Source organism: Platalea leucorodia, assembly GCF_965183815.1.
Source record: "Platalea leucorodia genome assembly, chromosome: 1".
NCBI classification, from domain to species: domain Eukaryota; kingdom Metazoa; phylum Chordata; class Aves; order Pelecaniformes; family Threskiornithidae; genus Platalea; species Platalea leucorodia.
The window spans coordinates 28,023,123-28,167,301 of record NC_138823.1 but is presented as its reverse complement, the minus strand read 5'-3'; the positions used below and the strand labels follow the sequence as shown (position 1 = coordinate 28,167,301).

General features: G+C 40.9%; 3 protein-coding genes across 3 annotated transcripts; 1 reads left to right on the top strand and 2 right to left on the bottom strand.

Moving 5' to 3' along the window:
- Nucleotides 1–11,648: 11,648 nt before the first annotated feature.
- TMEM64 (transmembrane protein 64) lies at nt 11,649–40,434 on the bottom strand (the record flags this gene model as incomplete). The annotated part of the gene is given in 13 exon segments (XM_082315870.1): nt 11,649–12,322; nt 15,697–15,852; nt 21,532–22,461; nt 22,463–22,531; nt 22,533–22,714; nt 22,717–22,741; nt 22,743–22,792; nt 22,795–22,849; nt 22,851–22,904; nt 22,906–22,948; nt 23,752–23,792; nt 39,823–39,941; nt 40,395–40,434. Coding segments are annotated over 13 exon segments (1,959 nt in total). The 3' UTR covers nt 11,649–12,127.
- A 15,343-nt stretch (nt 40,435–55,777) lies between these two features.
- Nucleotides 55,778–123,957, top strand: NECAB1 (N-terminal EF-hand calcium binding protein 1; the record flags this gene model as incomplete). Its single annotated transcript, XM_082315993.1, has 13 exons — nt 55,778–55,819; nt 60,447–60,471; nt 72,415–72,523; nt 88,495–88,520; nt 90,936–91,033; nt 105,275–105,411; nt 106,777–106,889; nt 109,941–110,017; nt 115,010–115,063; nt 117,536–117,648; nt 119,763–119,840; nt 120,879–120,970; nt 123,929–123,957. 13 exons carry the CDS (start codon nt 55,778–55,780, stop codon nt 123,955–123,957), a joined length of 993 nt encoding a protein of 330 aa, XP_082172119.1.
- A 3,073-nt stretch (nt 123,958–127,030) lies between these two features.
- On the bottom strand, nt 127,031–140,835 carry LOC309590373 (uncharacterized protein C8orf88; the record flags this gene model as incomplete). The annotated part of the gene is made up of 5 exons (XM_082311503.1): nt 127,031–127,069; nt 131,585–131,691; nt 135,597–135,681; nt 139,859–139,938; nt 140,757–140,835. 5 exons carry the CDS (start codon nt 140,833–140,835, stop codon nt 127,031–127,033), a joined length of 390 nt encoding a protein of 129 aa, XP_082167629.1.
- Nucleotides 140,836–144,179: the final 3,344 nt, after the last annotated feature.

Below are 144,179 nucleotides of genomic sequence, written 5' to 3'. Positions count from 1 at the left end.
CAAACTGCGGACTAGAACTCCCCCTCCTGACCACACTAATCGATCTCTCCCGTTAATTAGCCAAACTTGGTTATCAACACAAGGAAGCTCCTAATAAGACCCAGAGGTTTTCTTTAATTCTAAAGAGAGATGATTACTGATGTGCACACAAATAAGTCAAGCTAGCAGATAGAATATAAAGCAGTTTTCTATTCCAAAGCATCCCTCTTGAAGAAAAATCATGGTCAGTCTTGCATGAATTTGTTTTCTTATTACAGGCAAATTTGGGGTGCATGTGGCAGCTGACCAGATCTTTGCCTTTTCTTCTGCTGCAAGTGAAAAGCTAGGCAAACAGCATTACAAAGGCAAAACAAACTGCAAAAGGAGAAGCAGCTCCACTGAAAACACAGGAACAAGTCCTGCTGCCATGGGACTTTAAGAGATTCCTAATCCTCAGAAATCCCTGCCCCTTTCAAAAAAACAAAAATAAAAAAGTCTTTAACAGATATTCACCTTGTCAATACAAAGAATCCATTTTGAGAGTAGGGAATGGGGGAAGGAAGAAAGATGCTCAAAATGAGCACTGTACAAAAAGCTGCCTGTCTGCCTCTGCGTAGCCTACTTTTACCTAAAAATGTTCTTATATTTTTAGTGAACAGTGTTTTTTTTAATTCATTCTGACCTAGGCTGTAACATACTGTTCTACAAGAGGTGGATAGAGGGATTCACCTTCTACAGCTTACAATGAATCAACATACCCTTTTATTATTTCTTATGCAATTTTTCTCCACTGAATATTATTCTGATTATTAAATGAATGGTATTTAGCTAGTGAAATGATTAAAAATATCTCATTAAGTGTTGCATTTAACACAAGACTTTTCTTTGGGGGATATTGCACTACTTTATTAAGCCATTGTTCTGCAAAGATGCATGAACTTACCTTGCTGTACAGACCTCTCTGCTGGGTTCAGACCTTAGTTATGTTAAGTCCAAACTTTGACATTTTCCAGAAATGCTGCTTGGAACTTCATCCATATATCCAAAGGGGAGGAGGGATGAAGAGAGAGACAGCTGGTTCTTTTCTATTATTTTTTTTTATTAATTATTAATATTGACCAAATATTTGTTGAATTTACTTGTCGTCTCTGAAGATGAATGTAAAGAGAATGTTTTAAGCAATGTTTCCGCATGCTATTAGATTTGCAAGACCTAAAACCCTTGAACACATGAAGACACTTGGAAAATTAGGGGTTTTTTTGGTTACCCAGAACAAGGGGAGGATGTCAGATACAGTGTTCTCGCTCATCCCTCCAGTTTTGAATATTTAGCATAGTGCTTTTTCATCCAAGCATTTTCTTAAGCCCTTAGGTAGGAGCTAGAGATTTAATGTATCTATATATGAACATACTGATAAAATAACCTCAAATTTATATAAGATTAAATTATACTTAAATTATAAAGTACAACTGGTTTTGCTTTTATCTCCTCCAGTTCCAGTCTCTTACAATGAGATAATCCAGCTAGTTCCAGAGTGGGTGCCATCTGTATTTTAATTTATTATTAAATCCCCAAACTGTTAAGTATACATCAGAGGACACAAATCTAAATATAACACAGAGTTCTTGGAATCCATGTGAAGTTAATATTGTAAGAATATTGACACAAGATAATAAAGCTTTCTTATTGCTTATTGCTACTACTTTCTTATTGTAAAATTCCAGCCTTTCCAAATAGCACCTGAATACTGATCGTGCATGCTGCAGACTACTGAAAGGAATTATATCCAAATGGAATAAAACTTTATCCCAAGCCAACGTAGAAGCCAGTTTTGTGGTAACTAATGGCATTGCCTTCAACAATGAGTCCTTCTCTACACCTGCTGTGAATCAGAAACATCCTCAGAAAGACAAATGTGTTGGGGGTTAAAACTAGGATGCTACTGAATGCAATTGCAAGCCTGATTTGGCACTATTTCTTCCTGATGTTCCTCCCTGCAAAGACACAAGTGCAGCATCTCAGAGCTAGTTTCACAGAAGCACTCCCAGGGGCCAGACTTTCAGGCTGATTTTGCAAGGACAGGAATCCAAGAAGAGATTTTTTCACTCGTAAGCTGTGCACACAGACACGGCGTCCCAGAAACCCCCTTGTACAAAATTGTTTTACGGATTAAAATTGCACTGCTGCTACGTTTCTTTGGTCAGATGAAGGAGGAATGTATTTTGAAGTCCAAAATGCCTGTGTGCCTGAGATCACAAGTCTGTGAGCCTACTTAATCTGCAGCCTCATATATATATATGAACAACTGATTTCCTAACCTCTTTCTTTGTTCCATGCCTCCTCTCTCTTCCCGTACATAGTACAAAGAGTACAAGCAAAATGTGTCAGCACTACCTTCTTCAGGATCATCTCAGACATATGCCGAGAGATCTCCAGAGCAAAGCGAGACCATATATTGCAAGCAGCACTTTTGCTTTGCATTACATTGCAGCTCCAGCTCACAAGCCCCATAGGATTTAGGTTGGGCAATTTAAGATGTTACTGGGGAGCAGGTCTGGTTCACTGTCCCGTGTTTCAATACAATCACAGCCTTCACGTGTGATTTATGTTAAATTTAGTGTACTTCTGAGCCTGTTCTGCAGTCTGCATTTAAATGATGACATCTAGGTAGATTAGGGTTTGGCAAGATTTCAAGAAAAGTATATAAAGTTTTAATTCTTTTGTTCCAAACTAGAGGTAAGCATGCCTGAGGCAACTCAGCAAGAAACAGTCCCTCTCCAAGAGCCATGACCCCTTTATCACAGTATGTTGATTCAGCATGAGCGAAGGTTCCCGAGAGCTGCCAAGCTCAGAAATCAGTGGGAATCAGGATCAGGGAACTGCTGCTTTGCAGAAGATACCAGAGCACCCCCATTCTGATCCTCTTGTGCCTCACTGAATGCTGGGCAAGAGAGAGTGATGCAGATGCTAGTAGGTCAGAAGGCAAAGACATGGATCACCCCTCAGAAGTGCTGGTAAACATCACCCAGAAATGTTCAGTGCTACTGGGCACTGAAGTACTTTGGAGACCCTTGCTACATGGCTTCACACATCCTTTAGGCACCAAAGTACTTTTAGAAAACCGGCCTCTGGGTATCTAATACTTATTACACACAACAGGACTTTCAGTGTCCTTTAAGAAGTTCAAACTAATTATTTTCTTCTCTTGTGTTGGTAGCTTTACCGTTGTCCTGCTACTGCTAAATACCCACTACCCTTAAACAATAGAAGAGAGAAAGCAGTTACTGGGACTGGACAGGCCTGCAAATGCCTCACAGCAATTTCACAGTACTTACTTAAAACACATATTTGCAAGTGTTTAGACATTTGCATTATGTGTCATTATTGTAGACACCTCTAAAATGAAAAACATTCTGCTCTGAATAGCTGATATTCTGGTATTATTTTTACCTGATATCACTTTAAGCTGATACTTTAAAAAGAATAGTTTAATAATTTCAATGGCATTTACAAGAAAATTTTGAAATTAAATAATATATGCTGTAGCTACTTCATTTAAGTGATTAAATACAACAACTAAAAATTCAAGTTTTGGGGACATGTCTAAGAAGTTACTCCATAAAATGGCAAAAATGCATATTCAACAGCAGGATAAGAACAAAATTAGTCTGAGATGTCACTTGGGATTTCATATTTTTCTTTGTTCTCTAGCTGTAACTTAGCCAGGTCAGTGTTTGGAGATGCCTTTCTCCTCATCCATGATCTTCTTGCACAAATAACTGTTTTGCAATGTAAATAAAATGAAGCGCGTGCATTTCATTACAACAGCAGTGGGACAACAAATTTGAGGAACTGTGCGTTTCTTTGACCACAGGGCTGCATGTATGAACATGACCTTTTGCACTTTTGCTGTCTGCCCAGCCCAGTTTCCCCATCGTGGTACCAACCTCCCCAGCACCAGCCCCCACTCCAGCATCTCCTGCTCATTCCAGCTGGACTCTTGAAGGCCAGGGCAAGGCAGCAGCATACCAACAGAAGTGCCTTTGAGGGAGCCATGGCTCCCAGCTCCTGTTCAACTGCTGTCTTTGACTACCTAATGGGCAGGCAAGAGAAGACAAAGCCAGACTCTTCTTGGGGGTGCTCACTGGCAGGAGGGGAGGCAATGGACACAAACTGCAACACGAGAAATTCTGACCAAGTATGAGGAAAAATTCTTTCACCATGAAACTGGTCAAAGACTGGACCAGGTCTCCCAGGCTTGTGGATCCTCCACCCTTAAAGACATTCAAGCCTCAACTAGACATTGCCCATAGGCAATCTGATCTAACTGGACATGATCTGAGCAGGGGCTGGACTGGATGACCTCCAGGGGTCCTTTCCAATCTTCATTACTCTCTAATGCTACAGCCTGGAGACAAACTGCTTTTCAGAGGAGCTTCATCTGATCCATATGACCTCACCTGTTTGAGACAAAAGTTCCCAACTTGGATAAGACTATGCTTAAATATTAGGTGAAATAGGTTTGCCTTTTTTTTGTGTGGTTTTTTTTTTTTTGGTGTGTTTTGTTTGTTTGTTTGTTTAGGAGAAAACTCAGCTCTTATTTAAGCAAATGCAACAATCACACATTCCACCTGTACAGGGTTTCCATCACAGGTACCTGAAACACTGTAAATATCATTAAGGATAATGATATCCATTATCAGAAAATACAGGTGCATGTCCCAACTTTCTTCAAGTTTCAGGCTGGTAAGAGGTGCTGATAAGAGGGAGAGATTATTTGCTCAGGCTCATGCCGTGTTATTGCAGCTATACATTTGGCCAATTCTGAGACACAGAAGCGGCTCATATGCAGTCAGCGTGGAGCGCCAGAAAAGGACACTAGGTACTTCTGCACCACATGCCACCCTAAAAGACTGAATCCCCAGGAGAATATAATCCCCATGAGACAAATTCTATCCATGCTTCACTACATGACTATCTTTCCTTTACTGTTTATCAGAGTGGATATAATGAAGAAAAGTAGATTTGTACCAACATACCTGCCACTTATAAAAGCAAATTTCTGCCTTGCCTGAAGGTTAAATATTCAGTAATCTTTACTAGTCTGCATTTTCTGCATTGTAAATACATTCTTCTGTGACTCCCTCTCCTTTTTCTACTCGGGTTTTAACAACTGAAAAGGATTTTAAAAAAAATATACATTTAATCCATTCTCTAATGAATGACTCATTGAAAAGGGGAGAATAACCTCGCCTAATTATAGCTGCCAGGATTTTTACCTCCTGGTAAGTATACTAATACTCTTGCACTAATTGCAACTTTTCCCCTCCTCCTTTAAGTTTTCAATGCCAGTCTCAAACTGCTTCTTTATGGAAACATTTTTAAAACTCATTACCACAAGTCTCTCTTCCCCAGTGCAGATGCCAGGGGCTCTGGGGAGTCCAGGGTTCTTCCTCCAGACCCTGCCATTTTCCCACCTCAAAGCTTTATTGAAAGAACAGTAGCACTGTCATAACCACCTTAATCTAAGGCAGCATCATTTGCAAGGAGAGAGAATGTCTTTCATTACACTGACTGATGTAACTGGAAAAAACACAGATTCCTCAGCTGAAAGGAACCAGCCACAGAAAAAGACCTGCTCAATGCTGGACCAGCATGTATGCGTATCGGAGTCATCTGTTTGACTGCAAATTAAGTGATAACCATACAACATCTGGTAAACCACTGTGGCTGACGTGGGGGTAAAGGGGAAGAGGTGTGCTATATCCAGTGAAATACAGTTCAACTCACTGCACCAAAAAAAAGAACTGTACTCTTGCCAAAAGCTGGATGAGACACACATCCCATTACAAACAGTGCAGTCTTCCCACAAAATGCAACAGAGACAACACAAAATGCTTGTAAAGTACCAATTTGTGCAACATTGGAGCTGCACATGTGTGTGCAGTTATTGTTCCTACAGTTCTGAAACCCTAAAATTCAGTGCAACGTTAAGATGACTGGAAATCAGTGATTTGATACAGTGTCAGCTGCAAGGACAAATCCCTTCATGGCTACCAAATACTGCACCCTAGCAAGCTCAGCAGCAGGAGAACTTCATTTGGCGCAGGAGTTGCTGAGCATGGAAGAGATTACCACAGCTGGCTGAACACAGAACATCATCTTTTACCTCAATTTTCATCTGCAGGAGAATATACAGGATATTCATTTACTGGTATGAATTTTACCAATCCTGAAGGTTTTTTGGGTAATGTTGTGTTTGGTTTTTTTTTTGGTTGTTTTTTTTCTTGAGTGTTTTTTGTTTTGTCTTTTTTTTAGAGCATAGGGAAAGGAAGCTACCCAGAAAGTGGTTTGAGAACAAAAGTCAGAGCAATCTCTGGCTTCAACTCAGCAACCCCTGCCTCCTTGGCTGGTGGAAAAGTAAACGGCGAGTGCACAGCTCTTCCTCACCCAGCTACCACCTGAGCGAGGTGAAAAGGAAGCATTTCAGGCAGGCAAACCATCTGCCATACATTTCTGCTGCATAAGATATCAAAAGGACAGCAAAAAATGTTCCTCTTCTGAGAGCTAACCACTGCTGCTGGTTTGGACTTTGCTAGCCCAGGTTATAAGGAAGGTTGAGGAAACAGCCTCAAGCTGCACCAGGGGAAGTTTAGGTTGGATATTAGGAAAAACTTTGTCACCGAAAGGGCAGTCAGGCACTGGAACAGGCTGCCCAGGGAAGTGGTTCAGTCTCCATCCCTGGAGGTATTTAAAAGACGGGTAGACGTGCTCGAGGACCTGGTTTAGTGGTGTACTTGGCAGTGATAGGATAACGGTTGGACTTGATGATCTTAAGGGTCTTTTCCAACCTTAACAATTCCATGATTCTATAAAAGCAGGCCCTAGAGGCAGAGGTACATATTCAACAGCCCTCCAGAAGCCGAGACACTCTTAGAGCTCTTACTGTAGCTGCTTCTGAGACACTATTCCCCATAGCTATAAAAGACATCTGAAACAGTCATAATAAGTCAAGGTTCAAAAGAATCAGCATTAACTTTACATCATTGCCATTTCAGCATTATTTGCTTCCAGTAGTACATACCCCCACCCCTAAAAATCCAACAAAAAAACCCACCCCTCTACCATCTGGGTGCTTCATCGTGTACTGAAGCAAATTGATACTCCCTCACAAAAATCACAGTCAGAAAATTCATTAGTCTATTCCCTCACCACCTACCATTTCTCACATTAAATAGAGAATATTTGTGATCTTAAGCAATCAAGTTTCTAAGGCAGAGAGTGAAAATTTGCCATTAGAATGGTCCATTCACCACAGGCCTTTCCTTCCTTCCTCCCACTCACCCACCCACTACCTTTAAGGGAAACAGTTACAGCTCACTGGGAACAGAGGGAAACACCTCACGTTCAGCAAATCCAGCTCATGCACATTGCCCTACAGAAGTTCTTGCCTGGGCCAGGTGCACATGCATGAACACCACTTGGTACATACATCTTTGCACCCCAGCTGATCTTGCCCTGTTACTGGGACAAACTAAACCATTCCGATTAGAGAAATATCAGCGAAATTCATCAAAAGACTGTTTCAGAATTTAAGAGGTCCAAAAGTCAAAGCATGCTAAAATTCTCCAGAAGAGAAAACGCTGACCTACCTCTAGGTGAGGTCACCCAGCTGCCCTCCCGTGGAAAGAGGCAGCAGCTGTCAAAGGATTCAGCAGTTAAGAAAACAAGGCATTTACTTACTTACCTACATGTATTCACAGTTCTGGCAACATTAAGGTTAATTTAACTTCCTCAAACTGTGTCCACTGTGCTCAGACTATTAGTTCTTCCCCTTCAGCTTGAAAGACTTGTAGCTCTCTAGATTCCCCCTCCTGCAGATGAGGAGCGGTGGGAAGCAACTCACTACAGCCACCAAGGCCAAACTGTGCTGGTCTGTAGATTATATGGTAACAAAAAGACTTGCCATACTAACCTCTAAGATACAGGTTTTACATCCTCTTCACCAAAGTGGGCACCTAATTACCTTGACTCACCTAAGCTTACGTGTGCTACACCTTGGCAATATTCTCGTCTCTGAAAAAAGATGACACCCAGTATCCAACCCCAGGATCAGGACAGAACAAATCCTTCTTCTGCTATCTTGCTATCTGCTATCTTGCTATCCCATTTTTCTAAAACAAAACAAACAAAAAATTCTGTATAATGAAGGTATTCTGCTAATTTCTTTCACAATGTATCTAAAGTCCTAAATAATTAGAAGGGAAGTTAAAGGACTTTGCATGCTCACAACAGCAAATCTTGCCCAGCTAATTTTCCAAACTAACAGAGAATGCAGATCCAACCAACTACACATTAGTCACTTGGGTAGCAAGGAGGACTTAACTTACATTAATGAACATAAGACTTCATTAAAACGTAGTTTTAAGTTTAGCAATATGACAGAATAATCTATTGAAGGAGAAAAGGTCCAGGATTGAAACTGCAGACTCAGTTATTTCTTGCTACTTATCACTAACAAATTAATATAAATTAAAAATCAATACAGCAGGATAGTGTGAGACAAATGCCAATGTCCACGAAGAGAGGATGCGCTATAGCCATCATCCCTGTGGTGCCAGGCACATCACTGTAATTCTGTGGGACTGAAGGACAGGGACAAGCTGCTTTCCCCAGCAGAGGCAGGATTTGCATCAGCTTCCCCTCTGCACTCGATTTCCTATTCCCTCATGCCCAAACCATCATCTCCTGATGTAGATGGGACTGGTACCAACTTTGAATTTGTTATAGTGATGAAGCCTGTCACCGAGCTACTTGAGTTATTTGCTTCTGTGTGAATGGGAACACATCTATATTATTTCATCTTAAGCATTGTATCCTAAATTATTTGCAAGGCCACTGATGACTCTGGTAATCTTGTTCAATCAAAATCCAAATCATATCGGCCTCGGTAGGAAGCTGAAAATGAACACAAAGTATCTGATATGTGACACTAGCCACGCACCATGTAAGAGCAGTTTTTCCGTTCTTCTAACTTGACCTCGGCAACGCTTGTTGAAGTTATTGTACAAAAATCAGTATGAATATAATATTTAAAGCTCTTGGACAAAAAAGGGATTTCCTCACAGATGGTTAGTATAAAGTTAAATTTTAACAAATTTATTACACAATTGCACTTACCACAAGGTGGAGGAAGGAAAACTGGCACCATACGGCTGAGAGAGATTCCTTCTTCTATATGACCTGCAATTTAGGTACATTTTGTATACAAAATGCAGAAATTTCACCATCATGGCAACTCACAAAATATTCACGAAGGTGATTTGCCACGTATTATTTAAACTGGATTCATACCCTTTTATTTTTTAATTGCACTAGGTAGGGAGACTATCTTAAAAAAAAAATATCACATCACTTTTACTACTTTTACAGTAAAAAATATCGATCCTCTCTTGGTTCAGTAGCACATTTCTCGTAAGCACACATATGCTTATTCTTCTATCAAAAAGGCAGCTACAAATACCTAATCTTCAAAGTATTTAACAGAATTAAGCATGTATTTAATTCTAATTTAAAAAAAAATAATAAAGTGTCCTTCCCTCATCAGTAACTCCCCACCCATGGAATTCATCCTTAAATCCTAACTTGTTACTCATTTAACACAGACAACTACCTTTGCATGCCTATGTAAAGATGACACTCCACTACACCTTCTTTCCAACTACTTCATAGCAACCTAAACATTTAATACATATTCCTTTAAAGAAATTTGAGTGAATTTATTGTATAAAATTATGATTGGCATGGTACAGAAAAGTTCCTTTTAATGCACATTTCCCATTAACTTGTACACAAATATTACAAGTATCAAGCAAAATGCAAAAGTCTTAAGAACTAATTCCATACTACAAAAGTGTTCACATAGTGAAGTTACTCTGGTTACAAAATGTCATGGAAATAAAAGCACTTCAAAATACATATTTGGGAAATGTTCTTGAATAATCAACACAACCTTTAGTTAGTTAAAAAAATGCAAAGAAAGAGATACCCTCTTCAAAACACTATTGTCGATTTGGCAAGATGGAGCAAAGTTCAGATCAGTTCATTTATTGAAGGATTGTTCTTTCCAAGAAACAAAAAAAAAAAAAAAAAAAATCTTTAGTTAAGAAAGGGCTCAATTATACTATGATGACAAATAACGCCATCAAAAAGTTATCTGGCTCTCTTGTTTTCACACAGGAGCTGTCAGAGGCAGAGATGTGTAAATGAACACTTTCAGGTATATACAGATTGTCTTTTCAAAACCAACCAACCAACCAAAAAAAATACCAAACCCCAAAACAACAAGAAGGAGACAATCTGAACTTTGTTGTTTCATTTAACTAGCTCAGGTCATAAGACCCAAGAAAAGCGGTCTGCAAAGGATACATATTTAAAGAACAAAACTGAACTTCCACTACCAAGGAATACGTAGATGTCACGTTATGCAAGTACCGTACATCCTCACGGTAAGACTGTTAGAGGCTATCAAATCTCTGCTTCCCAACGACCTTGAAGACCGGCTATTCTCAACAAGACAAAAATGGCTGAACCCAACAAACAGCCTTACAAAAAGGAGGCGCAGTCATACTGTTAGAAAATAACACAAAATCTTGAAGACTGAAAGCATCCTTAAAAACTTACACAAAGTAACTACAAAATAAGCAATACATTACATTATTTTTTTATCAGATGACTTGTGTGTGTTTGAGCAATTGAACACTGGTACATATCTCTACATGAAACTCACACATACAAGACATCATGTTCAGGCATTATTGTTGTTTTCCTTTTACACACACACACAAGTTACTATTGGGTTATCCAGTCTACTCAAATGCAGTGAAAAACAGTCCACAGCACGTGTAAAAGGAGCATTATCCAATACAGTGTTGTCTTGCAAAAATGGAGTCAGAATTCCTGAGTCTCAGAGACATTACTGTCCTCCTCCATTACTGGATTATTTATTTTTCCAAGGAGAACCTCTAGTTTTCATTTCTTCACTCTGATGAAATTTATAATAGATTGCATCTTTTAAAAAAATGTAAAACTTCTTTTAGAAAAAAACATGCCAACCAAAGTGAATTTTTAAAGCTTTTTAAAGGGAGGGGGGATTCACTTACAAAATAAAGGCCACCTTCATGTAAAATTAGTACTGCCAGTATCCCATGATTTTGTTTAAAGGAGAGATATAGCTCCCTGTCCTGGAAGCCTTATTACATGCAGTTATGTGAGCTGAAAAACTCCATCCTTTTAACGATTAAAAATATTATAAATAGGACTACCATGGAACAGCCCTTTGTTACAATCACCAAGGTGGTAAAACCAATGCAACAGTTAAGTCATGAAGTCTCCTTCAAATAGTCACTGCAATCTATTATAAGTTCTGTATTTTCCCTTTTACTTTGCATATTACACAGTGTAACTTAAAATGTTATTTAAGAGCACTTCAGTCCCACAATGTAGGATTTAAGCTTGTGTGAATACATATGCATGGCTAGGCAACACTTTTAATGACTTACAAAAATACATTCAACCAAAACTTTATATAGGGTTCTCTTTTTTTTTTTTTTTAAATCAAAAATGAAGGAAAAGCCAAATGGTCCCATCATTAGCTAAATAATACACTCCAAGTTCTGAAAGCAATTCCAAAGCAAAAGCACATTCAAGAATAACATACATTGAATTGCATACTCTCTCATTCATCTTTATCAGTAATAAAATTCTACTGCATATAATTATTCAGCCTTATAAATAATGCTAAGCAGAAAAATATTTACCTCTGTGCTACTTTTATCAGTTTATAGAAGCATTTCTCAGTTTATAGGAGCAAAGGAACAAAACCTAAAGTGCAGACTACAGGCCATGACAGGCATAATAAATGACCAAAGGTGCAGCCAAACTTGCATTTACATCTTAAGTTACTTCACCATCGTTCTTTTCTTGCTAGAAGTCACTCCGTGTGCAACTGAAGAGCTGGTCGGTTGGTTTGTGCCACAGTACAACCTGTAACCACTTGTAATTTTTTTTTAAAACTAGTTGAATTGTCCATAGATATTTCTAGGCAATAGCTGAGGTTCACAAAACCTTACTTTATTAATACTTGCAATCACACAATATTGACACCTCCTCCAGAGAATGCTACTGTCCTTTTGTTGCAATATGTGGTTGAACCACTGATGCTCAGTTGACTGTCTTTAACAAGCGATGTCTTCATTTCCATTTCACATGCTACAATAGCTGCATTCAGTTCCACTTGAGCTCGGTGAACGACATAAAACATGAGTCCTATGCTTATGACAATCTGCAAATAAAACAAAAGAGTGTTGTAGGCTGTATAAACTGTAAGCATGAATACAAAGCAACTGGTCTGAACAAAACAAAAAGTCGTCGATGCAAAGATTCATGGAGGCACCTGTTGACACAATGCTTCACAGGCAAGACGTTAGAAGGGAGATGAACTTAACCAATGACTGGCTCTAAACCTACGTATGCTAGCAACGTAACTAGCATATCAGAATGTAGACATTACATAGAACTTAAATATTGATACGAATTGAAAAGGTATTTTCTTTCTTTCCATTGCCATCCACATACTTGTTAGAAAGCAATCCCTTCGCTTTCTCTCTTGGCAAAAATGTTCCCACAAAGAAACTACATGGTGTATTTCTGTAAGTCAAAAGGGGCTGTTTTCCATGTACCAAGTGAGTAATAGGTTGAAATTGTACTGGGCATCTGCAACTTGCAAAACAGCAGAGACAGAGGATGATGCAGAGTAAAGGAAATAAAACTTCCTTGTCCTTGCCCCTCTCGTGTGGAAGATAGCAGAGAGCAGCAGTGTCACTGTGCTTCTCAGATATCAGGACTAAATAGGACAGAATCAGAGTTTCTGACTTATGGTAGTCTGTATGGGAAGAACTTGGTTTCTGGAGGATGGCTTGGGGAGGGGACAGGATGTTGGTGGTGTGGGAGTTGTTTGTTTGTTTTAAGGAGGAAATATTGTCCAAACCTAGGGTTTTAGTTCAGGTTTTTGCTCTGAATGTTATTGCTAAGAATTTTTAAAAACTTCCACCACAAAAATTATCAGGAATAAACCTAGACAATTTTTGCTTAGAAACTACTCATTCAATGATATTGGCATGCACTGCACTCCCCAGAGGCGGCCTTTGGTTTCAATAAAACACCAGTTAAGTTTTCAGCTGAGATCCTCCTTAAAAAAACCCAAAATCTTCAAATAAAAATCAAGCTGTCTCACAGTGAGAGTCCCTCTGAAGGAAGTAAATTTCTCTGCCTTTTTTAAGAATGTTTTATGAAACTAGCTGGAATCCGCAACTTCCTTTCAAAAAACGAGAAAGGTTTTATTGTTTACAACAGAACCTAAAGTTTTGAGTCCCAAATCTGAACTTCATTATTAACTGGTAGGGCTGTTTTCTTTAACATTAAGGACTATCACTTAAAACATCTGTCAGCATGGCATAAAAGATGCTAGACTATCACTGAGTAAGATGATTGACAAGTATGGTCACAGGGTAATTGCAGGTGGAAGGCATCCTGGCGGTCTCTAGCCCAACCTGCTGCTCAGAGCAGGGCTGGCTGCAAGATCGGACCAGCTCGCTCAGGAATTTTGTCCAGTCAGGTCTTGAAAACTTCCAAGGACAGAGGTTTCACCACATCTCCGGGCAACCTGCTCCACTGCTTGACTATCCTTGTGGTGAAAAAGATGTTCCTCACTAATACAAGTTACACGTTTCAAAATCTGGCCAGTGAAAGAGTCAAAAAGAGACTATGGACACCAAGTTCTGAATATATAGGAAAAATCCCATTCTAAAAGCTTACCCAGATATTTAAATTTAACTGGTTTTAGAAATATTAGTACCAGTAGCCTAGTTCTCTAGACGAATAATTTTAAAAATATACGCACACAACCATGAAATGTGCAGGATTTTTAGAGTTCTTTACTAAATCAAAGTCCCACCAAAGCCCAGCCAGGCAAAGCACCAGGCAGATGCCTGAGACAAACTGAGAGAACATAAGTAATTCCTCCACTAACGGTCTCCCTTTCACTTATTCAGTCAGCTCGCAAGGATTGCTCTCAAGGAGGCCAGCACTCCTATTCAAACATTCAGCCTCTCCAGCTAGCGCTTAGAGTCAATGTCATTTAAAAAAAAAAAAAATTGAAAAAATAAAGGAAAATACCACTAAAAACTACTACCCTGGAAATAACATTTCATGGCTCAAATGAAAGCTGATCAAGTAACCATTCATTTTCTCTTTGATCTATCGAGGCTATTTACCCCACATTTACAAAGGCACTTTTAATACTCATAAACCTGTTCTATGAAGCCTATAAATCATATGTTCCATTTAAGAACACACAAGTTTCAGTGGGGGAGGTTTAAAATGGTCCTAGACTTACTTGTATATCTTAGCATTGTTAAACATGAGCTTTGTAATTGTAAAAACTGAGGAAGATAAATGACTGCAGTACCAGCTGAAAGTCTGCAAACCATGGTAACTGCTGTTCAAACACAGCCTGAAGTACCGATGCTGTCAGAGGAGGTTTTAATATACAATCTGGTTCTGAAATACTCATGACCTCTATGCTCACAATGGTCTCAGACTTAAGGCTTATCCCTGAGATTTACTGACAAATTATTTCATCGGCTCAGCTCACGTAAAGGTACTATATACTTCTCATGAATTTATTCACTTGAAAAATTAGGATATTCTGATTTAGGCATTAGCAAAATGGTATTTCTACAGCATTTTTCGTCCTTAATACCTAGGGAAAATCGGAGTGTTTAGTGCTAACAGTGAACACTGTACAGGTGCTGGGTCTACGCACCCTGAGCACACTGCTTCACAGCTGGTGGCATATGGGCTTTTCTGTAGGTGTGGTTTGACAAGTCTAAAATTCAGCAGGAGATTACCACAGAGGGCAAGAGAAGAAAACTTGACAAAGCTGTGGCAGAAAGAGAAAAAGAGAGCACTGAGTAAGTTCTGCTTTCTGTTACGTGAGGTATGAGAGAATTAAACTTTTCTAACAGAAAGAACCAAAATCAAAAGAAAACAGTACACTGGAAACCCATTTCGCTGGGTATCTAGCAGTCAATAAGCCTGTGAAAAAGAAATGTCAGCTCAGTTTTACACAATTTACTGAAAATACCAGAGTTATAAATGAAATACTTTTTAAAGCCTGCTACTTTTCAATACCACATGCTGTACTTGCTTGGCTTTCAGTCTGCAGGAGGTCGGCTGCCTCAGACTAGGGAGCTGTTATGCCAACAGAGAGCAGCTCTTAACCCCTGAGACATGCATTCCCCCAAACCTCCTGCAGCCCATCCCTTTTGCACTCGATGCTGTACAACCTGAAAGGCAACTCAGCAATACTGAATCTATGTCTCACACACATTCCTATGGGCATGCAGTTTCCAAAGCAAACATTCAATGACTTGAAGAGACAAAGGTACAGGAAGGAAACTCGTCTACTGTCTCGAGAAGAAAAATTCTGTCTTAAATCCCACTGGTACAGTAGATGAACAAGAAATTAGGTGGATATAGAAATAAAGTCAAACACAAGAAGGTGACTGTTTCCAAGAGCAATTGCTTACCCAAGCAGTCATAAAGAGATTGACATTACTATTGCCAAGGTCCATGAAAGCAATCATTTTAACTTACCTGTAAACTGAATATAAAATAGCCACTAACACTTTGTTCTGCAATCACATCCTCCATGGTGCGCAAGGTAGTGCCCAAGTATGAGTTCAGGAGCTGAGTAGGAAGCAGCCCAACTGAAGAAGCCATCAGGTAGTTGGGTAGTGACAAATCTGTAATCTGAGTAAAAGACAGCGTAAGAAATCGAGCACAGCTCCAACACAACCTATGTGCACAAAAAAACAGACTGCAGCTCCCACAAGCATCCGTGCAATATAATGACATAATTTCTTACATTCCTTCCCTGAAACTTTCCACTGTGTGTGAATCTAAGATAATACAATAAAATAGTATGTGGCTAATTTTCATCCGGCCTTTTTAAAGTTACTAGGTTTTATTTCATTTCATCTTACATTACGCAACACTTCTGTGCAAAAGTCATTAACTAAGGATGCAATTACGCCGTTCATTGAAGATGTTTATTTCTTCATGGTGAACAGAGCCCTATAATTTATGAGAATTTGCTCGTGGGAAGAAATTACTTTATCAAATGTGAAGGGCTAAAGCAAAAATCTATTTGCTTTGCTTTTTACATGTATGGCAACTAATAAAAGATGTAATTGTTCAAAATGCCACCGTATTAAATATGACCTAGGTAAATAGAATGGCAGATACAATTTGCCTCTGCAACAGAAGTTACATACTCATTAAGACACATATATCTATCAGTGACCTCTAGCAGCAATATTTGTCTATACCTATCAGTGAAATATATGGGTATCATTAAGATTCTCTACCAAAGATATTTTATATCACACTTTAATTAGTGAATGAAACAGTGCACACGGCTATAGCTTTTGTTAGTGTATCTGGAAAAAACACTAATAATAGTTGAAGATATTTTCCTCTCTTTGCTGTGAAACTTCTGTTCTGAGTCAATATGTGGACAGTTTACATGGGAACAAAGTACACAGTACTAGCTAGATTAGTATCAGCAGCCATTGGGAAATATTAAATGCAACAGCCAAGAGGCCAAGAGATATTTAAGCAAGAAAAATGAAAACAGAAGGAAACTATGGGTTAAAAATGAGTATGAAAAGGGCGATTTTGAAACAACCCATTTAAGGAATTTTCCAGACAATTCAGTTGATCACATAGTAATAAAACAAGTTCTAATTAAGAACAGCCCCTAACACTGGGAGCCTACATGGAAATTATTGACCTTGACAGTTTTGTACAATGTTGAAGACAAGAGAATAGCAGCAAAGTTACTCATTTCATCATGACATTCTTAAAATAAACTTTGGTTACTATGAAAGTCACAGTGCTGAATTCTCGGAGCTCTAAGCACCATCAGTGGAAAGTTTTTGGGAGGAAAGAAGGGCAATGGAGGAGGAGAATGCAATGAAGCATAAAGATTAAGAATAATTCACTGGAACAAGATCCAATAAGCCAATTCCAAACTTCACACTGCAAATTCCACTTCCCACGAACTGAAATACAAATGAGCAAAACAAATAATATATTTCCCTCTCTATATAAGATTAATTTAGATTTCTAATGAAAAAGCACTACACAGTTATGTCAGAACTTCGTATCTGACCGATGCTTTGAAAAGACTTACTTTTTTTTTATTATTATTTTAAACATTATAGTAATCTGGGCCATGTAATAAGAATGCACAAGCAAAACTTCCCATATCGCCAAGGAAATGAAGGAACTGCTATTAAAAGTCTCTGAAATACTAATGCTGAGGCAAGATTTGCTAAGTAGGACACTGTCATTAAATCTAATGGACCTGGGAAACTTCCCAAAGATTGTTTTAACACTGCCGGGCACCTCTTTCATATCTATATACGTATTAAGGACACTTTGTTTGCAGAGCAACACATCTGCACATCCGGATCTGTCCTGAAGCAACTGGACCTCTTAGGCCATGAGAGAGACCGTTTCCAAACGAAGGGGAGGCTACCAGCGGACGTGCTGGACTGACTTGTGCTTCCCACTAAAATGAAAGTCAAGGAGAGGGGAGGAAAAAAAATTTGCAGGTGCCCTTTTAACTCCTGGTTTGCAGGGTTTAGACCTACAGCGATATCCCTTCCCCAAGAAGGAACAGGACGTGGACAGCATCCCTACCTAAGAAATTTTCAATAAAACTGACAGCTTTCCATGTCTTTCCTTCTGTGAAACTACCTGTTCTAGAAACCTGCCAGATTGGGGTCTGTGTGGCCAAGTCGCCGAAGAGAGCCTACCAGAACTCTGTTTCTATGGAAAGCTCAAGCCAGCAAAAATTAACAGTGAAATCCCAATGCAGGTACAGATGCAATTGTTACAGGCCATACCAATGTATTAAAATTAAGAACTACCTAACCACTCTGGTAACAAGAATGTTACCCAGAAATTCCCCCACTAAGCCTTGGACAGGCTTTGTCCCATGAAACTTTTGTGTATTCTTTGCAGCTGACACCTTTGGTTCAGTCCTATCAAAGAATAAACGCTTGTGTCAGGACTTTGTTGGGGGCTCACATGCCTTTGGGGATTGCAGCAGATTCCTCTCCCCTCAACTTATGAAATCTCGTGTTTTAGATCAGGTAGACTTAGCCACCAGGAGCAAAGGACAATTCTGATGATCTTTATTTTCTCAAAAAAAAACCCAAACCAACAAAACCCAAACAAAAAACAGGTAGAGAATAAAAAACAAAACAAAAAATACCTAACAACTTTCCAACAAGCAGAGTAAGCAGCCTGCATGTTCCTGCAAAGCAGGTACTATTTCTTGAACTCTGATTTCACTGTGTGCATTTCTCAAACCAGAAATGCACAGTTGGACACATTATTTCTTCCATACAATACTCCTCTCAGAGGAGAAAGAAGAAATATGAATTCTGATCTAAGCTACACCTGGCACTACAAATAATCAGTTTGCACAAATCTAGCTCCAGGGACCCAGTAGTGGGAAGGAGGTGATAACCTGCATACCAGGCCTCCTTACAGACCTGCCTTCAAAACACTCAAGAGTTGCCAAGGGGAGAGGGCTGTTCAGGGGCAAACACTTCAGTAAGAGCTATCAGGCCACCCCAGCGGCCCAAGCCACCATAGCATCACAGGAGCGACAATTATGGAAAACCCACTCAAAGAAATGTGCAAACATGCTTTCAGTTAAGAAGTTCCTAGGTCTTCCAGAAAGGCAAGTAAATGCATTACCCCAGTGCTCCTACTATCAGTGCTTTCCCAAAGAGCAGCTGAATGACCTTAAGAAGCAAGATGTTCGTGTCTGGCTGTTGAGAAACTACGAAATTTGTGTTAATTTTCTTCTTGGCCTGTTCCAAATAATATGATCCCATCACTAATCAAATGCTAGGAAGCTCTTCCTTCCTTCTGTACATTCCCCTGCAACTCAACCTCCCCAAAACCCTCAGCAGATGGTACACGCCACCGAACAAGTGCTTGCAGAAACCCATTAATCCCAGCCCTGCAGATGACCCCTCTCACATCAAGGTTATGCCTTGTCCTGGACCTCATGTGTCACTTCCTTCCTTCCCTCTCATTTCAGTGTTCTCAGTATCTCTGGTTTACTTATGAGTATGCAGATAGAAAACGTGCATAGACCAGACTGCTGGAAAATTAAAGATGCGTAGGTTTTCTTAAGTTCACTGTTCTTTCCTCTACTATTAAGAGCAATCCTTTTCAAATTCATTGCTGAAGTTGCTAGCACAGGGAATGGATGGATGGTTAGGGCACCCCAAATCCCCAAAGCATTTAAGTTTTCAAATAAGTCAGATTTCAAAGAAATGACAGCTTGGTCTGTGTAGGTAGAATTTTGTATTCTATATGTAGCTTAAACTTGACTCACAGTGAGAAACTGCCTTGAATTCCCAGATTTGCATGCGACATTTTTATTTTGCAGTAATCTAGTAGTTCATATTAAATGTTCGCGGTTAAAAATTGAACACACCGTGCTTTATTTGACTATGCTGCAAAGTAATAAATCCAGAGTAATAAATGCAACCCAAACTAATTTTAGCAGGCAACATCCAAATTATTTGGCATACTCAAGAATCTGGTTTCATCTCATTTCGTATCTGTTATTTTAACGCTGAAACCTTCTACTTGGAAAGAAAATTATTTAGCTTGCCGTACTTAGAGAATACAAAACACTGATTTACAGCATCATTTTAATGTTGCACTGGCATGAATACTCTGCTGAATTGTGTTTCCAGCAGAACGGTTATGCCAGGAAGGAAATAATTTTAACTCAGTAATTCTCTAGTCAGTTCTTCAGATCCAATACTGCTCTACAACATCTGCTGACTACTTCAAGTGACACGCAGAAGCTGTGAACAATTGGAGCACAACAGCTCTCCCCACTTTAGGAGGGTCACAGTACAGCAGAAGCTTCATCTGCTACACTGGGACCTTGGGCTCCGGGGGGACTCTGCTCCTGGCGGCACAGGTCTAAGCTTCCTCAGTCCTGCAGTAATATAGCTAAATAAATAAAACAGCTGAGGTTCTTCTCATTCATAACAAGCAAATGGTTAAAGGATCTGCTTAAAAAGAAAAGATAAGTTGCTACAGCTTTTACGGGCAGGGATTGCAGCTCCTGAGACAAATGCCCCAGCACACACAGTTTTACACATAGCAATTTTAAATACTTGATGTGGATGTTAACCCCTAAAAATTGTGCAGATTAATTTTTTCTTAAATAACAAATTTGGTATTCAGTGACCTACTCATTCCAACCAGACGATTCTGTCACAATTCAGCAAGTGCTTCAGAAGGATACAGGATCATGACTGCCACTGGGGGACAGAAAGCATGCTATAAGGAAGTGGTAGACCAAAACACTTGTTTATAGGGTCTCTTACATTCAAAGAACGTACCAGTTACTGCTAAAAATGTTAAGTATTTCACAATCTGGTTTGCTTTGTTTTGATTTCACCGAGTTAGCATACGCAGCTGAGGCGTAACACACAGCCAAAACCAGATCCTTCAGACAAAGCACTCAGGAAGAGCTTGAGGGTCTGAAATTGTCATCATCAGCACGATGGTACTCAAAAGCGGCACCCTCTATGTTCTTCTTTACTTTCTCCTTTAAGATGATCAAAGAGAACAGTAAGATCCTAAGTTTTAAATAATTATTCTTAAAGAATGTACCAAAGTTCACCTAAAAGTAGAAAGAAAAGCAAGTCCAACCCTTTTCCAAACTTGAGTTTAAATTAACTTTCAGTACCACTCCGGTGTACCAAGTCCCTTTTCAGCTCTGAGCCTACATCTCAACGCTCTGCCCAAAACCTATGACCTGACTTGTATGCATGAACTTAACACTCTTTACGGCTTTGCTGGATGTATGCTACAAACATCAACCAAACTGAGTAAGAATTTTAATCTGTCCACTTCTCTCTCTCCAATATGGTTATTTATATTAAGTAGTTGAGGGAGATCTGGCAAGACTGCTCAAAAATACAACTTTTCCTCCCACTCTGACCACTTTAAAAACACAAGCACTTTAAAAATGTTGAGTTCTCCACAGCTTTTGCTACACAGCCCCTTGGTGCTTCTTTCTAACGGCAGAACATAGTCTCAAAAGCCAGAGAGCAACTCTAATGCAATGCCACTGAACAAGGTACCCCGAGAACATGCCTGCTGTCCCTCAGCAAGCACAGAAGAGCCACTAGCAAGAGCAGGCAAGGGGGTTGCTTTTACTGTTGTTAAGAGAAAGAAACCAAGGTTTCTTCCTGGGAAAGGGGGCAACCTCCACCAGTGACACCAGCCGCTATTCCGCAAGCCATCCTTCCAGCCAGAGCTTCTTCCACGGCCACAGCCGCTGGGCTGCGGTGCACGGCCGGGGCCAGGACTCACCGCGAAGACGGCGTTCTGCAGCCCGAAGGGGATCGGCGTCAGCCGCGCCAGAGCCACCACCTTGAGGCCGCTGCCGCCCTCCACGACACGGACGACGGCGCTGAGCGTCTCGCTGCCCTGGATCCTGGCCCGCACCCAGTGGGCCAAGAGCCGCCTGCAGGCCACGTGGGCGACGAAGGTGCCGACGAGGACGCCGAGCACCATCAGCCCCATGCCCAGCACGAAGCCGTAGAGGTAGCCGGCGGCCACGTTGAGCAGGATGTAGCCCCAGCCGCAGGGGAAGGACACGACGATGAAGCCCAGGGTGAAGAGCAGCACGCCGGCCAGGCTGTCCAGGCTCTCGGCCCAGAGCAGCAGGTCCCGCAGGTACTGGCGCACCAGGGCCAGCGAGGCGAAGCAGAGGGCCGCCAGGACGCACACGCTGAGGCAGCTCTTGCACCAGCAGGTGCCCAGGAGGCAGCAGGAGCAGCGCCAGCCCCGGGCCTCGGCCAGCCCGGGCCCGCCGCCGCCCGCCTCGGGCAGCTGGCAGAGCAGCAGCTCCGCCGGCGGCAGCCCGCCCTGCTCCGCGTAGGGCCCCAGCAGCAGCCCGCCGGCTCCCGCCGCCTCCGCCGGGACGAAGCCGACGGTGTCCCCGCCGCCTCCCGCCGCCGTCCCGGCGGCTCGGGACAGCCAGCGGCCCAGGTCCTGCCGGGCCCCCTGCGCCGCCGCCTGCTTCACGGCCCGGGAGAGGAGCTGTAGCGCCGCGGCCCCCGCGCCCCACATCCCCCCGCCCCGCCGCCCGGCTCTACCGCCGCCGAGCCGCCCAGCCCCGTCGCTCCCCGCCTCCCCACGCAGCCTGCGGGCAGGGGCGGCCGCTCCCTCATCGCCCCGCCATGGCCCGGCTCCCGGCGGCGGAGCCCAGCCGAGGGCCGGGCGGGGGCGGGGAAGCGGCAGCGGGGAGGGCGGGCAGGAGGGGCCGCGCTTCGCCGCCGCCGCGCGGGCCCGGCGGGCGGAGGGGCCGCGGCGGCCTCCGCGCTGTCTCCCCCCTGGGCCGCGCCGCCGGGGCTTGCGGCGTTAGGCGGCGGCGCCGCGCTCTCCGTCCCGGCAGTGGCAGCGGCGGCCCTGGCGGAGGGCGAGTCCCGGGGGGCGGCAGCGGCGGTGGCAGCAGCAGCCGCGGCAGCGGGGCTCCATCTCCCGGCGCGCTGGGCTCCCGCTCCGCTCCGGGAAGCGCCTTCTCGGAGCGGCGGTGCCGATGTGGCAGCCCGGGCGCCGCTCGCAGCGGAGGGGGAGGAGGCTCGGCGCCGGTAGCAGCAGCGCCCTGCCCCGCTGCGGGGCTCGGCGGCGGCGCCGCGGCCCGCCCCCCGCTCTGCCCCGCCCCGGGAGCGCCGCGCCGGCCGGGGTGCGCCGCAGCGGGGCGCCGCGGGCCTCCCGCCTCGCCCTGGCCGGGGGCTGGCGGCCCCCTCAGGTGGCCCGGCGGCGGCCGCGGCCGGCAGCCCCAGGCCGGCTGCCCCCGCCGTTTTCCTGCCCCTTTCTCAGGCGCCCTCCTGCACGGCGGGGCCTTAGCCGGCGGGATTTGGAGCGACCGTGCTGCGAGGCTGGCTATTTTCTGTCAGAGGAGCGCGTGGTTGAGGCGTCTCTGACCAGACGGTTACTGTCGGGCTCCCGGGACATCTTGGCCGCTCTCCCTCCCGTACGTGAAGGCTTTGTTTCACAAACACCCCGCTTTTCTCCTCTTCACAAGCGAGACAAACCTCTCCCAGCCAGCAGCCGGGGGGTTGAGCCGAGGGGCGACAACCAAGGCCCCTCGGCCCCGCAGCTGCTGCGCGGTTCTCGCGGCATCTCCACATCAGGACGGCTTGGCTCACCCGACGGCTTGGCTCACATGCCTGAAGGCTCAGGGACGCTTTTGTTTGGTCAGAGCTTGAATTTTGAGCTATTGCTAGAAAGCAAGAAACAGCCTGAGTGCGCAGCGAGGGCTCGGTTTAGAGGGGTGTTTTCTCAGGAGCCTCGCCAAGGCTCAACATCTTCAGAGGTTGCTGTTGCTCTGACAGGAGCCGTATAGTGTGGAAAGGATTTTGTTTTCTTCACAATGCTTAAATGTACAACGTGCTCCAGTGGAGTTATATTCCTGTGCTGGGAAATTTGCAAGCGTATATGGAAAACGACAATGTGTGTGGGAGTTGTAAAGGTTAAAGGGTGATCGGAAGAAAAACCCCCCAAATCTCAAAATGAAGAACGTACCTGGAAGAATGTACCACGAATATGTTCACTTGCAAAATACACTGTTAGAAATGATATACACCGTTAGAAATGATATAACCTGGGCAAATCAGCCTCATGTCTTTGAGCACCACAGCAGAATAAAACAATCCTGGAAGACTCTGTACAACAGGGAAGTTGCAGATAAATATCTCCAGCATAATCTGCTTCCTTGCTGTTATCTGTATCTGAATGCGAGCATTTGATTTTGTGTGTGCTCTTTACTTGCAATGCAAACACAGGCAGGGCGTACATCCAGAATAATAATAATAATAATAATGACAAGAAAGCCCTGCATTGCTGCTTGTAAAGGATGATAGGCATAATTGTACATTCAGTAAGGCATTTCAGCAAACTGGGGAGAGCTGGAAGTTCCGTAGAAAAACAAGAAGACAAAATATTAATTTCTGGTTTTATACTGAGAGCACGTATGTCTTTGATGTGGATTCAGCTTGTTTATATTTTTGTTCAGTACAGTTGCTTTCATAGAATATGAAAAAGCCTGAGTGGAAATGTCTATCAGAGTTACATGCTTTACGCTGCCCCTACATTTCTGCATTTAAAGTGCGTAACCTTGTGCTCTGAGCTGGAATGAATCTCCTGCTGCTGGTCCTAAAAGCTACGGCGTTCTGTGTTTATAATCACAGAAAATGTACTTGAAAAGGGACCTTGAAAGGGTGTGAGGAACATAACGGTCTATCTAAGTGACAGTCCTGACATTACAGTCCAACCTATAAAAATATTTTAAGTCGTTAGTTGGTGGAGATGCTTCCCCAGTCCCTAGGAATATACAGGCTGCAATTCCTTGAGCTCATCCATCACCTGGCCCCCCTGAAATAGCTAATGCTGGCATTGTACAGATCCTTGGAGCAATAGCTCAGGAAGGAAAGACAACACGTGGTCTGAGTGCCACAGGGCATGGTCATGGAGCAGGAGCCGAAGCATCTTTGGATAAACATCCAAGTGAGGCCACAGGAATTCAACAGGACTCCAGCGGAGCTGGGAGCCTCTCCCGCACATGGAGCAGATACAGCTGCAGAGCTGAGAGGCAGCGTCAGCTGGCTCCTGCGAGTCTTCCCGGCGTGCTCTTACCATCTGAAGGGGAAAAAAACCAACCTCGCACATCCTTGAAAATTTGCCAACTGCTGGACAAAATGGTCTGCCTTTCAGACTTACTAGTCAGTGAATCAAGATATTCCCATACTATGAATGATGCAGTTGCAATGGTCTGATGATATGAGCAAGGCAAGATCTGTAAGGAAAAGCGGTTATCTTTTAATAGACCAATCACTACATGTAGAGTTAGACAAGCTCTTGAGCACACAGCTCCTGGACAAACACTTTGTGCTCCAAATGATAGCGCTTTTTTTTTTTTCCCCCAAGTAAGTTAGTTGATTTAGTGAATAATTTCCAACAAATGTTGTCTAACCTGTTCTTTAAAAAAGCACTGCTGGCCTGGTTAGCTTCAGAAATTACTTGAAGTAATAGGAATAAAAATTACAAGTTTAGTACATATGAGTTTAAATTATTACATTACATCAACTAAAACTGCTTCTATACTTCCTCAGACTGAGTTACTTAGATTCTCATTAAACTCATCTATCATTTGAGCTGATTCCTTACCTGTCTTCATATCTTTTTTTATTTGTCAGCAAATGAATTTAAATTGGAGAGGCACAGGGTAACAGCCAGTGGACTGTTCTGCTTCAAGAAAAGGTGTTTCTATACAAAGAAGCTCTCATGATGATGTAGATTGTAGTGGATATTGAATTTTTGCCATACAGGTGTTTTTTCCAAGCCTGTGTTTTAGGTCCAGGGTATCTCCTTGTTTTGACACGAGCAACTGAGAAATGGTATTTTGTGTTTTGAAACTCTGCTTCTCCTGTCTCATGTTTTATTTCAAGGAATATTAGCATGCAAAAACACCCAACTAAGCATGTGAGTCATTGAAATGAAAGACATGACTCATTTAGGCCCATGCGACTGGTCCACACTGAATAGGGGTCCTGAAGCTGGGAAGTAGGATACATTAAGCCATGAGTCAGGAATCAAAATAATTCTGAGTTGTGAGCTCCTGAAAACTTGCCATAGTTATTTCTGAATTGCTGTTTGGGAGGGAGAAGCAGGACTTTTTTGAGAAGATGATGTTAAGGACCATAAGTCCAGCATACTTCTAAATGCGTGTGCTGTTTGATTCTGTCAGTGTTAATATGACGGTCCTTTGGTGGGAACTGCAACATTGACTAATTTATGTCAGGAGTAACCATTCTTTGGTCACAGCAGGCTGCCACTAGAAGTGCCTCCCTCTTATCTGCAGTCTTCCTTGTCATACGTTCCTTTACATCCACATGAAGGAAGGTGCGTACACTTTGCTCATGCAGGGAATACACTTTTTGCTGTTTAACAGAGGATGAGTCACAAACACTTGGGGGAAGATATTAGCAAGGAGCAAGCCATGACCAGATAAATTATTCTGGTAGACCAAATTAGGTCTGCAGGCCATAGCCTGGGCACCACTGATTTGGGTCATTATAGTTTAAATACATGTGCATTCACAATTTTGTCGAAGCGAATGAGAAGTACGCCGAAGGAAAACAAGCCATCATGTAGCTTTATATGAGATTGGTTAAATTCCCAGCGAATGGTGATAGTTCTGAAATTGCTGCATCAAGAACGGGAGGTGTAAGAGGAGAAATGGCACTATTAGCAACTTAGGATCATCCAGTGTTTTCATTTTTTGAACAAATATCAATCAAGATGGGACGTAACAAAGCTTGCATTGCTTTCACCTGGAGCTATCTAGATCAGAAAAGATCTTTAAATAAAAGATACAAACATAAAAAATGAAATGCCCATAAAACTCAATAAATGTATCCATTAAAGAGTATGACTTTTTAAGTCTTAGGGTGGGAATCCAGACTGTGTTATTTTGCAGCTTGATTGATTAGGTGTCTACATACAGGCCTAGGAATTTTATTACTTTATTTATAGTCCCAGCTTCCCAGATAAGTGCCGTGCAATCATGTTAAAAGCATTGAATGATTTGATATACTATCATATAATTCAGAAAATGAATGTGTTTATTTTCATACATGTTTGTACATAAAAGAGATGGTTAATATGATGATTTTACAAGAAACATTTCAAGAAGACTGTATTACAACTATATGTAAGGCATGAACAAAAATTAAATACAGTAAGCAAAGTGCTGAAATATTTACATTGAAGGGAAGATTCTGAGACATCACTCTGGTATTAGTTATTATACAAAGAGTGACACACGCCTAAACCAAGTCCATTTCAGTAGAACTGAGGATTTATGATGACTTGCATGATATTCCTTAGAGTGTCCTAGCCCAGAAACAGCAAATGAGAAACCTTAAACATCCTTATACATAAGGCAAAAATACAGCTATATACGTGGTACATCTATAGCTGCTTTCAGCTGTTGCAGTAATGGAAAACTTAAACCAATTAATCTGAAAGACTCACATGGGATTCTTCCTTGCAAAAGGATATCCTTAGGTTGACAGAAGAAACTTCCACCAATTTTTCATTCCATGAAATGACTGCTTTGTTGCCAAAAGACTGCATTAGTCAGGGGCTGTTGGTGTAATGCAGAGTAGTTAGCCTAAAGTCTGGAAGTCACGAAACTGCTCGTGAGGACGAGCCTGTCATTGGCAGCCCTAGGAAATGGTAAGCTGTAGAAGAAAGACCGAGTTTATTACATTTATAGCGTCCTCCTGAATTGCACAGCGCAAACATTAGATGCACCTCAAAATGTTAACTGTATAATTACTTACTTCTACCAGGGCCACAAACTGGGAATCTACATTTTCATGCAACAGAATACTTGAGGCAATTCTTGAGAGCTCTAACGTTTAGAGGGTGTGCTTTCAAAATGAATTTTGGGTATTATGAAATAAGGTACAGTCAGCAAAGCTTATTTGAGGAATAGGAAACTCTCTCAGTAAAGTAATGTAGTGAGGTTGTGTACATACAGATTCTTCTCCACTTAAAGGTGACTAAAAGAAAAAGTGTATCTAGATATATACCATGCTCAGGGCACTTTTAACGGAAAAAGCACATTAGGAAAATGGAAATGTTAGCATATCCTTAGTGTCATGTTTTCATCAGTTCCCACATGTATGGCTTTCTAGCAATATACTTTGATATTCTTCAACAAGCTATCGCATTCCTTTTGATACATCTGCAACGCTTTTTATCCAATCCCATATGTAAGAAAGAGCTGTATCTATCTCCTTTATATATATATATTTAAAGTATACTAGACTAACTTGCAAAGCAAAGAAAAGTAGACTGCATTTTTCACTGCATTTTACCCACGGCAAGGGTATAGTCCTAGCAGGTTATGGATTGGAGGTCAGTTTCTCCTAATATTTTTGGATTGGTGATTTTTGTAAGAGTATTTAACATTAAAGGTTAACCCAAGATCCAAAGAAAGAAACTCATGCATTTATTTTTTTTATGTTGTCTTGATTTATAATTAGCTTTTCCTTAGCAAAGTTTGAGCAGCCCTTTCCCATCCTTGTTGTTATTCCTTTATCTGAGAAACCACAATGTGGTAAACGCTTGCAGGCATTGAACATAGCAGGATTTTCTGCCTCGGAGGAAGGATGAGGACTGAAAAAATCCCAGCTTCTCAAATCAATGGCAGAACCCTTGTCTGAGCATTACACTATATCAGATGCTGTTGCTGCAACAAAGCACAATTACATCAGTCTACATCTTTACAAACCTTGTTGTAGCATATCAGATTATTTCTTTTTCTTAGTTTCCAGGCAGCCTAACTGATGAGTTACAAACCTCCTCCAAGGGAACATTCACATTTTACATTAAACACCAGTGAAAACATGAATTGAAGCTTTATTTGCCTCCCATTTTAATTGTTATGGCCCTAGTCCCATGCAAAAGAGCGTCTTAACTAGAAGCCCCAAAAGCCAGAGTTCAGTTGGCAGCATGGCTCTCCTCTGCTGTGTAATTTAAAGGAGAGGCAGATTATGACTGAGTTTGGAAAATGTTTCCCAGTCTCTTCTAAATGGTCTCACCTCTTATGTGCTAAGACTGCAAAATGGAAACTCCACTTTTTACCTGCTTTTTCTAGGCTCTAGTGCCTGCACCGCTACTCCAGCAGCTGAGATCGGGGACACAACATAGTTGCAAGAGCAGCAATCCATTAGGTTCACAATAAAGATTTTGCTACAGGCTTGGAGTGTCCTCTCTTTCTTTTGAAGGATTCAGTAGTCCTCAGCAGGCTTAGCGGGCACTCAGGAACTCTTTAGGAGGTGCCCCACATCAAACAGTTTACAAGATAGACACGGGGCGGGGGGGCAAACAAGTGATTGATCAGGTGAGACAGTGAGGGCTGACGGGGCTTGAAGAAAATGTGTTGATAGGAAACCACATGAAAAAGGGTTGTGTGTTCTTTTCAGGTGGTGTCCTCCCTCGAGTCACAAGAGGTCCTGCAAACATAAAAATGCCCTTTAGTATTACTTAAATGGAGTCATACAGGAGAGGCTACAAGAAACAGGGTCTGTGCATAAAATAGCCTTCTCTCTCCAGCCCTAAAACCACTCTATCCAAGGCAACCTCCATGCGCCCTTTTCTGCACTTGAGGGCAGCTTTACCATAACAAGAAGGAGGAACTTCTAACGCTGTAAGAGACAACCTTGCACACAGTAATTAAGATTAGTGTGTTTGCTAAATATGAAGCCTGTGTACAGAGCAGATCATCTATAGGGCACACAGCTTAGGCAAGTAGGAGTCCAGGTGCATGGCAATTTGGACTTTTGAAACCAAACATTCCCAAACTCCACCTCTTACCAGGTTCAACAGAGCCAGAATAGCTGTGTTAAAAAATATTTAGACATGTTGAAACTATTTATTGACTTTGAGACTGACTTAAACTGCTCATACATTGATACCCAAAAGCATGTGTTTAAACTGAAGTTATTTAGTAAACCTGGTTTAAATGATATTGTTAGATAAAATCAGCAAAAGGTTTCCAAACCTGATCTTGCAAAGACATAGCAGCACATGGGTTTTAGTCATTTAAGCAGATACTTTGGTCTGCCCTCTTTCGACTGTGTCCTGGGCAAAATTGTGCTTTCTACAGCCTATGAAACCCAAAGGAATATTGTAAACAATTGCATACAGCATTATTAAACACACAGAAAAGTTACACGTGTCACTGGTAGACGTGTTCAGGCAAAGACATCTACAAAACCTGAAAGCATCCAGAGGTTTCCATTGCTATGCTCTACAGCTCCTCTCTTCTTTAGCTCAGATCTTTACCTGGATTTAGAGTTTGTTTGTGAAGGTGGTCGGTTGGGTTTTTGAGCCATCTATACCATTGCTGCTCAGTCCTTTTATAACTGTTTCAATTCCAACAGTTTTCACTGGGCTACAACAATTTTTTCAACTGTTAGGCTCTCCTGTACAAAAACACTGTATAAGCATTTTGTGTTGGATTTATTGCCTCCATCTGTCCACTGAAGCATTTAAAATTACCTTTATAAAATATGCATACATTAAATCAAACACATTGTACATTTGAATGAATCTGCTCTAAAATGCTTTCCAAGTCATCAGGCAAAACAGGCAGCCTGCAAACCCAGCTATCTCCTTAGAAAATAAACACATTGGCAGCATATCAAAGATAGCCCAGGAAGATGTGCTCGGCCACAAAATACAGTCTTTCCCCATTATTCCTCCCAAAGTAACACAAATGGTGATGTGAACCATTGTGGCAAGTCCTAACTTAGGTAGAGAATTTCTTCTTCGTTGGAAGAACACCTTAAAAGCTTTCTCCAACACTGAACCAGCTACCTTTATAAAACCCATATGTAGGAGGTTGTGTGTTTGCTTGCTTGTTTACTTCTTGTGATCAGAAATAAGGCAGAAGCGTTAAGTTATACACAAAGGGAATTAGTACCAAATCTGGGATTTGAAATCAGAAGTACTTTGCTTCTATTGTACAAATTAAGATTTTTGTGAGTTCTTTTTCTCTTAAAAAATTTGAAGAGGATCATATTTTTTCTTTAAAAGTAAGTTTATGCAGCAGCAAAAGTTCCCAAAAATTTCTTCATGTTTTTCATAGTTTCTTTAGTCTGAAATCACTGTTTCGACGTAGTTTGTATTCCTTCATGAAATAGCATGCTTTATTAATGTACAGGCCCCTCATACTGCTCCATTTTTAGGAAAACGTTAGCTTCCATCATTATGTACAGTCCCAGTGGTAACACTTAACATCATCCTTTATTTCCTCTTTCCAGTCGGTAACGGTGGGAGGTTCACCTCTGTTTTCCTTCCTCCTCTGTCTCCTTTCTGGCATTCTGCCTATGGACATGGGGTAGCAGGCATATATTATTTCTTCGAGCAGCTACACCAGTTACTTCAGGCATGCATGGCTCTTCAAATTAACTTCTTCATGCCCCTTAGCAGCTGTTGCTGCTTTGTCACTTTACTGCCAGATGGGCAGCAGGCACCAGTCCTGAGCCAGGTCCGGCCGAGATGCCATTCCATCCTTATAGCAGCAGCGCCGTTAAATTCCTCACTGGAAACTGGATAACATAATCAGCTATATTTTTTTCATTGGAATCTAGTTTCATTTTTCTTTATGTGTGTTATTAATAATTGTCAATAAGGCAGGACTGATTTTGTACTAAAGGAAATACTGAAGAGCTATTATGTGGATATGTACATATGATTCTTTCATGGGTTCTGAATGCAGCTCCACACCACTCCAGCACAAAATTTACCTGAATCTGAAGTATTTCTAATTTTCTTCTTTATACATCAAGGCCTTCCAGATTAGTCTCACATCTAGCAAGATATACAAGAATATTAAAAATGTTTTCCTATGAAATAGTTACATTTTAAAGCATAAAGTCTACCTCATGTCCTCTGAAGTGCACAAAAATTTTCATAAAATAATTATTTGACAATAAAAAAAAGACAAAAATCATTAAAATGCTTTTGGAGTTGACTTTGATATTTAATAACTTGAGCAAATAGTTACAGTGTATGATAGCCACATTATCCTTCAGTATAAAAAGCAGACCCAGTTACACTGCTAAACCCAATATATGTACTTTCATGATATTCTCAAACACGCTATATGGTTTATAGGAACTAATATGCTATTTGCTCCTTATGGCTGGAGTAAAACCATGGCATGCTCTTTTATGAGCCTCTCCATTCCACAATAGCTTATTGCAATCATAAGAGAGAGGCTGTGGTGCCTTTTTTTGTGACTTGTGACTTTTTCTGTAACACATACCTTGATCCAAGGTGCGAAAAGAGAACTGCTAGATTCCTGCAAAAGCCTTTACTTCTTCACAAAGCAGATGTTGCAAGCTGTTTCCTTCTAGATCACCTTCGTCGCTTGTATCGTAGACAGACACTCCAGTAATGACAGAGACATAAATTACCTCTAGTCTGAATTCATGGACAAACTGTACTTGCTGTCCCTCAGGACCTGTACTGCCCTCAGGAGCATTGACATCAAATGTGCAGATAACCCAAACTGTCAAGTTCAATACAGGTAATATCATTTATTTTGCACTTAATTTTCCTTACTTCCAAGGAAATTTGTGTTACGAATGCAAACTACTTGTCTGGTTTATGCATGGTTAATTTGCTAATAGAGGTTGACAGGTACAGAGGAGGATCATGTCTTATTTGCATACATGGCATTAAAAAGGTTTGGGTGTTTTGTTTGCTTATCTGTTTGTTTGTTTTGTTCTGTGGTAGCTATTATTATTTTTCCTGTTTTGTTTTTTTTCTTTATTACATGGAGGTAGAAATGAAGTAACATGAAGCAGATCCTTAAAGAAATCAGAAAACTGGCAAGAAAACTAGATGTGAGGTATTGAGCTTCTGCTGAGAGCAGAGATCAAGTATCTTGGGTCTGTGTAAGACCTTCAGTCTTTATGGGTTCTCCCTCTTGCTTGCCTAGTTGCCCCTTCCTTTAAAATTTGTCATGCACTTTAGACTTTCAACCCTTCAGAAGCTTCATGTTACTTCAATACCCACTACTCCTCTGCTTGCCCATTTGGCCAAAAGTTGCTGGGCAGAAAGCAGACTACATTTCTTAGGCAATACCTTTGGAGATGGCTTCAGAATTAAGACAACTGATCATAAACTTGGTGTGTAGTGATAAGGTCAATCCCAGTAGCTTCCCAAGAGACACAGGAAGCTTTTTGCAAAGGTATCCTTTACAAGCATACTAAATACAGGAAGAACTCATTGCACTGACATTTGGAATCCATGAAGCGTTTATTTATTTTTTATTGTCTTGATTTTTAATTAACATTCTACTTAGCTAAGTTTGAGCAGCCCTTTCCCATCTTTGTGGCTATTCCTTTATCTCAGAAACCACAAATGGAGTCCATTGAAGGTAATCAGGTTGCTCAGGCATGACTTTCCCTTGGTAAATCCATGCTGACTGCTCCCAATCACCTTCTTCTTCATGTTCTCCGAAGACTTTATTTGCACTGTGTGTCTTTCAGATAACGTGCAGAAAATATTTAATCAGTGTATTTTTATTGCTGCTACACATTTCTCACCACATATTTTATGGTACAGTGCGTATACTATGAACACTGTCACCAATGCATAGCAAACACGAGCAGGGCTGAATCCAACCGTGATCCAGATCTGGGGACTGTGCTGTGTGTGAGCCTTCACACCGTGTGTCTGAATCTATTTGCTACACAGAAAGAGGCTAAAGGATGGACAGGGAGAAGGAAAAGGTTAAGGGCCAGGTTACCTGTCTCCCCTCTCACCCTGCCACCCTGCTTCTTCCAGTAAACCCTACCTGCGGGGTGTTGTCCTCTCATTAGGAACTATTTCTGTAAATAGATAACAAACAGATAACAAACTGGGAGGGAGATTAGTAGTTACAAGTAGTTACATAGCTGAAGACTTGATCTAATTCAACAGAGCGTTACCATAGCTCTAGGACAAGTTATCCTCCTTGACGTCAGTGGTTTTGCATGAGCAGAAAAGCAGGAAAACACACAAGCAGCCAGACTTACCTAGTTTTCAGTGTAACAGAAGGCTGCTTCAACAACAGAGGCAATAAAGGAGTTGTAACTCTGCTAAAACCAATTACGAAGTTTCTAATTATGAAGAATTATTTAGGATTTCCCACAAGGAGATCTTTTTAAAGAGTACTGGAGATTATCTCTAAAGACCTCTTCTAACCTGTCACACTTAAAAGCATTCCAGCTTCTCAGATGTGCTGCTCAAGGGAGCTCTTTCTATTTTATTGGTATCCACTAGAGAAAAATAAGCAACAGCCCAGTTGTAAAAAGGTTGGCTTTTATTACTTAACATTACAGCAATTTGCTGTTGCTAACCTTGTTGGAAAATTGCAGGGAGCTGAAGATGAGTGGATGATCTGATTCACTGGGGAGTATGATTGATTGATGGTGGGAAAATAATGAGAAGTCCCAGGGAAGCACATAGCAAAGAGAAACTTCAGCAAAAGAAGAGTTTTAAAGAGAAGCGTTCTATTTTTCCTCTTTTTTTTTTTTTTTTTTTTCAAAAGCATCCAGCATCTTCATGACACACGTTGATCTGCCAACTTTTTCTAGGTTATTTTCAGAGACCAGAAGGCCCTTCATCCTGCGTGAAAGTGAAAAGGCTGTGCTTGCCACCCCTGGAAACAGCTGTGGGATTCACAGTTCACCCAGAGCTCCTAAGAAAGTAGATTCACATATGTAACCTGTATTTCCTTCTGACAAGGTAAAACCAGCTGGTTTTAAGCTGTTAAGAAAAGTCTAGAGTAGGCTACCTGTGGTTAGAGAAAGTGGGTACATACCATTTATGACTGGACCATAAACTGCTCCTCCACATGCCAGCATTTAGTTCAGAGCAAAGCACGTGTAAAAAGCCCCACAATATTTCCCCACCTGTTTCCTGCCCTTGCACAGACTGTAACAGTCTGTGGTTTGGAAGCAGAACCGAAGAGGGAAGCTGTGATTTCAGAGCAGCACCACATGAGGGAAACGTTCAGTGTGGCAAGAGGGTCTGCTGTGCCTGCTGTCCTGCAGAAGAGCGAAAAGGTTGCCCTGCCGTTATGAGCCACTTGCAGATTCAGCGCATCTGTGGCAAAGATCACCACTTTGTGGTCTGGAACAGCATCTCTGCTTTACCACGAGGGGAAAAGAAGGAAAATATGGTCAACTGAGGGGGCAAGCTACAGAGCCAAGGGATGACTTCTTTCTCAGAGCTGAAGTAAGACAAAAATGTGGCAAGAGATGATGAAGACACTTCATATCAAGATCTCAGAGAGGAGAGGACAAGCATGCATGAGCGTTAGAAGAAAGCCATGCTGGAGGGAAGCCAGCCAGCCTGTCTCTAGCAGACCTTTGCCTTCAGAGGAACTCAGGAAATGGGTGAACTTTCTGGTTCTTCCTCAGTGCTGACCTATACAGGTGGTACCGCATTAAATCCTACCCTTTAAGGTATAGATTACCACACAAACATGATTCTCCATTTTCAGGGTTTTTTTAATTAAATTTAAACATACACTGTACTAGCACAACTAGTGGTACTACTGCAGCAGTTATGCTTTATTTCCTGTATTTCTGCAACAGGACAATTAAAAATCGAAATAATGAACCTGATTTTAAGATAGAAGAACCTCCTGTAAAGGAAATAATCTCATCAGCCCTCTGAACTGAACAAAATAGTCCTGTTTCAGTGCAGAGCAGACCAAAATTGCTAATATACCAAGGTGACTTAAACTTACAGTCGAGCCTTATGTCTTCTCAGGGGACTGCCACACAGGAGCTCTCTTGGAGGGTTTTTCAGAAGCCCCATGCTTTGGATGCTGCAAGTCCCTTGGCAGTACCGCTGTCAACAAATACACACAAAATCACCTGATGATGTACACAAAACTCAGAATCTAACAGTACAGATACAGCAGAATCTAACACTGAAATATACGCCCCAAGATACAGAGATAACTTCTCTTGTAAAACTTGGCTGGAGGCTGCAAGGCTGCTTTAGCAGTTATGCAAGACAGCCTGTACTGCTTGTGCAGCTCTAGAAAAGGGGAGCAATTGTAAAGGGATTATTCCCAGTGCTTACTTCGGACATCACTTTTCAGTCCAACTTTGTAACCAAAAATAAAGAAAACGAGGATTATGTTATGATGTATCATCGTTAAGATATTAATTAAGTAATGAGACAGGTTAAAAATAAAACAGGTAATTATTCTTCTATTTTTACTTCCTGAGCTTTTATTAGCCAGCCAACACAGATCAGCTCCTGAAAAAGCACTTGTTTAACAACTGGACAAGAATCAAAAGATAAGGCTGTCTCCTTTGCAGGTCTCATGACAGACTCTTCAGCATGCAGTAAGACTCACTTAAAAATATTAAGTCAGTCTATCTAAAGATGCCACTTACCTTTTAAGAGAGGCTGAGAGTGAATCTAATCTGCTAGAGCCCTTGTATCCCACAATAATTTATTCTGTCTGACCTCATCTAATGTTCAGAATATCAGCATGCCAATCAGATTTTCCCAGAGAGCATATTAATAACCTTTGCACTTTATAAAGTGTTGGGTTTAGCTGTATTGTATACAGTATGAGCCCAGGATCCTGTAAAGGACTTGTCCTCTATGGATCTCCCACAGCCCAGCAACGCGGGGTCTTCTGAGACTGAAAAAATGTCCTTTGTGATTTCCTTTACCATATGGGAGGGAGGAGAGGGAAAATGCTATTAACTATACAGAAAGAAGAGTAAATTACACCAGAGTGTCTTCCTTATGGCCAACTCTGAGCCATTTTTAGGCATGCAATCGGATGCATACACTGCAGCGGATGGAGACACGCTCGTACTTCTTTCTCTGGAGCTCAATCACTCCCTGAATTAGGCCAGGTTCCCTCTTCGGAAAAGCCCCCAGGAATTAGCAGCTCTAATTGCATTATCCAGAGAGATTTTGGCCATGGTGAGCAGAGACAACCATGAATGAGAGCTTGATACAAACCCTTAGTCTCTTGCCCATCTCTAGACACTTTTTAGAAAGTTTACCCATTCTAAGTAGCTATAATTTAGCAGAATTATAGCTTTGTATAGGCTATATAGCTTTATACAGCCAGCTTTAGTGCTGAGGACTGAAGAAAAAGAAAATAGAAATACTCAGAGATGGAGAGCTTGAGAGAAAGAGCAGTGCAAATATAGCCCATCCAATAAAAGAAGTGCTTGTGTTTTATTTCGATTCTGTTGCCATTTATGTTTAAAATAATTTAATTTGTTTGGGTTGTCCAGCACCTGAAATGTTCTCTTTAATGCTTGCCAAAAATAAATTAAGCCTTATTCTTTATGCTGAAGGACACTGGAAAGGGAAGCCATGGAGAAAAAGACAGGAGAGTAGGCTTTGAGAAATACTCAGAATACTCAGCAAAGGGTTTGTAAGCATTTCAAAGTCCATCTGAAGCCTATGAGAGACTAGGATTTCTGGCCCATGAACAGATTTCAGGAACTGCTCAGCTAGGAATGATGGGCAGAACAGGCCTCACGGGAGTGCCAAATGTGGGGACACCTGAACCCTTGTCATATCCTTAGCAAGGGAGAAAACAAATATTTCTGTAATTTTGCCACTGATTAAGTAAGAAATTCTAAGTGAAATAGAGTGTCTTGATGCGGTTTCCCTGCTCACAGATGTTTCCATGCATAGTTTTGTTCATATTTATTGCTATGCCAACAAATGTGCATCAAATGCCTTTCTACTGCTGCTTTTTTCTCAGAACCTCTGCCAAATCACACAATCGATTTTTTTTCAGTGTTTACAGACAGTTTGGGAGTCTATAAACTGTAGTTCCTGCAATATACACACAAAAGCAAAGGAAAGAGAGGAATAAAAATGTCTTGCCTGCTTTGATGGCAAAATTGTCTGTATGACAAGGAAATATAAATTTATTCTTTTCTCTTAAGATTCAACAGCTGCCAAACTCATACTCTGCTAAACTCCACTATTTCAAAAATGTGGTGACTTAACTGTAAGGGATTTTGCCAATAAATTGGAGTGCCGTCCCTCTAGTTCTGAAGCTGGCTTTTCCAAACCAGCTTGTGCAGCCCATCTTGGATCTGGCTGTAGAGGTTGTCCCAGCCCCAGCCTCAGACCCCATCTTCTAGATGTAATGATCCTTCTTCGTATTCTCTTCCTTCTGTCATCAAGAACCACTTTCATCCTTCAAACTAAATATGGAGGTGTTAATTAGCACTAATTAGATTAATACAGATGTTATAGTTACACAAAGGACTTTCCAGTGGAACCTAGGAAAGGAGGAGGGAAGGAAGCAGAGGAAGGACAAGAGGAAGGACAAACCAATTCATAAGCACCAAGGACACCTCTGGTTGCTATTTCTGAAGAACAAAACCAAAGCAAAGGCTTGCATTTAGACCCATAAGCCTGGCTGAAACCAGTACAGCTGCCAAATAATTAGGCCACCTTGGGAAACTCTTTCACTAAGCAGTACTCTCCATTATACTGTTGTTTTCTCATGTGAGTTACGCAGTAAAGTGAGCAGAAGGAACGGGTCACTGAGTGAAGGAGAGAGAAAGTCTCCAAGAAGAGGGAGACTCAAAGGCTGTTACATACTGCCCAGGTGCAAAAACTCTTCTGCTAGAAAGAGCACACAAAGCTCAATTGTTTCATTCCAAATAAGTGTATTGTTCTGGGTGGATATTAACAGGAATAATGGTAAAAAAGTTGTGGGGGGAAGGAAGCAGAGCAGAGCCATGGCACCCAGACAAAAGCAATTTGAAACTTATGCAGAGAAGAGAGGACGCTTGTGTTGGCATGGATTTAACAAAGGATGGTGAGGTGATGTGAGCAGAGCAATAGCAAAACATTATCCCAGCAATGCAGTTCCCAGTAACACTAGTAGATGCTATATAATATGTAATAATGAATAATCAGTTACCATCCTGATAATTAAAAGGTAATTGTGTAACCCTGTGGCTGTCATGTAAATGGAGATCTGCTAACCCAACTGAAATTTGTGCAAGTATCATCAGTGACTGATCATACCCTTCTTCTCTATAGGTTTGCTTGAATTTGCTTGTTTTGGAAACAAAGCAAAGCTTTAACTTCATTTGTTAAAACTGTATATACAGCAGAACTAGCCAGTATTTTACTCTGGCTCATGACCTAGTAAAGTTCCCAGAATCAGCAAATTTCTAGGTGCAGAAGTTTTAACTGGTGCCGACACAAGGGACAGAAGTGATTTGTGGGTTGTAAGATTAACAATGAAATAACTAGCTCTGATATATGTCCCAGTGATGTATTCCAGTGGTGGATATTTATCATTTTAGACCCGCACATTTCTGTGAGATGTCGTGAAGGTCCCCAGCATTAAAATTAAGAAAACATAGTCGGCTTCATTCATCACTTACCACAATACAGATCTAGATTAACATCAGTATTAAATTTACGTCAGCAAGAGAATGAGAGACCAAGAGCACTTGGCCTTTTCTGGAAAGACCCAGAACAAAAAACGTTAATATTACCTTTCCCGCAAGATTTTACATTGGCAGAAGTGATGGAAGAATGTGGCTACTAATTCACCAGCTTTAGAATTAATTTCTAAACTTTATTATTGTCTCCGCTGAGACACAAATTGCTTTTGCTATACCATCATTCCAATTATTTTCAGCTGCTCAGCAATCAGAATTTGTAGGAAAATTCTGACTCTGAAAGTTGTGCTCATTCTGAATGGGAACAAAACAAACTTTTTATAGTTTCTTAAAACACAAGTTTCTGGATGAGATGCTGTTTCAGGAAATTCAAAATGCATTACCCCAAGATAATTAACTAGTAAAGAGCTTTAAGTTTCAAACACGACAATTTATTCTGAAAGGGATCAAAATTAATCACACTGACATTGTTAAAATGCTTTTCAATTCTTTTCATCATAGAATTTAATGAAAAGCAATGCGTTTTTCAGATTGTTCAGTTTTTAATGAAGCTTCATTTCCCACAGGAGAAATTGTCCTACAGTAAATGTCTTACCTTTTTAATTTTATCCTTTGTTTTATATACTCTGTTCATCTGAAACTCAGTTCTACAAATGCTGAAGACAGACACTTGTACCACCACCACTTTTTCTGGGTATGAGTCTCTTACTCCATCTGCCAGTACAAAAGTGTATTACAACACAGACATTACAGCTTTACGTATATGGCATTTCAGAGTTTGAAGATTGTCTAAGGGTTAAGTATTGATACCAAACTATACCAGTAAATGCTGTAAATCTAGAGTACACCCCAGCTTTAAATCTAGTTTTGTATGTTTGAAAGGAGTGCTAGCTAAATGAGGCCCTTCAGCTTTTTAAGAGGTGATCAGAGAGAACTGGGTAGATTAGGAAAAGAAGCTTAACTAAAAAAATTAGGAGGGAGTAATAAGGCTTGAAGTTGCAAAATACACAGACGGTATCTCAATTAACAGAAAAAAGCTTTCCAAAGAAAGGATGCACTTGGAGCATGGTGAAAAAATTAATTGGTTCTCTTTAGGGTAATATGGAATTAGAGAGAGGATGGAGTCGCATTGCAGACCTGTTGTGTAATTTCCTTGTCTGCTCTTACAAATGAAGTGAATGGAGATTTGCTTTAGCTGGACGTTCATTTTCTCGAAGACAGGGAAAAGAACTTAAAAAAAATGCTCAGCTATAGGTACAGGCAGGACATAGCAGGGCCAGAGGGAGTCGAAGCAAATGATTTGTGGGTGGGAAACTGTCAGAGGTAGCTACTGACAAATATTTGCCAGGCTGGTTTTGGTAGATTCGGACCCAACATCTCTTCTGAAGGACAGGAAAGAAACAAGTGTAAAAACAAGTACCAACACAAGAATCAAGGCTTATTTGCCAGAGATTGCGGACATTTATAACTGAGCACACATGTGGAAATCTGACCTTTGGCATGAAGATATGGTTAGACAGAGTGCACACACTGCAGACAGCGTGGCTTTCCCACCGAAGGAGGACGCTAGAAGAAGCAGCAGCTGAAGTACACGGGAGTTATAAAGTGGAGACAGACACATTCTGTGCACGTGTTACCTGCGTAGCAAATGAAACACGTTGTCCTTGGGAGGAGGAGAGGGTGCACACCCTCTTTGCAGCGCTGGCACCTCACCAAATCGGTTGGACGCATAAGATCTTACCACAGCCTCTCCAGCAAGCTCAGGGTTTTAATCTTCTGCAGATGAGTCTTTGCCCTTTCCTTAGGTAGTCCAGAGTTAGCAGAAGAGTTACTCCCAGGCTCCCATGGACAGTGGTGATGTTCTTTTACTAAGGGCCGCTTTAGTGGCTTAAAAATGTCTTAAATCTTAGTTGCGTCCTTTTCAAGTGAGATCCACCTGATAAGTACTTATGTTTACTTTTCAACTGCCTGTACGTTCCTCATTGTCAACAGCATAGAGCAAGAAGGGATGATAAGTCTTAGCTGTTAATTAAGGCTAAGGTGAGAGTTAAGGACTCTGCCTCAAATGGCCGTTTTATTGCCACATGCAAGAACGAAGGAGCACAGCACAGACAGTTTTAGTGTGCGCTAAAAAACGTGAAAGGATAGTTTAGATAACTCATCCACCAACTATCCTTAAGTTCAGTGTAGATGTTCCTCTGGTGTGTGCCACCTCCCAGGCAGACTCCTGTTTTCCACATGTGTCTGCTGAGCAAGTAGGCAGGATGGCCAGGACCAGGATGGTCCATATAGTGCTTTGCACAGTGTCAAGCAAGAAGGAACTCAGGAAAAAAAGGAGAGCCTACCACCTTTGGAAGAAGGGGCAGGCAACTTAGGAGGACTACAAGGATGTTGTGAGGTTATGCAGGGAGAAGATTAGAAAGGTGAAGGCCCAGCTAGAACTTAAACTGGCCACCGCCGTTAAAGATAACAAAAAATGTTTTTACAAATATATCATTGACAAAAGGAGGACCAGGGACAATCTCCCTCCTTTGTTGGATGCGGAGGGAAACGTTGCCACAAAGGATGAGGAGAAGGCTGAGGTACTTAATGCCTTCTTTGCCTCAGTCTTTAATAGTCAGACTCGTCATCCTCAGGGTTTTCAGGCCCCTGATCTGGGAGATGGAGATAGGATGCAGAATGAAGCCCCAGTTGTGGAAGAGGTGGCAGTCACCGACCTGCTCCTCCACCTGGATGCTCACAAGTCCATGGGGCCAGACGGGATCCACCCGAGGATACTGAGGGAGCTGGCAGAGGAGCTTGCCAAGCCGCTCTCCATCATTTATCAGCAGTTCTGGTCAACCGGGGAGGTCCCAGATGACTGGAAGTTAGCAGATGTGACGCTCCTCTAGAAGAAGGACTGGAAGGAGGATCCGGGGAACTACAGGCCTGTCAGCCTGACCTTGGTGCCAGGAAAGGTCATGGAGCAGATCATCTTGAGTGCCATTACGCGGCACATGCGGGACAACCGGGGGATCAGGCCCAGCCAGCATGGGTTTATGAAAGGGAGGTCCTGCTTCACTAACCTGGTCTCCTTCTATGACAAGGTGACCCGCTTAGTGGATGAGGGGAAGGCTGTGGATGTTGTCTACCTTGACTTTAGTAAGGCCTTTGACACTGTCTCCCACAGCATTCCCCTGGAGAAGCTGGCTGCTCAGGGCTTGGATAAGTGCACTCTGCACTGGGTTAAAAACTGGCTGGACGGCCGAGCCCAGAGAGTGGTGGTGAAGGGAGTCAAATCCAGTTGGCGGCTGGTCACAAGTGGTGTTCCCCAGGGCTCAGTGTTGGGGCCAGTCCTGTTCAATATCTTCATTGATGATCTGGATGAGGGGATTGAGTGCACCCTCAGTAAGTTTGCAGGTGACACCAAGTTGGGTGGAAGTGTCGATCTGCTGGAGGGTAGGAAGGCCCTACAGAGGGACCTGGACAGGCTGGATCATTGAGCCGGGGCCAGCTGTATGAGATTCAACAAGGCTCAGTGCCGGGTCCTGCACTTGGGTCACAACAACCCCATGCAACGCTACAGGCTGGGGGAGGAGTGGCTGGAGAGCTGCCTGGCGGAAAAGGACCTGGGGGTGTTGGTTGACAGCCGCCTGAACATGAGCCAGCAGTGTACTCAGGTGGCCAAGAAGGCCAATGGCATCCTGGCTTGTATCAGGAATAGTGTGGCCAGCAGGACCAGGGAGGTGATCGTGCCCCTGTACTCAGCACTGGTGAGGCTGCACCTCGAGTACTGTGTTCAGCTTTGGGCCCCTCACTACAAGAAGGACATCGAGGTGCTGGAGCGTGTCCAAAGAAGGGCAATGAAGCTGGTGAAGGGTTTAGAGCACAAGTCTTATGAGGAGCGGCTGAGGGAGCTGGGGTTGTTTAGCCTGGAGAAGAGGAGGCTGAGGGGAGACCTTATTGCTCTCTACAACTACCTGAAAGGAGGCTGTAGCGAGGTGGGGGTCGGTCTCTTCTCCCTAGTAACAAGCGATAGGATGAGAGGAAACGGCCTCAAGCTGCGCCAGGGGAAGTTTAGGTTGGATATTAGGAGAAACTTCTTCACTGAAAGGGCAGTCAGGCACTGGAACAGGCTGCCCAGGGAAGTGGTTGAGTCTCCATCCCTGGAGGTATTTAAAAGAAGGGTAAACGTGGTGCTTGAGGATGTGGTTTAGTGGTGAACTTGGCAGTGATAGGTGAACGGTTGGACTTGATGATCTTAAGGGTCTCTTCCAACCTTAACGATTCTATGATTCTAAGGTTTGTGGGAAGGAAGGTGGCATGGGGATAACAGAACTACAGAGGCAGCTGAAGGGAGAGACTCCTCTGGACCAAGGTCCTGAGGCTATGAGGATCTTGTCTGTTACAGATAAAAGAGACATCAGCTGGGATTCTGTAAATATTAAAAAATACATAAATAAAAGAGCAAAAATACAGCTGCCATACATCTCCACAAACTTTCTCATTGATACAAGGGTTTCAGACATTAAATGCCCTCTCAGCCAAGAAACTGGAATTGTCTGAGAATATTCACATTGACAAATCAAGTGCTGAGTAAAAACAGATGGGGAAAGGATTAAATCTGGCACTTTTGTGATTTTTTGTGCATTGTATCAATCACAGGCTTTCTTCTTATATTCACCAGAATTAAAGCACCCTCCTCGTAATCTTTTCTTGTAATTCAGTCACTTTCTACCTTGAGAAACAGAATCAGGAGCCAACAGGTTTGAGTTATTAAGGATGATCCAGTGAAACACACAGTGCTACTAAGGAGCGAGGAGCATCCAACGGACCGTGCCAGCTTCTGCAAACAGTGCACATGCTTGTCTTCATGTGGCCAACGGGGAGAGTGATCTCAGTGTAAGCACTTTCCCTGCTTTAATTTGTGGTTTGTAGAAATTGTTTGATAGTCCATTAGTAGGTATCTCATGTCATCATCTTGTTAACTGCTTTCATCGTTTAATCAAATACTACTAGCCCTTCTTAGCTCCCAAATTATTATCTGTGAGGAAGGCTTAGTGTGGACAATGCTCCTTGTGCAGATGGAGTTTGTACATGTATGCATTTTATTTCTGCTGCTCTCATCTAACCTGTTTATATCCTTCCAATTGTAGAGATTTAAATGTAAAACGGAGGGAAAGAAAAGAATGTAAGATGAGAACCAGGTGTGACTGGTAAACCTCTTTCCATGCACCACAGCTTTCTAAAGACTAAACAAAATTGCTGAATGTCATGCAGATGGGAGTAGGAGACTAGCTTTGCACAGCTTTAAATCTCCTGTTTTAATGACTTGGTAGGTAAGAGTCAGAATTTCTAAAGCATTCAGTTTCAGAAACTCACTGGGAATGACAACGCCAATAAAACAAAGAAATTATGTTGTTCAAACCAACTTCATGCTGTTTAATCAGATTACAATTCTGATTTTTATTTAAATATAATAAGCTCAAAATGAGTGAAAATGAGTATAAGCACCATGTTTATACTTCAGAATATAAATTAGGGATTTATAAACCCTATTTTCTAAAAAGGTAACATAAATTTCTTGTTCCTTTAGATGTTAAGGGAGAGTGATCTGAGTATTTGTCAATGTCATTTTACTGTTTTACAACTTTTGTCAAATGCCTTAATCACAAACATATTTCATGATTTACTTGTTCAGTTCTGAGCAAACACTTTAATGTGAGAAGTTGGCAAGATTATTCAAATATTATTACTCTGTTCAACGAACTCTTGTTGAGAGCCAGAAGGCAGCACGTTTGCTGAAAATATGCTGTTCTAGCACTTTAATTAGGAGATACCAGAGAAAATTCACTGAAACTTTTGGTTAGGCAGTATTAGGCTGCAGTGTAAAAAATAAAATCTAAATTAAAAGAGGAGTGCTCGTCCCATGGCAGATTAGAGTTCAGACGGGAGACCAGAGCATGCCTGCAGCCTGGGTCATTTTGCTCGAAAGCTGAAAACAGTTTAGGTTTTGTACGCTTTTTACAGCAAAACTGCAACAGGTAAGAAGAGAAAAATAACAGATCTCTGAGATTTAAGACAAGAGTGGACCGTTTAAAATAAAAATCTGAGAGCCACATGCTATTCAGAGCCTCGCTGGCGGGGCCCACTGGAGGCAGAGCATTTGCTTCGGTGGCCGGAGGGCAGCCGGTGGCTGTGCCCAAGCAGCCCAGCTGGGGCACGGAGAGCCCTGGTTTAGACCCATTGCCTGTGATACTTCTGTCCTGACTTCTCTACTGCAGTCTGCGGCAGATGCAAACACAGCATTTCCTAAGGCTGTAGCTTGTGCTGTACCTGATCTGTAGATTAATGGAGTTCAGCAAGCCTACCTGTTAATCTCCCACTTTTCAGGGACATGGTATGTATATATATTTATACTCACATTGATACTCATGAATGTAAAGCAGATGTGAAGGAAACAAAAGGAAACCGTTAAAGCAGAAATAAAAATTAGACTCGTGAGAACTCTGATTTCTAATTAGAAAAACTGCACATCTATTATAATTTTAGCTCACAGAGGTTAATAGAAAATGAGATCAAAGGCAGCATATGTTTACCAATGGTAGATCATGCCAGACTAAGCTTCTTTGATGTGCTAACAGATCTGAATAGGAAATGCACATCTCATCTAACCGAACTTGAGGAAAACATTTAATGTGCCACCACTTGGGATCATATCTGTTAAATGAATGAGAAAGAAAGGAACTCGTAAAAGAACTATAAAAGTGCATGAGGTTTGGAACAGGTTTGGAATATATCTGTTAAATGAATGAGAAAGGAACTCATAAAAGAACTGTAAAAGTGCATGAGGTTTGGAACAGGGCAGACGACAATCTGATTCTGTTGAAAGGAAAATGACTACACTGGAAGGAGGTTAGTAGTAGAGGTCCTCGAGGATTTGGGGTGGGTTCAGTCATGTTCTGTAACAGTACTTACACTGTTCCTCCTCCCCCAACCCCATAGGTTCCTGAGTTTGTTATACCAGATGCTCCAGGGCTTCTCAGCAAATGAATGCAATGCTGCCCTGGCCCCTGAGCTGCATCACCCAGCCGGTGGGAGCCCATATCGCAAGCCCCTTCCCTTCCTCCTGGGGAAATCCTCACCTGGGCTGCAAGCTCTGGGGAGGGCTTCAGTATCCAGCAAGGGCAGAGGTGGCGATGCCTCCCACATTCCTCGAGCGTGGACACTTTCAGAAGTGCTCTGCAGGGCCATACAAACCCCACAAAACCTTCTGGACTCAACTCCAATTGATAGCACTGCCAGGCCATCTTTCAACTGGTGAAGAAAACAGGTTGCTGTGTTGGTTGGAAGCAAATACTGAACACAGAGCAAGCTTTTGTTCTTCACCTTAAAACATTATTTTTAATTGAAATTGCAGATGTGACAAATCAGAAGACTGCTATATAATAGAGGAGGAACTAGAGGACCTTAGGGCATGGAGTCACAGCAGTGCAATGAGCTTCCATCAAATACATTGTAAGGCCATGCCCTTTGGACCTACAATAAGATTTGTGTTACAGACTACAGTTCATCATCTGGGGAGATGATGGACCAAGGATGCATTTTCAAAGAAGCAAAGATACATAGGAAGTATTGTTTGAGCTACTTCTAGCAAAGAAAAATGTAACAACATTTTCCTTGTGAGCTGCTTCTGGAAGATGGCATAAAATCCTTGTCCCTTCCTGTGAAAAAAAGGAGCAAATGTGAACCAGTGCAGAGGAAGCAGACACGACGAGGGAACTGACAGCTTCTCTGAATGAGAGGAACACTGAAGAGTTTAGTTTAGTTAGTTTAGTTTAGTTTAGTTTAGTTTAGTTAGTCTAGCAAAACCAAGGCTGAAAGAGGAAGTAATTATTCTCTGTAAAGCTATCAAAACCAAACCTCAGGGAAAGAAAAGGACTTTTTAGCTGACACTAATACATAGGAATATACTGGCCACGAATATGTTTAGGCTGGAAAACAGGAAAAGATTTTTAACTATCAGGGAGAAGGTCGTCTCCCAGAAGAGGCAAATAAATGCATATGCAATTTTAGGACAGCACCTAATCAGCATATGGAAAGGCCACCTTGAATGCTGCCATCCTACAGCAGGAAAAAGCAGCTGTAAGGCATTTCTAGTGTACAGCTGGACATACAGAAGCCCAAGGGATACCAAATTGCATGGCAGTAAGGAAAACCACCTCTTCTCCTCTCAACAGGAGAAACTGCTATCTAAGCACAGGTTATTAACACTGGGATTGAAAGGCCAGTCCTACATGAAAAAAAGCAATTTCTTTGCTCTGGAGTTCTAAGTGAAACTGGAATCCGCTCTTATCTAGCCCCTGTAGACCCACCTGCTGCTGCTCCTAAAAACAAAGAAAGGCAACAAGAACAGCAACAAGCCCACAATAAGTGACTTCAACCAACATGCAGATCCACAGCCTAAGGTGGACTGCGATAGCAGCGGGTTGGTTATAAATCCTCTGCTTTGGAAAAAACACAGGACCTTATAGAAAAGCTTACGTATGCTTTTGCCATGAATTATTGAGACTCCAAGTAGGACATGTGTGCTTTTTGAAGATGAAAATACCTCTGGATGTTATCACAATGACAGCCCTTGCTCTCCCTGACCACCAAGCCGGGAGCCTGCTGACCTGAAACTTTGGTTTGGGCATGTACCCGTCTGTGAAGCATCCTCTGCTTAACAGGGTGCTTGGGTTCTTGCTTAGCGGGGTGCCATTTCATTCGTGCCGCCTTGGCCGTGGCTGATGACAAGTTGCTACACTTCTGATTACTTTCCAAGCTACGAAACATTACAAGCTTTGTGCAGACCACAAGATGGCACAGCTGTAGTAGCTATATAGAACTGGATAAGGCAGCCCAGCATGAACAGATTAAAAATAAAAATTAACATAGTATTTAATATCAATTAGAGATAGGGGGAGGTGAGCAAAAAATATCCTATTCTGGTGAAAAAGTTCTTATTTCTAATTGAAAGGCAGTGTTCTCTGAGCCTATAAACAACAGACAATGCTGAAATCTTTTATTTTCAATAATCAACTGCTTATATATTTAGAAAAAAATAACATTTCAAAGCAGACAATTCCATTTGCAACCAGTTTCAATTTTTGAATAGCAAAAGAGTTTGAGAACAATCCCTAATTAGGTGTAAGTTACCAATGACCTTTTGAAAATAGTCTTTTTATGATATAATCCGCAAGGCAATGAATGCACTCTATGAGACAATAATGTTAGCAATATGGATTTATGGGATTCAGATTCACTGCCCCAAATGACCCAGAAAATATCACAGAAATTTAACCCAATCGTTACTCTGGCAGCATATCACAAGGAACTGGACAGTATAGATTTATTGTCTCCAGGATATTTGCTTTTATTATCCCCTAACTACTGAGGAGATGATTTGAGGTAAAGAGAAGCAGACATCTATTGAGGACTATTCAGGGAGGTGGAATTTCATTATGTTTATGGGTTTTTTATGTGGTTTTTTTAACAAAAATGATGTGATTTGTATCATTCACCAGTGAGTATTGCTATTTGTCCTGCAGCTGTTCAGCATCTAGCATACCAGGGTAATGATCCATGATTAAGATTTCTAGGAGTGTCTGCAATAAAAATATTAACTTTCCATCCATTTATGTACTGCCATAGTTGTCAATAATTGTCACAAATGCCAGAGATTTGAAGAGGTCCCATTACGGCAGAAAAATCAAAATCTAAATATAAACTCATCTAAATACTGATATTTGTCCATCAGAAATACCTATATCTAGTCATCTAATCTGTATTCAAAGGGGAGGAAAATAATAACTTTTTATTAGTCAGGTCTTCTTACAGAAAATCAGAATTCCTGATTAGCATCCAAATGAAAAACTGGCCTTTACAAATTCGCTACATTTCATCCAGGCAAACTGTTCTCTGACTTGGAGAGTGAGGAGATTCACAAAAGCCTTCATTTTTTTAAATGAGATCTGAAGCTTTAATTAGCAAGTTTTTCACTTGGGTTGACAGTTTTCCTTATTTTAACTGGAAAATGCCTGCGACTGTTATTGCTATGCCTGGTATAATATTTATAAGGCATGTCCTAGTAAGTAAGAATATGTCACTGACATTCACTGATAATCGTGGGTACAATTTTCAAAACAACCTGAGGGATTTGAACACATAATGTTCTTCCCCCTCTAACTCTTCCCATAGTTCTGTCATTATCATCCACTGCAGTATTGTGTCTACTTCAGGGCTCAATCCTCCAAACACAGAATGCTGTTCCAGGAACCCCCTAATGATGGGGAGGGGCTGAGTCTTCAGGTTAAAATCTTTCCCAGGGAAGGAATTCACACTTAGAGCTCTGTAGGAAAAGAAAAAGGAGGAAACGGAAAAGGAAAAAAAGGAAAAGGAAAAAAGGAAAAGGAGAGAAGAAATGGTGATTGATTCCTACAGCTCTCATGCTAACTGAAATGAAAGGAGTCAGCTTCTTATCTGATACTGTTAGATCCTTTACTCACACCAGCAGCATTGCTTCAGGGGGGTCTCTAAAGATCAACGGACTGACACAAAAGAACACAATTATTCTTTTCTTGTATTTATATAAGTCAGCACAGAAACACACCAAAGAATTATAAACTGTCTATTTATTTTTTAACTGAGAGTAATAGTCTTTAAAATCTCACAGAGAGGATAAGTCTTCCATGTAGAAAACTCAGTCTTGCAATTCCCATTAATTTTAATGTGATTTGTACAATCGGTCCCTGAATGCTAAAAATGCCTCTCAAAGTGAAAAGCATACAATGCCCCTGTTGTTTTATTGCATCCTTTCATGATCAAGTTTGTGTATTTTGGCCTTTGTAGAGAATACACATCCTAAAATCTTGTTTACAGTTCCCTGCTAGTATTGCAGGGAGTGAGCACATTTTGAGATCATATGCCTATCTGTAGAATTTTGTTTTCCTGCCCCAATCTGTATATTTATATACACTGATGAGGTGCCATCTAAGCCTTCTCTTCTCCAGGCTGAACAGTCGCAGTTCTCAGCCTCTCCAGCCCAGCTGCAGGCCAGTCCATAGTGCTGCACCACAGGGGCTGATACTGGGACCAGTACTATAGAACATCTTTGTTAATGACAAGGATGATGAGACAAGGTGCACCCTCAGCAAGTTTGCAGATAATTTGTGGATCTGGGGGCTCCTAGGCACACCAGTGCTACTAAATTATTTGTCTAGGACCCTACAGAAAGTGTGAAATATGGCCAGGAATTTAACCTAGCTGTCTTGGGGCTGGGCTAGCATAGCGGCGTTGAACCAGCTTTCGCAGGCCTGGCACCGGGATAACAACAGCATTAGTGGGATGCATTTGTCCACATCACTTACTGCTATTCTCAATTTCAAATCTCATCTGTGAGTAGAACTTCTCTGGGAATACTTTATGTAGAATTTCTCCAAAGAAGCACAATATTCAGAAGTAGGCCAAAACTTTGACTTTCATTACTGGAAACTATCTCAATTTCTAGTCCAGAGTTGCATTTGGATAGAAATTTCTCCAAAGCTGCACAGTTTGGATTAAAGGTTTTGGTTCTGTCATTTAGCAAAACTGATTTTTTTATTTCAAGTAGACACCTATTAACTGTATTAATTATTGACCTATTAATTGTATTAATTATTGTTAAAATCAATAACAGAGAACATCACATCCTAAGTCCCCCTCCTCCTTTTTTTGCATTTTGTTACATTATTCTCCTTAGCCTAGCATTGAACATGATAACAGCTGGGGAGCAGAGTGCTTGTCACCGAATGCCCTGGCAATATAAAGTTGCTAGAGATTTTTTTTTAAATAAGATGGCTCCATATCTGCTTTTTCTGCAAGAATTCTGTCCCCCAAAAAAGATGCTCTGAAAGCAAAACAGAGTGTCAGTTGTAACAGTATGATCACAAACATCAGCCAAAAAGACATCAAAGAGCTCTTGGCTTTCCATCAGGTGAGAAGTACCAGGAGATGTGCCACCAGGCTGTAAGCATTGCCCGCCTGGGGCTGCCTGCAGACTAAGCCCCGTGCGCGTGGCTGTAAGTGATGAAATCACTGAGCTGGAACAAGGCAGGTGGCTGTTCCTAAGAGCAGAATTTCAACAACTGCCAAAGGTTTTCAAACTGAAAAGCAAAGAAGAGGGCTGGCATCGTCACATCAGGTACTACTTCATGGGAGTTGTGTACCTCAGGAGCAGTGGCAGCCTGGGAAGCATAGAGAGAAAATGCGTCATTTCACAAAACCATTGGAATAATACAATGTTTCTAAAAAATATTTTCAATTTTCTGAAATCCAGCTATTGAAATGAATTTGAGATACTCTTCTCGGATCCATGATCTTGTTATTCATATAATTAAATCCCTGTTGCATATGAAGGATGATGGCCTGCACCTAGAAAAATATTTGGGCACCTGAAGCAGAGCTTAAGCACTGAAGTTTTGCCAAAAGCCAAAACCATGACTCCATGTCATAGCTCTCAGACACTCCCCCAGATTGCTGTGCTGTCTATTATATGTACATAGGCGCTTACTTTTGGCCCAGTTGCGAGGCAGAAAGCCTTTGGCATTTTTCTCAGTGGCAGTCCTCAAACACTTCTTAATTCAAAACATGGTACTCATAGGTTGGCATTGGTAGGAGGGTACATAGGCACGGAAGAAGAAATGGTAATTATTTACACACCCCAACAAGCCGCAAGCACTTGAATAAATTAACCAGGCTCCTAAAATTACTCTGTAGTCAATGGCTTCTTCAGAGCCAATATAGACCAGGACCCTTAAGACTGGACTTAACCCTTTGTTGGAGCCTCACTCCCTTCTTCAGCTGTATGGAAAACTGTCCTCCCAGGTTTGACAAATAATTGGTGACTAAAGCTTTGCAATATAAAGATGATCCCCCTTCTGAAGGGGAAAGGAGCTGAGGTGTATGGACTGCTCAGGACCATTGCTTATATCTGAGTCTGACAGGTACTGTGAACTAGACCCCTTTGCGTTTGGATTAAATATGAAATTATTTTTAGCCACAGACTAACAATAGCAGTTTCCTTCTACCTTTTTTTCTGGGAATGTTGCAAATATAAAGAGTGAAAGTGCATCTCTTTTACTGTGCTGTTGCGTTGTCATGCTTCTGACTTTCTGTCATGTTTTGATCTTTTCCTTTGTTCCTTTTCTTAGATCTTATAAGTAAATATCTGACTTAGCCATCCAGCCACACAGCAGGCTTTTGCTCAACATGAGCCATAGTCTCTGCTGGATGCCCCATTACAGTAATTTTTATGACACTGTTTGCTTCTAAAGCACTCCTGCAGGGCTGGTCATAAACAGAATGGGCATAGGAGAGTATACATGGCATATTAATTACCATCACACATCTTATGCATTTCACATGTGCCTAAAAAGTTGTCCAAAAATCTACTAAATTGTCTGGATCTACGTGAAAGAGCCTGTAAAAAAATGTATGTTACATCTTGCAAGGAACAACCAATATTCCGTGTACAGTGATGTGCGCATAGTTTACTCAGGCACTTCTAATGCACCGCTGTGCATTACTGACCCAGAACTGTTCCATCTTTACTATGTTTATCTTTATAATGATACTTTTCATCCCAGTAGTATTATGTGTCCCCTACAGACAGAAAGGGGGCTGGTAAAGAGAGACTGAGGTTCATAGCTGCTGGTCTAAAGCCTGCCTTAGGTGCCAGGACATCCCAGGTTTGGCGTTTCCCACTGGCTGGGAAGAGTCTGTCAAAGGCACTGAACTATTAAGAAAAATTAGGCTTGGGAACCTGCATGAAAACTGGATTGAATGAGTAGGTCTTCAGTGATTTTTTCCAAATATTTATAGGCAGAGCAGGCAAATAAACAAAAAGAACAAAATCATGTTCTAGTGCAAGCTGTGTGGTTTCCTCCTGCAGGAGCTCTTACCAGCATGGAAGCCAGCATCTCCCTGAATTCTTCATATGTAATTATGGCTTTACCTTACATTTCTTTTCGTGGTGATTTAGAAAATAGCTCCAATACACACAGACTGCATCCAGGTTCACCTGCTGATGTACAACCCACATCCCTGTTGTCTACGCTGGATTGCTGTTGGAGTGTGCTGTGGCTCCAGTCCAGCCTGTGTCTGGGTTTCCTTTCCACCAAAGAGTGAATGTGGGACCAGAAGGAAAGGAGGAGGGGAGGAGACACGGGGGCAGGCTGAAGACTTGCCCCAGGAGGGATCAGGATGACAGTAAAGTGAGCTGCTGGAGCTGGGAACTTTGAGGTGGGTTTCATCCAATGAACTAGACCTAGCCACATACTCCCTGTATAGGTGGTTGACCTAATGTTTTTCCAGGCACACCATCACTCCTTTTGGGGTTTAGTACATCTATCCTTGTTGTCACTGGCATAGATACCATAGGGAAGGGGACTCGCTTTTCCATCCTCACGGTCCCATTCATGGAAACACAGAGCTGTAAAGGTACTGGCCCGGGTCAGATTAGTCCATCTGCAAAACATAAGGTAAGGGAAAAGAAAGGTGGCCTCTAGCATCCTGGTACTGCTCATATAACAAGCCATGGCCACACACATACTGACTCTGAAATTTCTCTGTTGTTACAGCTTATGATCAAGAAAAGTAATGAGGGAGCTATTACAGGGGGCAGCACTTGGGTACTCAAACCAGAGGCTGTTTTGGGGTTGGCCTACAGAGCACCAGACCAGAGGTTCAAACCGAGACAAAACTACATGTTCTGAGAGCTGAAGAGAGACATCGTATTATGCCAACTCAACTCTTTTGATAGGTACCAGTCCACTCCTGTGGCCAAAAAAGGACCGTAAAGCAGATCCATTTCTTTAGCCAAGGGCAAATAGTACTTTTTACTAGAGACCCGTGGGGTACCCAAGCATGCAAGCTGTTCTGCCGGAAAGGTTATATTTTGACATAAGCATTATATAGTGTTTTTCCTGTCATTTAGAGGCAACACACATAGCTAACCATCATGGAGTGATGTAGAAACCTGATTAGACAGTTAGGCAGCTCAGCAGAAAGCAAGCTTTGCCATCTATCTCAGCGCTGATGGCTCTTGTTGCACAGCCCACTGCACAGTAAGTGTAAGGTAGCCGTTGCTGACAGTTTTCATTTGTTTGTTTTTCCCAGATAAAAGGGCAAAATCATTAAATACTGGCTGACCACTTCATTTCACATGAGCGAAGATGTCGGTACAGTAGGCTGGTTTCTAAATAAAAGTTTAATGATGTGACACACGGCAAGAAAAAGAGCAGGCAGTTTTAGGTTTTATCTTCCTCTGCACACAAAACAACTTTATTTCTTGTAATAGGTTATGAGCAGCACGGGTCTGTGGCTGCAGAAGTGAGCGTATCACCGCGTGCTGACCTCTGCTAACCTCCCCTGGGTATTTCACACAGCCATCATCCTCCCATTAAGGCAGCAGGTACCATACCTGTACTCCCAGATCACGGGGAACCACACGGCTGCCTTCTCCCCCTCGCAGCCTCTTGCTCAGAGACAGAGGGAAATCACTGGATGAATAGGGAAACTGCTAAAATTCAGAGCTTTCGTCCTGCTCGTGTTGTTAAAATTGAGATATTACTTCAGAAAATTTTAAAATGGTGTAAAAAAATACCACCAGGAAGTTACACACCTGGTCTACTCACGGATTTGCTTGCTCACCTAAACCTGAAAGCTAAAGTCTCTAAAAATAATTACTTAAACAGAACTTTCACGTTTCCATGTCATGCAAAAGTGATTTGCAAATAAGTTTTTTAATAATGGAAATAATGCTTGCTTATATAATAAAAGGTCTATGAGTTATTTTTGCTTCTTATGTTTTAATTTTTGCCCTAAAAATATCAGGATTACTGTTGTAAGGAAGATTTCTCTAGACAAGCTTACAATATTCACAGTGAATGTTAAGACTAATCAAAGGGGAAAGATATTGGTTCTTCAACGAAAGTCTTTTCATTCCAAGGTAGTAATTAGTCAATGAAGTTAAATATGTAAATTAGTGTTGTTGTTATAACAGTTAACAAAAACAAGCCCCTATACAGTCTAAAGAAGCTTTTCTTTATCCCCACTCGCCCTCCCGGCCTTTGAGACAACCTTTGGACTTCTTTCTTCATTTCTCTCTCTGGAAAGAAATACATTCCCATACTTCCATCATAAAAATCAGATTAAATAAAAGCCTTTCGGTATTATTAAAAAGCAAAAATAGCCTGAGATGGTTTTCCATCTCTTTTTCAAGCCGTCTTTAGGACGTTTCTTTCACGGAGAGAAAGCAAGCCTAGCCATGAACACGCTTTAAAGACGGAACCAGGCGGCTGCAGGGCAGAACGGGACAAACTCTTCTCAAGGGGGAGAAGAAGCAACAGCAGCCTCTTCTCCAGCCTCTTCGGGGGTGGGTTTCCAGCGGCTCGGCCCCCAGGCAAAGCAGCCAGCCCCGGGGCCGGGGGGCGGCGGCGGGGCCGGGGGGGCGGTCCGCTGCTGCGGGCGGTGGCGGCGGCTGCGGCGGGCGGATGGCGGCGGAGCCGGGAGCGGGGCTGCGCATCTTCCGCGATGTGAGTACGCGGCAGCCTTGGCAGGGACCCCCTCCCTCCAGCAAAGGCAGCAATTGCAAGCGCTTGCGGGGTGTGTGTCTGTCTGTCTGTCTTTTTTTTCCCGTTTTGCTGTTTTTCTTGTCTTTTGTTCTTTTTTTTCCCTCCCTTTCCATTTTTTTTCTTCTTTTATTTCTTCTTTTATTTCTTTTTTTTTTTTTTTTTTCTGGAGCCGTGATTTCCTCCCTGGGGTGGAAGGGGGTGAAGCCTAGTGAGGCTGTGGGTCTTTCCCTTTCCTTTTCCCTTCCCCTTCCCCTTCCCCTTTCTTTTCCCCTTTCCCTTCTCCTTCCCTTCTCCCTTCCCTTTCCCCTTTCCTTTTTTTTTTTTTAAATGTTTTTAACATTTAAATTGTTAATGAGGGGAATGAGTTTGCTGCCGATGGTGTGCATGCGTGAGGAGAGCAGCTTAGCAATTGGGGGTGGTTAGGAGAGACGCTGGGTGAAAACACCGTCACTTTTCAAAATACAGTGCTTGGATTTTTATGCTTTTATTTTTTTCTGGGCTTTTCACTGAAGAGTGTCTCACGCTGTAAAAGTTCTTTCGCAAACTGTGCAGGCATTAGACCTTTTCCCATCCCATCAGACCTTGATGGATTTGAGGTGCCCAGGGTTGATGTGCAGAGCGAGCCTGAGCCCCTCCGCCCTTTGAGGGGGAGCCCAGCTGCCTCCTGCTCACCTGGCCATCCTGCCCCTCAGGGGTGCTGTGCGAGACCGTCACGGGGGGCTCAGCATCTCACAAGATGCAGCTGTAACGTTTTTTATCTAAACTTGCCCAGCACAGAGCATTTCTTGGTCCAAGGCAAGTCCTGGATAAAAGGCAAACTCCCACCCAAAGATCTCCAAAGTATCCTCTGTCCTTGATCTTCAGACCAACTCTACTGCCAACTCTGATCTACTTCAGACCAACACTTACACCAGGCTTAGTCCACAGTATCAGCGGGAAATGGCATGTTCTGTATTAAAGATTGTCTTAAGGACTTTCTATCTAGATATTTTCTCTAATATACCCACATAAACTTCCCCAACATTTTCCTCAAATTATTTCAAGCAGTCCCTAATGAAAGCCACATCTTCTCATCTCCTGATTGTTCTAGGCTCCGTAAGAAATCATTTAAATTAGACTCCTTGTTGACTTTTAGTATTTCCATTCAGGTGTATAATGAAAAATGCAGCTTTTTGGTCTTGTACATACCTCTTGTAAAAGAAACAGCAGAATTACAGGCATACATCATAAAGACAGAAGAGAAACCCAAGCTGCCAGGAAAGAGTTAAAAAACATTAAATGGAGCCAACTCCCCAGTGTAACTCAGCACACTGGGTTAGGAAACTGCAGATGGTCAGAATACCTGATAAAGCCAAAACTTTTCATTTCACCCGAAGTAAAAAATTTTGTGCAAATCAAAAATATTTGTTTATTTCTCAGCAATTTCTTAAACCAGTGTCAGGTTCCTCTTTACAGAAAAGCAGGTGCCAGTCACAAAACTGGTGAAGAGGACGGAGGGGTGCTGCTGCTGTGGTTCTGCTCTTACATTGGGAGGAAAACCTTAAATTCAAACCTAGCCTGTGCCTGCTTCAAAGCAGGGACTGCACCCTGGGGGCCCTTCCTCCTGTGAGAGTACACTCATATCGCAGATATTTGGGGGTGTGCAGCTCTTTGATAACCCCTCAGTGATGTACCCCCGGCTACATAAACACTTAACTGCATACTAAACCAGGCAGCAAGGGAGTGGCTGTAAGGCTGCACAGCAAGGGCAGGCACTGAGGTCCTGGTCCTGCTGGGAGCTGGGCAGAGAGCTAGTGCAAGTGAGACCTGATTTCGAATGCAACCTCCTCCCTGCTTTTCTGTCAAAGTCCTTATCAAGTGTCCAAAGGATTTGAACATTTCCATAAGGGTTTTTTAAAAAGATTAATTAAAATAAATTAGTCCAAAATTTAAATAATAAATAAATAAATAAATAAATAGTAAAATTAATTCCAAAATAAAAAAGAGAAATTACTTATGCAGAAACCTTTGCCACTTTTGACCCATATTTACGGGGCACTTCTAGCTGATTGAAACTCCGCTGCTACAGCTCTCCCAGTCCTATACATCCATAAGCCAAGCCCGAGCAGCCAGCACTGGTGCTCGCAAGTCTTGCACAAGGTGTGGGCTGCATCACCTGGTGTGGCTCTAACACCCCTGTGGCCCTGCATGGGCCCCTGCTGCTCGTGGCACAAGTCATGGGTCATCATCTGTAAATATTGCTCGGGTCCATGCTGGTCTTATTTATCACCTCGCTGAAGCACACCTTGCTCTTTCCCATCAGACATGCTTGCGCATGTGCCCACAGCGGGCAGCTCAGCCCAGGCACCTGCGAGGCGAGGGGCGGGATTTCAGCACTAGCCCTGCTGGTATGCATCTGCTTGGGGGCACCCACTGTTCCCTTTTATCGGCTGTAACTGGGCAGAAGAAAGCCTTTAGTTCTTAGAGCATCGTGTTTCTCCACCCTCCCCAAATTTCACAAATCTCTCCACTTCCAGCTGAAAATCTGCAAAACCTTTCAGCACGCTGGCTTTGCCATCTCTGTTAACATACAGTTCCTGACTCCAGAGCAGCACCAAGTCCTACAGGCAGCACGGTGGCACGTACCGTGGCAAGCAGGCTGGCTTCTTCAGGTGGCACAGAGAGGAAACAAGGCTGCTTGCCAATGAGATAGGAGAAAGGCCAACAACAGTTCCCCCAAAAATCCAGCTAAACCTGCCAGGAATCTAGGACTGTATTTTACATGTTAAGGATTGTAGAAAGAGTCTTTATTTTATTTTAATAATGCTTTAATGATCTTCCCTTTGCTCTGCATTTAGTCTTTTAGTTCTCATTAGGAGAAAATCTCCAATTTAAGAGCAAAAATTTAAAACCCCTAAAGAGTCCAATCCTCATACTGAAAACTGAGTTGCAATATATGATTTATTTGGATATATAGGGAGGGAAGATGTCATCTTACTAAGTTTATTTCATATTTTATGTGCTGTAAACTTGGTCCAATGCAAAGTTCAGCTTAGAGACCATAAGTGAAGTCCTGGGTGTGGGTCACAATTTTGGTAGCTCCCCGCCAACCCCACCTGACGGAATACAGTCATGAAGATGCTCTGACAGAGTTTGGCACCTGGATCCTTGGGTTTCTCATTTGGTTTCGCCTCTAGGAGCAGAGCAGTTATGCCATGTGCTGGAGAACCTGTTTAGATACTACTAGCAGTTTGTCAAACTGGAGAACATTTCCATTGCTGTCAGCTCTCAAAAATATATGTGCGCATTTTGAAACTCTTTTCATTACTGATATTCGTAGTAGCAATAGAAACTATATTCTGAAGATTTGCTTTCTTCCCTTGTCTAAACTTGTTACAGCATTGCCCGGATGACTCCCCATTGTGGCTCAGGCTGAAGTAGCGATGGGGACCATGTCTGGAAATGTAGCAGGGTCACAGCGCATGGCAATTGTGCCTGTCTGAAGTGTCACATGGTGACCCATGCCCCAGCAAATCCACCTCATCCGGAGAGCAGCGAGCAAAGAAACTGGAGGAGACCCCCTCTGTTTCTTCCACTCCTTATCCCTGATCCCTTCTTCAAAGTGTGAACTGATGTGGTGGTACCTGTGATGGGACTCCAGCAGGGACAGGCGGGCACGCCAGCGTGTCACCGGCAGTGACAGGGCCAGTGCACCTGCGTACAGCCCCGAATGGGTTGGCACTGTGTCCCCCCGCCAATGGCAGGGCTGGACCTGGAAGGGTCTGCCACCTCTCCTCGCGGGATGCACCCCCCAGGACCATCTGCTCAGACTTTGCATGAGGTGTTACAGGCTCTCGCCTACGTATTTAAACAGCTTTTCCAGCATCTGCCATTTACAGTGGGGAGAAAAGGCCGACCTGCAGACTGTGTGGGTAAGCTAGGGTCACATACAGTTTTTGTGGCAGAAGTATTGCAGCAAAGGATCTACAGCAGGCACCCCCCTGCTGCCCTTGCCTCCCCGGCTTATAAACCTCTATGCTTCCCCTCTGCCCTTTCTTCTGTACCTGATTTCTACTCACTATCAGAGCAATCCTCAAATTTGCCCCCACACATCTGATCTCTCTGCCTCCCACACCCCGTCTGATTCCTGCATGCCACTCGGCTCCTCTCCTGACTTATCCCTTTGCTTCCTCCACCCATGCAAACCCTGAGGCTTTCTCACCATCTCAGATGCTCAGCACATCCTTCCAGCTATCATCCGTGCTCTGCTTCTTTAAACCACTTCTCTCAACCCCGAACCCAGTGTCATGGTAGCCATACGGTATCAGGTTTTGTGCCTGAACATCATCCTTATAAGCCACGTGCAAACTAGAAAATAAAGCTGGTTCTTATTATGGTCTTGGTTTTCTATGCACACAGCACAGGAGGAGTTAAAGAAAGCAATACTCTGAGGGAAGGATGGAGACACACTAAGGGCTTTTCAATTTTATGCAGCCTTGTGAAAATATGATGTAGAGCTCAAACTATAAATTCCCACTAAATACAGCATTGTGTGCTATTAACCCATACAAAAAAAAAGTGATTCTGTTCTCTCTCTCTTTTTGTGTAGATATTAAGAAGAGCAGACAAGAATGGTAAGACCGGTCATGTGTCTTCCCCCTCCCTTTAGAAAAAAAAAATCCATCATTGATTCAGCATTTTAAGTCATGCTTTAAATGTCCTAATGGGAAAACCAGCCATCCCTCATGTCATTTTTTGTTTTCTACAGGCTCAATGCAATGTATTTTGTTGCGCACTGATCCTCCCTACAGGTTCTGTAAGGGCAGACCTTGTGCTTTTGCAATTTGGCATGTGTTTTTGATTTGCTCTTTGGGTGCATGTGGGTGTTTGCTTAATGACATTGTGTTCACAAGAAGGTTTGAAATACTTGTTAGTAGCTCCATCTTCTTACTTTTTAAAAACACCATAGGCTATATCTAGCAATCAGACTTGTTTCCTACGTTTTGCAGTTATATATTTGTTTGGCATGTCAGCAGGCAGAATAAAGCCTTGAATTCAGCTCACATATTTATAACACAAAAGTTACGAGTTTTTTGTTATGTTCTTAATCAAAAGTTTTGCCCTTGTACTACTGACTGATTTTCCTTCCACATATATTTTTTCCCTTGTTTAAATTCAGTAAGTTGGAGCATAGTACTGTAAGGCTTCACAAATGCTCCTGTTTTGGCCGCAGCAGGGAAGGGTCCTTGCTGTAAGGGCCACAAGTGTAACCACGGGAATTTTTTTCTGGAGTACACAGTCATGGTCTTGAACCTGACTTTAACTCCTTTTCCCATCTCAGAATTGCTGCACAATTTTGGACAAGTTACGTTGTCATTTTTGTGCCACATACCCCAGCAGAGAAATAAAGCCTCTACTACTTCCCTGCGTCACACAGAGTTTGAGATTTGGTATGTTTGAGGCTATGAAGAGCTTCTGTAGCTCTGCAGTTACCATAATAGTATTTATACTTAACTCAGATAACCAGAGTTAGGTTATCTGACCTAGAGTTAGAGTTAGGTTAGGTCCTGTCTTGCAGGACAAGAAGGAAATACAAGCTCACAATTATTTAGCACTGTAATACAAAAGCACGGGAAGAAGGGAGATGCGAGTTCTTGCAGAAGCACGGGCCAGACTTCAGTCTTTTCCTGAAAGCATTGAAGAGTGTCAAACCCACAGCTCAGACAGGTTTAGCCCTGGCAAGGAATTCCACTCAATCCTCAGAAAACAGGTATTGTGCAGGTTCAATAAAGTGTACTCTCAGGTATTTAAAGGCATAATGGATACTATGGGGAAAATCAGAGAGAATCACTTTCAAGGAAGAACTGTTGGACAGTAAGGGGCTACCATACAGTTTGGTGGTATAGCTGAGCCTGTCAAATAACCATTTATTGTTGCTGAGAGGGCAATCCCACCCCCACAGCCCACCTCTGGCTGCATATTCCTGCCCCAGCTCGTGTGCAGCAATTGGCACTTCCCAAGGCAGGCTCCTTCAGAGAGCTCAGGGACCACAAAACCCATCACTGTGAGGGTTTTTTGTTAGTGTTTTTTTTTAACTCCCTCTGTCAGCTTGCCTGTGGCTCGGAAGGGCGGTGGTGGTGCAGGCTGAATCCCAAGGTGAGGGCTGCAATGGGGAGGAGAAGGACCTTCCCCTTCAGCCGTGCTTTTCCAGCTTAGCTATGTGCCAGCCACAGCCAAGCTCTCCTGGCATCCCCCGCAGATCTCCTTGCGGTGTTTGGAATAGATGTTTATGCGTCTGAAGACTGATGAGAGTGAGAGCGCATGGTGCAGAGCAGCAGTCGTCATCCCCCTGGAGTCAAAAAGAGCCCCTGCAGCTTCGTGTCCCTGCCCTGGACTTTGAGCTCATGCTCTGTCCCAGCCCTGGTGGATCCACAGCACTTTGGTGGTCAGGAAGACTTCCAGTCCTCAGTGAAGTTACCCCACAGTTTATTATTGATACTTTGCTATTAAAATAGGGGAAATAGCTCACATGATCAGTGACAAACTTGCTTGTTCCAGAACAATATGAACCCACGTTGGCCCTAGAGACTTTGGTCACAGAAGTTCATACCTATGTATGGATCCTTTACATTATGTTATTGGGAGAAAAGTGGCTAAGTTCAGCCACTTCTATTAATTTAAGTCCATGAGCTTGAAATGGTTTCAGCTCTCATGTGCTTAATTGTGTTTGCTCAACCATCAGTTGCCCATGGGACTTCCACTTTACTAATCTAGCACTCTGCAGGCTCATGCCACATTAATAAGGAGGAGATTTGTTTTAAGGCTGGGATGTTAAGCACCTTCTCAGAAGGTGAATACTCATCTAACATGCTTACACTGTTGTCAACACAGATTATTAGCTTTTGTTAATGACTAAGATACTTGCACTTTCAGTGTCACCTTTCTGTGATGCAGGAAACCCTTACAGTGATGGGTACAGTCATTCCCCTATTTGAAAGAAGCCATACAAATGTTGTTTCTTTTGGGGTGGTGGCTTCTTTCTTTGCCAGCCCAGGTACATATATCATTCTGTTACCCTTCTGTTTCTGGAAATATCAGCTATGCACAGTTTTCACAAGAGGATCAGCTTCATAAATTCTATATATAGTTCTTATTTCATGGCTGAGCAGCTCTGCTCTGTATGGAGCAGATCCACACTCCTCCTGTAACTGAAAAGGTCGTGGGATTTTCTTAGAGGGAGAACAAAGCATAGGGAAGGAATATCGCATTTCTAAGAAATATATGGTTCATAATATTGACAAAAGCAACAGAAAACCCTGAGGGGAAAAAAGCAATTTCATAAAGGTGAGATGTTGCATATTGACCTTTTTGGAAAGGAGAAGTTTCAGGTTTGCATGCCGAAATGAAGTTTTGGTCAGGTTTACTTTCAAAGGAAAGCTAATTTGGAAAAATTCCAGTTAAAAGGAAAGTTCTTCATTAGTTTCATTCATTTTGCTATTTAAAACAAAACCAAACTCATAAAATTTCTCTCAAAAAGTAAAATCTTGTCCCTAGCCAGCAGTGACAAGAAATATGGAAAACTGGAACTGCCAAATGCAGTCTTTCCTAATCAAGATAATTTTTTACCTCCCCCATCTCACAGGCAACAGTGGTTGCTCCACACACACAACTGCAGCACCTGTATGTACTTACCCCCCCGCCTGTCTGCATGAGGAGTTTCTCTTATCTTCTGATATGCTAAGAGGGACGTGGGGCACCCCATGAGCCTGGCAGTGATTTGCAATCAAATGAAACAATATCAGTTGTTGGTAAAGGTCACCCTGGGGCTTCTCCTGACCATGCAGCTTTGGCACCTGCCCTATTAGTATAGCCTCATGCTATAATTCCCTCCTGTTAGCACAGGAATGGAAATTCAAATATGTTGCAGAAATCCAGTCACAAACAGTCTGACTGTCAAAATGGAGAAGGAAAAAAGTAATAATATACCGAGAATGCAACTCTCTATCTTGCAAGAGTAGCAGTCTTCTTTCAGCTCAGGGAGGGTCCTTCAACACTGACCAGAGCCAAGGAGTACCACAAAATAACTGGAGAGCAGTGCCCTGCCTTTGCCTGCATCACGGTGAGGGTCGTTTCTCTTCCCATCCTCCTGGGAGAGGAGAGCTGCTCTTCTCTTTCTACTTCATCATCTCCAGCTTTTTCTTGAGGGGAGCCTGGCTGCTTCAGGTCTATTCTCTTATGAAGGTGGAAACGAATGACTGAGCCCAGCGGCATGCTTGCCTCGCTATGGATTGCTGAGCATATGTGCCAGCACAATAACCACTCTTTAAGGCATGAGCTTCCTCTTCTGCTCTGGGAACATGGCATGCCCTGGCATTTAAAACTCCCCTTTTGCACTTTTCAGTGTGGAAATAGCCATCCAGTTAAACCTGGAGAGAGGAGAGAGTGACCCCCAGCCATGTCCTCCAGAAGGAGGACCTCTCAGCTGTCTCTCTCGCCTCTGCAGGTTTAGAACTGGTATTTGATTATGGCCTCATTCCAAACTTACAGCTTCTGCCCCCAAACCCTCAGATCAGCTTCAAGCAGAAGTTAACTAAAAAGGGCAGCTCTAATATGACAGGTTTAGAAAAGATAGTCTATATATAGGTGCTGTCATTGATTTGCAAATGCAAGTCAGTTGTTATGAAAAAGCACCGAGTATAAGCTATATCTCAAACATCCTTAAAGCTCCTAAGAGGAAGATATTTGAAAACACTGTAGGTAATATCTGCTATAGAAGCAGAGACATTCCAAAAAGAAAAAAAGAAGCCGTAACTGTAAGGAGCATAGTAAACAGTATGCTGCAGGCAGTCGGGAATGACTGCGACCGAATGAGGGAAAATCAAAAAATTGACTAAACAAAGCAAGACTAAAGCTCCAGAGATGGCCAAACCTGAATATCAAACACCCAGAACAGACCAGCAACAAAATATTACTAATGCTAGAACCAGCGCATTTATGTTTGGTTTCATTTTTTCTTTGACATTTCAAACAAGCACTCACTGAAAGCTTTTTTTTTCCCCCCTAAAAATGTGGCGTTTATAATTTCATTGAACTAGAATCTGTATAATGAAGAATACAGTCAGATGAGACTAATCTTCTCCTTCTCTCATATGTCTTCATTCAGCCCCTCCTGATGTCCATGATGCAGAGCAGGGACATCACACTTTTAAATGTAGAATTCTAAAACTGTATAGCATGATAATACTAACAGTATCTTCTCCCCTGCCTTTAGCATAAGAAATTATATTGGAAAAATCCCCCAGTGCCCTCTGTAAAACGCATAGCACTCCAGCAGTAGCAAAATTGTTGTTGCTGGGGATTTCAGACCAGCTCTAAAACCATGCGAACAATAACCCAACACAAAACTGCAGGTCATAAATAAAGGACTCTTTAAAATAAGGCAACAGAGTGCAGCAGTAGCATCCTATAGCTTCCACTGCTGTCAGTGACCAAAGGGACTGATTCACAGGGCATACACATTTGAGTCACACAACAAGATTTCCACAGAATAACGAAAAAGCCACCAAGTTGCACCTATGCGATGATCAAGAGGAAGTCTCACAACACTCACTCTAGAGTCAGTCTTGCAGAGATCAAAATAGGTGTTTCCATATTCATTATTTATTGACAGTGCCATTGCAGGACAAACACTTCTACCAGCTGCGTCTGCTTGTGTGTCTCCAGGTGAGCTCTGGCAGGGTGAATGCTGCCTCACTACAGCAGTCCTCAGATGGTGACTTCTCAGTGGCTCTAGCTTGTAGCCCAGAGTGCCCATTTAAGCCATCCCAGAGGACTGAGTGAATATGCCTGGGAGAGGCAGAGGAAGCACCTCAGGAAAGGGGATCTCTTGACTCACCCTAATGTGAACCATCAGAGTTGGCCTGGAGGCTCTCTGAAGATCGCCGCCTATGGAATTAAACTTTTTTTCAAGAACATTTTTAGAGTTACACCAAAGCAAGGCATGGCAAGTCCCTGATTTCAGCATTTTTTCCTCGGCCAGTATCTCCTAATCTGAGCCCACAATGGCTTGGCATCTCATGAGGTCTTCAGCTAGCCCATAGACTGCCCCCAGCAGTGCTGCACGGTGGCAGCTGCAGCAGTGCATGGGCTCTCCCCTCCATACACAAGGACTGGCCAGATATGTCACAGCGTGGCAGGGTGACCCAGCTCTTGTGTGCCCTTCCTTAAGAAAAACAGCTATGTGCAGGGATCCCTTGGGGAAGCTCTGTGTGCCATGATATCCAGAAGGGCCAGGTCTTAACATCATAGTGGCCGCGTTTGAGCTATACATTTACTGGATGACTTTACAAAACATATATTCTAAATGGGAGCCAGAGCACAGAAATTCTCTGAACTGCAGCATTGCTGATTTGAGCTCCCAAATTATTCAATCAGTACTGGTAAAATGGATTTGTAAGGCAAAACCCCTGTAGCACAGCCTCCAGGGACTCTCACCGTGCTGCTGTTTGCTTCCTGACCATCTGGATCCACTGCAGACACTGCCCTGGATCCTGTTTCAGAGCCCAGGCTCTGCCTGGGGTGGGATTCCCCATCCCACCTCCCTCAGTCCTTCAGGTGCTGCAGGGCTGGACTCTGTGCTCCAGATTCCAAATGTTATTATTTCTGTAAAGACAAAATGCCTTCTTTTAAATCTAAACCCTCTCCCTGTTAGCCTAGTCCCCTTGGGACCACTTGGTTACATGTGCTAAGCTTTTCCAGCATAACAGCTGGAATAGTGGCTCAAAATCATTATTTCTGGTTATATCAACACTCAATACAGATCAGAGTCAATGAAAGCTTAGTGCATTTGCCCAGAATCTTTACATCTTCAGTCTATGTCTGTGCTTTTTCTTATGCAAGCCCTTATGCCTGGGACCTAATGGATATTATCAGCATACTCTTTGGCACACTGAAATTTATTATTTTGGCAGCTGTTCCTTAGTCTGATTCCAGCCTATGTGCCGTGTGCCAATAAATCAGGCTTTTTTCAGCTTTTTGCATTTGATTCAGTCCATCCATGTCTGTTGTCATGTGTGTCCTTCCACTACCTTGTTTTCTCTGTGTATAGGGCAATATTTTAGCACTTAAGTGCTCTGAACCAAACCTTTTACAGCAGATATGGACTATCAGTTCCTTCCAAAAAGGCAAACCACACAGCAAGTCCCCAGGAGCAGGTGAGCTGGGAGGAGGACCTACATTTACGCTGCCTTCCCACTGTGTTTGCTTCAACCACGCAGGGGACTGTGGCCTGAGTGAGGCACTTTAAGGCTTTAAGTTCTTCAAAGGCAGCCAGATTTCAAAAAGACATAAAGGGCTGTCTCAACTCCCATGAGGGATTTAGGCAGTCAGCTCCCATTGAGAACTGTGAGGGCCTGGATGGGGCTGTGTTTTTGGCCCTTGCCTTTCCCATGGCAGAAGTGACTGCTTCATTTTGAGCACTGCCATTTCCTAGTCCCTGTTGTACCTTCCTGGGGAATAAATACTTTCTGCCACAGGGGATTTTTCTGTTTATTGGTTTCACTTGTTGTTATCTCTTCTCTCTTTGCTAATTTTTGCCCTACAAGGGCAGAGGACTGTTCTCATAGAGCCCCAGACCCTAAATAAACCAACTGCCCTGGCAGTGTGCACATTGCCGGCCTGGAGGCAGGCTGGGCACCGTCTGGTTGGGCTGGGACAGTGCCATGGGCTCTGCCTTCCAAATTCCATCCTGCCAAGCTGAAGCCCAGGATGAGCTTTAGCCCAGTGCGGGTTTTTCCCTCCAATTGCCATGAGCTCTTCCATGTGGCTCTTCCAATTGCCATAAGCCCTAGAGCTGCCATTCAGCCATACGAGCTCCATCTGATGTGCCTCCTGCTATGGAAAGACAGCTTTGGTGGTCCTCCATGGGTCCCACAGGAACATTTAACTGCTAGGAGAGGCTCACAGTCCTAAAAAGAAGCCTGAAATAGGTGGGAGCGGAAGTTGTTTTGTTACCCTCCACCATTTGCTGGCATCTCTGAGAGACATCTCTGCTCCTCTGCATCACCATAACTTCCTTCACTGGCTGCACACTCACCATTTGCCATTGTCTTTGGGCACCTAGACTCCAAGTACATACATACCCTTGTTTATTATTTGCTTGATAATCTTTTCACTCACTGAAGGCATCTTTCAACTCAAAAAGAGAGTATGTGTGTGGCTTTCCATCAGATATACTGTTGTCTAGTGAAGTTATAAGCTATCCAGAATATGTCCTGGAGATTACTAGTGTTTCTGGAGCAGACTGGCTAGGCGATATCACTTGGGCCTATTTTACACATAAAAACATCTATTCAATAGAGAGGTGAATTTTACTGAAATAAATATAAAAACGCAATTGTAACTCAAAGGAAGGCTCCCCTAAAACACCGTGTAAATATATTTCTAAACTTGCATGTGCTACATGGGGACATTCATTTTATTGTTTATATTTTTGTCTGCCAGTCAAGAGTGTTTTGGCTCCAAGGAGGACAGGCAACTGTGCCTGTTTTTGAAGAAATCCTTCTTGTGAAAGACCTCAGAGAAGATACACAAAAGCAAGCAAGGCTTGCAAAACAGCTTCTTTGAGATAAGGTTGCCAAGGCAAATGCTGCTGAAGGTTCATTTGTCTGAGGGATGCATGGCTTCAGAGAAGTTTGTCTTTCATGAATCAGCCATCCCCTGTCGCTTTGCCAGTGGCAAGGATTGAAGCATCTGTAACAGAGGTTTCTGCTCAACTGCTCTGAAGCACTTAAACCAGACAGTATTTATCTGGGCGCTCCGAAGGCAGCGAGGTGTGCCCCAGGGAGGCGGTGCTGAGGATGCGTAACGCAGCCTTTAAAATAAAAGCCATTCTTGACACTTGAAAAAAAACCTGGCTAGGCAAGCATGTCTTCAATTAAACAGCACAAGGAGCACTTATTAAGGGTTGGATCTGAGCTTCATCTGAGCACTGAGGAAGTGCAGGGGTGGCCTGGGCCACCAGGAGCTGAATCCCCAGCTGCACTAGCAAAATAGATATCCTCATACAAAATCAGAGGAATGCTGTGGAGAATCAGAGCTTTTTTCAGTGAACATAACTCTATGAAGTCTGTAGGTAACCAAATAGGTTGAAACCTCCTTGGGTTTTGCCAGCAACAAGCTCAGTGATGTGTCAGTCAACGTCAATAACATTCAAAATGTTATTGAGAATAAATAGCAATGAAGCAAAAGGCAATGTCTGCTCTTGGATGATAAAATTTAAAGAAAATAGCTAAAGTGCCCAATCTGGCTGTCGGCAGATCATTGATTTTCTGGATTGATGTAAAGCCAATGACCCTGAAGAACAGAGATAAACAGACAGATGTTTCAGGTTTTGTGTCATACCCAGACTGTTCTATGAATAAACTCATAATATGTTTATCTCAGGGAAGTTGCCAAAAATCAGTAGTTTCTTGAGTATGTTCTGTATAACTTGCATGCAAACCACCCTTCCTAGCAAAGGCTAAAGCTGCAGAGGCAGTTTGATTAAACAATTGATTGTATCTGTATGAGCCAAAGGAAGCATAGCTGTGAAAAGCAGCTCATTTCAACACGCTCAGTATTTGATATTCCTTCTCCATAACCAGTGCCAAATGGCAGATGTATTTAGATTCTCAATTAGGTAATCATGGCAGCTCTGTCAAAGAAAATTGCCTACCTTCAACACAGCATTGTGCCATCTTGGTTTTTAGCTCTTGTAGATCTTGACATTTTATTTTGATCGTAACGATGATTATCTCCAGCTACAATCTGTCTTTTCATATTAAATATTTCAAAATGTTTTTGTTGAAGCAGACATTTAATTTGTACAATTTTGAAACCTCTTGAAGATTACATATTTGAAACCACATATTCAAGTCAAAGAAATTATGAAATAATAGCAAGTGAAAGAGTGAGGAAACTCCTCAGCTCTACTCTTCAAATCTGCATACTGCAGTACAGCATGTAGTTACAGGATTCAGATACTGCCTTTATAATAGATTCACCACTATAAAATTAGGCCACAATATGCTGTAAAATAGTCTAGTGCTTAGGATATCTTAGTCTTATCCTCTACAGTTGTTTAGTGCCCCACGAGTGATTCAGTATGTTACTGAAGGAAGAGAGAGAGACATGTAAACTTAAATTTAGTGCTACCCAAAACACAGTTATGAAGTGTTAGGCTTTGAAAATATTCTTTATGCTTCATGCAAAGAGTCAATCAGTTTAGATAATTTATTACGTAACTACTGTTTAACCATTCACACTTCTTCTAAATAAAGGCAGCGGATCTTCTTCCTTTGGCTTTTCTTTGCTGATTATCAGTCTTGCATTTAAAACTCACTAGTCAATGAGGAACAAATTGCCCTAACTGTTTTAATGAAGTTACAGATTTGCCTCATCCTGACCCATGCACTTCTGAAGTTATACCTGTACAGCAAAGAAAAGAGGACAGTTGTCCTTCAGGACAGAAGCAAATGTCAGCTGTTGCTGAGGGATCCCTGATGAAATCTCATGGACTTCTGTGGGGTCAGATTTCCATTTGCAAACTTCTGTCTTTCATTTTTTCAACATCCTGCTGACAAGCATTGGTTGGTTTCTCACATCACCTTCTATACAATGTCATTCAAAGCCCCATCCAGGCTCTAGATCATTTCAGCATGCAGAATTCTCTTATATATCTTCCTTTAATTGATTCCTTCTCCTCAGCCTTGAATCATATACTCAGGAAAAAAATAGTTGTTCTGACTGTCATATGTTGTTTAAATAGTCATTGTGATATGATTAGCAGCCAGAGTGGACAAAGTGTAATGCTCCTTGCACCCCAGAGCCCTACTTTCCAAAACAGACAATAGCCTAAGTCTGCCACTTCTGTCACTGCAGCCATGGCCACCCTGTGGGTGGGAGAAGCTGTCCAAATTGCAGCACATTTTCTCCATTTCTGATGTCACTAATTAAAAAAAAAAAAAAAAAAAAAAAGCGTGGAAAATCTGCTGTATAGCAGCTTCTCTGGGATTATCAGACATGCATAAGTGAGGTGAGATACAAGTACGGTCCCTTCTTCAATGAAATGCTGTAGTAGTTATTGGAATACCCTTTAGAAAGTATTGATGGTTGTGCAGAGTTTGATCTGATAAAAGGAGGGTAGAGCCTCAATCTGAAGTGGTAACATCCTGAAAATACCAGAAGAATTAATCTGCTTAACACGTCATCTCAAGGATTTTGCCTGATGTAGTCAAGGGCTTGCTATAATTAAAGCTAACTTAAGAAACAAATGAAACAGACTCCACTAAATAATGTAGCAGAGATTGTAATAAGGACTTTCTCCTCTTGAATTAATGTACATCCGATTACGGTTCTTCTAAATGTTATCATATGGTATTTCCCCACCCTCTGTGTCCCATTAGTCCTGTAGGCACTTCCCAACTACAGGAACATGTTATTGATGATGATCAGGACCCACGTGGCGATGATTGGTTTTGTCCCAAACGAATGAGAAGAGCAGATAGATACTTAGAAAACTAAGTTCTTCGTAATTAAACTTCTTCATAGTTGGGCTTCACTGTATATTAAATGGCCAATTCAAACTCCATTTGAAAATCCATCTGAAGATTTTGACTGACCTCTGATATATGTCCAAACCAGTTTTCCTTTCCTATATTTTGGTGTAATCTCCAGGTGAATTACATGCTGGCAAATAGAAATTTATTATTTTCTATGCTGACCAAGAAAATGAGCTGAAATTCTTTCCAGCAGAAGAGGACATAAAGCTGGCTTCCTGTGAAAGTCAAACTGTTTTTTAATTTATTTTTTTAATTGCACAGCAAGCATAGAGCTTTTTGAGAAAGGTATATTTTATGAAGAAAGAGAGAATCAAAATGCTGCAAACCAGTGCAGTGTATTGATTAGTGCCCTTAGCTAGAGAGGAGAGCCAGGGTCAGATCCCTGCTGCTACTGAATTGTGCACTTGAGTCTCAGTCTCCCATGTGGGAGGCAGGGAGCAGAGGAAAGAAAGAGGAGGAAAAGGAAAGGGAAATAGATAGCTCTAGATAGCTGAAGAAATTTTCATTGAACTAACACGCTCCTTCAACAAATGTTTGCTTTTGCATTTCCCTGGATTTTCTCTGTCCCACTCAGTCTCAGGGGGTCACTGGTCTTCCATGCAGAGGTGAGGAGATGGGCAGGGAGCACGTAGGGGTAGCATGGGGCAGGACAGGGAGAAGCCACGGTGAATGGGATCAGGGCAAAGACAGGACTGTATTGATGTGTTTGTCAGTAGAGACTTACCAAAACCGAACTATCTTTGCTTGAAAGATAAGGAGGAGGGAGAATAACAGAGTTACCAGGCAAACTGAGAACTCTGATACAACAACCGATGCATTTAGCATCATGTTCTTTCTGTGTATTGATCAAATATGTAAAGTTTCTACATTTAATCTGAAGAGCTAGAGGGTTTTAGTAGTTTCCTGTTCTACTGCATGAAGTAAACAAGCAAAACCATAAATGAAACTAAGGCACTTTCCATTTCTTCATTGTTTCAGATGATGGAAAACTGTCCTTTGATGAATTCAAAGCTTACTTTGCTGATGGAGTTCTGAGTGGAGAAGAACTGCATGAACTTTTTCACACCATTGATACGCACAATACTGAGTAAGTGCCCCTTTCTTACAATTACAGTGCTACTCTCTGTACCTGAGAATGGAAAAAAGGCATCAGGCTGATTTTAAAAAACAAGTCTAAGAAGAAAGCTGCTTCAGGGAAGCTAGGCTGTGTCATACGGCTCTGAACTGTACAAGTGAAGTGTTTCTAAACCTGGGAGAAATACCTGCATGTTCCAATAAATGTGATTTGGGTACTGAGAACACAGGGTAGAAACTGGATGTCTTCTGTGTTCCCCATCTATGATAGAAAGGACAAGGGGCTGTGGCCTTCTTCAGGCCTAAATATGATTTCCTCAATTCTTGATCCCACTTTGCTAATTCATTACCTGAGATGAATACTTGGACCAGATGTTGAGCAGGAAAAAAAAATAAATTAAGCAATCATATATAGTAAAGAGCAGAAAAAGCCATCTTGTCTGGTGCTGGCATGGTAATTGTGTTGGTGCTGTCACTTAGGCTGCTTGGATATCCCCATCTTGGTTGGGCTTAACAAGGCCACAGGGAAATGAGCTGACAGGAACTTCATGAAGTTCAACAAGGAGAAGTGCAAAGTCCTGCACCTGGGGAGCTACAAGCCCATGCACCAATATATGCTGGGGGCCACCCAGCTGGAAAGCAGCTTGGCAGAAAAGGACACGGGGTGGACGCCAAGTTGAATGTGAGCTAACAACGTGCCCTTGCAGCAAAGACGGCAAATGGTATTCTGGGCTGCATTAGACAAAGTATTGCCAGCAGGTGAATGGAGGTGATCCTTCCCCTCTAGTCAGCATTGGTGAGGCCACACCTGGAGTCCTGTGTCCAATTCTGGGCTCCTCAGTACAAGAGAGGCATGACATGCTGGAGAGAGTCCAAAGAAGGGCCACAAAGATGATTAAGGGACTGGTGCATCTCACATATGAGGAAAGGCTGAGAGAGCTGGGACTGTTTAGCCTGGAGAAGAGAAGGCTCAGGGGGACCTCATCAATGTATATAAATGCCTGAAGGGAGGGTGCAAAGAGGAAGGAGCCAGGCTCTTCTCAGTGCTGCCCAGTGACAGGACCAGAAGTAATGAGCACAAACCCAAACACAGGTGGTTCCCCCTGAACATCAGGAAACGCTTTTTTTACTGTGAGGGTGACCAAGCACTGCCATAGGTTGCCCAGAGAGGTTGTGGAGTCTCCATCTTTGGAGATATTAAAAAGCCATCTGGATACAGTCCTGAGCAACTGGCTCCAGGTGGCCCTGCTTGAGCAGGGAGGTTGGCCCAGATGACCTCTAGAGGTCCCTTCCAACCTCAACCATCCTGTGATTTTATGACTGAAGAAGAGAATTAATTTCCGTTTTATTTGCTTTCTGGCCATCAATAGTTATTCACAGCAGGGCTCCTGTTTACTGTTAATTAGGAGGGTGTTACTAAGCTAGTGGTTTTTAAATCAGACTATTCCTGTGGTAGAGAAGGTCCTGAGGAGAAGCCATTTATTGATTTCACTAAGAGGTTATGAAGACATCGTGTGGTAATCATGGAGTGAGTTGTGGTTCTGGTTACAAGGAGCGAGTACACAGTAAGTCAGTATTGCTTCACATGGTGGAGCAACAAGTATTAAGATGCTATCACAGCCCTGCTTCCTGTGTTTACTGCAAGAAAAGGCAGGAGCAGTGTAACAGGACCTTATCTTATCCAATGCTAAACTGCACTGTGTCTCTGGGTTTTTTACCTTCCACAGGGAAATTGTAATGTAATTCATCTGCTTCGTAAACATCCAGGCACTAACTCACAGTGAGCTATTAGAAGCCTTGTTCCTCAGATGCATGAGTTTGGCAATCACCTTAATACTTTAGGACTTGCACATTGCGCCAGGTAGCTCCAGACAGGCCTTTCCCCTTGGCCAGTTCTTCCTGACAGTGACTTTCATATGGCTTTCTCTCTTTTGGTTGTGTCGTGGTTTAACCCCAGCCAGCAACTAAGCACCACACAGCCGCTCGCTCACTCCCCCCACCCCAGTGGGATGGGGGAGAGAATTGGAAACGTGAAAGTGAGAAAACTCATGGGTTGAGATAAGAACAGTTTAATAATTGAAGTAAAATGAAATAGAATAGTAGTAATAATATTAATTATTAATATAATTATAATAATTAATAATAATATACAAAGCAAGTGATACACTATACAATTGCTCACCACCCGGCGATCAATGCCCAGCACGTCCCTGAGCAGCGATCACTGCCCCCCAGCCAACTCTCCCCAGTTTATATACTGAGCATGACGTCATCTGGTATGGAATAGCCCCCTGGCCAGTCTGGATCAGCTGTCCTGGCTGTGCCCCCTCCCAGCTTCTTGTACACCAGGCCGAGCATGGGAAGCTGAAAAGTCCTTGACTAGTGCAAGCACTACTTAGCAACAACTAAAACATCAGCATGTTATCAACATTATTCTCATACTAAATGCAAAACACAGCACTATACCAGCTCCTAGGAAGAAAAATCAATGCTATCCCAGCTGAAACCAGGACAGGATGTCTGTGTCACAGCATCGCGCCCCTCCTTGTTCCCCTCTTTCTCAGCTTCTACCAGTCCTCCTCTGCAAACACCCAATTGCCAGGACAGTTGTGTGTCACTAGCCCCAAATGCCAAACCGAGCCCAAGTTCATCATCCTGGTGGCCTGTCCATGACATTAAATTATTAAACCACTTCACCTTTTCCAGAAATTATGAAGAAAGAAATCAATGGAAGTCTGAAATCTGATCAGTATTGAACAGGGGTATGCTAGGGAACACGTATCTCAATTTATGATCTTTTATGAACAACTTCCAGGAAGATAAACATCAAAATTTTAAAAAAGTTTCTAGGTTTTCATTAGCCAATATACAAATCTTTTTTGGTAAAAAAACAATAGTTAAATGAATTCAGGTATTAACTATTCAAAGTGTTGCTTATTTCAAGCCATCTAAATATACAGTCTATATGCAGAACCACATTTCTTTGCTGTCTTAAGAGCTTGGTTGCTTTTTTATAAACATGTATGAAGTACTGTTCACAAACAGTATTGTCTGTGTGATTATATGGAGCCATGAAATGCCTGCAGTTAGGAATCCTTTTAGATCTATTCTCTGCAGTCCTAAAAGTATTCACATAGGCACCTGATTCATGTAAACAGAGGAATATATCCCCTAGGAGTAAATGCCTAAATAACTCTGGATTTGTTTTTCAGCTCTGATCTCACTTACGTTTCTGTAAATCAGGCATAATGTCCGCAGAATCATTACATTTAAGCCAGCACAAAATGGAAGTATGGAATTGAACTCCTAATCCCAAGGCCATCCTAAAGCATCCAGTAAACCATTTTGTGTTAAAGACTCTTGGTACTAGGATTCAACAAAACAGAGAATCAGGTTTCCCAGATGTATCATTTCCTTAAAAGACAACACAGGAGAAGAGGTAATATAACCAGGTTATCTCTTATCATAAGGAAAGAAGAGAAGGCTGTCATTATTTCCCTAAATTCTCATCTTTCCCTAATTTGTCAAAAGTACTTATGTGCTATAAATCCAAAGCAGAAGGTTGCAGAAATACTGCTAAATAAATAGGTACCGTGTACAGAAAAAAATAAGTGTAACATTTTAATTTCCTCAGGTTTCTTAAAATCAGTGGCAAAGACTGAGAAACAAATATGATCTTCAACAAATACAATGCATGCAGTCTACTTAATCCTAGCAAAATTAATCACATGCTTCTTAGAACACCATGGGAATTTGCTTAGCAGATTAAGGGCCTTCACACAAATTTTTAACCCAGAGTCACAGACTCATTTCAGAGCCAAAGACTCATTCATACAGCTTTGGACTTCCTCATGTGTACCACGTATCTGCATGAGAGTGGTTTTATTTTACCATGATTCCATTTGCTGCACTTGTCAAGGAGCATCCGCATAAGGGCAAATATCCTTGATGACTATGTAAGATTTCTAAGAAAAAAAGACAGATGTTCTACATCTATTTTTCATTTCTTTGTAAAGCTTTTCTTAATTTGTAAAATATTCTTATTTGTAAACTTTTTATTATTTGTAAACCTTTTTCTCTTTAGCAGAGAATATCTGGACCTGAAAAATATGTAGAAAAGTGAGAATAACATAATGTTTTTCCTCCTGGGAGATAGGCATACCTGAAGAATAGGTGCGACTTTGTCAAATGCTACAGTTATTAGCTGAGAACAGGTAATGGAACTGGCACAGCAGCCATCTGAGAGAGAGATCATTCTCGCTGTCCAGGAAAAGCCTGGGAAAAAGCAGGGCACAAAAGTCACAGAGAATACATACTGTGAAGGATCATATTTTCATGTATTTCAGGGAATTGAGCAGGTGGAAGACTAAGAAAACCTACTAAATTACCTTTTCCAACCAGAAGAAAGGGTGCTTCCTATTGACTGGTTAACATTTGTTATAGAGTAGAACCTAGATATAGATAATAAGAAAACATGCTTAAAGCTTAGATTTAAAACAGCAACAAGAAGATTTTTGAATATGTTTTTTCATGAAGTCTTTAACTGATAAAAGGCTTAGTGCCTGACTTTGCAGCTGAAAAGTATTCTACACCACTTGATCTTTCTCTTTAACAGAAGCAAATATGTTTTAAAGCCTTTCACAAAGCACCTTTGAAAGCTTTTGAGAACCCTGTCATCAGGCAGGCAGCAAGATGGAGCATGCCAAATATCAGATGGATATAGCAATGAGAGACAGCTTGGACAGTATCATATAAATTCCTTGTTAGTATAGCTTTCCAGCAAAAATCACATGAAGCAGATATAATAAGGAGGCAAAAACTTTACTCACTGCCATTTGCTGAAAAGGACAGATTATGTAAAATGTCTCAAATTAACCAGCTGACTAAGAAAAGTAGCAAAATGTTCATTGAACCTTGGGAAATTTTGTAATGTAAGCATTAGGAGAATCATGAACATATCACACAATCCCCAAACTACCTATTTTGTGATGTTTTCACTTGAAAATTACCAAAGGGAATGAAATGAAAATCATAGTTTGTTCTTATAATTCCCAAGTAGTTTATGGCTGGTTTTTAGTAGAGGAGGGTGAGAAATTCTACTCGGTTGTGTATCTAGTAGGAGATTTGCACAGATTATTTTGTCTCTCTCATCCAGTTAAAATACAGATGCTGTCAAACTCTGGGCAAATCATTTATCTTCTCTCTGCTTCACTTCAGTATTTACAAAATGCAGACTGTAGTTCCTTATCCCGTAAATATTTCATAAGCATTGAGATTATGCAGTGATTCACACTACACATAAATGCCTAGGACAAATGGTTAGGGAAGCATGTCATGATCCACTAGATCATTTCTTGTAGTAGCTCAAGATTTCATACCCAGTTTGTCACAAGAACAGACTTTGGGTTGTTTCCACCTGCATTAAATCTTTTAGCTCTGCCAGCATTCAAAACTTCACTGTCTGTGTGCATGAGTCTTTGTACTTCAAAGCCTGAAGATAAAAAAGGAGAGGTGGCCTTCGGGTGATATCCATGGGCCACAAGCTCAGGAAAACTGAATTCCCTTCTCAGCTCTGCTGTAGCAATCTTTCAAAAAAAAATATTCAAAGCATAAAAGACTTACAGTGGCTTAACACTTTCAAGGGAACTAAATTAACCAGGTATTAAAAACCCCTGTTACATGGGTCCTAATGTCAGTCTTCTTGAAGAGAGATTTAGAAGATTATTAACTTTTGAAAAGGCCAAGCCAAGCTCATGTAACATATCTGTTACAAAGCAGATAGGCTATGGAAGACTGCTAAAATGAGAATTACCATTTTCGGTGTGATAGCAGGGCAAATAATAGGGGGTTTAACTTCCCAGTAATTAGAGTTGTGTCTGCCTAACACTATGATCTCTGCACCTTGCTCTTTGGTGCAGAAAGGTGTTATCTTTTTCCAAAGTAAAAGAAGAGTCAATTGGTACTGCAGTGACCATAATCACCAGGAAAAAAAGATGAGTAGGAATTAGTTACCACCGCATAAAGTTTCCCAGAGATAGGTTGAATAGGAGTTCATTATGCCAGGATGAATTTATACTTACAATTTGTCTAGATCCTAAAGTACAGGTTATTTGTTCAGGGCAGATCATTGCTTTTACTGAAAATTTGCATTAGCTAAGGATCTTTCCTCAGTACATCATTTGGACATATATTTGGCAATTTATGAATGTACTTATCTGTAGACTGGCTATTTTTTCCTCTCTATTTCATAAAATCTACATTACCATTTTATAACATTTTAAATAGTAAATAAATATGAGTAAAGACACGCCGTACAAATTGATTGCCTGATTTTTTTAACTTCCTTTCCTTTTTCCTTTTGATACAACCAGAAACAAATGTATAAGTTAATATATACCAGGTACAACATTGATTAATAATGATGCTATCACTATCTAAACAACCAAATTAGGTAGTGTGTCCATGCAAAAAGGAAGTTATTTTTTCCTATATATTAGTACTGCTACAATGTTTTACCTTTCTTGAAGGTGTTTTAATACAAGAATGATATTTGCAAGAACTGGCAATCAAAAAGATAAGTTGTAAACAATTAAATTTGTGGCAGGGTCTTCTGTCCACTGAACCATAAGCCAATACAATAATTAGTTTATAGGCCAACTGCTAGATATACAGAGTTACACAGAAATTCCCCCCATGGGCAGACTAGCTCATACCTGTTCACAAGGCCTTAACATAAGTTGTTTTTTTTTTTTTTAAATCCTCCTATGACCACAAAGAAACAAGAGGACACTGGGCCAATGCGCCACTGTGGTGATCCAGTGAATGTCAGTCTCCTGTTTGGTAATGAAGGCAGGGAGATAATACCACCAATTAATTCATACATTAAATTAATTTTAACATTCTTCAGTAAAACAAGCAACTTCTGAGTATTCAGCTTCAAAAGCTACATAAAGAGACAGTAGAATGCTTTGATTAGGCCATACAACTAGCATTCCTGATGTGTAATTAGCACAAGGTGACTGCTTTAGGGGGACAGCAGTTAACTATTCTTACTTAAATGCAGTTTCCAGTATTGTCGTTACTTCAGATTGAAGCTGAAAGCCAATTAGGCATTGGACTTCCACTGAAAGTCACTTCCATATGTGCTTTCCAGGATCTCATGAAACCTTTGGGCAATCCCTATTCAATCACATACCATTAAATAGTATAAAGAAGCTGTTACAGAGAGTTCCCACTCAGATGGCCTCACTCTGTTAGTGTAAGAAAAGGCTTTGTGTTGATGCAGCCATGATTAGGTCTGGGCTGTTACAGCCAGGTCTCCAGGTTCTTGTTTCCTAGTATGCACTTAGCACTTGCATCTACTGCAAAGTGGTGTCTTGCATTGAAAGACCCTTTAAAAAAATGAAAATATAGGCAAGAAATGAAGAGCAGTGATTATTAAAGACTTAAGCTTCAACCTAAAGTTGTACAATGATTCTTCTCCCCTTATTCATAATGGTTTAAGTGTTTTGCAGATAGCCCAGAAATAAGCACACTATAACCATCTGGGCAACATCTTAATCTCTATTGAAGGTATCAAGAGACCAAGGTGGATCCCCATAGTGTGCTCAGTAGGAGCCAAGCCACCACAGTACAAGTTAGACCAACATGAGGGCATGGCTGTGAGCAGGGAAGGAGCAAGAAGAGCTTATCTTCGCCTCTTGATTTGACACATACTTGATGTGACATCTGTGTTAAACATCTATAATGTCACAGTTGGGAGCTTGTCAGTGCTTGTCCTGAGACCACAAAAAAACCTCAATGTACTCTACTTGAAAGCTGAGCTAGCCTTTTCGGAAGAGTTTTGTGAGGGTGAAGGAAACCCAGTGCGGTTCCTCACCCCTCTCTTCCCCTACAACCTCAGCTCCAAGCTACACAGTGCTCAGCAAGGCTCTGCAGGGCTGATGGGAGCAATGGGAAGGGTGTTGGAGGCAAATGCAGGTGCTGCAAAGGCACCAGAAATCTTTCCCAGGGCTGGCAAGGAGAGTGACAACACACAGCTCACAGAGGACATGGTCTGCAGGTCATAGCTGAAGTAGTTTTGAAGCTGAAGACCCACATGCTCTGCTGTCTTGGAGCATCCTGGTTATTAACAACTCCTCTATCAATCGAACGGGAAACATTTTAGTTGCGTAGCAATTTGTACTATCATGGCATGAGTGTAAATCCATACACACAGCTCAAGGCAAAGGCTGTCAGGGACTAATGCTCAAAGCCACCTGAAGATAGAAGTGAGCTGGTGATGTTAACTACAAGAAACATTTTATGTTTTCAGAAATTGCAGACTTTTATGAAGGCAGTATCTGAGAAGTTTAAGGCTCAGGAGAGAAGCGTGGAGTTGTCTTGCAACCTTGAGCTTTGTGTTTCTTGACTTATTCTCCTAAGCACTATTTTTAAGAGCACATTGGACCACAAGAATATGTTACAGATTAAATAGGAAGAAGAATCATGGATGTAACTGTCTTTGCTGACTTTCCACTTGAAAAACACTGAAGAATTTTTTGGTGTTATTTCCATTGCTATTTCATTTCTTGGCCCTTTTGAATCACTAATCATAATGTACACACCAAATCCAAATCTGAAGATCTTCCTCCCATATTTGCATCTAATCAGGAACAAAAGTCATATTTTTATTGTAAACTTGATATTTTAAAAGTACTTTAATAATGTGTACATCATTCCTACTACCTAGTTTATATCTTTAAATTTCTATGAGCTCTCATCTGGTTTCTAAATCCAACATGTATGTATGTTCAGTGCAGCTGCCTGGGGGTCGTAATATTGCTGAAGAAACTATATAAACTCCAAATTATCCCAACTCAGAACACCCTAACTTGTGGGGTTAGCATGCTCTAAACAATTAATAGATTGCATTACCTGGACTTCACATCTGCCTTTACTGAGTGCTAAACAGCTTGCATGCAAGAGAGTATTGCAGCATGGTTCAGCTTCAGAGGAGGTAGTTCTGCAGAAATATAGCTGTTTTGTTTACATGTGTCATTGCCTGAATAATTGCACTGAAAGTACAGAAAAGTATCAGCAGCACAGGTTTTTTATACACGGAGAGAAGTATGCAGGAAAAGTTTTAAATTTGTGGCTTATGGGGTGAATGCTTTTACAGCTCATTTCCTTGGTAAATCTGCCCCTGCTTAATTTTAATGTCAACTGACAAGCCCGTGTTTCATGTTGACATGGTTAATGGTTTAGCGAATAGGTTTTAGCAGTAATTGCAAATGTAAACCTCCCTTTTACACTTCTCCCTTCCCTCCCCCCACTCATAACTTTCATGGAAATTGTTTTTGCATAATGGCATCTTCAGGGAAAAAGGTTTCAGAAGACAATGAGAAGATTTGGCAAAGTTACAAACTAAGAGTATGTAGAGGATCTCAAGGGGATTCAGTCTGCAGCACTGCTGGAGAGATAGTGTGGTAAATGATTCACTGATTACTGACTCATATGAGTCAGTGGGGAATCAGACTTGTTTTTCTCACTTTTCTCATTGGTAAAATGAAGTCCTCAGCCAGGACCTTAGTTACAAGGTAGGAGGGATGCTAGAACTATTGAGACAGACCTGGGGCACAGCCAACCTCCCAAAGGTAGGGAGGTCCCATTAAGCCTTTGTGTGTGGCACAAGTTAAAGAACTATGCACGAGCCAGACATGAGTTTGGTGAGGACCTGAGAGCCTCGGCCACCTACAGCACCAAGGTTATGCTGGGCATTTGAGAGAGTTTGTCATGCTGCATGTACTGCACATGTAGGGATGGGACCTGGCACTATGGAGACTCATCTACACTTACATGCGTCTAAGGCTCCCTCATAGTCAATGAAGTCACTGGCACCTAAGAAGTAATTCTGCTCACATAGGCTTCAGCACTCTTGCCCAGGCATAAGGCATTTAAGATGCTCCCACCTGAGACATCAGCCCAAGGTGGACAGGATGACACAGGAGAAGCAGTTGGGACATGGGTGGTGGTAGAAATGCTAGAGCATCTGAAACAACACTAGATGCCTATGTTATATCCAACTACTCAGGCTCCTGCTAGCTGGTGTACTGAAAAAAACCCAACTCCATTGAATACACTGGGGCTCCTTTGTCTGGCAGGGGAGCTTGGACACCCAGCACACATATGGCCATCTACATTTGGGACTCAACCCCAAAGCAAATCCACGTCCCTGCCACCTGCCCAGGTCTTCATTAGCAGAAGCCCTAGTTTCTCCCTTGGGTCAAAAGAGGAATGCTGAAATCATCTTCCCTCATAGCAAACTCCAAAAGGATGCCAATTTGATGTCTGAGAGCAAGAGGCTGGTTAGCATTATCCTTGTAATCATGGGAACCCACCCGACTGCATTAGCCTGCAGCCCAGTACTGCGCGCTGAAACTAAAATGAAATGCATGTTATATGGGACCACAATGCTTCCTTCAAGACTCTGGTTGTAAAGATAATAATGACAAATCCTCAGTAGTTTAACAAGAGTCTAAGGATAGTAATTATCTGTGCCTTGGATGCTTTTCTTTTGTTTCAGTTGGAAGGCATATTTTCGTCTCATGCTATTGCTGATTTATCACAGTGCAATACAAGTACGCAGAAAAAAATAATGAACTTCGAAGTACAATGAGGAAGAAAAGATTTATTAAAAACAGCATGACATAGAGACAGGCTCTTTAATTGGGTGAACTACAGATGAGTGAAAAGTGTTTTTTCTAAAAAGGAATTACTGAATGCAAACAGTTGCAGGAGGAAAAGAATACATTGGGTTTTGACCATTTTTTAAAAACTAGATCCTTTAGATTAAATAAGAATTTCAGGCACATGGTGCAGCGCTGACATCAGAAAGGTGTTTTTGCTACTATTTAAGAGACATAATTGCAGCTATTGGCTTTAACTCTCAGACTTTTCAAGACAATTGCTACAGAAATCAGTTCGGAAATGAAGTACAGAGAAAAAGGCAAGATACTGGTCAGAATGAGCTGATTATACAGTTTAGTATTTCATGACTGAACAAAATAAGTGCACTGAGAATGATTTACACAGTCCTGATGCTAACAGATCCTCTGGTGAGACAGACAAGCTGCAAATAGAGTTGCTTGGAAATTTTCCATATGAATGGTTATTTTTAATGGGAAATTCAGTTTTCTGCAGAAAAAAAATTATAATCACTCACACTGGGAAAAATCAAACAGTAATGAGTAGTTTCAATTACATTGACCTAAATGGAGCTGATCTAGAATGTTTCATTTCAGTTCTTCAGAAGATGACATTGGCTTCCTAGCAGTGAGCTCATTGCTTAATCATAAGCGTAGTTTGAGGGCCTAGTCCCTTCCATAATCTGGGTTTCCCAAAGAACCACAGCACTTTTGGTATCTCTATCGACATGTGCATTTCCAAGGAGTTTAATAAACCAAAATAATTTAACCTCAGTTTTTAAAAAAAAAAAAAAATCATTTTGGGACAAAACCAGAAGTTGAAACATTATCATCTTCTCTGGGGTGAAGACTCAAATTTGCTCCTTGTAGCAAAAGAGCCACCATGATGTTGCCTCTTATCTGCTCCTTTAGGTTGGTATCATTCAGACTCTGCTAAAAAAAAATAATCATAGCTCTGCAGCCCTTGTACAGTTCTCTACAGATTTTAGCATGCACTGCAACTTTTAATAGTATTAAGACCCTTTTAGCAACACAGAGACTGTTATAGCTGGGATGATTAAGGTGGCTAGCCAGCTATGTAGTCATTGCATCCCTGTGAATCACTACCTAATGCAAAGGACTAAGGTCTTTTTTTTCAGACGAGTTGTTAGTCAGGAAAGAAAACTATTTTCTCCTGTAGTCCTGCCACACACAGAGCAGTGATGATTCTGAAGTTATCATTTGGCCTGGAGCTAAGCATAAGCAAACTAGGCAATTATTTAGTGCAGCAAAATGTGGAACAGCCGTGACCCCGCTGCCTGTGTCAAAGCCCAGAAAGCCAAGCTGGCTGCTGCCTTTGAAAGACCAGAGGGTGCACAGTCCAGCTAGTCCTGGGTTGAAAAACAGGAGCATCCTTGGGGCAGTGGAAAGTTTGGCTCCCCAGGGACCAGCCCCAGGAGCTCTTTCCCACTTTTACCCATTCTTCCTCCTCTCCCTTTTCTGTGGCAAGAGGCCAACACCTGGGCTTGTCTCAGCACCACATCCTACTGATGGCAAAAGGCATTTTGCCTCCACTGATAAGAAACCTTGAACAAACCTGAACAAAAAGGTCTTTGCTGTTGCAAAGGAGCTGTGAAGAAGAATATCTTTAAAATGGAAGTGCACACATAAGACTCCTTTGCACAATACCCTCTGTAGTGTTGGAGCACTTATCTCATTTTGCGGACTTGAAGTGGGATGGTATGCAGGCTCTCTTGTTGCAAAGAGCTTACAGCTTTTTGGCTGAGATTGTCCATGGATGACTATTCAGTTACCCTTGCACAGTCTAAGTAACACTTAATTCCTTTCAGTCACAAATTATATGCTTCTGCTTAACAATAGGAGATACCAGCCTCAAACTTTCCTCCCTAAAACCAAATTTAGCAAAGAGACATGCAAATGAGACCCAAAAAAGAGTTGGTTCAAGCCTCTGAAATAAATCCTTCTCATATCTGAGAATGAAGAGATATCTGAAGAAAGTGTTATCCTTCTCCAGCTATGATAATAATGGCAATGAATTTCCTAAATTAAGTTAGTTCATGAAGTCTTTCATATGGTATTGGATTCTTCAATAAAATAACTGCTTTAGATGCCAGAGTCCATACTTTATACATAATTCCTGTACTGAAGAGATGTCATTGCCTCTTCTTGTGGTCCAGGGAAAATATGCAGATCTTTTGCTGGTACCTCTGCTGAGAGGTGCCTTTCAGACCAGAGAACGGTATGTGTCAGGTCAGTGTCAGGGCTGTGGATCGGTGGGTTCACACCAGCAAATGGGTGGAATAGCTTTAACCTTCCCTCCTCCCTGGCTGGCCCCAGTCCACAGCTGACTGTGGTCGGCAGAAAAACATGATCACAGCTGCTTTGCACTCCTACATTTTGGGCCAGTTCCAGAGGCACCACAAATAGGCACTTTTGCCACAGTTCATTCAAGGGAATTTGCATATGTTTCTGTCACTGAGCAATGAGTATGATCAGATTTGCAGTGATCAGGACTGCTCAGTGGAATATTTGTAATAGTCCTTTAAAAATAGTTCATGTTATTAGGTAAAGAACATTTTAGACACAAAGTCAGATATGTAAAAGGACTACATTTAGTAGTCAGAAAGCAAATTGAGAGCAGGAGTTTAAAAAAAAATGATTGTGCCGATATGATGTGAATGCATTTGGCTGCACCCTAGCTTTGGCTGCCTATCACGAGTGGAGCACTGGCGCCTGGATGCGAGTCATCCAACAAATACTGCAAATAACATGTTCGGCGCTGCCAGGTTATAGGTCTAAGCAGAAGCATCCTTGGCATATGTATGCACTGAAATGATGAACAAGTGCCCACTACAAACCTGAGTATTGAGTTGCAGAAACAGCTCTCTGGTGTGCACCTCACTCCTGTACTATTAAATATATTCCAAAGTTCTTTAGTTGTTTCTGTAGCATCCTGCAGGGAGCTCAGAATTGTTTGTATACAGAAAAAGAATTTTTAGGTTTGTTCAGACTGTGTTTGAAGCAGCATGTTGTTATTTCCGAGAGAATGAAATAATTGGTGACACAAAATTATAGCTTCCCTGCCTAGAACAGCATCCCCTTCAAACAGGATGCCAAGAACAATGGAGCCTCAGAGGGTGTTTATAATAGAGAAGGAAATATTATAAGTATGCTAGACTGAAATCCATGCTCTTGATGTCATTTCTATGTTCTGTCACAGGCTTCCTGAAAGCTGCTGCACAAATCACTTTGGACAATAATTTTCTTGTTATTCAGGTGCCCAATTCTAACTGAAAATTAATTCAGCACCTAAATAGTTTTCCATTTGCAGCTGTGTCACCCCTGTCAATAGGACTAACAGCAATGTTCTGATGACAGCAACGCTGAAAGCCTCCGAGCCGCTCCCTTACTATATCGTTACACACTGCTGAGGATACTGCAGAAGAACAAGGATCAGAATGGATTTTAATATGAAATTTGAAAAGAGAGCATGAATTTGACTGGCTAACAATGTGAAAGGCTGTTTTAAACACAGTTATCAAGCTGTACATTAAGAAACGCAGGAATATCTTTTAGAAGAGAAGGCATTAGGGCAGATGATGTGAAAGGGCAGAAAATGCAGGGGCAATGAACAAAGATTAGGCATCATAACAGCAAACTCCTGTCATTTATCATCATCATCTGTCACTGCTTTTTGGCTGAGGCAGTTTTCCAGCTTTCAGCGTTTCAGTTTGCATTCAAGGAGTGAATGCCTGGACTGTTCCAAAAATGACTGCTGAACTGCAGAAGTGGTTGGTCAGACACGTCTGATCATTGATGCCATAGTGATCTGCAGTGAACAGCCTTAAGGAGTCGCAGACACTTTTTCCCATCACATAGTTTGTTGACCTAAAAGTTAAGTTTCTCAGCTTTAGCACCAATTCTTACAGACTATGAATTTCATTATACCTGCCACCAAGGTCATTGGAAAAATCAGATGCAAGACTCATTTGCAGTCATTCAACTTGGCCTGTTCAAATGCATATAAAGTCACCTTTACTTAATAAAATTTGTGGGGAAATCTCATTTACATCATCAATTAAAAGCATTCAGAAGTTTTTATAGCCCTGAGTATGCAAGTTTGTGACAACCCAGGATCCTGCAATTTCTGTCTGTTTCTCTCCCTCATGAAATAAAAGCCAGATGTATGGAAGTTAGCATTGGTGAAAGTGACTTTAAGATAATACTGTGTCATCATTCTATTAAAAGGTCAATAAAAAAAATCCCATTAAAAAGATAAGTGAAAAAATTCTAAGTGCAATCAGATGTTCAATATTCACCCCTCAGCAAGATTAAAAAGGACATTCATGCTTTTAAGTTTCTTTAATAATCAGTTTCTTCTCCTCCTTGGAAGAAAGTCAATATGCTAACTTTCAGAATTGAGCTGTAGGTCAATTTTTTTTTTTTCTTTTGACTATTAAAGCCTCAGAGAGAAAATATTGCTTAAGAGAGAGAAAATGCCACTTAAGAGTTGATCAAGATGAAATCTGTTTGAAGTGGACAGTTTTGAATTGTATCGAATACTTGCATACATTTATGTATTTATATAATGTTGGCATGGGAATATGACAATACAGCTATACTTTTCACATCACTAATTTTGCCCAAGTTAGTACTGGTGAAATGGTTTTGTATGGCCAGAAAGTCTTAGAAACTATGCATGCTGATGGTCTATGTCTTTTATCCTCTTACTGTACTGTCTCTCCCATGGAGCACTATTGCACAGTGAGGATTGCAAACAGGAGAAAGTTATTGGGTTTTTCCCTCATTTAGCATGGAGGGCCAAGCTCTCTGGGCCATGCTGTCCAGCGTGACAGCCACAGAAGAGGAGTACAGGAAGAAGGGTGGGGGAAAAAAAAAAAAATTTCTGATGTTTAGATGGATTTCTGCCAGCACTGGGACCAAATGCATAAAGCTTGAGGAGCAGTGACTGCACCATGATGCACAAAGCCTGGGTGAGGAACTGCAAAGAGAGTTGCTGGTAAATAGGAAGGTGCCAGTGGGAACATGACTGGGAAGGGAGGCTGCACCTGCAGCCAGCTTCAGAAAGGCTGCAGCACAGCTACAGCCTTTGGCTTAGGACAAGCCTCCCTAAGGCAGCAGAGCAAGGCCAGCAAGAGCCAGGCACTCACATCTCCTGCTACAGCCTAGGCAGGGAGGCTTCATATCCCAGTCAGGCTAATCTTTGAGTCCTACTATTTACTGATCCAACAAAAAACATTACTAAGCTCACTAACCTTCTATACTCTTATCTTTCCAGCAATCTTGACACAGAAGAGCTCTGTGGTAAGTTCCTTTTTGGGCAAGAACTTAATCTATGCCTGCAGCAGCCCTGTGCAAGTGAACAACCATGTGATATGATTTTTTTTTTGTTTCATCTTTGTAGCTCAGATATAGAAAGTAATTTCTATTGAAAGAACTCCTGGGAAAATGCAGATAGTTTATAGTCTTTTCAGACTCTGTCATCCATTGCATGCAGAAATTGCTTTGAGAATATTTTTCCTAATCAATACTTCACATTCTCTGAGCTTCAAGATTTGTTCTGATGTAAAGATAGATAACTTATCTTATTTCCCTTTCATGCAAGATATGTTTTCTGGTTAGTTTATCACTTTCAGAGATATGAATGCTTTGACAATTTTGAAAGAGATTATCACATTAGTATTCCACTGGAGGAAAGTTCATTACTTTTCTCCAGCTTAAGCTAGTGAGAACAGCAATTTCACAAGTTCTATCATTCTTCATCACAAAAAAAACTCCTGCAAGACCTAGAATTTGGCCCAGTTACCCATTTCTGTACCCCATTCTGGGCTGCAAGTTGTTTCCCCAAAACCCTGTTTGCTCTCCAGCTGATCTTACAGCACCTCATTTAGGAGTGCTGCTTGCAGCAGAAAACACTTCACAGAAAATTTCTGCAAGTCCTCCCACAAAATGTCAAAAGAACCCATCCCAGTTATATTTGTCAAAAACAGCCTATTTCTGAGAGAAAGATGGTAGCTAATAAGTTTTCTAGTAATCAACAATGTAGAAAACTTATAAAAGCCAAAAATACTGTTAAGTTGAATACCAACTCATTTACTCACTCACAGGATAACTCTACCCATAGCCAAGAACCCACTAAGAGGCACCTCAGCCTGTGGCTTATAAATATATGACAAGAGACACAGCTGAAGTTAATTGGGCTGTGACGACTTCTGCTGATTGAAAATCTGGCCAAAATTATATAAAACTGGCCAAGGAAGACAAGTGGCTTTGTCCCATAAGGGATTTACTGGTGTTGTTGTTGTACTGGAGGCTTACAGATTTGCTCAGCACCTGACCCCACTAGCCACTTCAGGCTGGCTGGGGGGCTGAGGGGGTTTCAGCCTGACACGGCTTCTGTTTGCTGTCTGTTTTGATTAAATGTGGGCTGCTTCAGCTGCCTTTTAAATCTTTCATAGGTTGCCACTAGGGTGTTTCTGATCTGTGAATCTGGTACTGAGTTTACTCAGTGCATGTTTAAGCTAGTGATTATACAGCTCTTTCTGAGTTATCTCTGTTCTCCTTAGAAATGAAGCTTCACTTCCAGGATACTAATTCACAATACATCTTCATTCTAAATCATTTCATTCAGCCTCTCAGCAATACCAGGTTATGTCGCAGTGTTGCTGAAACCTTGTGCTTTCATGACTCCCCTGAGACGCTCACGCTGACCTCTTAAAAGCCTCAAAGTATTGCTATTTCAAAAAGCTCCTATCTAATCTTGTTCTTCCTGTCTGCCATTTAGATGTTGTTTTTCGTGCTCTTCCAGGTGATCTGATGTCTAAATGACATAGTCTGACACAGTCTCTAGCTTTAACATAATTTTCTTTCTTTCTTTTTCATGCTTTTTCCTTCCTGCGCCTCTCTCTGTTGTATTTTGCCGTCTTGACCAAATGGGAACTCGGGTCACGATTTCCCAGGGTTGCCGCCTCCTCTCACTGTAATCACTCTGATTGAGTTATGCCCCCTGATTTTACACCAGCTCTTTCTGTTAAAACGTCCTTTGCTTTGAGCAGCTACGCAAGGACATCCTGCAACTTGCATTATTTCCCTGATTTTTGTTAGAAGTATTTTGCATCCATCATATTTGTTGGAAATACAATCACAGTACCTGGGACTAGAAGCTTATCTGACCATCTCATAGTCTCTTTGCTTCTCAGAGAGAAACAACTGGTCTCAGCTGACCCTAACTCACAACAGCCCCCACCTGATCTTATCTCCTCTAAGGGCTTAATCAGTGTTATTCATTTTTGTATCAATATAATCAGATTTAGTACATACACATGAAAACTTCATTTCCTGCTAGTAACTGTAAAGTACACTATTAAACTGAAAATCCAGTTTAGAACGAAAATGTAGATATTTTGAAAGCAGAACTCTTTCAGCTTTTAAACTGATATTTTAAAATTTTAAAATTTTAAAATTTGGCATCTCATTTATTGAAAGAAAATGTTTTGAAACATTGATTTTGGCTTTTTAAGTACTCCAGGAATGATTTTGAGGAAAACAATACAAAATTTAAAAATGAAATCATCCCTTTCATTGTAACTCTTGTTCATTTTATATATTTAGGTAGGTAATAATACCATAACTGAATTCAGACTTGATAAAATTTATATTTAATGAAATATTGATTTTTCAGGTCATGAATAGGTGATGTGGGTTTTCTTCTTCTTTTAGAATATTTTTCCCAGCACTTAGGAGAGTATGAGAATGTGTTATCTGTCTTGGAAGACTTAAACATAACCATACTGAAGGCAATGGACAAAACAAAAAAAGTAAGTAAAAACCGAAATTTTCTTTACATTGTATATTTTGTTTATTTAAATATGTATCCAGTATTTTTCTTATCTAGATAAAGTTACTAATTCATATTTAAGTTCTTCCACATTTACACGTTTGTAGCAAAAGTCCAGTAGGAAAGGTTTGTCAAAATGGCTGAGTATCAAAGCTGTAAAGCTCTGTCTGCAAAGTATTACAGTTTGGATATAACCAAAATTGTCTTTGCAAATGATCTGAAGAACGTTCTTTGTATTGTCGTTCCAATAGAGGATTCCATGTCCTGCGTCAAATATCGGTGAGTATTATCAGCATATCAACATTTGAAAATAGCCTGAATTTGAAAAAATAATCCAAATTTTTGAAGTAGAAAACATGTTAGTAATAGATGCTAATGACTTAAACTATATTAATGACTATCCTTAAATTAGGTAGGCGAGAGTCATCTGGAGACTTACTGGGGGGTTGTATTTATGTTACCACCAAATGTAGATTCCAGGATAGTTTAAAAAGATTAAAAAGGGCTGTAATATCTCTCCCTGTGTTCCCTGAAGCTGAACGCGGGTACTTTTATGATTATAAAACCATCCTGTAGGCAGCGGGTGTGCATCCCATCTACTTAGTCCTGAAATATAACTGGCCAATGTAAATCACTTGAAAGGATTTCTGATAGTATGTTCATACCTGCTCGTTCATACCACATCCCAGCTCCATGTCTGATCAAAAGTGCATCAAGACATTAGGTAATATGCTCCTTTTCCCTGGCTGAACAGTTCAATATTCTGTGCAAGGTGGAACAGCTTCAAAAGGTGAGGGAAAGCACAAACCAGGGAAAGAAGTGAACCTAGATCCTCCAAACCCAACCCCAGACCCGCACCACAAGGCTATTCACTGGAAGGCGAGCCATCAACAACAGAAATTTCAGCCAAAAGTATTCAGTGAGATCCTGCGGGGGGAAAAAAGCCTGATTTTTTCAGTCAATCAATGGAGAGATCAGTGGGGAGAAAGCTGTGCTTCTCTAGCAAAGCTGTTATATTTGGCATTCAGGTGTTTGCAAGAGTGCAACACTCATACATTTTACATGAACTGCCAAAATAAAAACCCGAAAGTGTAGCTTATTTATTTAGAGCTTGAGCCAGTAAGCTGAATGTCTCTCTGTTCATGCTGTGCATCTTCCACTGCTAATGAAGTGAATGTGCGCTGACTCACTGCCTCATTGGCCTGGACACTGAAAAGCAACAGATTAGTTTATTCTAGCCAAGCATAATTTAAAAAAAAATTAGCCATGTATATAAACTACTGCTGAAGGGCAGGACATGTCATCTGATAAGTACAGGAAGTAAACAGAACACAGCATTTAAGAATTACTTCAGAAGTTAATTACAGAGGAGGAGTCCCAGTAGACTAAGCAGAGTTGAAAGAAGTAAGCATTGGCCTGACTAGAAAATGTATAAGCAAATCTGGAATATTAATAAGTGTTCTGTTTGTCTGCTTGAAGAACCCACCTGAAAAAACCCCACACCATGATTTCTTTGAATTTTATTTTCCTGACTGAAGATTCAAGCTTAATGGGTTTTCTCTCTTTCAGGAATATCCCAACTGACTATTCATTAGAGGTGGCAGAACTAGAGCAAGGCTACTGGAAAAAATACTTTTCATTCCAATTAGTAGACACAGTGTGTGAACACAGTCAAACAAAAAATGTGTTCTCAAATATTCTAAAATAGAGCTTTCTGCCAAGGATATGCCCAGCAACTACAGCTTTGTATGGAAATTAAATTCTCAATTAAAACTTGGGATTATTCACAACAAGAACTCAGTTCTCAGGAAACAAATAGGTTATGTGACTTGACTACCTGTTAAATCATTGGAGTGCAAATAATAAAATAATAAAATAAAATAATAAAATCTTAAATAGTCCAAGCTTTTATTGGAGTCTAAAATCTGGAATATGTCCACCTAAAATCAGAGCTGGAGGTGGAGCAAAAGCTAGTTAGCATATTAAGACAGCATGGGTTAATGATGTTCATCACCAGCTCAAACAAGCAGGTACTCAGAAATGGGTGGTCTAGTTATGAATGGCCATTGGCATGTATGCAGAGCAAGGCTTGGGTTTTCCCTCCTAGTGCAAAATAAAACCTTGTCATTGCTCTACCATTGCAGCCACCTTGTCCCTTGAATAGTCACTGAGTAATGGGAGCAGTTATTATGATCTTCTAAGCCATCATCTAGTTGGAAAATTCATATATAGAAAAAAAGCCCAGAAATTAAGACCTACACTTTGAGACCTACAAAGACATGGTGTACCTACAGTGGCTGAGAGAGTTTCCAATGACCAGAACCAAATTTCCAAGGACCAAATTCTCCTATTAAAAACCAAAAGTAAAAACTTCTCAGATTGAACCTGAACTCCACCCTGCAGAGCATGGGGCTGACTACAGAACCAGTCCTCAGGGTTGCCGTGAGCTTTCCATCGCATCTGACTTTTTGTGAACTGGAGGAAGCTCAGCACCTCTATCAGTCTCTGCTAAACTTTCCCAGAGCGCATGTCACTTCAGGTAGGCAGCTCATTCAGTCTTAAATATTTGGGGGGAAAAAGGAGGAACTTGGTACTTCGTTCATTCTATTTATCCAGTTTAGAGTCAGATAAACAATCACCGCTCAGTCCTTCCTATAGAAAATCCCTGCTTTCCTGCCAATTCATGTTGCCCATATTCAGTAGGTACTTTGCACAAAAGGCAGCTGAGGAATTGGAGCCCTAGAAAAAATGCTCAGCTTCAGTTTCTAAGGAAACCCTGGAGAAGGAAGATGTGTCAGTTTTCAACAAAAAGCTGAACAGTGGATCAGAATGTCTGAAAAATCTAAATACCTAATCTATAAACATTCCTTATTCCAGATATAAACAGAACTCGAAATTTAAAAAAAAAAAAATCTAAATGCAGTTCAATGTACTTTACTTTCTGGTGTACATTAATCTAAGTTGGATCACACCAAAGTGTGTTGCATTATTTGACTAATATCTGTAAATCTAGTACAAAAGTGTGCACTGAGTAGCTTTTCCAGATAAAATAGATTTGACTCTTCATATTGTCTTGTTTCAGTTTTGAAAATCACATGCATTAACGAACAAATACCTTGGGTTTTGTTTACAAATATTCCCAACCTGTTCAACCTTTAGTCAGAAAGATCTCTCACCAAGAGCAACTGGAGTTTGGCTTGGCTACAGACTCCTGGATTTAAATCAAGATCAACCAAATTGTCCCCATCACTCCAAATTATTTCCATGTGTAGATATTTTTAACCCAACAGATTAGCAGATAACTGACTCCTGCAAGTTAATTGCAGCATAATTTCTGTGTACTTTGTTGCCCTCTGTGGTTTGAAAGGGTTGTCAGCACAGCTTTCCTGAACTGAGCTTTTCTCCAGTCTTCCAGTCCTGTGCTATCTGAAAATGAAAATATTGAGACATCTATGGGAGAAAGCGTTCCAGTGTGTTAGCAGATTCGAGAAACTGAAACCAGACTTCTTTTCTCCATTCTGGGGCCAGATCCCTCCAGCCTATCCAAACTCAATAGCACCTGGGAAGACGGGAAGCCCTCAGTGGTGTAGGAGTGGTTCATGCTCCATCGCTTGAAGGGAAGGTGCTAAGCTAAAAATGCAGAGAAACAGATATAGCAAGGAACATCTTTCAGCAGGGAAAAGGCTGAATTGCATTTGCAAGCATCATACTTTTAATACAAAAGACATCTTACCAAAGGGTGCTGGGGAAGCTACAGCCCTTCTGTTTTGGTACTGGTCTCGTGTTTTATCCTTACACAAGGAAGGGAAACACATATTTAAGGATTTTTAGAGGGACTTATGGCATTTGATATTTGATTATTTCTCTCCTTAGGATGGAGAGTCTGCATGAGTTGCTTATACAGGAGTGGTGAGGACAGATTATTCATTGGTGCCAGTTGTTTTTCTTGTACCTGCCAGGTTGGTATTTTCCTGATCAAAGTACAAGCTGGGATAATTCTGTTTATCTTGTTTCTTCTTCATCTTATATACAGGAAGCATTAAAAATTAAAGACTCAGCAAAACTTTACAAATGCATTGGAAGGCTTGTTTCTTTAAGCCTTTTTTCTCTGACATCTTTTCTAGCAAAACAGAGAAGCATATATAAATAAAATATTTAATCTTAACATTTTTGTTACCCAAATAAACATCATAACTTTTTCAGCAAGCTGCATTTTTATTACATTCTGTAGCTTGCAGTCACATATAAATACAATGAAGAGAAACTTTGCAACCTGCGGCACAGAAAATATCTGTCAATGAGTAATGATGTAGATAGATAAAAATAGACCAGGTTTTTTAAAGTGCTTGACATCTTGGTTCTATTGACTTGTGAACACTGAAAATCAGAAACTTACAGACTAAAGAACATGTGTTCCTCAAGTTATCAAGCCATAAAATTGTTGCTATTTGTCAGCTATTCAGTAAGAACAAGTTTTGCTCTATCATATAGTTTATCTATTTTAGTTTATAAAATAGAGATTAGAGATAGTTTATTTTATTAAATATAAATTTAATAAATATAAATTAAATATAAATTAAATTAAATATAAATTTATCTTATTTATCTTATTTATTAGAGATTTAGAGATAGTTTATCTCTATCTTATATTTTATCTAACTATCATATAGTTTATTGCAAATGCAACCTGATGGTGGTGGTGAAATCTTCTGTACTCGATATACTAGCAAAAGCTCATTTAATCACCAAAAAAGTAATTTTCATATGAAATTAAGTTGACAATATAGAAGTATTCAGGGGTTTAAACAAGCATCTAGTGGTATTTTAGAGAACCTGGGGTACTCAAGGATGTCCAAGATGTCTGCACAGGCCTGACAAATAGCACACAGGACCTCCAGGAGACCCAGGGGCAGGAGGAGACCCCCTTCTGGGGCAGCAGCTGGAAACCAGGTGGGTCTCTGTAGGGCACCAGACTCCAGTTTAGGTACTTAAATAGCTCTGAGGTCTCTGAAGGGTTTTTCCCAGAGGAACTGTCCCACAGAGGAAGAGCTGGTGATGGCTTACCCTGAACTGACAGTGGCTTTTATCAAAGTCGTAACACCCACTTGAAGTTCACTTTATTTCACCAGCTGAAGAGCACTCCCCTCTCCTGCCTCCTGCCTTCCCTTTTGCCAACAGCATGGGGTCATTTTCCAGCCAGAACTGATCCCCATGTGTCCCCACCGGCACTGTCACTGGCACCCGCACAGTGAAGGCTGGCAGCAGAGGCTTGGGAGGAAGCAGGGACCATTTCAGATGATTTTAAACCACCTGCTCCCTAGGGCAGTTTATGCTGCGCTGTTGGTGAAAGTCTAACCACAGCTGGCTGGTGGCCAAGTGACTGTGCCAGGGGGATTTCAGGACGGGACATGCTTCCTGCTGCGTGGCGTCAGTGACTGTTGGCTTGAGCCTCACTTAGCCCGTTAGTCTATCATGGAGCTCACAACGGTCTTGATGTACAACGTACCAGCTCTTAACTTACTGGAATAATGACTAAAATTCAGACTTTTTGAATTGGTACATCGGTGAAATGGTGGGAATTACGAATCACTGAGAGCAACTGAGCCTGGCAGAGATGCTTTCTTGGGAGAGTGGCAGTAAGTGCCCATGTAGTTCTTTCTTTTTGCTTGCAAATGGAGGCCACCCTGTGAGCTGTCTCAAAAGTGACTTAAGACCACCATACCTGTTGTAAAAGTCATCCAAGCTCCAGAAACAAAAAGCTTCATATCGAAGCTGTTTCTTAGGTTATATTGTTTATATTTATTAGATCATATATTTTAATTTCAAAAGGAAATAGTGCAATAGATTCTTTTTTTTGAAGTAAACTGAAACTGGCTTTTATAATTCACAGTGCTTATGAGACGAAACTTTGATCCAGTGAGTAAGAGTGGAGCTTGACCCTATATAACTTTATATCTAAAGCGCAGATCCAATAACTATAACGCAACAGCAACCTCCTGGATGGACTTGGGTGGGACTTTTGTACAGCCAATAGGAAGCATTTATGAACAGCAAAATGAGAAATTAAAATCTAAAGTAAAGGGAACATCAAAATAACCAAGAAGGACTGTCAGCACAGTAGGAAATTGTTTAAACAAATATTGAAGATGTCCCCTTAATCTGTTCTTCTGTGTCATCTTTTCATCATCTTTATTTCATTGTCCTCATTCCATTTCTTTACATCTCTTTTCTTCCTCAAAAGGACAGCAAGATCTTTCTTCCATAGATGAAAGCCAGAAAGTGCTTTGGCTAGGATAGTTAATGTACACTTTTTCAAAACTGAATCAAGAAAGAGATGACCCCTGAGTGCACACTCCTCCGGTAAATACAGGGGCACAGTTCTTTTGGAGACAAAAGCACTGCAGGCTTCCATGGAAAGGAACGGCAGGCAAACATAGGAAACAAGGGATGGGACACGGCAAAATTTCTCCTTTGCAGATACTAAAGTCTCATGTTCTTTGCTTTGGAGGAACTTTCTTCCCTCCTTTGCAACTATTTTATGAAGGACACCAAATGATGTGTCTGTGATAGCTGGGAACCAGCCTCAGTGAATTAGCAAACACCACTTAAGCAGCAGTAACCATGACTGGTTTATACCCAGCATTTAAATATGCAAAACATAAACATATTAAGTTTAGGTTGGAAATGAAAGATAATTCTCATTCAATAGAGCAAAAAAACCTAACTGCTTTTTATACATTGCTTGCAAAAACCTAGAAAGCGGAGCGTGTGGTGTGCAACAGCAAGATGCTGGATTCAGTGACTGACACAGCATGTCTAATTCTTTGCTCCTATGAAATCATTCATATGTCTGCTTTGCTCAAAAAACCCCAAGGCTAAGTGAAGTCAGTGCAGCCTTGTTATTACTGGAAAACTTCTTGAATAGTCTAAAAATAGGAGCCAGTCAAAGTAAGAGAGATGATTATAGGAGCTGAAAGAGTAACACAGGGACATGCAATTTAGTTCCTGATGGCACATTTATAGTAATTATGTAAATCACCGCACTCTGGAGGGTTGATACCCATTATAAACCAGAATACCTAGATTTTTTTAATTGCGTATTTGAGTGATAGTAACAGTAGCGATTATATAAATTATATCACACAACAAAATAACTGAAAAAAAGCTAGACAAGCATATGTCAACAATAGAGTTCCACAACTAACATTCTGTTTGAGCAAAAATGAAGTCTTAAATTGTTGGGGTTTTTTCGTTTTGTCAAAATTTGTCTTAAATTGGCTGGCACCACTTTTTGCACATGATTAGAATTTATTAACAGTTTCCACATAATCTAGTCTTGTTCTCTTTGAAATTGCACTTTTTACGAATGCACCTTTTGCAGAATGAATGTAAAGAATAGCTGCTGCCAAAGAATAACGTAAGGCAGGTATTCATCAGTTTATCCTGATTATTAATTTTCATGCATTGGCTTTGAATCCAGTTCATTTATTCCTTGCATTCATCACTAAGTTTTTTTCTGGTCAGCATCAGTCTAAAATACCATAGCCATCTCCCATCTTGATGTTTTAAAGTGGACAAAATATCCAGATTCCACTGGAAATGAAAAGCCAGAACAAAAAGGAGTTATTCATTTTATTATTCCTTATGAAGAAATAGAAATCTGCTCGGGATGAAGATTATATAAACCACTGAAGGCAGATAAATGAAGTTCAAGACATAAAGAGCAGCAGTGGTACATACTGCAGCATGCAATGATTAGTACTTTATACTGGAAGCCAACTGACAAAAATGCTGCAATCTAATGTATTTCTTAACTTCACACAGTTAGTTCTTCCTGTATATTTGACTGCTTCAGGCTCTCTTTTAATGGCAGTTAACTCTTGCACTAGTTTAATTGGGCATATATTTTATCTCCTTCCATTACAGTGAGTAGGGGTTTTGATTCTCATAATTATTTGAAGATGTAAGATACTGATTAAAAGATCATAGATGAAGAAGAGAGTTTCACAAAGAGTTGAGTACTTTCTGAATTCCACATCAGAAAACATCCTCTCAGACTATTTATCATCCAGCTAGTCAAGCAAACTGCAGACTCAGGCTTTGTCTTTCTTGCATTCATGGTGTGTTTTCACATCCTATCAGCTATCTTCAGGCACATTCAGTGGCTAGGCACCACTTGCATGGATGTCACAAGTTAATACCATGGAGGGGAATGAGGGTTGAAAGATTTGCTGTAAATTCATGCTTTTCACAGAGGAGACAAAGGGAAAGACAGAGCCAGAAAACCAGTAAAAGATGTGGCTGCCTACCGATTAGGCATTACGTGCCCTGCACTGCCAGTGCCCGGCCTCAAGAATACAAAGTTCAATGGAGAAAAAAACCATCCTGCCCTTCTGGGCAGATGTTGGCTACACTGCAGCAAAAAAGGCATGAATTGTTGGGCCAAAAGAAGAACAAAAGAAGATTCTTTTAGTCAAAAAACAGTTCAATTTTTCATTCTAAGAAAAAAAAACAGCAATAATTTCAAAATTCATATTTACTGTTTATTCAAAGAAATGACAGGTATGGTGCCACTCCCACCTCCATTTCTCACAGGCATTTCTTTCATTCAGCTCTAATATCAGACCAAACATACCCCTCTCAAATATTAACAATGATGTTCAACATTACCTCTATGAAATACGAGAGGATTCTAAAGCAATTGTTGAAGGAAGTCCTAAAGACTGGACTTTCTTGACTGAACTCTGAAGAATTGTCAAAGGTTTTTCAGTAAAAAATAGAAAAAAGTGGAGTAAAGCAGATGCCTTCAATGCATTTTTGTGTTGTTTAAATTTCAAAGCTTTATCAAGTTAAAATTTTGGTGGAAATCTTTCAACCAATCTTTTTTGAGTAATCAGAAGGCAACAAAGGGATAAAAAGTAGTAACATCAAAATATCAGAGCGATAAATGAACTTGTTACTAAGCTCCAGTTGCACTAGGCTTTTAAGAACTGTCTTGTCTCTAAGCTACACAGTGTGCTTAATAGCAGTTAAAGAGGAGGTACTTTTTATCCATGCATGAATTTTGTACATACTATCATTGCAATAAGAGCATATTACTTCTTCAATAAACCCAGTAGAGTGATAGACTCTTGTGCTGTTCTGATGGATGCTATTACAAATGTGTGTCAATATTCTCCTATAATCACCCATGGCTGCCTATTTTATTTCATTGCTCTTATGTCAGCACTGCAAGTGGTTAGTAGAGATTGTCACTGTTCCAGTTCTCTAGGCAGAATTTAAACACGTAATTTATTCCAAATATAATACTGTGATAAGCTTGTAAAGTTTGTGCCACACTCTAAAATTGAAGTTGAATCTATTTAATAGTTTGGCATGTTATGCCTTTGCCCAGTCTTACGAGGATGCTGTAAAAGTTGCATTTGTGTGAAGTCAACACAGTGAGCATCTCTGGATCTGGCTTCTGTTGAAATTATGATTTTATTCTGACTCTGTTCTGACTTTGTCCTACAGTCTGAAAAATTAGATCTTAGTGACTGAAATGAAAAAGGCTTGAATTCTTTTTCATTTTAGTACAGTTATTCTGACTAATTTAATATCCTCAATTTAAAGTTGTAACCCAGGGTGCTGTCCCACTAATGTAGATTCTAAACACGCAGGGCAGGAGACATTCCATGATCAAGGGGAATTTAAATAGATTACTCCTTACTGAGTTTTACTCAATGATAGCTACTTTTCAGTTGTCTTGGGGGTATTTTCTGTAAAGGTAAGCATAAATAATTTTTATTAAATTAGTTTGATACAACATATAAAATAGGAAACAGAAAATTGCAAAGTAATATAACAGTAATAAATAACTATTATAAGTAATGTTACAAATAGAGTACCAATAAATAAGTTAGAAAGTAAAGTATTACATAACATAAAATACTACATAGCAAAATAGCAACATAGAAAGGAGAGGCCAAGGGGACCACGTTTGTTCAGCCTGGAGAAGAGGCTGAAGGAAGATGTAATTCTACTGTCTGAAGAAGGGTTATAGAGAAGACAAAACAACATTGTCTTTTTCAAGGGTGCATAGCAAAAGCGCAAGAGGCAACGGCTACAGCTTGCGGAAGGGAAAGTGCTGACTAGACATATGGAAAATACTTTGCACAGAGAGGGTGGTGAAACAGTGGACCAGAGAGATGGTGTAAGGTCCATCCTTGGAGATGTTCCAAACTCAGCTGACGTCCCCAGGCAGCCTAAACTAGCTTTGAATTTGGCCTTGCTCTCAACAGGGAGTTGGACTACATAGCCAGTCACCCTTTCCCACTAAGTTTGTGGAGCTCTTGCCTAAGCTCCCACCCCTTCTGAGGGATTTCAGAGTTATTTTTTGTCCTACCAAGTTTAGTTTGCATGCCCCAAGTAAGCGAACACAGGTATCTCCCTCCTTCCCCATCTCAAGGAGCTGCTTTTCTGATAAGTGGATGAGTGTGGTTCAGGTCACCCAAGGGGAGAGGATCGTGGCTGGCACCAGGGCTCGAGAGGATCAAGAGAGTCGCTGAACCTGTGGTAGCCCTGAGATGTGGACTCCCTCAGGAGATACTTAAGCCCTGCCTACTCCACCTTTATAAAAGGAAAACCTCTTCTGCAGCTGTAAGCAAGTGTTAAAGACCACAGTGACCTTTTCCACAGGGAAATCACTAATTATGCATATTTTCAGTTGCATTAATGGAAACTTGAATCTTAGCTGCTCACAAAGGTTGCAGTTGTCTCTTGATGAGGAAGATGTGGAAAATAACCCTCGTTCACTCACAATCAGTAAAACTAACAAACAGGATGATATGTTAAGACAGACTTATTTCATCTGGACTGCCCAAACTGCTGTGCAGTATAATGTATATGCTAATGAACGGTAATTTACAGCTAAGGAAATTCAAGGAACAGGCTATTTTTCTAGTTTGTGTACAGACTCCATCAGTCGGTCACATTGTTAATTGGTGGTGCAGTATACTGACAATACAAATTCAGGGCATGCCAGTTACGCTGATTCTACCATAATATACACTTCATAAATTGATACACGTTCTTCTTAATTCAGAATTAACATTTTTTTCTTCTAGTTAAGTCTTGTACCAGTGTGCCTTTAGTAAAATGCAAATGAAGGCACTTTTCTGTAGGAAGTAGAGTGGTGAAACGATAACAAATCATGGCTGGTAATTCCGCATTGCTGAGAGCTGGAGTTGAGGTTTAAGTTGAATTGTAACGGACAATATTTTTCCCTCCATGACTTAAATTATAATAATGCTGACAATTTATATATGCTGAATACCTTCTTCCATGATCTTTGAAGAATTTTAGAAGGATGGGTAGGAGTAGTTATCTTGCAGTAGGCAGGAGTCAAAGTTGCCCAACACTGCTGTGAGCTCAGAATTGCTGGCCTCAGAGCCATTATTTAAAGAAAAATATTGAGTAGCCATTTGCCCAACTGGGCGCATTAAGAGAGTTAAGTAATTCCACATAGTAGAATTGTAAACACCAATATTTGGGTAAAATATACATAAGCAAAGAGTCTTTGATAATTCTAGACTCCCACAGATGATGTTAGCATCCTGCCTGCCTAGTCTATCTTTACAAAAAAAGCTCTGTGTACCTGATAAGGCAACTCTAAGCCATATATTTAAAGATCACTAGGACCTTTTCCATAGGGAAGCCTTTAAATATAGAACTTATGGGACAACAAAACAGGAAGAAAAAAGACTAAATCCTGGTGCAATGCACAAACCTGGAGTAGTTCTGATGAAAAAACCTTAATAACTTTCAGATGCAGAAAGCATTTCTGAAGGAGTCTAAAAGCAGCCAGCCTCAGACAGTAGCAAGTATTACACAGCTAACGTTTATATGATCCCCCCCGTCAGTGAGGGCCCACCTGAACAGTTTGCAAAATGAAACAGTATTGATGCACATTTTAAGTTGTAATTCAGCATGCTGGTATCAGATTTACCATGACTTTGAGCAGGAAGCTATATGGAGGTATATCTGTAGCATTTATTTTTTGGATGCCCAGAATTTTAAAACACTTTGATTATCCTCCTCTTGTGAGATTGCTTTGGTATGCAAAAGCTTACAAGAAATGGTCAGTTCTGTCATGTTTTGTTCACTTATTTCCAAGAGCACTGGTGAAAGCTGAAAAATTAAAACATACCCTGGATTTCTACTGCAGGGTTTTATTTAGCTGCCCATGCTACACAGATTTGCACATGTCGTTCTAACATGCCACAGAGAATCAAAATTTTTTGAAAATAAATTATCTTTGTCAGGTATGCCAAAGTTTTAAATCAGTTACAATGGAGACAATTTAGAACAAGAAGAAAAAAAATCAGTTTTCCTATTGCATACTAAGATTTAATATTCATAAATGTTGCCATAAATGTTATTTATAGGACTGGTGTGAGTCTCAGGTATTCACTCAAAAAGTAGACAGACAATCTCCCATGAGTATCTATTTTAAAAATGTATAAATAAGAAATTATTTGTTCGACAGTGGCTCACACCTGATTAATCTGAAGACAGAAGAAATAAATATAGAAGACCATGAAGGTCCTGGCTACATAAGTAACTTCTGATGATTCATGGGTGGTTTAACATCTGAGATTTCTGTAGCAGAAGTCTTCCAACAGGAACTAATTTAATAACATATACTGTGAATAGATTGCTCTCATTTGAGAGCAAAATGCTTTTAAAGCTATTCTCTTACAATCTTTAATTTTACATTTAAGTTTCAAAACATCCCGTATTTGTATTCTGATTGCAAACACATACATGCAGAAGTTCTAAGAGAAGTCTAAAAGTCAAAAAGGCATTTCACCTGTAATTCACATTGGGAAGACCAGGGAAGAGCTTAAAAATACCCATATGCATTGCCAGAAACTCAAATGGGTTCTCGGCTAGAGTAGGAGGCAACGCAATTCAAACAACAAATTTTCTTTAAAGCTTGGAGAGAACAGACCATCATCTATCTTCAGATGTGGTGACTAGAGAAATCTTTCATTCAATGTGCCTCATATTTTATGAAACCATTTTAGACTGAATTGTACCCAAAGGCTTTCAAGATCAGCTGAGTGGGTTTTCTGCACACATAAGCAGACTTAGGGCATACGAAAAATGGAGAACAGTGTACTTTCATCAGAGTAGGAGCCAACAAATTCATTCAGAGTTTAAGAGATGGAAGTCCCTTTTCCTTCTCTGTTCCTGGTGGGAGCTCTACACAGTAAGCAGAGGCTCTAGGGGTCTGCCCTATCCTCTCTATTACATTTATTAATTAGAAAACAACAGAGAGGGTGTTTATATTATTGTATGGGTGACCCCCGTCACACAGTATTACCTGCATGTCACCGCAGAACTGGGTTTTGCAGATCTGGGATTGCCAGAAATGTTGAAGTTGACCCCATCCATGGAAATATGATTCATTGGGCCAGGGAGGGAGCAGGCGTAAGAATTTATTTCTGAAATTATCTACCCAAAATAGGTATAAATATTTTTGAACACGTAAAACATATTGGAAATGTTATTACACAAAGAACCATTACAGACTGCTAAATATAGGTGCAAACTTTTCTAATAACCAAGCTCCAACTCAAAGAACGTTTAGATGCATTTCATGTAATTGTGAAATACATAGATATATGGTTTCAAAAATAATTAAACAAACTAAAGGAACAAAAATCAGTCAAAGACTGTTAAATTCAGAAGGCAATTTCTCTGGCACAGGCAGTCCTTCAGCCAAACTGCTGGTGGAGTTTTCCAGGGCAGTATCACTAAGTACGTGCCCTGCTTAAACAATTCCCATAATCACTGTCAGAGACAGGCCAGTGGGCTAGACTAACATCTTTTCACAAGAGTGGATCTGAATAAAAACTTTAGATTCTCTTCTGCAGTTGTCAATCATATCTTGGCTTTTCCATACAAGAAATGTAAGGAAAAGGGGGTTTTTGAGTAGAAACTATATTGTGCCACTGTGTACCTGGGCCTCTCTCAGCTTGGGTGGGATCAGTGTCTATACCTGGAAATTCAGAGGTCTTTTTGTCCAGAAACATAAAAGTTGCTTATGTAGTTTGCGTGTATAAGCACAAAAACATCCAAGCTGCTTCCTTTCTGAATTAAGTCCGTATCTTCCCTCACATATTTCCAACCTAGTAGGCAAATCCTCACCTTTCTTTTTTTTTCATATAATTTTTAGGACTATCAGGAAGCTTCTAATTTGGAGCAGTTTGTGACTCGCTTTCTTTTGAAGGAAACGCTGAACCAGCTTCAGTCCCTCCAGAGCTCCCTGGAGTGTGCCATGGAAACCACGGAGGAGCAGACGCGGCAGGAGAGGTGAGCAAACCTTCTGCCCAGCTGCAGGGAAGGGTGCGTAGAACTGGGTGATACAAACATCCTTTTGCTGACAGCTTTCTTGACTGCTTTGACTGTCTGGTAGAGTGGAGACTCTCTTGTGGAGACTTCTTTCTCCAGTTTTATCAGTACAGTTGTTCAGAAATATCCTCTTGGGTGGTGAATTTGGTTTATGGCAAAGAAAATGAGAAAGAGGTGTGACACTGTTAAGCCAAATACCATCTTCCCCATTTTCTGAGGTAGCAATGGCAAAGCCAAGCAAACTCATCACTTTAACTACAGCTATTTTGGAGAAAATGAGTTAGTTCCTAGTGCAGATGATCCAGTCCCTGTGTAAAATCATCTTCAATTGTGTTTAATTTAACTCAGGGGCAAACTGTCTGAATCAAAATCCCATTAAGACACTCCTAAACTAATTTAAGAATGCTCACAGTGGGGAACTACCATAATTTGGTGTACTGTGGAGGGATTTTATGCTGCAGAAAATACCATCCTAAAACATCTCCTTAACATAGTGTGTGAGCTTTTGGTGAGCCTTCATTCTGTGCTTCAGGAGACCAGAGAGCTTTCCAAAGCAGTGACCTGTGAATTATTTACTGAACTGTTCAGACTACTGTCTAATATTCTTTGCAACCTCTCATCCAACTAACTGTTCAAAACTAACCGTAACCTTGGTCTTTCATTACTCTCCAGCTGGATGATGAAAAAGAACCACATAGAGACAGCCTTCAGTCCTCACACAAACTCTCAAGCTTCAATGACTCTGTCATCACAGCACAAACATAATTCATTTCTGTATCTGCTATGTTTCAATGCTGGTCCCAGAAACGTATCTGTCCTCCATCCAATATTAGCTAATTCTCATCGGTTTTCTTTCCTTATTAATAGATACATGTTGCTGTTTATCTTTTCAGTCTTTATCTGAAGGGGTCAATATTTAAAGTTCATATCTCACTTTTAGCTGTTCTTGTGACCCCAGCTCCTCTGCAGAGATGCTACGAAACTCCTATGAATGGAGAAACAGTGTGAATGGTTCCTTCGGTCAGGTCAGAACCACATCACGGACAGACACTGACCTCAAGCTTTCTGTCCCTAAAAGATAGGTTTAATGCCAGCTTAACCCTCCTTTTTTTTTTTTTTTTTTTCTTTTTTAGTTCTCTAATGTCTAGCAACCTATACACAACTAATTAGTAACAGTGAAAATCTGGAAAATAATTCAGTGGTCTCAATAGGTATTTATCCTTTTTTAATTCAAAAGGGAACATACAAGAACATTTTTTGAGAACAGAGAGAGGAGAGCTCTCCCTGTGTGTTTTACCTTATGAAGTCTCCTGTGTTTCTGTGCAGACAAGATCCAACAAAACCAGAAGTGCTCTCAATTCAATGGCCAGGAAAACGCTCAGCTCGAAGGCTTCAGAGGAACAACAGCCTGTTGCCAAATAGCCCTCATTTTAGCACAGGTATGGTATTTCACATTTTAAAGATATTTAAAACGTGCATACACACATATATGCAGAAAAATATACATGTATCTTCCTTTCAGACATTTAATTTAGACATGGTAACTAACTCAGATGCTTTACTGACAGAAATCAATCTTCAATTTAATATAGAAGGTATTAGCTCAAACTGTAAGGAAAATAAGTATGTACCCATAGATCTGAACTGATAAAAATAAATACATAATTATGGGCCAAACTGTGATATTGTTTTGGGTCTGTGGGTTGATACAACATTTCTTAGGTAATACTTGTAGCCTGCAGATAAGAATGAAAAGGTGAAGGCTATAACTTATACAGAACCAAGTTCTCCATCATGACTTACATCCCAGCTGAGGGCAACAAACAAGAAAGAGAAAGGGAAAATACAAAACCTGAAGGAAAAAAAGATTTCATTTAAGGTGACACAAAAATATCTGAAACAGCATTTCTGCTTTGGAAAATGTGAGAGGGTACTTTGATAAACAGGATTCTTTGGAAGCAGTGACATTAAGCATGAGGCTGCAATGAAGGCATCTCCAGGCTTAATGATGTCTCCCAGAATCAAGGCATGAAGATGTCTGGAACACTAAAGTACCTGATGGGTCAAGCCCACTTCTTGACCAGTCATGCAGATCTCACTACTTGCAGCTACTACTACTCTTCCTTTTTAACCCTCTTTTGAAGACCCTTCTGTCACTCAGCAAATGATGCTCTTCATTCACTGCAATGATGCAGGATGTTTGGTCCCTTGCTGTGAGTTGCTGGTGTTCATGACAAGGAAGGCCACGTAGCCTTGTTGCTGCACTCCTAATTCACAGAGTTCAGAAGAAACCCAAACATATGCAAGCTGTACCAAACCCACTTACTGTACTAATGCAATTTTGAAGAGCTAACATCTTTCTCCACAGCTATTCTAATAGCTGTCCAACAGCTGTCTACTTAGACAAGATTTGTGTTTGTCTTGGCACTTGGTCTTCCTCCTTACTGCCTGCTTCCCACATGTACAGTAACACCGTAGGTGTGGATACGCACTCAACAGTCAAGCCAGCATTTCTTTAGCATTTGTACTTGTTCAGGTAAAGCCATACTCTGCCTCCTCTACATACCACACCTGTGGTACATCCCCAGCATTAGGATTTCCTTGTTTGGTCAAAACATAGTCCAAGTGCCATGAGAACTCTCAGCTGGAAAATGAGCAGGTTAATGAACGCGCATATCAAGAGCATGTGTTGAAAAATCTTCTGTTTCTGATAAACAACCTTCCTCTCTCCTTAGAGCAATCACTTATGTACACATTCACACTGTGGGTGATGCCAAGAACTGCTCTCATAATGCACGTATCTGTTTCCTTGAGTGTTGTCCTTTCCATCTGATTGATAGACAATTTTCTTGAGACTTTAGCAAAGCAAAATTTTCCAGAGGCTCAGAGATGCTTGTGCCTCTGTAGAACAACATTTTCTAGCCTCACCTTTGCTATATGACATCAGATCATTATACAGCCACGAGTATGACTGCAGTAGAGATGGAAAGCTAGGAAGTCTTCTGACAGGGTCATGTCCTATCCATATAAAGAGACAAGACACAATTAACATCCAGTGTCTTTAGTCTTTCCTCTGCTGCTGAATTCCATGACTTGGGAGAAAAATAAACATAGGAAAGTTACTATGATGAAACATAATCAGTCTTGTGCTGGTCAAAATCTGCAGTCACCACAGGCATAAATTATACATCTCAAAACCAAAATCTCATTCTAGAAAAATCTAGTGTAGGAAGGATCAGTCTTAATAATCATATTGCTGCAATTCATCAAGCACCTAGGAACGCTGCTTGGTTGGAAAGGTAAAGAAGGATCATTAGCTGCAAGGGACATCCAGTTAATGTTATTAAATCAGCTATAGAGTCCACTGCAAGATTATATCCATAATTAGTGGATGAACACATGAAAACCCCTAAGACAGCATATTGCAGATGTCTGTAACAAAGCTGAAACCCCCTCAGAGTGTAAGTATAAAAACAGCTGTTGCAGCTAAATGAACCTTTTCTGAACAAAGATAAAGCCTCTTATTCCCAATGCATATGAGACGGTCTATGATTATGTTAGGAGGCTCCTTCAGGAATCCCTCAATATCAGGATTCCTGAACATGTCATGCCAGAAACCTAGGTCATTTAGCTGCTCATGTACACTCAACTAGCTCTTTTCTACTGTTCATAAGAATGTATTTTTTTATTGGGAAGGAACATGCATACTCAACCTTCGCGTAATCCTGGAATCCTGCTGGAAGCACTGTGTCAGGACCCTAAGAACAGCAACAGGCCGACCATGGCAACGTGCTTGCAGTCGGGGCCCTACAGCAGGTCTGCCGTCTCTCTGCAGGAGGAAGAAAGATCCTATCGCCTAAGCTGTATTGGCCATGCCAGGATAGTTAAGACAGTCTTGACTGCATTTCTTTCACCTTCACCAGTGCTCTCAGGGGAAAGAGGAACTGCAGAAAAGACAGACCACATGGTCCCTCCACGGGATGTATCTGAAAGGAATTGCAGAGACAGGCTTGCCATGCAGCAGAAGAGCTGACTCTTACTTTTATAGAAACTTTCACGTGAAGAAGATTAAAAAATGGCAAACTAAGAAAAGTATTAAGACAGAGAAAGCTCTAACACACACACACAAGTTGATTTTGCATTTTGAGCAGAAGGTGCTCAGGTTATGAGCTGGTTCCATCTGCAGAGGAGAGCGTTCCTTTCTTCAAGTATCAGCATGATTTCAAAAGCATTGGCATTAACCTAGAATGTAATTTTTGTTCTGTGTTGGATTGCTGTTCTATCTTAGAAAGAAAGAAAACAATTCATATAGTAAAAATCATGCTTTCCTTTAGTTACACCTAAATGAACACTGAACTAGTTGCAGCACGATCTTCAAGAAGCAAAATAACTTGCAAGCTAAGCTAAACTTCTTTATAAAATAAGTCAATACACTATATTCCAGCATTTAGTAACATTTTATAAATGTTCATTATTTATATTTTCCAAAGGTTGGATTGAGGATGACAACCAGTGGAACACCCAGATAAACAGACTCCAAAAGCTGATTGACAGGCTGGAAAAGAAGGTGTGTATTTCTTTTCATCTGTTTGTTCCCTCATTTTCAGTAAAGCAATCCTTAAACCACAAATGCTTTCAATGTCTCAGTCGCAATCTTTCCAATCAATAATGAGTGAAACTTCAGCATAACCTAAGAGAGCTAACACTCATGAAATGCCTATGTATTCCTTTCACCTTCTTCTTTCCTATTTCATGAAAGCATGACACAGTTTTCCCAAGCTCCTCTTTCCCCTTCCCATCACCACAGATCCAGCTTTTTATAAAGATATGAAAAGTCACATTATTCTATGACTGGAGGATGTTATTGTATTTAGTTATGCTTGTTTTAGGGAACGTGGGACAAGCCTCTCTTTTTAGGATCTGATTTTTTTCTCTTCCTCTCCGAACTCTCCCACTAAAGCTTGACAGAAAGTTTTGTTTCCTCCTTCCCCATCAGAGAATACTAATTTATGAAGATTAAAACACTTTCCTGATAATTACAGTTCAACCAAAAGACAGTGCAAATCCCACCATCCCGCCTGGGAGCCATGGGATCTGCCCCAGCTCCGGGGCTGCACCAGCCCTCGGAGCCCTGAGACCGTCTGCAGTTCCCAGGCAAAGCAGAGCCCTCCGGGAGTCTGACAAATGACCCATCTGACCCAATGATACCAAGGCTTCCCAGGGCTTGTAAAAACCTGGGTAACATCTGTCTGTACAGAAAATACCTATTCCTTTTGTTTTCAATCAGATTTATTGCTACCTTAGGTTTTAAAAGCTGGTTTATGTCTCTGTGTGGTGACTTTTTTTTTTTGAGAAGAAAGAAGAGAAGAGGAAGAAGTAAGGTATAAATTCCTGTGTTGTTCTCTACATAAAGTGTCCCTATTGAAGGACAGACAGACAATTTCAGATAGGTGCTAAGGGAATGGCTGAATTCACTGGATTTGGGGACCCAGGGGATTTCTTCCTCCTGGTCCACTAGAGGCGAGGTTTTTGGTTGAAGCGCTCTCAGACCCAGGAGGTGCTCCAGTCCCAGTGCGGCTGATGCTGCCCTTCCCTGCAGGTCAGTGCTCACCAGTGGCGAGGCTGTGCATGTACTCCAAAGACATGGATCCACGCACACTGGCACAGGTGCCTTCACCAGCACCTGCAAACAGGCAGGCAGCACTCACGGAAACATGAACATGCACAGCCTGATCCTGATCCTGTTCCTTCTTTCCAGCTGATCAGGGTGGACTTTCCCCTGTGAACGTTATCATGGGCTTCAAGTCCATCTAGTATTTGTGGCTGGACCCATGCCCCTTACCTAGGCATTGGCTTCACCTTGGGTCCTGGCAGACAAGTGTCTCCTCCTACTCACCCGCTAGTCCAACTTGAGTTCAGTAGCAAATTATATACCTAGAAAATAGTTAAGTAAGGGATTTAACAAGAAGACAGAATAAAAGGTGTTGATCCCGCACAGGGCTCAGCAAGACAAGCATGCTGACCTTTCTCTGCCATTGCTCCCTCCCAAATAAACAAACCACCCCTAATTACTTTTCCCCTTTGGTCCCAGTTTGGGACCAAAAGTTGGTATTTCTGTTATCCCAGCCTTATTACTGATCAGCTGCATTACCGATACGGTCACTCCTGGCACTGCTGGCCTTGCGAGACTCTGCTCCCAAAAGGAGCCCAGTACTCCCTTTGGTTATCCCTGAGGTCTGACAGTCTCTCACATCACTTCTCCTTAACCAGCCGTGAAATTCGGCCATTCCTTGTGGCACCGTCTGTAACTTCTGTCAGCTTCTCACTCTGTTCCCTGCTATGCCCAGCAGCTCCTCATGGTCTGCTCAGTCCATTAAGCCTCTGGCCAGGGCATACTCATCTGCCTGCACACAACAGCTTCCTCCCAGAGGTCATTTCTGCATGAGAAAAGCAATTACACAGCAGTTGCCACGTTAATGACATTTGAGTAGAAACTTGATTTTTTCTGAATAGCTATAAATTGGATTTTGAAATGTCAAAGTCCATCATGAAATGTAACTCTCGCTTTTGGTCCAGCTTTACTCCCAGCTCTGCTTTGGAAGCAGCAGCTCGCTGGCCTGCCACAGTGACCTCCCGACACAGACTTATGCCACAAGGAGTTTAAGGAAACTTAATATTTAAAAGAATGTTACTGAAAAAGAAGCCTGGCATACAGCACTAATGCAATGCAAACATTACAGAAAGCAGCCAACCATTTTGTAGTAAATAAACTTACAAGGATGTTATAAAATAATCATCAAATCCGCTACAGATAAATGACAGAGAACCTCAGTTTGAAAAGGAGCTCAGTGCCAAAGGGAAACAGTGGCAGGGCACAGACGTTCCATAATTATCTCCGTATCAATGTAAAACTCGATTAATAAAACACAGCAATTAGGCAAACCTACTTTTGCCAATAGACAGACTATATCCACCTTTGCCTAACTTTGCATCTGCTTGGCTATGTGTCTCACGGCCAGGTCTAACTGTGAGAGGTAAGAAGTTCACCATTTCTGCAGCTTCTCCAGGGCTACCTCCTTTGATTGTTCTTCTCTTGGCACTTCTTTCTGGCCTCTGTGAACTAAAAAACCCAATTTACTAGGCATGCAACTTAGAAATCATAAAACTTCTGGTCCTATGAAGTACCCAAAGGCCTATTAAAAATACTGTGAGAATTCTTTTGTATTAACGACATCCCCTCTTGTGCTCATTTTATTACATCTTACACTTCATTACGGTAGGAGGAGCTCCCTGTGATCCATGTTTAAACAGTATCTAGCAAAACAGTGTCTGGGTCATGAGTGGGACAGGCACGTATTGCAAAAAGGATGTCGGTGCCTCTTAGCAGTAGGAGACCGTCAGCCCATCTACTCTGTTCCAAAGCAAAGTCAAGAACAGGCAAAGTCAAGAAAAAGCAAAGGTGATCGCTTGAATGATCACTGACTTCAGACTGAAATGAATTAGACAGAAACATCAAGTACCGACCAAGTGGTTGGTCACCGCTTCCCACCTGGGACGAGGCCGTTGCGTACGCCATCTCTCAGCAGTAACTTAACCATTTTTAGCCCAGATGATGCTCCAGGTTAACCCACCACATCCAACCAAGTGTTATAATTCAGCTATCTTTCAGCAGCTACTAAAACTTCTTTTTGACTTTGCCCTGCAGCAGATTAGAAGGATCAGACAATCACACTAAGAGGCAATTCCAGAAGCGACCACTTCTCAGCTGAGGTGAGCTGAGGTAGGACTGAGGAGGCATTGTAAAGCCTCAGCTCTGAGCTGCAGTCTTGGTCAGTTTTCATTTCCAGGCTGCCTGGTAACTGTCTGGCAGGAGCTCTCATCTTCGCATTGGGCAACTTCGCTCATGCTCAACGTCGGGTCAGCCGATGCCTGAGCGCTCTTTCCACATGGAGGAGGACTGTGTGCCAGTGCTCTCATGCTCTGAGGTCACAGCAAGCTGGCTGTGTAGACTTACCTCATCTGTGTAGTCATGCCCTGTCTAATGACATAAGATTACTGAAGAACTCGTACAGATTATTTTTAACTTCTTGAGGGGGCCAGCAAGTTATCCATCAGTGGTTCCTACTGGAAAACCACCTGTTGAGTCGTTGATTTAGTGTTGTCTAACTCTTCTGCTGTCTTCTGTCAAAGGTGAATTTAACCATGACTCAGTCTCTTAAGTCATCTTTTTTTCCTTAAGTTCTAAAGTTATATATACTGGAAAAAATAGAATTATTTTCTTGCTACCTTAAGAGAAAGTTTGCAGTACAACTTGAGTCCTTCCTTTCCTCTCTTTTTCCATATGTTTCCCTAGAAAAAAATTGCACTGAAAGTACAGAAGAACCACAGGAATATGCATTTTCCCTCCGGGTTTTTATCTTTAGTGTCTGCACTGACAAATGAGCTATTAAAGCTGGGTGTTTCCTCCCCCCCGCCCCCATTTCATGCCTTTCTAAGCACATTCTGCAGGAGAGGTACAGCTACACTGCAGTCACGGCGTGACTGCTACTGCACGCCTGCCTTGCTCTGCCACCTGCTGCTGGTGGCGGTCCCCTCTTCGTTTGAATTCTACCTGCAGACCTTGTGTTGGCTTTTCAGCAGAGTACAGTATTTGTGCTGGCAAACCGCCTGCTACCTGAGGTTGATCAATCCTCACCCAGCTGCAAGTAGAAGAAATTGTTTTATCTTTGTTACACAAGAATTGTTTGCAATGAGAAGCGAAGCAGCACTAACAAAGAGTACATTTTACTCCAGCTGCTTATTGCAAATTGATCTGGTTTTTTTTCAGGCATATGGATATTTTTCAGAATATCCATATGGCACTGAGTTAGAGGGTACTGCATGCGCCTAGCATGTAAGTGATAATTTTCTGCGCATTACTAGATGGTGTTTGCGTGAATCACTGATTCATGAAGTGTGCATCCAGCCTGCGTGTTAAGCAGGCGTACTGCTGCCTGACAGATGCATCTGTTTGCTGCTGCCCAGCCTGTCCTCAGAAGCACGTGCAGCAGCTCAGAAACCTGACTTGGAGCACCATGCACATTTTTTTCAATGCTAGAAAACGGTCCTTGCAACTATACCCCCTGCCAGAAGTTTCCTAAGTTTCTTTTGTATAAAGTTTTATGATGGGCTAATAGTAGCCGATAGTTCATTTCAAATTACGCTCCTTGCTCATCTCTGTAGTCCACGTGATAATTTGAGAAGATATCTGTCTTTTCTGAATTATGTCCCAACGTACATTTGTGAGCAAGCAGATTTGTTACAAATGAAAAATTACCTGCTCAGCATTCTAAATAAAACTTCACAGGACAGCCTGGGTTGGATTTAACCACTGAAACATGCAAGATTCTGCAAACAATGCTTGTGTTTGACTTGCAGCTAATAAAGAAGGGATTTAATTATAACCTCTGGAGATGTAACAGAATCTAGCTATTGGAATAGCTTGTTAAAAAGGTTAAGACCATAATACAGCTGTAGTATTGCCTCTTATATTTCCATTTTCTTTTCAACTGCCTGAAAGGACCTAAAGCTTGAGCCATTTGAAGAGGAAGTTTTGGAAGAAAATGCAAAATCTGTAAGTGCTGTTCAAGATAATGACTTTTGACATTTGATTTTTCCATGCCGGGTACTGAGCCAACAATCTCACCTGATCTCTTTTGTTAGAAAATAGAAGTAAAAAAATCACCATCCTCCCTTTTCCAAGTGATAAGAATCCATTTTAGTCAGCAGAATACATTGTGCAAGATGCAACACAACAAAACTTAGAATATGTGGGCCAAACTTTTATATTAATTTTTGCATTGTTTTCGAAAGAGACAGTGAGGCAAAAACTCGGCTCACGTAAGTAGTAAAAGATGTCATTTGTAAGATTTACTGAATTTGGCAGCAATGTTTATGGGGTGAGAGCTTCTCAGCTCTCATCACCTAATGCTGCATGCATGCTTTAAATCTGTACAAATTTTAAATTTGTACAGGCAGCCTCCCTACCTCCCAATATTGCTATAGGAGGCCTTATCAGGAAAGATGGGAGAGCATCTAGTGTTAAGCAGTAATCAATATTACAACTTACAAAACTAAAATCATAACCAGAAATAAACTTATTTTTGATTAAGTTAATGTCCCAAGATCAATTTTTCAAATACATTACCATTCCTAAATTCTGGGCTTTGAACCTAACAAAATGCAAATCAAATACACAGGAAAAAATAACCAAAACAGATGATCCATCAAATTCCTTATTTCATCACAGGAGTTGTACTGGATTTTTTCTTTTTTTAAATGAGATTACACAATATTGGTAGACAGCCTGTTTATGATGGAGGGATAATCCATGAGATAACACTATCAATAATCAAAGCAGAAACAAGTCAAAAAGCCATACAAGAGATGAAGTTGTATTAATTAAGAAGCACGTGGTGTTTCTTTATATATTTCATTAGTAAAACTGACAAGCTTCAATGGATGAATCAATATGTAAACTACTTATATTAGCTAAATGATAACCATAATAATTCAGGATAAATAGGTCTTCTGTACTGCCAAGTGTTCCCATAGTCCTGTTTATAAAGATTGTTCATTTTTTGCAGAAAGGTGGAGGAAAAAAAAAACCTCTATTCATCATTTAACACGGGCCACCTTAGGCATCTCATTCAGCTGTGAGTCAGAGCTCTGAAAGGCAGAAGACTACAAGAGCACCTCAATGAAAGTAACACTGCATCCAATGCAGATTGTGGGAATATGTTGTTATCTCAAACCTCACGCCTGCTGGCAGACAGATTAATCCAAGGAAACATGCTGACCTTATTGTTGAATATTCCAAAGATAAACATTTGCTTTGCACTATTCTCAGTGCACCCTCAGTAAGTTTGCAGATGACACCAAGTTGGGTGGAAGTGTCGATCTGCTGGAGGGTAGGAAGGCCCTGCAGAGGGACCTGGACAGGCTGGATCGTTGGGCCAGGGCCAATTATATGAGATTCAACAAGGCTCAGTGCCAGGTCCTGCACTTGGGTCACAACAACCCCAGGCAACGCTACAGGCTGGGGGAGGAGTGGCTGGAGAGCTGCCTGGCTGAAAAGGACCTGGGGGTGTTGGTTGACAGCCACCTGAACATGAGCCAGCAGTGTGCTCAGGTGGCCAAGAAGGCCAATGGCATCCTGGCTTGTATCAGGAATAGTGTGGCCAGCAGGACCAGGGAGGTGATCGTGCCCCTGTACTCAGCACTGGTGAGGCTGCACCTTGAGTACTGTGTTCAGTTCTGGGCCCCTCACTACAGGAAGGACATCGAGGTGCTGGAGCGTGTCCAGAGAAGGGCAATGAAGTTGGCGAAGGGCCTAGAGCACAAGTCTTATGAGGAGCGGCTGAGGGAGCTGAGGTTGTTTAGTCTGGAGAAGAGGAGGCTGAGGGGCGACCTTATTGCTCTCTACAACTACCTGAAAGGAGGCTGTAGCGAGGTGGGGGTTGGTCTCTTCTCCCTAGTAATGAGTGATAGAACGAGAGGAAACGGCCTCAAGCTGCGCCAGGGGAGGTTTAGGTTGGATATTAGGAAAAACTTCTTCACTGAGAGGGTGGTCAAGCATTGGAACAGGCTGCCCAGGGAAGTGGTTGAGTCCCCATCCCTGGAGGTATTTAAAGAATGGACAGATACGGTGCTTGAAGACATGGTATAGGTGGACTTGGCAGTGATAGGTTAATGGTTGGACTCGATGATCTTAAGGGTCTTTTCCAACCTTAATGATTCTATGATTCTATTCTGAAAAGACTCTCTCATCCAGGCTTCAGACAACTCTCAGTTTCTCTAAGGTCGACACTAATTTTGGATGTTTCCATTCTGTGCCTCAGCCTGCTGAGATATAAAAGCTACACTCAGGTGTTTCTACTTCTCCACTCCAAAGCACTAAAACAGGGACCGCAAACTTTGAAGGAACTTTTGTGGGGGTATTTTGATGATTGTGTTTTTTATTGTTCTATGATAGACTTTCCAGAGTTTAAAGTACAAGGAATTCAGAGAATGATATGGCAATAATATTGTAATGTTTTTGTATCAGCATATAATGATTGTTCAACGTCAAATGTCTGTGATAGAAGAAGAAATCAAGGAATTCCGGCTTGCTCTGAAGCAGTACGTGGAATCTGCTTCTACTCAGGGTGGCTGCTTGCAGTAAGTACCATGTTAGTGCCCCTGGGCTGAAGGAAGGAATGTAGTCTGATTTCTTGAATAAACTCTAAGTGGAGCTGGATTATTTATGAAGAGACAACCTGTAACATCATCTTTCCTGGCTGGTTATGCATGTGTGTAAGACAGAGCTTTTCACAGACAACTAAAATCAGAAAGAGATGTCAAAGTATATGTGCAGACTTTAAGTAGTATCACAAAATGACAATGCAGGCTATCCCAAAGATGCTAAACAATCTTTTAAGACTTCTCAGCTCTGCAGGTCATCAGTTCATGGCTTCTGGGAGCTCCCAGGCTGACACTCTTTGTTGGCAAACTCATTTGCTGCCCTTCATTTGTGCTTACCTGGCAAGTGAGCAACTTAGCAACTTGTTTGCCAGTTCCCTGTTTGAAAGCTTTCAAAATCTTCCCTTTAGGCTGTCATTTTAAAATTTTCATTCATAATAAAGAATAGGAAAAATTAAAAAGCAAAATTTTCAATGAAATAGGGTATTTCTGCTTTGCTCCTTTTAGAATTAAAGAAAACATTAGAACTAGGTTAAGAACAGATTTTAGTGACTCACCACTGTACTGAATTTCTTAATTTAACATACTTGAGAAAGCTACTACTGTACACACGACAGACCATTATGAAATAAATATTTTTATAATGTGTACACAATACAGAATCTTCCTATATATTCAAGGCTTCAAAGACTGCCTATCACATCCCTAACTTATAAGCCTTATTGCTATGAGATCATCACGCTTATGGTCATCGTATCAGTAGTGTTCACACAGACCAGAAAAGGTAAGCTAAGCTGGAGGAAGAAAAGAGTGACCTTTTTGCAGTGGTTCACTTGTAAAGGCAGACTGATGAGGAAAATAAAACTCTCATGTGGGCCTAGAGCTGGAAAAAACAAAGCAGAGAAGCCCCCCAGCCCCCTTCCAAAAACAAACATCCAGCCAAACACTGTAGTGACTGCAAAGTTGTCGGGGGGAGAGCTTACATGTCTTCAGAATGCAACTTTACAAATGATGGCAAAAGATTACTTTCTTTCCCAAGTTTACAGACATTTGGTAAGTCTGTAATGCCACCTACCGGTTGTTTTTCACTGTAGCTTTTTATGACACTGACTTGTTTTTTTCAACAGTTCTTGATATTTTTGCTATTTGACAATGTACTTTTGCATACAGCTGCAGAAAACCAATAAATCATATGAAATTTCTTATTACAGTATGAAATATAACCTGAGACCAGTTTTCAAGCACATCAGTAGTAAGATCAGCGATCTCACATTTGGGCACTCAGAGAAAAATATATATATATTTTTTTTGTGCTATACACCTAACCACCAATTTGAGGCCTAAGTACCCTATGTGCTATAAAGCTGTTACGCTCAGGATAATAAGTGGGATGATTCTGTGTAGATGATCAGCAGATATTCTGTGGGTCATTTTTCACCCATGATAAATTGTTAGCTGAATGACGTAAGGACAAGTAAATAATACCAGAAGGTATTATTTTGAAAGTGTATCTATCTGCAGCAGACATCAACCTATCTGTCTTTATACTCCATTGCTATTTGCTTGCAAAGCACCTAAACTCTATGCCGCTCCGATGCCTCTCGTACAAAAGGATGACTTCTCACAGTGCAATTCTTCAATGAAACAGCACAAGTTACTCTACAAACTTACTTGACCTGTTCTCTATGTGCAGTATGCTGTATTAGCTGATTTTCCCTGAACCACAGTTGTTTGATTAATTTTCTATATTACTGATTAGCATTTCTTTAGATAAATTACAGTATTGGAGCAATATGAAAAATGAGTTTCTCAAATAAGAGTCCATCATAAGTGTACTAAGATAAAATATTAATAAATAAAAAGCCATGAAAATACTCCATGAGTTTTTTAAAACAAAAAAAAAAGCTCAGATAATTCACAGTATATTTCCCAAAATCATTTATTTGTTAAATTTATTATTTCGGTTTCTTATTTGTTTGTTTCTTCAAAAATCACTGCATTTGGTTCATACTCATAAGCAATGTGGAATAAGATGTGTATGTCCAGTAACTTTGTCACGTTTGATTAAATTAGTTTTATCCTATAATTCTTAGTGTTTCCATACAGAAGCTTCCAAGTGATTCCCGCTTCATTGTTTATGAGTTCTGGGAGAACAGCAATGCCTGGAACAGGTAAGTCTTGGGGCTTTTTTTGGTTTTGGGTTTTTTTTTTGTACTACAGAAAGTTTTGAAGGTTAGAGAGCAGTTGCGTAGGAGGACTGAATGCGAATTACTTTAAATACTGCTAATCGATCTCTAGCTAAATATATCACAGTTAATACTTCAGAACAATACTTCAGTTGCTAAAGACTAAAACACACTGAAACATATAAAAACGTAAGAAAGACACAGCTAGTTTGAACACAACAGAAAATGTCTGACAGCGAACAGAGAAAGGCATGGCATCAGATGTATGGTAGTCGATCAGAGACAAAAGAACGGGGAAACGGCACTACTACCATAGTTCAATGACGACAATCAAAGAAATGAAAGAGGCAGGAGGTGCACCATCCAGCAACACACTCAAGCATGCAACCAGTCATGGGGAGCTGTCCTAAAGCTTCCCACATCCACATCACAAAAACCTATCCGACAGATTCCCAGAATGTCTGTTTTGGGCCCAAAATAGAAGTTATAGTGATTAAAAGTCCTACCAGCTGAGGTCTAGCCTGCACCAGGCAGATGGCTAAGAAATTGAATAGAGACAAAAAGATTTTCCTTAACTACTTTTACTATTAAAAAAACCCAAACAAACAAGACCCACGATCCTAAACCTGTAGACAGAAACCATTCTGAAGGAAGATGGAGAAGTCTCTTGAAGCTTAGTTTCTTTCCTTTTGAACAGAGCCCCAGTTCAAAGTTTACTTTCAGAAAGACTCAAGAACACTGGTAACACATCACCACGCTTGGAACAAGAACTGCTACACTGGGTCACAACCAAGAGATGAGCATCAGGGTAACAGTTAAGCATACAGAAGAAAAAGTGTCTTTAATATAACATGCAAGAACTTCACAGCTTATCTGGTCTCCTCTCCCACGATCATCTTTTTCTAAGTTTTGAAGCACAAAATCTCTGTTATAGCATTAACTGTACAATTTCTGGTCCTTATAAAAACTTTTAGTGCCTTTAAAAAACTTGATTCTTAACTCTTATTTTTTACAACTATTTAGCCATCTTCAAATGAATTACAGCAAGACATTCCAAAGAAGTAACGTAGACTTCTTGGAAACTCCAGAGCTCATCACAACAATGCTAGTCCCTGGTAAATACCAATTTTTCACATTATTTTGTTTATTCCATGTGAAGAGTCCTGCTATATTAGTGTGTTCCATATGCAGGACCACTGCATAATATCACCCTTAGTCTGAGTTTCTTTGGTAAAGTATGAAGGAGAAAGGGACTCCAAATGTTTTTTATTTTAAGCACAGAAATGTAAAATGCATCAGCAATAAGACGACCCACAATGCTTTATTTTATATATAGTGGAAAGTTACACTAGCATATACTATTTAAGAAAATATCTAGAATAAACAATACTGTTTGTGATTAGTAAACTAGACCTTGTTTAAGATTTTCAGGCAAAAAATTGCTTGCTGATGAAGACTTCGACTTAATCATATTTACATTGACTGATGCAAGTCTTAATTACTAACAATTTCTATTTACTAACCACTTTATTACACATGCTTCCTGCTATGTTAAAACTGGGAAAAAACAAACTCCTTTGAAAAAGCAAGGTGTTAATGATTCCAAATTACTATTTCTAATACAAACCAATGAGCATGCAACATCACCTTTCTCAGAGAAATGATAGTTAAAAGAGACAGTGCAGGATGAAGAAAAGCAAGCATCAGTCCCATATTTTCAGAGGGAGGACAGCAAAATTTTTATCTTAGGCAACACAAATCTATTACAATGAAACCCTAATTTCCCCTATGTCCGAGTACAGACTATATTTAAAATAATAAAACCCACCTAGTAGAAAAAAAATTATGCAGTCCTGTAGCTGGGGTTTCTCCTTAAAAGAAACCAGCCAAGACATTTTCAGACCTTATGAGCCTGATGTGAATATGCAATTATACGCCAGGGATTCCTGCAGTATCAGGAGATTGCACTTAATGAACCAAGAATTCCTTCGAATCTTGTATCTTACTGGGAAATTGCTGGATTTAAAACAAACTTGGCTGTAGGAAACAATGCAGCCTTTTCCCAAACTTCTTTATGTCCAAGAGCTAGACTGGGTATGACCCAGAAGTGTTCCAGGGGTGGTTTACAGACAGCTAAAGTACAATTAACGTAAAATAAAATGTAAACATCATTTATAAATGCCTAAATATAGAAGTGTCTGAAATTGGACTCAAACTACTCGTTAAAGCATCGACTCCGCCTGCTAAGAAGGATTTCAGTCTGCAGCACTCTATCCTGGCAGACCGTTGCCATAGAAACAGCATTTCTCACTGTGCACTCCTTGCTGGGGGGGCAATGGGAAATAATGCATTCACAGTTATTTTTACAATTTCATAGAGTATCTATTATTTAGAAATCTGTGCAGACATTTGAACTTTTGTTTCATGGAAAGTACTTCCCATATTTGATCTATACAAATCATGTTTGTATTTGAAAGACAGAAAATGTTCATGAAGGAAAAAATGACGGCTGCAATGCTACCAGTACACTTTATGAAAGAATTTTAGATACCGTGAAGTGACACCCCTGTAAAATCAGGAAAAAAACCCACCTGTCTGCAACTAGCACATAGATAGGCTCTATTTTAAAAACAAATTTACCCTAGCTTAGACACATCTACAATTTTTTACACATCTGGTTAACTAAGAACTGAAACAATTCTAAACTGTAATCTGAATCTGATTCAAAGATTACAACCCAAGAGTCTTCACTCAGCTGATTAATTAAAATTAATAAGGACACATTTACCTGCCTAAGAATGACTCAGGAAGACATGGGATTTCAAGACTGTTCGATCCAGTATTATCCTAAAGCAAATTAATTTACCATCAGTTAATAGGAACCACAACCTACTATAGTCACATGCACACCAGCCAAGTTGTTTCAGGCCAATCTACCAGGGTGGCATGAATCACTCAGTTCATCTTCAGTGAATGCCTAATCTTTATATAAGATCTGGACTTGAGGACACTGGAGAACCTTTTGGTGAAGAAAACAAAAGCTAGGGGAAAACCATTGAACACTTATGACAATGTAATCCATGAAATAACTGTTAAATTGCCTTTTTTTTGGCCAAAATTCATTAATCCACTGATGTGTCAGAGACTACTAGGCTTTCATAGCCCAAATTCGGGTAGGATTCTTAAGTATCTTCTTAACATTCTTCTTCAGGAATAACATTTTTCAGAAAAATGCCATAAATTGAAGGATATATGGACACATCCACAGAAACAAGTTGTGTTAATGAATTTAATCCTCAAACTGTGTAGTGCAAAACCCACTGAGCCTAGAACACCCCTCTGCTAAGGGGACTTGGCATCTCAGATACAGTCACAATTCCCCTCCTTCCTTCTTGTCTCTCTCCATAAATCTTGTGGTTGCTCTCTGCGTAAGGCTCAATTTCAAAAGGGCAAAGGGGGCCTGTGGGGAAGAAGTACAACGTGTTTCACTCCTGCCCTGTCTATAATCTGGTGATTACAGATCTTCATTTACAGGAACGACATTTTACAAGTCCATCAATTCTCTTACTTTTGGGCAAAATGCTCCTGATTCCTAGCGTTGTGTAAAAAGAACCAATACCAGGTTTGAATAATGTCACCAGGAAAGAAAGCCATTAAAGGCAGCACAACCACCCAGGGGACACAGTGCTCAGCTAAAATACTGACACATGCAGCAGAACAGGAGCGAGGATTTATGTGGTTTGCTCTCTGGGCGCTTTAATTCTATGCAACTGCACCTGTGACACATTAATGCTTCTTTGGATGTTATCAGAGATATAAATTCTTGTGCTAAAGCCACCCTCCCCCCCCCAGTTATACTCAGCTCTCCTAGTACTTTCAGTATTCTTCCCCTGCCTGGAGAGGTTTTGTCCTTGAAAGTATGCAGCTTTCAAATAAAGTGGTATTAGCTGCATATATAAATGACTGTTTCTTTATAGACATTATAGCTATTTAATTTAGGATTTTTACCAGAGGTAGAAAAAGAAATACTGTTTATGTTAACAGATAAATAAATAAATTCTTCTCTCTTTCAGCATCGTGGTGGGTCCTCAATAACAACTAGAAGCTGTGGTTCCAAGTGATGTTGATGTTGCATTGTTTTTCATTACAATAACATTCATATAGCAGTGTACAGGTGTGCTGGGCTGTGAATTTATGATGTGATACTGTTTGTTATTATGGATGTGAACTTTTCCATTTTAAAATATGGAAAACTGCACATTTATTACCTTCTCCTCTTGTGACTAGTTCAGTGAAATGATGAATTCTAAAAGCTGAAATAAGACAATTATGCTAAACTGTTTATTGTGTAGATTCAGTCCAAACTGTCACAGAAAAGTGCATCTTGATTGGTATGACTAAATATTTGTGAAAAGGTTTAGTCTTACATAAATAAACAATTGTTACTTACTGCTGCTGTTTTCTCCTTTTACAGAAGAAACCGGTATGAACATGAACACATATTTTCACAAACGCCTTATGCTTCAGAGAAGCTGTAAGTCATTAATTAGGAGAATAAACATACGGACAACTTTTTGTCTTAATACAGAACTTCACTCATACAGGAAATTTTCTGCCCACAAGACAAAGCAGTACCATTTTCTCTTCACAGCCTCTAGCCCCTACCCTCGCAAGAAGAAATATGTCTGCCAAGCCGCTTTGGATCCACAGACTTAACATTTCACAACCAATTTGCTTTGAATCCTATGTCCTGAACACTCGGAAAATATTTTCATTAGATCACTGGCAGCTCACTGAAGAGTCATTAGAGAAACCACTGTTAGCACATAAATAGCTATAAACCTGGAAGTACAAATACTTTCTTCCCTAAGAAGTCTTGCTGTTGTCCCTTGCATCTGAGCAGTAGGGGTGTCCTCCAGCCTAAGAATGAAAGGCAAGATTAAGAAAGGTGTCACATTTAGGTACCTGCATGTGACCAAGGCATCTTAGCTCCTATTGTATCAATGGAGTTCTGAGGCAAAATTAGTTGCCTAAAGAAGGGCATCTAGTACATGTGAGATGCTCTAGGGTACCCCAACTGGTCTCCAGCTCCCAGCTGAGAAGTACATGAGTTATCTATAGGTTGTGTGTCATTTATGCCAGCCCCATGCAGCTGCTTCAGGTGTCCTACATGCCTCAGGTGACACTAGATGCCTACCGTTAGGTAACTGAATCAAACCCTTTGCCAATAAAGTTAATGGAGCCTAGTTTCTCTAAGCAAATGTGGATGTCAGAAAGTGATGCCTACACACCTAAATTTAGGTGCCCACACTAGAGACAAATTTCACCTTTAAAATCTTCTTACAGTAACTCAACAAAAGTGAATGCTTTTAATACTGAAGTCCAAAGCTTTCCCATATTGACAAGATCCAACCACAGATCTGTTCATTCTTAAAAAGGCACCCAAATAGCCATATTACACTCACAAATGACAGATGAGTGAAAGTTTAAAGGTTTCTTGTCTTTAACAAAGTATAAGTAAAACTACTTATATTCCTGAAGATCTGGCTGGCTTTTTTCCTATGCCAAGATGTCAGTCTAGTGTGCAGTATGTTTTCTTTTGTCACTACGGATCTACCGACAAAGAAAATACAGTGACACGTGACACTGTTGCAGGGTAAATCCTTAAGTGAAAACTGACACACTACACTGAGGTTTAAGACATTTTTCCTTTTCACTGGATAAACTATATTAAAATTATTCCTAAAATAACCTGCTTTAGAACTTCATGCCAATTAGGTGCTGGAGGGGGGGAAAAGTTCTAATAGGTCATTCTCCTTTGTATATTTACTCGTAAACAAACACTTTGATTAATCACACACGAGAACAAGTGTGAGAGGTTTCACTTAAGAGGTTTGAGAGCTACACATAGCAATTGCCTTCAACAGATACTGGGGAAAAAGATCCATAGGACTCACTCTAAAAAAAACTCCCGGTCATTAAAAAAAAAAACCAAGATCTCAGTTCTTTGTAACATTACTTGTAAACAACATACAAACAGAATAGGCTTGGAAGTTTATTTTAATTAACTAACTGCTGCTAAACATAAAAAGAAACTGAATTCAAACAAATTTATTTGCATAGTTCAGGGAAAGAAATCTAGTGTCTATCAAATGCAACTTGAAAGTATTCTGCACTACTGCGATTACCATTCAACACATTCTCATTTAGCTTCCATTATCATTTGTGACAGAGGTTAAAAAATTGCCTTCAGAGCCCAAATGACGTTATTGCAGGTCTGAATACAGATTTTGAAGGTAATTATATTAATACAAAATAACTGTTACTGATGCTTGTCAACTGAAGGATACTTTCAGGAAATACTCAAACTACTGCTTTCCGCTTCACTATTAAATACTACTCTTATTTAAGAAAAAAGTTATAGAATTAACTATGTATTGGTATACCCATTTACCCATATAAGACACATGATTCAAATCTGTCTTGTTCCTCAATTTTTCCCATTACTTCCACATTTCAAAGTCAAAAACACTGGACAGTTATTTACAAAGAACTTCAAGGAATGCAATGTGTGGACAGTTCTCTTGTTCTGATCCATGATGAGAGAAGATTTCTTATTTTAGTGAAACTGTTAGTAACCAGAGACTTCGTACCTTGAAAGAAGGTATGTATCCACAAAATATGAAGGAATGTCTTTTGTCAAGATGGAGATTCAAATGAAGAAAGCAAGCAAGTGAAGTTTTGGGGAAAAAAAAATTAAGCTAGAGGAGTATATACCCTAAGACATCTCAGATTTGACACAGCCAGTATCTGTTGTTGCATTAGTACTGCTAAGGAAAGGAGGTGGGAGCAAGCAAAAAGCCCCAGTCAAGTATTGGTTTAGAATTTATGGTCAGACAAACTACATAACACAGACAATTCAAGGACAAAATTCTGTCACAGCAAAATGTAAAATTATTTATTTTCACTGTAATTGTATTACCATCTCAGATACTACAAATTAAAGGTTTGACTTTTTAAAGCATTCAGGCAATTACAGGAAGAAACAGGCATTTCCATAAGTTTCATAGGGTCCTACTTTCATCTGCAGGCACCCAAGTACCTCCAAAAATCTTAAAGATCTACATCATATGTAGCTCCTTCATTGATGGATTTCTCATCTTCCAAACAACCTGTCATTTCTTGCATATGTCAACAGAAGGGTTGCTCTTTTCCTGTAAGACCAACAAACCCTCAAATTACTTCAGTTATAAGAGGTCATTTAAATCAAGTTTTCATGGGTCTGCTAATAACCCTTTTCTACTCCATGTACATTTAACAATTTGATATTTTTTTTATTAATGCAAACAGTTCTATTTCATTAATCACAGAGACTTAATCTGAAATCTTCCTGGCACACTTTGTGAACACAGTAACATCAGTTCAGTAAAAATGCTGAGCTATGTGTAGGTAGGCCTGATCCCCACACCTCAAAAAACACCAGTGTCTTTCAGGAGAAATGCAACCCACAGCCCACTAACTGTAACAGCAGCATCTCCCTTGTACAAGTCACTCTAGGAAGCTTTCTCCGTCTGAAAATACAGCTTTCACTCATAGATGGGCATATACTTCAGCAGTGACTTCAAAAATTCAGAACTAGGAAAGTCTTAAGATGGGCAAGAACCGCCTGAATACTCAATTCAGCGGCAAACTGTTGACAACCACCTGCTCCTAAATACAAGCTCACTGACATGTTGTAGGATTGTCTGTTCCTCATTAGAAATTTATTTGGAGTCCTCCTTCGGCCCCTTTTAAGCATCACTCATTTAATTTACACATGCATCTCATCAATCCTTCTGGTTTCTATGCAGAAAAATAGGTGACATGGGATCAGTCACACTGGAATTTTCCCATGTAACTACAGAATCTGTTGCATGAAGGCAACTAAAGTGCAGAGAAGAGAGGATGGATAATGGAACAATTGAATACCACTTACTGTTCAGTGCAAGTAAATTAAGTGGTTTTGCACACTCCACGGAAAACAAGTCCTGTATAATAATATATTCAGGATACAACCACTCCACTATCATTTCTGGTACTGCTCTACCAAAAGAGTATTGTCTTTAGATGACTTCTTGTCAGGATGCCACAAGCAAAACTGCACAGAAATCCACCTTGGCACTTACTTACCTTAGAGACCTCAGGAACAGCAAAATGCAGATAATTTCTCACTATCATGTTAGCTCTGCTACAAGATGTCCATAAAATTAGACTGTATCTCTCCCACCCTTCTAGAAACCACAAAGGCTATGAGGAAGATTTTTGATTTATTTTTTAACTAATGGGAACATCCAGTAAGATCTGATGAGAGAGATGCAGCTTTCACAGCCTCCCCAAACCAACTGTTTTTTCACTGTAAGGGTGACCAAGCACTGCAACAGGTTGTGCAACCTCTCCACAGAGGTTGTGAAGTCTCTGCCTGCAGAGATACTCGAAACCTGACTGGACACGATCCCGGGCAATCTGCTCTAGCTGACTCTGCTTGAGCAGGGGGGTTGGACTAGGTTATCTCAGGAGGTCCCTTCCAAACTAAATGATTCTGGGAAATTCATTAAAAGCTACCAAAAACATGCTGAGGAAAGAAAAACAAACAAGGAAGCAAAAAAAACGCCAAACTCAAAACAAGGCTGTAGATTATAATTGTGTCTCATCACTAAATAGATTAGAAAGAAACAGCACCTGGAAAACACTGCATCAAAACTAAAGCTGTTTGTACTTGTCGTATAGGCTTTCTACTATTAATCAACTTGTTCTCTACTTCAGTGCAGAATGCTCAAAGTCTGGCATCCAGTCTCAATAAGCAGGGCGTCGCACAAAGCAGGCAATTTAACACAACATACTGATGTCACTGTACTGCACCAGAAGGAGCCTGAAACCACTGCCTTTTATGGATAAATTAGTTCTGAATTTATCTTCACTTCTTCTTTGATTCCAGGTGCTTTCTCAGATTATATGGTCAAGAATTATGAAATGCTTTTCCTCCAACCTACGTATTATAAGAAGTATTAAGAAAAACGTGTAACAGGCTCAATCCTTTTATGGGATATTGGGCTCAAGACTATTCTCATTTGAGATAAACCCTCTCCTGCATAGAAAAATTGCTTATTCAGTGCCACTGTTTTAAGAGGAGCTATACACCAACAAGCTCTGCATTCTGAACAGAGGCCTCTATTTCCATGTTGACTAATTAGTCCTATATTTCTTGAAAGTCTCACTAGTTATGTTTTCCAAGAGATGCATCTAACTCAGAAGAGGAAATAATGCAGGTCTTTGTCCCATAAAATGTTTGTAGTTACTGGGGACTTTCCTTCTAATTTTGAAATGTGTTTTATCACTCTTCATGCTTGAAATTCAACATTTATCTTTTGACACTACTATGTGAGACCTGAAAGTAAGATCCATTAGTTGACAGGCCAAGTCCAGTCTATGGCATTCCTGGGTAACGTTCAGCTTCTGTTCTATTCACAGATTTTTATATTGGGATTCCCACACAGAAAAACTTAACATCTCCAAGTGCTTCAATCTTTTTATAGAAAGTGACTAGCTGGGTAGGGTTCAGGTGTCCCACATACAAACTTTTTCTTTCAGTATATGGCAATGGAATTTCTAACAAGGTTCATCTACTTTAACCGAGATCTTACAATGACCTTGGAAACAATGGTAATTTTTCCCTCTTTCTTGCCAATAAGGAAATAGCTTAGTGAAAAGCAAGCTGGTATATCCATGCAGACATGCAAAATACATCTTAAGACAGTCCACATCCAAAGAACTTATATGTTGAATTCGTGCCTCCAAACAAACTCCCAAATTACTAAAAATTCAATATCTACACTAAAATCCAACACTAGAATACAACCGTGGATAGTTTTATCCTATAACAGCGAAACATTTATTTTAGTCAATTCAGACAAAAAAAAAAAAATGCAGACTATCACTGACCAAGTTTCATACTTACAATGTGGAACTAACTTCTGAAGTATGACTGGCAAGCGAATAATATCACCTTTATACACTAACGAGACCAGTATACTTGCAATACCTTTTTCAACACTGTCTCCAAGATCACACAGCAAATTCACCGGCTTTTGCTTTCTTTTACTCAGAACAGGATTTTTTTTTCCTTTAGCTTCCTACTCAACCATCCATACTTGATGCTTAAGACACCAATAATCATAGCTAAGTGATACACTTTATGTTATTCTAACACAACATCCTGACTAATAAGGGTTTGTAATTTAGCCATCCCCTTTCGCAGCTGAACAGAATCAGAAGACTCACTGCTTCATCTGTATGATAAACTAGCATATGCAGGTGGGGCTTACATACATATGACTAACACAAAGCAGAGGAAAGGCTTTAAGAGCAGGCCTCACAAACAGTGAGATACTCTTCTTTCTAAAGACAAGACTATATACAACTGGATACACTTATGACATCATCCCACAGACATAGATCTTCCAGCCCCAAAACAATCTCTTAGAACACATGCAACCCATCTTGCCTTCCACCAGTTTTTACTATCCTTATTTCCCCTTACCCAAATTATTTGCTATTTAGCCATGTCATGAGCAATTTTAGAGTTCATTTGTCCACTGACTTCATTTCTGTGGGGTCTTCCTTTACCCTTGAACATAACCATGTGAAGGTGTATATATTATTAAAATTTGCCCCCCCGTAGAAACTCAAGCGACAGGAAGGGGGGGGGGAGGGGGGAATTAGGAAATTCAGGACTTGCAACTGCCCTACCTGCAGGCAGCTTTTCAAACAAGCAGTGTTTTCATCTTGAGGACAAATGTAACAGGAAGATGTAAAAATTAAGATCAGGGAAGGCCAATTACTGTCACATATTAGTTCAACTTTGTTTTTCCAAAGAACAGAAATTTAAAAAGTTTAAAACTGCCTCAAATTGTGGCCAACACAGTAGTCATCTGGACATACTTCTCCAGAATAGGAATCCTATTTCTAGAAGAATTACACCCTGATGCTTTCAAAAGCAGCCTATTATGAAGCCTGATTTGATATTGTAATGTTTATACCCAAGAACGTTTTCCCACACTTGATGTGTGGAATGCAAACCATTAGATTTTTTTTCTCTTAACGTACAAAGTATTTGAGGATTATTTCATCTCAAAGGTTAAGGTGGCACTCCTGGATATCCTTAACTTTTATCATTCATTTCTATTTATTTCTCCCCAACAACACAGACCAGACCAGAGATAATGATAACACAAATGGCATTAAGCTCATTAATGGACACCGATGCATGGACAACTTAAACACTGGAATCAGACTTTCACCAAGCCAGAAATTTAACAAGATTGTTCCTCTTTTATTTTGAAAAAGACAGAGATGGAATTCACATAGAACACCAAAGCTATGTACTGTGATTTCATAGTAGAAAGCTTTAATATGATTTCATACTGGCTTTAAATTTGGAAACATACCCGGTCTTCTTCCTGAAAACAAAGAAAAACCCCTTTTCTTTTGTATGGTACTTGCCATAGCAAGATGCCAAATACCAACTGGGGAAGTTATGTACAAAAGTAAGAGAGCTGAACTGCACAATCTGTCATTTGAAGGTTTTATCAATTTGGCAGGCTAGTCTTAAGAAAAATGTTTCCTATCAAATGGGTTGTCAAAACCTCCATGACTATTTTTATAACTTCCCTTAATAGGAAAAATGCACTTACTGGCTTTTCAAGTACAATTGGATGATCAGGAAGAAACTCTGGCTTCTTCTGAGAAAGAGAAACACTTGAAAGTTTCAGAAGGAAATCTCTGCTGTATTTGATCCTTTCTGTGAATATAAAAAATTACTAAGTAAGTTCAACATTGTTGTTTAAGGCATTAAGGTTGGGAATTCAGAGAACTGATTTGGTTTCTTACTAGAAGGGTGGAAATGCTGCATGTGGAATATAAAAAAAAAAATCAATATTAAAACCAGCGGTAATTTAAGTCTGATCTTGCATCAGGACAATTTGTAGTAAATTACAGAGCATTTCACTTTAACTCAATCAAATTGACTCAGTAAATATTGAGGACTATTCCAAGCTAATAAGGGTTTGCTGTTTTAATACAAAAGACCACAAAAAGAATCCAAGCTTACACTACAGACTCCCTATATCTTGTTCTAATTAACAGAAACACAAAAAACTGGTCTTGAAACCCTAGAAGAAAATCTGTTTATAACTCACACCAAAGTGGTACATGTTTCTATGGGACAGATAAAAACTGAGTGTCTCTTTTCTTGGAACTATTAGGTTGATGTCTTTCAACAGGTAAAAGTAATTATGAGATCCACAGCATGTAAACTGGAAAATGGATTAATATCAATGAAATAGTTTTGAGGGTTTTACAGTGAATCAACAAGAGTCAAGGGCTTTGTTTAGAACGTGTATGTTATCATTTGAGTTTGTACCACTATCTCTACTCTAGCATAGTCTCAGATATAATATGCCTACCCATGTCCGTATTTTAAGCTGATATTCTTAAAAACAGAAACAAGAGGAAAGGAATTAGGCAAAGAAGGGACAAAGTTTATCTCCGGTCCTTGGTGACAAAGAATTTTGTTCTTTTAGGAATAATGAGCCTCCTGTAAGACTGTTACACAGTCACTTGATGGACTACAGTTTTTGCTTCTCAGGCTGTAGGCTGTTGACAAGAGAGGCCACAAAGTCAACTACGATTGTGATTTTTTCCTGCCTTTGACCAAAAGTGATTGTGATATGTGAGGGCATGGGGACAACTTTAAAAACAATAGTTTAAAGAACATGAGCATACTTGAAAACTTATGGCTTGGATTTTTTTCCCCTTGTTTAAAAACATATGAAGACGATGACTTAAGGTTTTGACATGGTCCCCCACAACATCCTTCTCTCTAAATTGGAGAGATATGGATTTGATGGATGGACTGTTTGGTGGACAAGGAATTGGTTGGATGGTCGCATCCAGAGGGTAGTGGTCAACCTCTCAATGTCCAGATGGAGATCAGTGATGAGTGGTGTCCCTTGGAGGTCCGTATGGGGACCAGTACTGTTTAATATCTTCGTCAATGACACAGACAGTGGGATTGACTGCACCCCTCAGCAAGTTTGCAGATGACGCCAAGCTGAGTGGTGCAGTTGACACACCTGAAGGATGGGATGGCATCCAGAGGGACCTGGACAAGCTCAAGAAGTGGGCCCATGTAAACCTCATGAGATTCAACAAGGCCAAGTGCAAGGTCCTGCACTTGGGGCAGGGCAACCCCTGGTATCAATACAGGCTGGGGGATGAAGGGATTGAGAGCAGCCCTGCCGAGAAGGACTTGGGGGTACTGGTACACGAAAAGCTGGACATGAGCTGGCAATGTGTGCTTGCAGCCCAGAAAGCCAACCGTATCCTAAGCTGCATCAAAAGCAGCAGGTCAAGGGAGGCGATTCTGCCCCTCTACTCTGCTCTGATGAGACCCCAGCTGGAGTACTGCATCCAGCTCTGGAGTCCTCAACACAGGAAAGACATGGACCTGTTGGAGCGGATCCAGAGGAGGGCCACAAAAATGATCAGAGGGATGGAACCCCTCTGCTATGAAGAAAGGCTGAGAGAGTTGGGGTTGTTCAGCCTGGAGAAGAGAAGGCTCCAGGGAGACCTTATTGCAGCCTTTCAATATTTAAAAGGGGCCTACAAGAAAGATGGGGACAGGCTTTTTAATAAGGCCTGTAGTAACAGGACAAGGGGTAATGGTTTTAAACTAAAAGCAGGTAGATTTAGACCAGATATAAGGATGAAATTGTTTACATTGAGGGTGGTGAAACACTGGAACAGGTTGCCCAGAGAGGTGGTAGATGCCCCATCCCTGGAAACATTCAGGGTCAGGTTGGATGGGGCTCCGAGCAACCTGATCTAGCTGAAGATGTCCCTGTTCATTGCTGCGGGGCTGGACTGGATGATCTTTAAAGGTCCTTTCCAACCCAAACTATTCTATGATTCTAAGAGAAAGCAAGGAAGTGACTGAGATGGCAGTAAAAAGCACATAAGAACTGTAGAGACAGATAATTGAAGGCATACTACCACTGAATAGATATCAAATGGAAATTATTATCTAGAACTTAAAGTACAGCTGGAGATAAAAATGGAGTTCCAGTGGAAATTTCACAGTGTGATGGAAGAGGCGGGGTGGGGGGGACGCGGGGAAAGAGACTTATTTGTAGCCTATCAACAGGGCCTCTAAATTTTTGTTACTCTGAAGGAAAACAATCAGCAAGCAAACAAAAGTCTTCTGAAAGCAAGTGTTGGAAAAAGTTTGACATTATGGACAAATATGGAATAGACCCAGGAAGGCATCACAGAGCAATTAACCACTAAAAAAGATCCAAAGTGATGGCTTTGGAGAGACCAGAGAGACCAGAGAGACCAGGATCTGATGAGAAGCCATTTAAGATCTTGTAGAACACAATAGTCTCTACACACTACAAGCAGAATCAATGAGAAAGGATCAGAAAGCCACCACCAAACAGACAGAACTTGACAAGCCTGACACCAAACTAGACCCAAAGAACAGAACATTATTCTATTTACCAAGATCAAGAATAAAGGAAACAAACCTGAGCCTGAAAGGGGATACACAGAAGACTCAAGTCAGTAACACACAACAGTGTAGAATTACTGCTCAAGAACTTGGGTGATGGTAACCTCAGACTGAAGAAAAATAGGAAAGGCTCAATAAAACCTAACAGAATTCCTTCAATTCTTGAGTACTAAGAGCAACAGAACAAACCAAGTCTCCAGAGATTACTTAAGGATTGGAGATTACAGATAGATATTTGAGATGGCTGATTACGGGAAGACATTAACAGAAAAAATTGTCTCAACGAACTGATGACCTAACCTAGCTCACTGTCGCAGTTCCTGTGACATGTTTAAGAATGAAGAATTAGGCAGGAAGCAGTGCAGAGGAGGGCTGTGAGAATACGTTTGGAATCTGAGATTATCCCTTAATGAATAAAAGGGTAAAAGTGTGGCTTGTTTAACCTACCAAACCATGACAAAAACACTATTATGCTTTATGAGTACTGAGGGACAGGCAGTACAGAAAGAAAAGCATAAGGAGCAAACCTTAAGGACAGTGTTGACACAGGAACAAACTGTCCAGGACTACTCATAAAAGAAATTAAGTGATTTCTAACCATCAGAAAATCAGTATCTCAGAAGCACTGCAGTAAGAGTAGGAAAAGGAAGCCAAACTATTAAATTCTTAGCACTCAAGAATTGAAAGAATTCTTTTAAATTTTATTGTATGCCATGACTGACCCCTGCATCAGGCTAAAGGATACAACTCAAACCTGTACTTCTACACACAGAAGCAATTTACAGGATTTTGTGTGAAGAAATTTTTTATGCTTGGGGTTTGTTTCTAATTTGTTTTGTTGGTTTGTTTTTTTTTTTTTTTTTTGGGGGGGGAAGACAGGTACACCCTTATATTGCAAGCAAGTTTACCAGTGGTTTCCCACCTCAGTTATGGCCAAGTTTTACACCTTCTCTAGAGTGTTATGTGAAAACCAGAAAGGTTTCATATTGCTCTCAAATTGTGGTACAGAAGGGAGCCAAACTCCCAAAGCCCTGGCTAATCAGAAAAAATAATATGCAGCCCACATCTCTTCAAAGTTCAACTGTCTTCCAGACAGAAAATACAACTCTGACACAGATCTCCATGCAATATTTTACCTTTTTTTGCTTCTGATTCATGCTGTTTTGGTTGACAGGGCATCATAGTTTGAGTTAAGATCTTCACTTCAGTCATTTCAGATAACTAAAACAGGGAGGAAAAAGTTAAATATTTTTTTAAATACTTCACAAAATTAAGTTATGAAGCTTGTTTCCTTTAATCATATTAGAACAAGGATGTATGTTTCTAGGTTTCTTAGTTAAAAATAACAGTTGTAGCACCATTTCAGTAATCAATGTTGCTTTCACCAGTCACCAAGAGTCCAGACAACTAATACTTTCTGTGCACAAAGAAAACTGGATTCTGTTCATTGTTTCTACTCCTTACAAATGAATCACCATCTTCTTTACAGTATAAGAACAGTCTGAAAAGAAACAGTCTTGAACAAATTAAACTGTAATCAGAACTGTAGCTATTTATAACAGGTGATGCACCTCTAACTTGAAAGATGAAGGTCCGGCAAAGTAACTGCAGCAAACTGTAAATAGGAATACTGGTAATGTAAAATGCCTGAGAAGTTCAATTTGAATGTGTAGAATGTTTCTTACTCTTGATTACATACAATAAAGGAATAGTTCTACAACCTACAAAGCAGTATAGGTAGGCACATTTGAGACAGCAATCTTTTAGATAGACTTTTACAGTGCTATTGCTAGTTTTTAAAAAAGAACACAATTATCTCCTCCTTTTCTCTTATCTCACCCAGAACACAGCCAGAAGCTGCTACACTGGGGAATAATAAAAGCAAGGACTTTCTTTAAGACCAAGAGAGAGACTTGGATTCTCTCACTTAGCAAAAGGTTTCATAAGCATCAAGACCCGACATCTACAGTGTTAACACTGAGTTCCTTCCAGCTGCCAAAACCTTGAAGTGAGTGTTTTGGAAAGTAGGAAAGCAGTTTACCCTCAACAGTTCATCTTGGATCCCAAAAGGCTCCACAGGTTTGGCTCATCCTAAGACAGATTGGGGGGGGGGCAGGACAGGAAGAACTGAAAATTTTGGGAAGCATTAGTCAAAAGAGGAAGAGATTCTATTTTCTGGACAAAGACAGCAGTTAACACTTTGTACTGTAACTGCACCACCAGCTTTCATGGTGCGCTAAGACTACAAATTGTGAAATGGCAAAATATTTCTAGTATATTATCCACCCTGCTAGCACTTCCACTTTCTGTGGTTGAAATTTAGTTATCTTTTCCTGATTTGTCTAAAACTTCTGGGGAAGAACATCTGAAAAATCTAGGCATTTCAGAGAACGAAGCTAGCAGAAAGCCATACTGCTAATTCTAACTGCTTTGTGATGTTCAACTAGTCTTTGCAAGTCTTAGCTACTCAAAGGCTCTTTCCAAGTACAAACAAGGATTTAACACATTCTCAAATCCACAAGACAAGCATGATAAAGCAGAATTTACAGCAATGTGCCAGACAATGTCACCACAATATTTTTACATTTTTTCATGCACCATCTCCCATCACATCATCCTGCCAACTGCTTCATAATATCAAGACTTCTATTATGCTTGGTTTTCAGTGCAAAACTTAACATTTAAGTATCACCATTCACAACAATACTCTTATACATGTTCCTATCTGAAGTCCATCTACAAAGAATGGAATCCATCTATAAAGAATACCCCTAAAGCTGTGCATGTATTTGTGCAGCTCAACAGCATTTTTAAATGGTAGTTAAGAACTAGTAAATTAAAACTGATACTGACTGATAGAAACTTTTCAAGCTTCTCTCTCTACCTCAAACAGATCTGAGGTAGTAGACTCAACACTCTCTAGATCTTCTGAAAATTCTTTGCATACCATGAAGGAATAAAAATTATTCTTTGCTTTAAATTATCCAGTTAGGGCACAGTGAATATTCAGGCACTTTCACTCTGAACACCAGTTTGGTGGAAATTCCCTAGAATCAAGGCTAAGATAGTAGATACAAGCATTATCACTGTGTATCACAAGCATTATCATTAACAGTAGTTCTTCTCCACTTCCTCGAAGGCTTAAGACTAGAAGTTTCAGACTGTAAGTTCCTCAGACAGTAGTTTTAACTCTACAATTCACTGTTCTTTATACTTAGAGTTGAATCTAAATGACCAGCAACCCTGATGTGCCATAAAGATGATTCTTTTCTCCTGGCAGAAGTCTAAGCAGCTTTAAGTGTGCATACTAAATATCCCAGAGTAAAGCAGTTTGAAGAATTCAGTTGCCAGATTCTTCTTAAGTTCTTTCACTGCTTTAAGAACCTGGTTTGTCAGTTGGCTTTTTTTTTTTCTTGTTTCTAAAGCCTGTTTTATTTTTTAAAACCTATTTGTAAGTTAGTGGCAAATACAATCTGCTTTACTTTTTAAAATCTTCACCTTTCACCACGCTTTCCAAAAAGTAACGTGCATTTCCTGTATCCTAACCTATATCAACTTGAATATTTATTCTCTTTAATAGATCGTCGCTACATAAGAGTATGACTGGTATAAAAAGTTGTAACAAGCTGGTTTTCCTTTTGCAATACCAAGTGTTATATCAACAGTTGTTCTTGTTTTTCACCTTACAGTGTGTTTAGTGTTGTGCTCATTTATCTTCTGTAAAAGGAAATACATTGGAGAAGGACAGAAAGGGGATAAGGATAATTAAAGTTTTATGATTGTAGATACAGGTCACTATTACTGTCTTGCCAAAAAGGCAATAAGCTTTAAAGTACCTGAAATACAATAACAACTTTGAAGAACAAGTTCTTGAAGTGAAAGACATATATATAAATATATATAAATATATATATAAATATATATATATAACTCTAGGAATGGGGACATTATTTCACCATATCAGGAGCCAAAGAGCAAATGGATAACAACATACAGCTTTCTCAGATCATCACTGACGCTCTTTGAAACAGAGAGAATGTTCAGCAAGATTCATTAAAGAGTGATAATACACAACTCTCTATCATCAGATTCAGGTCCTAGTATCTTCAGAACTAGATACTAGAAGTATATACCAGATATTCTGTGAAGCTGCTATGCCAGCCTCCAGGCCAATGCTGCCCATCAACCAGGGGTTCATAGGGTACTAATCAGCTGGTATTTGGAAGTACCCATGAAACAGCTGACAGTCAAACATATTAAAAAGCCTTTTCTATATCCTATGCCAAAGAAAAAGTTAAAAAAAAAAAAATACAGCTATACTAACATCAAAGAAATGCAGTATGTAGCTACATATAGCCAAATATTGATGAAACTGAGTACTACAACATTGCTGACCACAGGCCTATTCTAAAAGGGAATAATTTGTTCTCCTGAACAGATACTGCTCAAGAGACAAGTATAACTGTCAATTTCCCTATGTGTGACTAAGGATAGGCTGCCAAGACCTTGACTTTTTTTTTTTTTTTTGAAAAAAAGTAAAAGGCAGCTTCCAGAAGCTTCATACAATAAAGGAAGGACAACAGGATTATTAGACCTCTTCTAAAGTAAAAAATGAAGGAACAAGACACTTCGTCTAACAAAAACAAAAACCAAACAAACAAAAAAAGCAAACAAACTTTCAATACACTCTGAAGAACATTCAAGTCACTATCAACAGAAAATCAAATTCAGACTATGAAACATTAAGCATTCCAGCTGGAACACTACAAACTTCATTTTGCAGCAAACAGCTACAACCAATTTCAAGTTTGAAGGACACATTGTACCATGTCTAAACCCAAGTATTTCCGGCAATAAAGCACTAGAATGCTTCTGGTTTATTGAAGGCCCATTTATTGCCCAGTCCATCAGAGTCAATGAAACAGAACTACAGAATGCACTGGAACTGTTTAATTAGCTAGTTTTGTGACGTTTCCTGCCTCAAACGAATTTGTGCATGTGCTAACAAAACAGAAAAAAATTATTTCTACCATTGCTCTTTACACATAATAAGCAAAGACTGAATACGTATACTTGAAGTTCAAAATAGCCGTCTCAAATTCAATAAGGACTAAAGAAATGCCACATAGACCCTCATAAAACTCTTAAAGTAACTCCTGAGATGTATTTTTCAGCTACTAGTGCATGCAAGTATCAGGAAAAGGCATTCCTGAAAATCATACTTCTTTTTAACACTTCTGACACTGCTGGTGTGTTAAATACAGATTCAAGGACACCCCTAGCTGGAAATATAGTTTACTTTTCATTTGGTAACATAAGGTATCAGCTGACCTCCAATTTATAGCACGCTAGAACACACTCCATCAACTTTGTCATCTACTATTTACTCGATACTCACCCAGTCAACCTTACTCTGCAAACATACTTCAGTGTTGCTAGGTAATTCAGTCTGAGAGTTTAACGCAATGGCTGATGCCGGTGAAGATAAGAGAAAAGATTAAGAAAAAAATATTTTAAATAGACTCCACATTTTGATTTTGTGATACGTGCCACAAGAACATTACTGAAATCCAACTGCAAAGAGATTATATGGGCATTTATTCACAACTTAAAAGCTCTAAATCACCACAGGACCACTTTTCCATTTCTTCCATGAATTTTAAACAAAGTAAAAATTTATCATGTCACTTAGCTTCTGTCTACATCAGCACAGCTGTCACTGCTTCTCTGGCCACCAAAAATTTCTAACTTAACAATAATAATAGCTGTAATACTGCAATATCTAGAAGGCATACAGAGATTTAAAAACAAAACCAAAATATACACATTGATATAAATACTGCATGATTTTTTTAATAGTGGTTTGGGTTTTTTTTAGATTTGTATAAAGGCTAGATAAGAACAGTATGGTGCAGTATACTGTACCTGCAATAAAACCTAAACAATAATCTATTTCTTAAATTATGTGTATGTTATGTTTTCAATATCAGGAATCAACTAACCCAAGAAATCCAAATTTAATAGAGAAGCCTGATCCAGATTTCTGAAGCCAGAATCTGGCTGCCAAGTTAGAACACCACCACCAAAGAGTTCTGCATAAACCTAATGTAGTTTAAATTCAGATTTTATCACAGACATGATGTAGTAAGATCAACACACAGCAAGATATTTATACATCACTGTAGTTTGAAAAAAGTCATTAAAAAAAGTCCAAGTCACCTTACATGTCCTTGTTATTTCCTTATAAGCAACTGAAGCTTAGGTAAAGTGAACTGTATCTTAGCCATGCTACTCACCTTGTTTAGAAGACAGATGATGCACAGGTCGTGCTGGCTGAAGGGATTTACCAATAAACTTTTTAGTTTCCTTTAACATTTTGAAGCATGACACTTTAAAAAAGCAGCAGAAATCAATACAGAGCATTCAGTTTCACATACGGATGTTAAGTGAGAAGAGCAGTCTACCTACCACTCGTTAGGTGCATTTGACAAGAGGATATACTATTTTTTTAGTATCTGGGCAGGAAAAAGAAGCCAGGCCTAACACAGAAGTTTTCTTAGACGATAGAATATACCAGATAAAATTTGCTTAAAGACAAAATCAGGTATCTCTCTCATTTCTCCTTCCAATTGAGCTACCCTGAGCTTCTTCTCAAAAAGATTTTTTTCCTGTACGTTATGCTTGTACACTTGGGAGAAAGGAGATGGGGACACATGATGGAAATGAAGGTATTTTCTAACAGTTAATTTAATTCAATGGGGGTTTAATTAATTTACAGTCTGCTGGCGGCACAGGAGTTCCTTATCTCTCTCTCTCTCCCTCCCGCCCCCTGAAACCTGCATTATTGTTTTTTAATATCTACTTTAGTTACATAAATATACAGTTTTGCATCTTCCCACTCAGTATAGCTGCTATAGAAGCACCAAAAACTGCTAAGGTGGTGCTAGGCTGACAAATCTCTGATTGTAAGTAAACCACCATTCATATCTTAATTCATAATATCTATATCTAAATTCTTCTCCTTCCCACCCCCATCTCCTTTGTCAACTGAGAGATTCCATGTTTTGAAGGAACTTCTGCTTCATTTAGAGAAAAAGAATAGCAGAAACAACAGTCAAAACAATAATAATGGTATTGAAATTCTGTTGTCTCTAAGAGACTTTACAACACAAGGAAAGAATTGTTGTAACAAAAAAGATTCAAAGGAAACTACCATGACTTCAAGAGTTAAAACTATAGAGATGATTATCCAATTCCAGCATGGAACAGGAAAAGAGAAGTTAGGCTATTTAAAATACGAGCCAGTATCACTCCCCCACTTTAACTGGTCTTTGCATTATAGGGAAAAAAAAATCATCTATTTACTATGTTATAATCTTTTGAACTCAAACATTGAATTTTTACTATATTCAAGTAACAAACTTCCAACATGGCCAGCCTGAACCCATTCAGGTCTAGAAACCAACTGTTAAATGCTTACAGTCTGAATTAGAACAGTTGAGCTAAAGCTAGGAACAAAGTTCTGGTTCGATTCCTTGGTTTTCCTACTTTCTCAACTTAAAGAAAGACTTGAAAGCTGTAGTCAGAAGCAACAATGAAAATTCCTGCAGGTGAATGAACTGAGACTACTGACATGGATGATATATTTCATTTTATCCAGATTAGGAATGCTTGTTTAAACCACATTTATACCAGATACTAAATTTCCACATAAAGCAATGCAGTAATGATATTTGCATTGGAAGATGATAAAAAAAAAAGCAAGTTTTCCTCCATACCCTGACTACAAATGATACACACACACTTTTTAAAAACACGAAAAACTGTTTAAGAGGCTGGCTAGCTTCTAGAATGTAGCACACCTGTATTTTTTTTTTAAAGTGTTCTCCTGTCAATGAAAACGAGTTGTGGTGACAGCAAAACAACACGTTTTGCCCCACTCCCCCCATTTCCAAGAGGAGGATGTCTAAGAAACCGCATACTCCCAAAGAAAGCAAACCAGGAGAGAATACGAGAGGAAGAGGGGAGTTTGGGCAAGGGTGAAATCAAATACAGTGTTGTAACAGCTCTATTTCCTCCCTTAAGTTGAAGGAAGAAGCTAGAAAAGATCTCAACAAGTTATCCAGCCCAACCTTCTGGATATAATACAGTGTTCTAGGTGACTAATATCAATAAAAGTGGAGAAAGATTAGTTTTAATAGCTGAGAAACAAACTGCTTCCCTTGCTGCAGGGGCACCTCCTGCCCCCCAAGCCTTCCCCCTTAGAAAGTCACCACTGCCTTTCAGGAGTTACTCCGACTGGTGACCTGCCCACCAGAAAGGAAGCCTTCTCTGCAACAGCAAACAGGCCTAGCAGGATTCTCTATGACCTTTTTTTTTTTCTTTTGAGCATCTTAACAAGTTGGACATTCACAGCAGACACCTTACAAGGGCCCATCAGAAACGTTCTTTGGAAGACTCTTTCCTGAACACATGGAAGAGAATCAACACACTTTTTGTGAAAAACCCCCTGAGCCCAGCAGGCCCACGAGTACCCAGAAACTGACCATCCCCCCTCGCACAAAGAGGCCCAGCACTGTTTCACTCAGAGCCCCCCAACGCCTACCACAACCCAAAGCCGCGCTCCTCCAGCCTGACAGGAGCCGCCTCCCCCCTGCCCGGTACCTAGCAGCCCGCGGCGGCCCGGCCGCCTCCCCGGCCCGTCACCTCGCCGCTCGCCAGCCCCTCCCGCCCCGCTCCGGGCCGAGGGACCCCGAGGCCTGCTCCAGCCCACCTCCAACCGCCTCGCAGGGCAGCGCCCCCGCCCCAGCGCCCCGAACGGGCTCCGAGGCGCCGCGCTCCCTCAGCGGCGGGCGGGGCCGGCCCTCGCGCGGCGCCTCTCGCCGCGACCGCGTGCCGGGCGGGGTCGGGCGCCGCCGGCCGTTGAACGGTCGCGCCGCGAGCGCGGGGGCGGGGACGGCGGTTGTAGCCTCGTGGCGGGCTTCGGCCGCCCGCAGCGGGGAGCTGCGGCCCCTTCCCGCCGCCTGCTGCGCCTTCGGCGGGGTGCAGACGGGAAGGGCGCCGTACGCGGCGCGGCGGGTTTTGCCGGCCCTGGCAAGGCGGCAGGAAAGGCAAGATGAGGTGTTGCCGCCAGCTCCCTCGTGCGTCAGGGCTGAGAGAGACTTGAAATAAAGGTGGTGTCGCTTGTAAAGTAAGCTTTAGTTGGTTCTTTTTCTGCTTGCCTTCGAAGTTTTGCCGTTTCAGGTTGCTGACCGCTTTGTGGTTATGTTTTGTTGTGAAGGGGTTTTTTTGGTGGGTTTTTTTAGTAATTTTTTTTTAATAGTCATGGAATCATTTAGGTTGGAATAGACCTTTAAGATCCTGGAGTCCAACCATAATTAAAGTATATGTTACCTTATAGCAGCTAGTGTACCACCAGCATGAAAACAGCAGGAAGCCCTGCTGCGAGTCAGGGGCAGAGCCCCAGCCTCTGGTGTGAGGGAGAGGCAGTACGGCCTGTGCTCTTATTCTCAGGCTCCCTTGAGGGCAATTGCTGATCTCAATCACTACAATGCCCATAAAAAGTGCAATTTAGGAGTCAGCTTGCATCTGTGTGATTTACTGGCTGAGCAGAAAGCACTTCACGTACTCTTCCTACCTTTGTTGGCAGTTAATGAGATTTTCCAGCTCTTTCAAAAATTGTCTGTTTATCCTTAGAACTACTAGTCTGTCCTACAAAG